The sequence below is a fragment of the Bubalus bubalis genome, chromosome 4 (assembly GCF_019923935.1).
Source record: "Bubalus bubalis isolate 160015118507 breed Murrah chromosome 4, NDDB_SH_1, whole genome shotgun sequence".
Classification (NCBI taxonomy): domain Eukaryota; kingdom Metazoa; phylum Chordata; class Mammalia; order Artiodactyla; family Bovidae; genus Bubalus; species Bubalus bubalis.
This window is the reverse complement of record NC_059160.1, coordinates 26,738,050-26,882,228: the sequence shown is the minus strand read 5'-3', so window position 1 is coordinate 26,882,228 and position 144,179 is coordinate 26,738,050.

Below are 144,179 nucleotides of genomic sequence, written 5' to 3'. Positions count from 1 at the left end.
AAAAAAGCAAAATGGCGGTCTGAGGAGGCCTCACAAATAGCTGTGGAAATAAGAGAAGCGAAAAGCAAAGGAGAAAAGAAAAGATATTCCCATTTGAATGCAGAGTTCCAAAGAATAGCAAGGAGAGATAAGAAAGCCTTCCTCAGCGATCAATGCAAAGAAATAGAGGAAAACAACAAAATGGGAAAGACTAGAGATCTCTTGAAGGAGGGTTCAGGTTGGGGAACACATGTATACCTGTGGCGGATTCATTTTGATGTTTGGCAAAACTAATACAATTATGTAAAGTTTAAAAATAATATAAAATTAAAAAAAATAAAACAATATGATTCTAAAATAAATAAATAAATAAAATTTATGTGGAAGAAAAAAAAAAAGAAAATGAGAGCTACCAAGGGAATATTTCATGCAAAGATGGGCTCAATAAAGGACAGAAATGGTATGGACTTAACAGAAGCAGAAGATATTAAGAAGAGGTAGCAAGAATACACAGAAGAACTGTACAAAAAGGATCTTCATGACCAAGATAATCACGATGGTGTGAGCACTCACCTAGAGCCAAACATCCTGGAATGTGAAGTCAAATGGGCCTTAGAAAGCATCACTATGAACAAAGCTAGTGGAGGTGATGGAATTCAGTTGAGCTATTTCAAATCCTAAGAGATGGTGCTGTGAAAGTACTGCACTCAATATGCCAGCAAATTTGGAAAACTCAGCAGTGGCCACAGGACTGGGAAAGGTCAGTTTTCATTCCAATCCCAAAGAAAGGCAATGCCAAAGAATGCTCAAACTACCACACAATTGCACTCATCTCACATGTTATCAAAGTAATGCTCAAAATTCTCCAAGCCAGGCTTCAGCAATACGTGAACCGTGAACTTCCAGATGTTCAAGCTGGTTTTAGAAAAGGCAGAGGAACCAGAGCTCAATTTGCCAACATCCACTGGATCATGGAAAAAGCAAGAGAGTTCCAGAAAAACATCTATTTCTGCTTTATTGACTATGCCAAAGCCTTTGACTGTGTGGATCACAATAAACTGTGGACAATTCTGAAAGAGATGGGAATACCAGACCACCTGACCTGCCTCTTGAGAAACCTATATGCAGGTCAGGAAGCCACAGTTAGAACTGGACATGGAACAACAGACTGGTTCCAAATAGGAAAAGGAGTATGTCAAGGCTGTATATTGTCACCCTGCTTATTTAACTTATATGCAGAGTACATCATGAGAAATGCTGGGCTGGAAGAAGCACAAGCTGGAATCAAGATTGCTGGGAGAAATATCAATAACCTCAGATATGCAGATGACACCACCCTGATGTCAGAAAGTGAAGAGGAAAGAAAAAGCCTCTTGATGAAAGTGAAAGAGAAAAGTGAAAAGGTTGACTTAAAGTTCAACATTCAGAAAATGAAGATCATGGCATCTGGTCCCATCACTTCATGGGAAATTTATGGGGAAACAGTGGAAACAGTGGCTGACTTTATTTTGGGGGGCTCCAAAATCACTGCAGATGGTGATTGCAGCCATGAAATGAAAAGACGCTTACTCCTTGGAAGGAAAGTTATGACCAACCTAGATAGCATATTGAAAAGCAGAGACATTACTTTGCCAGCAAAGGCTGGCAAAACCATAGCAGTCAAGGCTATGGTTTTTCCAATAGTCATGTATGGATGTGAGAGTTGGACTATAAAAAAAGCTGAGCGCCAAAGAATTGATGGTTTTGAACTGTGGTGTTGGAGAAGACTCTTAAGAGTCCCTTGGACTGCAAGGGATCCAACCAGTCCATCCTAAAGGAGATCAGTCCTGGGTGTTCATTGGAAGGACTGATGCTAAAGCTGAAACTCCAATACTTTGGCCACCTCATATGAAGCTTTGACTCATTGGAAAAGACCCTGATGCTGGGAGGGATTGGGGGCAGAAGGAGAAGGGGACGACAGAGGATGAGATGGCTAGATGGCATCACCAACTCGATTTGACATGAGTTTGAGTAAACTCCTGGAGTTGGTGATGGACTGGGTGGCCTGGCATGCTGCAATTCATAGGGTCGCAAAGAATCAGACACAACTGAGCGACTGAACTGAACTGATAGACCTAACACCTTTTCTTTTTTTTCTTTGTACTTTATTGTGTATTTTTGCCCCATACTTTTTTTTATTCACAGATGTTCCACGAAAAGTAGAAAAAAAATAAACCCATTTGAGGGATTTTATATCAGATTTCAATCTCAAAGGTTTTCTTTGTCCTTAAAGAGATGCACTTGGAAGATGCCTTCCAGCTCTAGATTTTATAAAAGGTGACCCTTCCTGGATTCTACATGTAGTTTCTATAGTTGGGCTAACCATCAGAGAATTTATGATATCCTTGGTCTTGAAAAAATCCTTTCTGCCTGTATTTCTCTAATCAAGGTTATGAAGACATGTATCTGCTGTGGAGAAGATAAGTAACATCTAGGAGATAGTATTTCCTTCTACTTACAGGTGCGTCCCTGTCTCCATATTTTTTATTATATTGCACAGAAAAATAAGCTGCTGATGTAAAACTGGGTGAACTGGGTGAACAAAACCTCTGGCATTTGTATCTCTTTATCCTCATGTTGAGTCACTCTCCAGTGGAGACCTGATTCAGATTTATAAATGTGCCAAGCTTTTCCCCAGCTCAGTGTCTCTGGACACAACACTTTTCCTGAAACAGTCTTCTTCATCTGGCTAAGATAATCTGACTTTAACATAGATTTCAGCTTCTCAGGGAAGCCTTTTGGGATCCCTCTGCTTAGTGTAAATTTCTTATTTTGTTTTCCTCTAAAAAGTTTAGAGACTATTTCTTAAAGACATTTCCTCCTTCTTATAATTACCCTAACTATGCAATACACTTGTTTGTGTAAAAAAATACCTGGCTGGCTTTGGACATTAATTGAAACAGTTCCTATGACTGAAAAATGTAAAATAGTCTTGAAAACTAAAATATTATAATGTCTTTGATGTTAGAGAAAGGCTTTCATAGAGAGGGCAGGGCTCAGAACTTTATAATAAAATATAATTGATTTGTGCAGAAACAATCTATCTAGGGAATGCAAGGAGACACTCGTATTCTCAAGCAGTAACATCTTTTTCCTAGGACTGACTTTGGAGCCATGTGAAGAGATGCTGGATCCCATAATTGCATGAGTGGTGCCCTATGAGCAGATTTCTATTGACCAGTGAAAAGCTGCTTCATTTGTGGATGGCACTTCCAAGGTGAAAAACAACATCCTATTTGGAGTACTGTGACATTAAGACCAGCAGGTGCAAAGACTGATAGAAGAAGGTAAGAAAAAAAATCACTTCAGTGGTTTCGCATGCTGTTTTCCTTGTAGTGATGGGAAAATTGAATAGTACTAAAAGCCCACTATATTTAGATTTTTAGTGACTCATGAGTGGTGGCAAATGGTTTGGGCATATGGTCAGGAAGATGGGCTGTGGGAACCTGCACTATTAAAGTGATGTCTATATAGGGTGTGGCCCTGTGGAAATTACTATAGGAATTTAAGGTGCATGTTAAAGTAGGAGGCATTGGGGAAGTATTATGGAAGTGACACATGGAAAACAATGAAAAGGATATTAAACGCAAAAAGAAGAGTAAGTTAAAAATCCCTACGACACTCTGTATAATAGGCTCCAGTTTCATCCACCTCATTAGAACTGATTCAAATGTATTCTTTTTAATGGCTGAGTATACTAACACATATATATGGAATTTAGAAAGATGGTAACAATAACCCTGTATACAAGACAGCAAAAGAGACACTGATGCATAGAACAGTATTTTGGACTCTGTGGGAGAGGGAGAGGGTGAGATGATTTGGGAGAATGGCATTGAAACATGTAAAATATCATATATGAAACGAGTCGCCAGTCCAGGTTCGATGCACAATACTGGATGCTTGGGGCTGGTGCACTGGGACGACCCAGAGGGATGGTATGGGGAGGGAGGAGGGAGGAGGGTTCAGGATGGGGAACACGTGTATACCTGTGGCGGATCCATGTTGATATATGGCAAAACCAATACAATATTGTAAAGTTAAAAAAAAAATCCCTACAACAAGACATGATCAGGGAAGACTGGTTAGGGTATAGCCAGTCCATGATCAAAGAAAGCAGTTTGCTCTGAAATCAGTTTTAAAGAGGTCCTAGTAAACAGATCATTCGTAATCCATGTTAACAGATTTGTATTTCATCCTATACAAGCCGGAAGTCATTAGAAAGTTTTGAGCACAGAAGTAAGGTGATTTATATTTTTAAAGAATTTCTATACTTGCTGTGTAGAACATAGACTGTGGAGGGTTGTGGCAAGTAGAGTGATGTTCACAAATATTTAATGTGCCCTGTAGATTTCTTAGCCTTTGAAAGGTTTGGGAGTTCCAAATACCACCCTCAGGTTCAATAATCTGCGGAAAGGACTAGTAGAACCAACTTAAAGTTGCTATCCTCGTGGTTATAGTTTCCTTTAATGAAAGGATGCACACTGAAATCAGACAGTCACGGAGCATCGGAGTATGAGGCAGGCTCTAGGAGAGCCCCACACGTAGATCTTCCTGCTGTTCTTTACAGTGGGGTCCTGGGTAGCAGCAGCAGCAGCCTGGGTAACACTAACTTTTTCCCAGAATCGTGTGTGACTACAAGCAGAGTGTATTGCCAACCAAAGAAGCGTACCTGAGTTTTAGGAGACACAATTCGACCGATGATGTAGGGTCTTTGTTTTTTTCATTGCCTAATTCAAAACTAAAATATAAATCCTGACAAGTAACAGCTGCACATTAATATTTGTTGAATGAATGAATGAATAGATGAATGAATTCAACATGTCAAGCATAAAAATAGTTGCTGGAGGTGGAGGTTTAAGACACAGTTTCCACCATCAACACGCTCACATTGTAGTGGAAGAACCAATTAAATAAACATTATATAATGATTGTTAAGCCAAAGGCATACACTGAGTTCCATGTAGAAACCTAACCTTGAGCATGAAGATCAGGGAATGCTTTGTAGAGAAGATAATGCCTTGTGTTGAGAGTCAAATGTTGAAGTTGATGGTGGAAGACAGAGAATATTCCATGCATAAGAAATAGTATATGTGAATAAAACAGACAAGAGAAAGTGTGTTACATTTGAGGAGCTGCAAGTAGTTTGGTATGGAATCAATAAGGATAAAGAAAAAGGTAAGTCTGTGAGGGACAAGAAGGCAGATCATGGAGGACATAGCATAAACTAGGGTTCTGATTTTATCTTTAACATAATAGAAAACCATTGATACCTTTTAAAGTAGATGAGTGACGTACTCAGTTTGACATTTTAGAAAGGTCATTGGCAAGAGTGTAAAGAATGAATTAGAAATAAGTAAGCAAGACCAAGAAAGGTAAACTTTTGATGTATAGTCAAATGAAATAATCAATAATCAAAAGGATAAGTACTGAGAACCTCAACTTAAAGGGTGACAGGATGGTGAGGGATAGTGAATGGAATTGACAGCTGTGTCAGATGATAAACGAATAGGTCAAGGTGACTGATTTGATGTGGAGTATGAAGAAGGAATCCAGGATGGCATCTACGTGGCTGATGTTGGCGGTAAATAAATGGTGGTACCATTCACTGAAATAATCCGTCTTTAATAGCAGAGCTCACATGGGAGAGAAGCAGAGGCTTTAGTGGGTAAAAGAGTCAAGGAAGAATCATTATTGGACATCCTATGTTAGATCATCTGAGAGTAATACTGTCAATACAAAATTTGGGAATTTAGGAGAATTCTGGTTGAAAATCATGAGTACATTTTGAATATCTAGTGTGCATCAGATATTTTCAGGCCATGGGAAAACTAAAACTTCACCTTTTAGAGGTTACATTTTAGAAAGGAAGCTTAAGTGTGATGGTTGTTCAGGCAGTGCATTTATTCCTTTTTTTTTTTTTTGCAGCTAATTTAGTGCATTAATTACATTTTTCTTTGACAGCTTTACATTTTTGTTATTACTGTAGATGCCCACAGCATCATAATTTCAGAAATGGAAGTTCCTGGATTTAAAAATCTTAGCTTTGAAATATTTTCTATCTTTTGGAATGGATGTGTAGAAGTTAAATCACACACACAGACATAGAGACAGAATGAACTAACCTCAAAAGACCTAGCTGTTCATTTATGCCACCTTAGCAAAGTGGATTACTGCATGACATAGTTGGTAATGACAGTGTCATGCCAACTGCTGAAACAAGTTAACTGGACATGTTTCCAGTTCATCACCATAGTTTGATAGTTTGACAAAATGTTGGTTGTGCTGTGTAGAATGTTTTATACACCTTTTTCTTAACAAGAAAAGCAAGAACAATGGTTGAGATTTCCACCACTTTAGAAAGTTCTCCATCATATCACTAAAGGTAGACATGTTCTAATAGACAATATTCCTAAAATGTTAAGATTCACTAGCCCAGATGTTTTGGAATCTCAAGCTCTCCGTCTCTATTTTAAATTTTTATTGTACATTTCAAATTATCTTCTAGCACCACAGTGGCAAATCGATAGCCACATATCTTGAAAAAATTACAAATAATATAAGGGGAGGGCCACTAGGTCAAAAGATATTTTTCTGGAGATTCTTGCATTATACCAAGTGATGCCTTAGAAAAAAACAAAGCTGTTTAAAAAGACAGCAGCTGCTATAATGCTGCTTCATTACAGACCCACTGGAGCAGAAGCAATGCATCCATTTTGCTTTTTCTCCATTGACAATATCAATGAAGCATTAATGGAATTCTTACAGTCTACTGGTAAAGTATAAATTTAGTCTGAATAAATCTTATATTGACTATATTATAATACTCTTTTTTAAACTAGAAAAGAAACTCACTGGTTTATTTTTAATATAAAAAAGTTATGTAGGAGATATAGCTTTAGGTTCTCAATAAATAAGTAGTCAATAGTTTTGTTTTTTGTTTTTTTTTTTGCCATTAGGACAACAGGTAGAATTTAAGTCTAAATTAAAACTCTCATTACAAGCTTATTTCACTGAAATGTCACTTATTATTTTCCCAATTAATAAAATTCAGGTGCATTGATTATCATTTCTTCTTTGATTTCATTTATTCAATACTCCTTTAACAGACAAAGTCTAGTTTCTGTTTATTCTTTTATTTCATTAACAGGATAGGTTGTGCTTTCAAAACAAAAATTATACAAATTACTTAACATTTTTCTTGATTTTAAAAATGAAGTCTGAACTATGATTCTAGGGCTGTCCATTATACAAAACTTTAGGGGCTAAACAGGGACCCAGATGTTTAAGTGGATTTGCAAATGGCAAAATGCTGCTTGTTGGATCTGCCTGTAAACCTATTTGCAAATGCAAATCCTCTTTCCAAACAGATCAGAGTTTTTTTTAGGTCCACAAAAATCCTTGAGCAAAGCAAAATGCTGATGGAATGTACATGTGGCACTTCTATGGATTTCTATGCAAATGCTTTTGCATCTTCCTTGTGCAACTTTCCGAGCATGGCAGGAGAAGATAGAATGCAATGACACTTATTTTTCAGGGGTTCTGAAGGTATCCTGCTGCAATTTAGGGGACAGGCAGTGTTGTGGTGAATTCAAATATCTCCTTTTTTCTTCATCTTTACAAGAAGTGACTCAGAGCATACTCTACTTCAGCTGTGTTCCCTTCATGCACTAATTTTATTTTACAAAGCAGTTTTCATTTGTCCACACCTACTGGGAGTCCTTCTCTTGCATTCCTTCCCTTTTCAGCACAGGTCCTTCTAGCAGATCTGTGTCCTGAGTCCAGACCATGAGGCTAGCTTTCCACTAATGCGTGTCAGTTGAGGTCAGTTAACTCATTCAAATTTTTACTTTCCCCTACCCTATGATAATAACAGCAAACAATTTATAGCACTGTTCACATACTCATTGAATCTTCACTACTACTCCATCATATGCATACAATCTCCCTTCTGTTGCTTCTCTAACAAATCAATTTACACGTAAAGTTTAATGGTGGAAAGAAACTAAAGCTGGCTTTTTCCACCTCTAATCTGTCATCATCTTTCCTTACATTTTATGTTGCCATAGCCTTATAACCAATATTTACCACACTCCAGATTTGTCTTCTGGAAATCTGTTCCTCTGCATTTTTGCTAAAATGACTGATCTGAACTACAGACCTAACCTTGTCATTATACTGCTTTAATATTACCCTACCACCTATGGAATCAAGGCCTATACTTAGAATGGAATATAAAGTCTACTTCACCCATCTCCTTTACTTCCTTTTTCTACTACTTTATTTATGGACTCTGTGGGAGAGGGAGAGGGTGGGATGATTTGGGAGAATGGCATTGAAACATGTAAAATATCATGTATGAAACGAGTTGCCAGTCCAGGTTCGATGCACGATACTGGATGCTTGGGGCTGGTGCACTGGGACGACCCAGAGGGATGGTATGGGGAGGGAGGAGGGAGGAGGGTTCAGGGTGGGAAACACATGTATACCTGTATCGGATTCATTTTGATGTTTGGCAAAACTAATACAATTATGTAAAATTTAAAAATAAAATTAAATTAAAAAAAATAATAATAAAAAAATAAAAAATAAACCTACATCCTATTTGACATTTGACAGTCATAATAGTCTAATTAAATGAGAGATAAACAGAGAGCACTACACTCTTTATTTTGTAGATTAAAAAGAAAGTTGAGTAGTATTATACTGTGTACGGATGATCAGTAGAAGTGGAACTAATACATGCATATTAGGGGAAAGGACATGAAATTTTTATTGAATCAAATCTAAAACTATTATAGTCCCATTTAAGAAAAAAGCCCACGTATAACCATTCTCATATTCATAAGATTTTAATCCAATCCTCTTTAACAATTATTAAAGGTCAATTAAACTTAATTATGAAAATAAAACATGAGGAAATAAGTATATAGGCGGATGCACATATCAAATACGAAAAACTGACCATTTAGGAAACAGACAAAACTAAGAGCATCTTCCCTTTGTTAAAATGAGACAAATAAAATATGAGTGAAAGAAAAAAATAAAAAATAAATGACTTTTAAAAATTCAATCCCTCAGATACAATATTACTTCATGCCTTTTATAAATTTTATTTTTTTATTTAAGTATTGGTTTATAATGTGTTAGATTCAGGCATACAGCAAAGTGATTCATTTATACATATATACATATGTGTGTGTTGTCTTTTTTAGATTCTTTTCCCTTATAAGTTATTAAAAATTACCAGGTATAGTACCCAGTGCTATACAATAGGTCCTTGTTGTTTTATCTATTTTATAAATAGCAGTGTGTCCATGTTAATCACTAACTTCTCTAATTTATCCCTCCCCTTTGGTAATTATAAGTTTGTTTTCTGTGTCTATGGGTCTATTTATTTTGTATGTGAGTTTGTCTCTATTTTTTTAGATTATACATATAAGCAACATATAATGTTTGTCTGTCTTTGTGTGGCTTATTTTATTTAGTATGATAATCTTTGGGTCTATCCTTATTGCTGCAGATGGCATTATTTCATGCTTTTTAATGGCTGAGTAATGTTTCATTGGATATATACCACATCTTTATCCATTCATCTGCTGATGGGCATTTGGAGTACTTCCATGTCTTGGTTATTGTAAGTAGTGCTGAAGTGAACATTGAGTGCCTGTATCTTTTCAATGCCCAGGAGTGGAATTGTCTGTTCATAAGGTAGGCAGCCCTATTTTTAGTTTTTACGGAACCTCCATACTGTTCTCCATAGTGGCTATACCAATTAAGTTCTAGCCACAATAGTCAGAGAACAAAAAGAAATAAAAGGAATCCAAATTCAAAAACAAGAAGTAAAATTGTCAGTGTTTGCAGATGACATAATACCATATATATAAATTCCTAATGATGTTATCACAAAACTACTAGAGCTCATCAATAACTTCAGTAAAGTTTCAGGATACAAAATTAATACACTGAAATCTATTTTATTTTTATACACTAACAATGAAAGAGAAATCAAGGAAGCCATCCCATTTACCATTGCATCAAAAAGAATAAAATATGTATGAATAAACCTACCTATGGAGACAGAAGACCTTACTTCAAAAACTATAAGATGCTGATGAAAGAAATCAAAGATGATGCAAATGAATGGAAAGATATACATGCTCTTGGATTACAAGAATCAATATTGTCAAAATGGTTGGACTACCCAAGGCAATCTACAGATTCACAGATTGACTACAATCCCTGTCAAATTACCAACAGCATTTTTCACAGAAATTGAACAAAAAACTTTAGAATTTGTATGGAAATGCTGAAGACTCCATATAGCCAAAGCAATCTTGAGAAAGGAAAACAGAGTTGGAAGAATCAGGTTCCCTCACTTCAGATGATATTACAAAGCTACAATAATCAAAACGATTTGGTAACCAAAAAAAAAAAAAAAAAAAAGTATAGATCAATGGAACAGGGAAGGAAGTTCTGAAACAAAACCACACATCTATGCTCAATTAATCTATGACAAAGGAGGCAAGATTATATAATGGAGAAAAGATAGTTTCTTTAATAAGGGTTACTAGGAAAACTGGACAGCTGCATATAAAAAAAAATGAAATACCATTGTATGTGGTAAATTTAATTTATGGATGAGAAACATAAGGATCAAACCTAGTAGTAAATAAGGTATGTTGGGCCAATGAGGTCTTTCCCTATTGCCTTCACATATGTTAGAAGATCATTTAGTCCATTTTTAAATAACCCTGAAATTTGAATGAAAGTTGAGACTGTACTTAGCCAGGCCAAACCACAGTGGAAAAAAAAAATTAGAGAATACCAGAGAGAAAGCTAATATACTGAGCAGGAGTTTAAAGGTACAGATTTATATTCAGGAAGGAAATCCTGAATATAAATATTTTTGATATATTTATATTTCATAAATATATGTTGAAATAAATATATGAATAAATACATATCTGAAATAAATATATGTTGAACATGATGCAAAACAGTAATATATCAGTTTAACTGATATTTATTAATATCAGTTATTAATATTAATTATTAACTGACATTAAACAGTTTAATAATGTCAGTTTAATAATGTTTAAAATAAACTGATATTTTACCATAATAAAGAAGAATAACCAACTAACTGACAAAATTACTTGGTTTTTAATTCCCTTGAGAAGCCACCAAGAAGCCAAAGTCTGAGTTTATTTATTTAGGGAGGCAGGTCCAGTTATTCTCTTGTAATTCAGTGATCAACACAATAGCGTGAAGTTTTCCAGGGACAGTGGTGAGCATAATAATTGTGGAGACGGCATTGAACATTATTTAAGAAACAAAGTTGTACACAGCTTATGATTTGGGGGACATTTACCCAGTGATTTAACACAATAAGAACATTTTCCATCTTTCTTATATGGCTGAATTACACATGTCACAATCTTTTGGGCCCCAAAAAGTAAGTCAGTCAGTCAGTTCAGTCGCTCATTCGTGTCCGACTCTTTGTGACCCCATGAATCGCAGCACGCCAGGCTTCCCTGTCCATCACCAACTCCCAGAGTTCACTGAGACTCACGTCCATCGAGTCATTGATGTCATCTAGCCATCTCATCCTCTGTTGTCCCCTTCTCCTCCTGCCCCCAATCCCTCCCAGCATCAGAGTCTTTTCCAATGAGTCAACTCTTTGCATGAGGTGGCCAAAGTACTGGAGTTTCAGCTTCAGCATCATTCTTTCCAAAGAAATCCCAGGGCTGATCTCCTTCAGAATGGACTGGTTGGATCTCCTTGCAGTCCAAGGGACTCTCAAGAGTCTTCTCCAACACCACAGTTCAAAAGCATCAATTCTTTGGCGCTCAGCCTTCTTCACAGTCCAACTCTCACATCCATACATGACCACAGGAAAAACCATAGCCTTGACTAGATGAACCTTTGTTGGCAAAGTAATGTCTCTGCTTTTGAATATGCTATCTAGGTTGGCCATAACTTTTCTTCCAAGGAGTAAGTGTCTTTTAATTTCATGGCTGCAGTCACCATCTGCAGTGATTTTGGAGCCCAAAAAAATAAAGTCTGACACTGTTTCCACTGTTTCCCCATCTATTTCCCATGAAGTGATGGGACCGGGTTGTGTTCAAAACTTTTAATGCTTTACTCTTGTGTATTTCATCAAATACTGGATTTCTCAGTTCAGTCGCTCAGTTGTGTCCAACTATTTGCAACACCATGGGCTGCAGCACACCAGGCTACCATGTCCATCACCAACTCCCAGAGTTTACTGAAACTCATGTCCATTGAGTTGGTGATGCCATCTAACCATTTCATCCTCTGTCCTCCCCTTCTCCTCTTGCCTACAATCTTTCCCAGCATTCAGAGTCTTTTCCAATGAGGCAGTTCTTTGCATCACATGGCTAAAGTATTGGAGTTTCAGCATCAGTCTTTCCAATGAATATTCAGGACTGATTTCCTTTAGGATTGACTGGTTTGATGTTGCAGTCCAAGGGACTCTCAAGAGTCTTCTTCAACACCACAGATCAAAAGCATAAATTCTTTGGTGCTCAGCTTTCTTTATGGTCCAAATGTCACATCCATACATGACTATTGGAAAAACCATAGCTTTTTTCTAGATGGACCTTTGTCAGCAAAGTCATGTTTCTGCTTTTTAATATGCTGTCTAGGTTGGTCATAACTCTTCCTCCAAGGAGCAAGCATCTTTTAATCTCATGGCTTCAGTCACTGTCTGCAGTTATTTTAGAACCCAAGAAAATAAAGTCTGTCACTGTTTCCATTGTTTCCCCATCTTTTTGCCATGAAGTGATGGGACTAGATGCTATGATCTTCCTTTTTTGAATGTTGAGTTTTAAGCCAGCTTTTTCACTCTCCTCTTTCACTTTCATCAAGGGACTCTAATTCCTCTTCACTTTCTGCCATAAGGGTGGTGTCATCTGCATATCTGAGGTTATTGATATTTCTCCCAGCAGTCTTGATTCCAGCTTGTGCTTTATCCAGCCTGGCATTTTACATGGTGTACTCTGCATATAAATTAAATAAGCAGGGAGATAATATATGGCCTTGATGTACTCCTTTCCCAATTTGGAACCAGTATGTTGTTCCATGTCTGGTTCTAACTGTCACTTCTTGACCTGCATACAGATTTCTCAGGAGGCAAGTCAAGTGGTCTGGTATTCCCATCTCTTAAGAATTTTCCATAGTTTGTTGTGATCCACATAGTCAAAGGCTTTGGTGTAATCAATAAAGCAGAAGTAGATGTTTTTCTCAAATTCTCTTGCTTTTTCTGTGATCCAAGGGATGTTGGTAATTTGATCTCTGGTTCCTCTGCCTTTTCTAACTCCAGCTTGAACATCTGGAAGTCCATGGTTCATGTACTGTTGAAGCCTGGCTTGGAGAATTTTGACCATTAATTTGCTAGTGTGTGAGATAAGTGCAATTGTGTGGTAGTTTGAACATTCTTTGGCATTGCCCTTCTTTGGGATTGAAATGAAAGCTGACCTTATTCAGTCCCGTGGCCACTACTGAGTTTTCCAAATTTGCTGGCATATTGAGTGCAGCACTTTCACAGCATCATCTTTTAGGATTTGAAATAGCTCAACTGGAATTCCATCACCTCCACTAGCTTTTGCCTGTGCAAAGAGCCAAAATGGTTGTCTGAGGAGGCCTTATAAATAGCTGAGAAGAGAAGAGAAGCAAAAGGCAAAGGATAAAAGGAAAGATATACCCATTTGAATGCAGAGTTCCAAAGAATAGAAACAAGAGATCAGAATGCCTTCCTCAGTGATCAGTGAAGAGAAATAGAGGAAAACAATAGAATGGAAAAGACTAGAGATCTCTTCAAGAAAATTAGAGATACCAAGGGAACATTTCATGTAAAGTGAAGTGAAGTCACTCAGTCATGTCCAACTCTTTGCAACCCCTTGGACTGTGGCCCACCAGGCTCCTCTATCCATGGGATTTTCCAGGCAAGAGTACTGGAATGGGTTGCCATTTCCTTCTCCAGGAGATCTTCCTGACCCAGGGATTGAACCTGTGTCTCCTGCATTGTAGGCAGACGCTTTACATCTGAGCCACCAGGGAAGTCATTTCATGTAAAGATGGGCACAATAAAGGCCAAAAATGGTGTGGACCTAACATAAGCAGAAGATATTAAGAAGAGGTGGCAAGGATACACAGTAGAACTATACAAAAAAGATCTTCATGACCCAGATAACCACAATGATGGGATCACTCACCTAGAGCTAGACATCCTAGAATGCGAAGTCAAGTGGGCCTTAGGAAGCATCACTGTGAACAAATACTGGATGTCTACGTAATAAATTCATATTTTCCAATTTGACCCACATACTAGAGAAAACTTACGTGCTTTTATTATCGTTAAGCCTACTTTAAACGAGACACTTATGTTTGGAAATGCTAATGTGTTTGGAAAGAACTTTATATTCATAATTCAAATGTGGCTTTCTGTGGATACTTATTTTCAACTTATATCAAAGATATTAAAGTAAATTCTAGCTGAAATTTGATGACAGATCTAATAATTATAATGCATTTTTTTTAGAAAGCATGACCATAGTCAAATATTGTGAGAAGAGTTACTTCTGTTCTTATAAGCATTATGCTAAAGTTTTGACACTCATATAAAATCCAGGATTTTTCAGAGATTAAGGTATCATTAAGATTAAGATATCTCTTCCTCAATGAACTTTAAAGAAAATATCTTGTTTCCCTTAAGGATCCAAGAAATTTAAGTAGACAGCATTTTATAATATGACTTGTGCTAGTTACAATTTTGTCTTTTTTAAAGAAAATTCTAAAAATTGTTTGAATCTGAGAATGTTTGCTATTTTCACTTTCTTTGAAGCAGCACTAGAGACAATTTTTGAAATCAAAGTTGGTCCATCGTGTGGTTTGGGATGTTAAAAGTAAAACTAATATAAGTAAAGGTTTTAGTGTAATATAACATCATTAAAAAACACACACACACACCTTTACCAAAAGTCTTTAAGTTTCCTTTCTAAATTGTTCTTAACTCCCCCAACATTTAATTGTAGTCAGTTATATGGTAGGAGTCTTAAAGTTCTGAAATAGGGCCTTTAACAACAGAATAATTTCAATTAACGTACTAATAGATGTAATTTTTAGGTTATAAACATTTGTATTCCTTTTGTTGTTCCTTGGTTCCTATCTAAAAGTATTTCTAAATCTCCTCTGTATTTGTAAATGGTTTCTGCTCTTCAGAAAACACCAGATCATTCAGCAAACATGTGAGAAAGCAAAGGGCAACCTCTTTGTGCTGCAAAAATGGTTCCCAAATGCCTGTTTCAGTGTTTTCTCGGTAATTAGAAATATAAATAATGGGCAGAAATAATACTGAGCATGAATTAACACACATTATGCACAAAAAAGTGTACACAGGACAATTAGAAGAGTTTTTTTCTTTTATTTTTTTTAAACAGGGCAAGGCTATACATCCAAATTCTTCTGGTCAGTTCCTGAAATTTAAACAAAAATCAAGACATAGCGATTTTTCAAATCTCACGTATTCATACATGCATGCATTTTCAGTTTCTTCAGTTGCATCTGACTCTTTGTGACCCCATGGATTGTAGCCTGTCAGGCTCCTCTGTCCATGGGATTCTGCAGGCAAGAACACTGGAGTGGGTTGCCATGCTCTCCTCCAAGGGAATCTTCTTGACTCAGGGATCCAGCCTGTGACTCCTACATTGCAGGCAAATTCTTTACCGCCGAACCATCAGGAAAACCCAATCTCATGTATCAGTATATAGGAATACAGTATTACTAAAAGATTCAACTATTAAGTGAAAAATGAATAAAATCGTGCAGTTTACTGCACTGTAAGTCTATTAGTGCAGAGGAACAACTCTGTCAAAGGCTGTTTAATCAGTGTTGCAGCTACTATAAGAAAATTCTAGGGCAAACATAATATTTTTAAATGCAATACCCAAAGATAATGACCATATTTCTTAGCACCAAAAAAAATACACATTTCCCCCAACCCCAAACCCCAGAGTACTATGTTCAAAAACAAAAGGTCAAGAATTAAGTAGTTCAGTAATGCCATTACCTTAAGGATCAGAATTGGACTTACACTTGAGGTCTTGGGTGAAATGAGTTTGACGGATTAGGTTCAGTTACTGGCTGTCAGTGCCCTACATAAAAAACACCGCACACGCAGAGCTTAGTGAAACTAGCTGTTTTCTGCACAGGAAAATTCCTTGATAGAGTTAGCATGAAGACAAATGAACTGCTATCCCCCAAGAAAGGTGTCCCTTTAGGTTAGGCTTGAGGTTAGCAATACCAAACAGTAAGAACACTTGACTTCCCATGGCTGACAGACTCATTACCTTTGTAAATATTGAGGCTTAGCTTTGAATCCTGGGATTCTTCTTTGAGTTTCTAGAGAGTGCTAGTAACTAACCAATTACTGAGACAATAAAAAAATTAAAATGGGAAAAGACAAGGGTAGTGTTAGCAAATCTCCTTATTTCCTACTATCAGACAAAGTTGTTTGAACTTTCTCCTTTATTATTATATCCTTATTCCTTTCATTTATTCAAAGCATTTTAAATATAACCTTGTTTTTCACAATAATAATGATCCTCTAAAAACAAAATGTTATTGTTTTTATTAACTGGTAATGAAAACGGAACTTAGAATTAATTTCAGGTTGGTCATGGCAGGATTCAAAACCATATTTGTCAGTGTCTTGAACTAGTGTTTTTTCCCTGACTCATGTCCACCTACAAGTATTTCTCTGAAATCTATTTACTTTATGACAGCTATCCATTCAGTCTCATATAAATTGTGTATTTTTCCTTGTGTCTCTTCTATTATTTTCTTCTCGTCATACTCTTCATTTACTTCATATACATGTTCAAACACTAATAGAAGATGTTTAAGCAACTTTTATTTAGAATTCTTAAATATCTAAGGATTCTCAATTATTTTCATTATGTATTATTTAACATTTTAATATTTTTTACTTAATGTGTCATGGGAAAGATGCTGTTTTATATAAATAAGTAGTCTTTCTTAACTTGCATTTAATGGCTACAAAGAATTCGATATGCCTGTGCAATAATTTATCCAATCTGATAATCTTTGTTTAAAATATTTGTTAATACACACAACAAAGATTTTAAAAAAGCATAGTATCACTACTAAAAATTATGCAAAACAGTATTAATCCCCTTGTCTGCTCATGCCATGTTCTTCCCAGAGAGGTTAACTTCTCATGTGCATTTTTCCCAGTGATTTTCCAAGTTTAAAAATATATGTCAGTAGGTATATATACTACTGTGCAATGCTGCACACCTTATGTGTCCTCTACCACCTTTTCTGTGGCCAACACCAGGCATACACTGTGGCCTCACACTCAGTCATAAAAAGCTCTGCTGCCCAGCGACATCCAGTTGAAAGTGAAAGTGTTAGTCGCTCAGTCGTGTCTGACTCTGTGGCCCCATGGACTGTGTAGCCCACCAGGCTCCTATGTCCATGGAATTCTCCAGGCAAGAATACTGGAGTGGGTTGCCATACCCTTCTCCAAGAGATCTTCCTGACCCAGGGATCAAACCTGGACCTCCCACACTGCAGGCAGATCCTTTACAGTCTGAGCCACCAGGGAAGCAACATCCAGTGTGTTGCACTATAAATATAGAACTCTTCCCTCCTAGCCTCTGCTACACAGCCAGGCTAGTCAGTGAATGTCCAGAGGCTCTAGTATTTCTTTCATTGGCAAACATGTAACAGAATTTGGAATCTAGCAACATAGACAGTCTTTCCATGGGTGTATATGCATGTGTGCTAAGTTACTGCAGTCATGTCCGACTCTCTGAGACCTTATGGACTGTAGTCCACCAGGCTCCTCTGTCCAGGGGATTCCCCAGGCAAGAATACTGGAGTGGGTTACCATATCTTTGGAAGGGTAGAATTATACAATCTGGAGGTGGGGGAAGCTAATGCTTTATCAGGAAAGCTTTGTCAATGAGACAAGGAAATGCAAGGAAGCCAAGGAAGTAAATTCCTTCCCCATGTTCTACTCTGAGGCATGTTACTGTTTATGGCTCATCTGGAAACACTTCCATTTGCAGCAGATATTTCTTTCAGTCAAATTCACTGTGTCTCCTTGTGCCTATTCATAAAGTAGTAACTATCATCTCTCATTTTCATAAAGCCTTATTTCTCTTTTTTCTCACCCTGGCTGCCCTTGCTTTCATCTGCAAAATAAAATATCTAATACTTGCATCAGAGAACCCAGTCTAATAAGTATGTCTACACATTTTTATTATTGTTCGGTCATTAAGTCGTGTCTGACTCCTTGCGACCCCATGAATTGCAGCTCGCCAGGCTTCCCTTCCTTCACTATCTCCCAGAGTTTGCTCAAACTCATGTCCATTGAGTCAGTGATGCCATGCAACCATCTCATCCTCTGTTATCCTTTCTCCTCCTGCCTTCAATCTTTCCCAGCATCAGGGTCTTTTCCAATGAGTCAGCTCTTCATATCAGGTGGCCAAAGTGTTGGAGCTTCAGCTTCAGCATCAGTCCTTGCAATGAATATTCAGGGTTGATATCCTCAGGATTGACCGGTTTGATCTCTTTGCTGTCCAAGGGATTCTCAAGAGTCTTCTCCAGCACCAAGTGCTTTGAAAGCATGTATGTATTCAAAAATTAAACAGAACAAATGTTGAACAAAGCAGCTCTGAATCATCCATGGTTCCAACAAGAAATAACAAGGGAAATTAAAAATATCTTGAATTGGTTGAAAGTGAAAACACAACAAATCAAAACTTATGGAACAAAGCTAAATCAATATTTAGAGGAAAATTTATGGCTTTAAATATTTTACTACAAAAGAAGAAGGCATTAAATCAAGTATCTGAACTTTCAACTTAAGACCAAAAAAAAACAAAAAAAGTAAGACAAAAGAAGAAAAGATATAAAGCAATTATAACAGTAACTAACAAAATGGGAAATACAAAAACAATAAAGAAAACAATGGACTCCAAAGCTGTATCTTTGCAGTAATCAATAAAATTTGCAAATCTTTACAGTTATCAAGATTAAAAAAAAAAAAAACAGATTACCAATATGAGGTGTGAAAGGTAGAATTTCAGAACAGATCCAACCGACATTTTTAAAAACTTAAGGTAATATTATGAACAACTCGAACAACAAATTTAGCAATGTAGATAAAATCCATTTGTAGAAAGGCATTGACACAGAAAAAATAGAACATTTTGATACATATATATAAAGTAAAAAGACAAGTGAATAAATACATTCTTAGGAAGAACCTAGACCAAGATGATTTAACTGGTGAATTCCCATCAAACATTTAAGGAAGAAATTGTAACAGCCATACATAAACTTTTTCAAACAACAGAGGTGGAAACATATGCCAAAACATTTTAAGGGGCAAGTATTATCTTGATACCAAAGGTGGACAAAAATATTGGGATAAAAGTGCCTTACCATATCTCTTATAAGCATAGATGCAAAAGTGTTTAACAAAATAATACCAAATTAAATTCAACAATAAATCCAAGAAATGAGATAAAATGAAATATTAAAAAGTAATCACACCAAAGAAAAAATTAAAAAGGAATATATAGGACATATAGAAAACAATAGGATACATTTAAATCCCAATCATCTCAATAATCACATTAAATATATAAGATATGAATATCCCAATTAAAAAGTAAAGATTTTCAGACTAGACTAAAAAATAATAAAGACCTAACTACATATTGTTTATAAGAAACATACTTTAGCTATTTACACAGATTATTGAAACAAAGGGATGGATGTATTTGTGACATAAAAATAATAATTTTAAGAGTTGGTGAGTTGGTATGCCTATATTGCTTCCCTAGTGGCTCAAATGGTTAAGAATCTGCCTGCAGTGTGGGAGACCTGGGTTCAATCCCGAGGTTGGGAAGATCCCCTGGAGAAGCAGATGACAACCCATTCTAGTATTCTTGCCTGGAGAATCCCATGGACAGAGAAGCCTGTTGTGCTAAGGGTTGGACAAGACTGAGCAACTAACACACACACACACACACACACACACACACACACACGCCTGTATTAGGGATTCCTTAGTGGTTTAGTGGTAAAGAATCTCTCTGCCAATGTAGGAGATGCAGGTTTGATCCCTGGTCTGGGAGGATCCCCTGTAGAAGGAAATGGCAAACCACTTCAGTATTCTTGCTGGGAAATCCCATGGACAAAGGAGCCCAGCGGGCTACAGTCCATTAGGTTGCAGAGTCAGACATGACTTGGCAACTGAACAACAATGACTATATTAATATAAAATTATCTTCAAAAACAGGAGTACTAAGAAAGGTAAAAGGGTCATGTCAGAATCAAAATAGGGTCAATTCATCTGAAAAATTAGCAATTCTAAAAGGTTTAGCCTAATAATGAAACTTCAAAATATGTAAAGCAGACATCAACAGATTGAAGACAACAGTAACCAAATTCATGATTACTGGAGATTTTAACTCACATAATTACAAAAAAGAGTAAGCACCCCAAAAAGTAATTAAATATGTAGATATCTTTGATCCCATCATTCACCCAATTGATATTTAAATATTGTTTATATAGCACTATATCCAGCATTTGAAGAATATCTTTGCCAAGGGTCCATGAAACATTAATCAAGATAGATCATATGCTGAGCCATAAAATAATTTAATAGTATTTAATAAATACTAAATATTATATATTTTAGAAATAAATATCATTATAAATATAAGTAGTATTTAAAATATTTTAAATAATACTTAAGAATTAAAAGCATATAGTTTGTACTCTAATCAAAAAAGGACTTAATTAAAAATTAGTAAAAATTAGTAATAATACTGTAAGAAAAGCCTTAATATTTAGCAATTAAGCAAAGAAGTGAAATAACAATAGGTAAAGGAAAAAATTACCAAGTGAAATTATATAGAACTTAATTTTTATTCTTTGTGGTAAAATATACATAATGTTAAATTTACAACTTTGTTTTTTAAGTGTACAAACCAGTAGCATTAAGTACACTTGAAATAGTTTTTGATGTACAGTTTTATTTTGATGAAAGTCACTTTATTTTTCTTCTTGTTGCTTTTGCTGTTATATTTTAAAAATCATTGATAAATCCAAGGTCATAAAAGTTGCCTTTATGTTTTCTTTTAAGGGTTGTGTCATTTTAGCCCTTAAATTGAAGTGTTTTTATCAATTTTGAATTAATTTTTGTTCATGGCATAAAGGATGGGTCTAATTTCATTCATTACATGTAGATATCCATCTTTCCTGTATCATTTGTTGAGGAGGCTCTTCTTTATGCATTGAATGATCGTGCCATGTTTGTTGAAAGTAATTAACTGTGTATATGAAGGCATATTTCTGGATTTCCAATTTTATTCCATTGGTCTCTATGTCTCTCGTTATGCTAGTACCAGAATGTCTTGATTACTGTAGCATCTTTAGTAGACTTAAAGTCTATTTCTTCTCCCTTTATATTGTAAGTGTCACAGATTATATCTTTATACATAGTGTGTCCGCTAATACATGGTTATAATTATTATTTGGAACCAGTCTGTTGTTCCATGTCCAGTTCTAACTGTTGCTTCCTGACCTGCATATAGGTTTCTCAAGAGGCAAGTCAGGTGATCTGGTATTCCCATCTTTTTCAGAATTTTCCACAGTTTATTGTGATCCACATAGTCAAAGGCTTTGGCATAATCAATGAAGCAGAAATAGATGTTTTTCTAGAACTCTCTTGCTTTTTCCATGATCCAGCAGATGTTGGCAATTTGATCTCTGGTTCCTCTGCCTTTTCTAAAACCAGCTTGAACATCTGGAAGTTCATGGTTCATGTATTGCTGAAGCCTGGCTAGGAGAATGTTGAGCATTACTTTACTAGCATGTGAGATGAGTACAATTGTGCAGTAGTTTGAACATTCTTTGGAATTGTCTTTCTTTGGGATTGGAATGAAAACTGACCTTTTCCAGTCCTGTGGCCACTGCTGAGTTTTCCAAATTTGCTGGCATATTGAGTGCAGCACTTTCACAGCATCATCTTTCAGCATTTGAAATAGCTCAACTGGAATTCCATCACCTCTACTAGCTTTGTTCATAGTGAAACTTTCTAAGGCCTACTTGACTTCACATGCCAGGATGTCTGGCACTAGGTGAGTGATGACACCATCGTGATTATCGGTCGTGAAGATCTTTCTTGTACAGTTCTTTTGTGTATTCCTGCCACCTCTTCTTAATATCTTCTGCTTCTGTTAGGTCCCAACCATTTCTGCCCTTTATCGAGCCCATCTTTGCATGAAATTTTCCCTTGGTATGTCTAATTTTCTTGAAGAGATCTCTAGTCTTCCCCATTCTGTTGTTTTCCTCTGTTTCTTTGGTTTGATCGCTGAGGAAGGCTTTCTTATCTCTCCTTGCTATTCTTTGGAACTCTGCATTCAGAGGCTTATATCTTTCCTTTTCTCCTTTGCTTTTCGCTTCTCTTCTTTCCACAGCTATTTGTAAGGCCTCCTCAGACCGCCATTTTGCTTTTTTGCATTTCATTTTCTTGGGGATGATCTTGATCCCTGTCTCCTGTACAATGTCATGAACCTCAGTCCGTAGTTCATCAGGCACTCTGTCTATCAGATCTAGTCCCTTAAATCTATTTCTCACTTCCACTGTATAATCATAAAGAATTTGATTTAGGTCATACCTGAATGGTCTAGTGGTTTTCCCTACTTTCTTCAATTTAAGTCTGAATGTGGCAATAAGGAGTTCATGATCTGAGCCACAGTCAGCTCCTGGTCTTGTTTTTGCTGACTGTATAGAGCTTCTTCATCTTTGGCTGCAAAGAATATAATCAGTCTAATTTCGGTGTTGACCATCTGGTGATGTCCATGTGTAGAGTCTTCTCTTGTGTTCTTGGAAGAGGATGTTTGTTATGACCAGTGCATTTTCTTGGCAAAACTCTATTAGCCTTTGCCCTGCTTCATTCCGTATCCCAAGGTCAAATTTGCCTGTTACTCCAGGTGTTTCTTGACTTCCTACTTTTGCATTCCAGTCCCCTATAATGAAAAGGACATCTTTTTTGGCTGTTAGTTCTAAAAGGTCTTGTAGGTCTTCATAGAACCGTTCAATGTCAGCTTCTTCAGCGTTACTGATTGGGGCATAGACTTGGATTACTGTGATATTGAATGGTTTTCCTTGGAAACGAACAGAGATCATTCTGTCGTTTTTGAGATTGCATCCAAGTACTGCATTTCGGACTCGTTTGTTGACCATGATGGCTACTCCATTTCTTCTAAGGGATTCCTGCCCACAGTAGTAGATATAATGGTCATCTGAGTTAAATTCACCCATTCCAGTCCATTTTAGTTTGCTGATTCCTAGAATGTTGATGTTCACTCTTGCCATCTCCTGTTTGACCACTTCCAATTTGCCTTGATTCATGGACCTGACATTCCAGGTTCCTATGCAATATTGCTCTTTACAGCATTGGACCTTGCTTCTATCACCAGTCACATCCACAACTGGGTATTGTTTTTGCTTTGGCTCCATCCCTTCATTCTTTCTGGAGTAATTTGTCTACTGATCTCCAGTAGCATATTGGGCACCTACTGACCTGGGGAGTTCCTCTTTCATTATCCTATCATTTTGCCTTTTCATACTGTTCATGGGGTTCTCAAGGCAAGAATACTGAAGTGGTTTGCCATTCCCTTCTCCAGTGGACCACATTCTGTCAGCCCTCTCCACCATGACCTGCCTGTCTTGGGTGGCCCTATGACAGACTGGTTCCAAATAGGAAAAGGAGTACGTCAAGGCTGTATATTGTCACCCTGCTTATTTAACTTCTATTCAGAGTACATCATGAGAAATGCTGGGCTGGAAGAAACACAAGCTGGAATCAAGATTGCCGGGAGAAATATCAATAACCTCAGATATGTGGATGACACAACCCTTATGGCAGAAATGGAAGAGGAACTAAACACCTTCTTGACGAAAGTGAACGTGGAGAGTGAAAAAGTTGGCTTAAAGCTCAACATTCAGAAAATGAAGATCATGGCACCTAGTCCCATCACTTCATGGGACATAGATGGGGAAACAGTGGAAACAGTGTCAGACTTTGTTTTTTTTGGACTCCAAAATCACTGCAGATGGTGACTGCAGCCATGACATTAAAAGACGCTTACTCCTTGGAAGGAAAGTTATGACCAACCAAGATAGAATATTCAAAAGCAGAGACATTACTTTGCCAACAAAGGTTCGTCTAGTCAAGGCTATGGTTTTTCCTGTGGTCATGTATGGATGTCACAGTTGGACTGTGAAGAAGGCTGAGCGTCAAAGAATTGATGCTTTTGAACTGTGGTGTTGGAGAAGACTCTTGAGAGTCCCTTGGCCTGCAAGGAGATCCAACCAGTCCATTCTGAAGGAGATCAGCCCTGGGATTTCTTTGGAAGGAATGATGCTGAAGCTGAAACTCCAGTACTTTGGCCATCTCATGTGAAGAGTTGACTCATTGGAAAAGACTCTGATGCTGGGCGGGATTGGGGGCAGGAGGAGAAGGGGACGACAGAGGATGAGATGGCTGGATGGCATCACTGACTCAATGGACATGAGTCTGAGTGAACTCCAGGAATTGGTGATGGACAGGGACACCTGGTGTGCTGTGCTTCATGGGGTTGCAAAGATCGGACACGACTGAGCTACTGAACTCACTAAACTTAAGTGAATTATTATTTTATGCATTTATACTGTTAAAAATAAGTTACAAACCAAAATGCAACAATACTAACTGTCATACTTACCTGTACAGTTAGTTTTACCAGTGTCCTTCATTTCTCATATGGTTTCAGGCTACTTTCTGGTGTCCTTTCCTTTTAGTCTAATGGACTGCCTTCACACTTCTTGTAGGGCAAGTCTGTTAGTAACAAACATTTTCAGGTTTTGTTAATTCTGGAAATGTCTTAATTTCCCCCTTATTCCTGAAGGATAGTTTTGTAGATATAGAGTTATTTATTGATTGCCAGTTTTTTTTTCTTTCAGGATTTTAAATATGTCAGCCCACTGCCTTCTGACCTCCATGTTTGCTGATGAAAAATTACTTATTAATTTAATTGAGGCTTCACATGAGGCTCAGTGGTAAAGAACCCTCTTGACAATGCAGAAGATGTGGATTCAATCCCTGGGTCTGGAAGATCTTCTGGAGAAGGGAATGGCAATAGACTCTAGTATTCCTGCCTGGGAAATCCCATGGTCAGAGGAACCTGGCAGGCTACATTCCATAGTGTCACAAAGAGTTGGACACGACTTAATGACTAAATCACCACCAATCTTATTGAGGATCCCTTGTGTAATATTCGTCACTTTTCCCTTGCTGCTTTCTTGATTTTCTTTTATCTTTAGCATTCCACACTTGACTATAATGTGTTGCAGCACAGGTCTCCTTGAGTTTATCCTGTTTGAAGTTCATTGAGTTTCTTGGATGTATAATTTTTTATTAAAGTTGGGGCCATTAATTCCGAACAACTATTTTGGCTGCTTTCTATCTCTTCTTCTGGAACTCCCATTATGCATATGTTAGTACATGAGAGAGTATCTCACAGGTCCCTCAGGCTCTGTTCATTTTTCTTTATTCTTTTTTCTTTCTGATCCTCATACTGGACCAATACAATGGTCTTATCTTTATACTCACTGATTCTTTCTTTTTCCTGCTTAAATCTGCCATTGAACTCTGCTAGTGAATTATTCCACTATGGTACTATTCACCTCCAGAGTTTGTTTCATTCCTTTAAAAATTTTCTTCTAATTGACATTACGTATTTCTTCAACACTTTACATGTACATTTTGGACAAAATTATTTACAGTAACCAAAATATTAAAATGATCAAAATAACCATCAGTGGACAAAGAGATAAATTTGCAGTATATGTATAAAATAGAATATTATTTAATAAAATAAAAATAAAATAAAATGCTGCTACTGATATTCATTTGGGTGAAACTTTAAAACATTATGCCAAGTAAAAGAAACCAGACATAAAAGATCACATTTTATATGATTCCATTTATATGAAATATCCAGAATAGGGAAGTTCATGGAAACAGAAAGCAGGTTAGTGGTTACCATTAAGTGGTGGAGTTTGTAATGGGAGTAACTACTTAATGAATACAAGGTGTTCCTCTGAAGTAATGAAAAGTTTTGAAACTAGAAAGGGGGGATAATTACACAACATTGTGAATTCACTAAATGCAATTGAATGTACACTTTAAAATGGTCAATTGTATGTTATGTGGCTTTTACTTCAATTTTTTAAAAAATGTTAAAAATCCAAAACATACTATTGAACTTAAAGAGATGAACGTAACCCAAAATGGCAGAATACATGGTCTTTTTAGGCAAGCATGGAACATTTACCAAAACTGACCATATGCTGGACCATAAAGCGAGCCCACAGTGAGTTAAACTAGAAACCAGATTTTAAAAGACCAACAAAATAGACTTAAAATTAATCCATTCACTTTTAAATTAAAAACTTCTATATAAAACATCATTATCTTTTATGGGTGATTCGCAATCTTATATGCCTGATTCACACCAAACTTTTCACCATTTCCCAAATCCTCCATAACTTTTTTTGTTCCAGATTTTTACCTATTTACAAATCTATTTCCCCTGTGTGTGTCCTGCCCTACCTTTCTGCTTCATGAATTTATCCTCATATTTAAGATAAGATCATCTTTTGTGAAGTCTTTGCTGGCATCTCCTGGGAGAATTTGACATTCTCATGCCTATATTTTCTCAACATTTTCTTCATTTCTTATCATAATATTTATGGCATATTACAATAATTTATGTGTTCGTCTCTTTTCTAAATAGCTCTTTGCCTTAGGGTTTTTCTTATTTACCTTTGTTCTCTACTGTAATTGACAATAAATAGACATTAAATTGATGCCTTCAAACTATGGTGCTGGAGAAGACTCCTGAGAGTCCCTTGGACAGCAAGGACATCAAACCAGTTACTTTTAAGGGAAATCAACCTTGAACACTTAGAAGGACTAATGCTGAAGCTGAAACTCCAGTATTTTGGTCATCTGATGTGAACAGCTGATACATTGGAAAAAGTCCCTGATGCTGGGAAAGATTGAGGGCAGAAGGAGAAGAGGGTATCAGAGGATGAGATGGCTGGATGGCATCATCAATACAATGGATATAAACTTGGCAAACTTTGGGAGATGATGAGGGACAGAGAGGCCTGGCATGCTACAGCCCCTGGGGTCACAAAGCATCAGACATGACTGGGTGACTGAAAAACAGCAACATGACATTCAATAAATTTTTGGTTGATCAAAACGGATGCGTTGATATTGTAACCTCTGAGACTGGTCCCCAAACTGAGGAATGTTATCTAATATTAATATCTACATATTTTCAAATGACTGGATTTTCTTGCAGGATGAAAAATCCCATCAGAGTTAAGAATTATAAAGTTATTATTAATAAAAAAACAGGAATAGGTTAAAAAAAAAGTTTTTAAGAAAGGAAATTAAGTTTAAAAAAGTTCTCTGACATGCAAAAGGAATGAAAAAGAAGAGGACTGGGAAAGACAATAATTGAGCAGTATCTTAAATATTATGTAAGATAAGGAGTAGTTATTCTGGACTATTTAATAGTTTAAGCCTTGGATAAGAAAATACTAGAATAATTTCACCTAGCAGTTAACCTAACTGCTAACTGTCTGACTCTGTGCGACCCCATAGATGGCAGCCCACCAGGCTCCCCCTTCCCTGGGATTCTCCATGCATCCATCTAAATCCAAGCCTTGGATCAACCTGGAAAATCATTTCAATGTGCTTTGAGTAAAATCATGTTACAAAATCAACTCAAGAGATGTTGGCATGCCACTTATTACTAATTATCCCCAGAACCAAAAAAAAATTCCCTAATTTTATGTCAGAAAAGAATACTGTTCTGCTCACTATGGCATTTGTTATCAATTATATTGCCTCTAGTGTCTGCTTTCACTAATCGATCCTATACACAGTACATTTCCACAAAAAGAAATTATTTGTTTTATCAATACTGTACTTCAAAATTTTTCAGTGGTTCCCAAAAAGCTTCTAAAATTAAGTTTAAAAATATCATTTTGTAAAGTTTCTTGATGTTTTCTATGACTTCCTTGCTTCGATCAAACCAAGCGAAGGTATTTTATGACCCATAGTTTCTCCTCATGCTTTCTAAACTCTTACTCCTTGATTTTCTTCTTCTCTCTAAAACTTTTTTCTCTTTCGTTATATTTCATATTAAATATAAAGCTTTTAAAAATTGTCTTCCTAAGTGTAAAGCTTTGTTCTGATTTCAGACAGACTCAGGTTTATGTTCTCACTATCTCTAGACTTCAGGTTACTTGTAAAATAGCTGTAGCCTGCCAGGCCCCTCAGTCCATGGGATTTTTCAAGCAAGAATACTGGAGTGAGTTGCCAGTTCCCTCTCGGGGGTATTTTCTGGCCCAGGGATTAAACCCATGTCTCCTGCATCTCCTGCATTTGCATGATTCTTTACCACTGAGCCACCTGAGAAGCCCCCAGATAGGAAAATACCAATGCATAACTGTACCCTTGGATAATCCTGTCCACCTGAAACTATCACAACATAGTTAATCAGCTATACTCCAATATAGAATAAAAAGTTAAAAAAGCAATAGTGTTTACAATAACACCCAAAAGTGAAATACTTATGTAAAATCTAACAAAATAGCTGTAGGATCTGTTGGTAAGTAGAAGCCTACAAAACACAAATATAAAAAATAGGTGGAAGATGCTTTTTGCCATTTCCCAAGTGGCAATGCTTCTTTCATCAGAGAACACATGGAACTGGCAGTCTATGTCTAAGATTGGCTTAGAACATTCTGTTTGCACAAGTAAATTATAATTTATGTAACAGAAAAAAAATACTTGCAATGTTTTTTAATACTATACATTATACAAAATTACAAGAAATTTTGCAGACTTGGGACTTGGAGATTGTTGTTGTTTAGTCGCTCAGTCTTGTTCGACTCTTGTGACCCCAAGAAATGTCATGAGTGGGTTGCCATTTCCTTTTCCAGGAGATCTTCCCAGCCCAGGGATTGAACCCATGTGTCCTGCATTGCAGGCAAATCTTCACTGCTGAGCCACCAGGGAAGCCCAGCTCTGAGCTGCCTGCACAGACTAGGAGGTCCCAGTGGAGCTGGCTCTGCAGTTTTCTGGATCCCGGGTTGGGGAGATCTCTGCCCCCTCGGGGGGTGTGGACAGTCTGGCCCTCACCTCCTGGGTCCTGGCCCCTCGCCTCTGTCTGCAACTGCCCCAAACTAGAGGACAGAGCTCTGAGGCCACGCTGGGCTCTGTGCCAGCACTGGGCATCAAGGGGCTGGAACCAGAGGATATGCTGTGCATTCTCTGAACTTTTTCTTTTTTTGTCTGTTGGCAGATTTATTGCTTTTAACCAGTTTGGCCTCATCCATATTCATCTTGTCAGAGCTCTTCAAATTATGTGAAAAGTTCTGCTGCAGAGCCCAGAAAGCCCAGACCCCCCAGGAAGATGTATAGTGGACCCTGACCACTATACTTGTACAAAGTACTTGGTACATAATAATAGATAGAATAATAGATGATGCTTTTATTAGTACAAGGTGGTGCTAGTAATAAAGAATCTGCCTACCAATGCAGGAGACTTAAGAGACATGGGTTTGATCCCTGGGTCAGAAAGATCCCATAGAGAAGGGAATGGCAACCCACTCCAGTATTCTCGCCTGGGAAATTCCATGGGCAGAGGAACCTGATGTGGTGCTTCAAAGAGTCAGACATGACTGAGTGACTGAGCACACACTATTAACACAGTTATTGCTATCATTATTTTTGATATGATTATTTTCTCTCTTAAATTCCCACAGCATTTGTATTTTTCTCTCTCTATGTATATATCTATATATACCCTTTTCTCAATTATTTGTATACATATGTTAGCCTCTCTGATCATTTTGTAATTTTCTTGATATTAGGGTTTGAGTCTCAATCTCTCTGTCCATTAATCAGTCTTCCCCACTTCTTGATACAGAATAATTCAATAATTATGTGTTGAAAAAAATAATTATGTGTTGAGTTTGATAACATGTTTTAAATAGCTAGTATATACTTAAGATAAACTATAACTTTTGTTGTAATCAACATCATAGTAAGTAACATGAGTGGCTCTGAAAGCTCTTGATTTTCCTGGTCCTTTCATATTGCAGGATAGTAATGCAAAACAGTCCCAGAAAAACATCTATTTCTGCTTTATTGACTACACCAAAGCCTTTGACTGCGTGGATCACAATAAACTGTGGAAAATTCTTCAAGAGAATGGAATACCAGACCACTTGATCTGCCTCTTGAGAAATCTGTATGCAGGTCAGGAAGCAACAGTTAGAACTGGACAAGGAACAACAGACTGGTTCCAAATAGGAAAAGGAGTACGTCAAGGCTGTATATTGTCCCCCTGTTTATTTAACTTATATGCAGAGTACATCATGAAAAACGCTGGGCTGGAAGAAGCACAAGCTGGAATCAAGATTGCTGGGAGAAATATCAATAACCTCAGATATGCAGATGACACCACCCTTATGGCAGAAAGTGAAGAGGAACTCAAAAGCCTCATGATGAAAGTGAAAGAGGAGAGTGAAAAAGTTGGTTTAAAGCTCAACATTCAGAAAACGAAGATCATGGCATCCAGTCCCATCACTTCATGGGAAATAGATGGGGAAACAGTGGAAACAGGGTCAGACTTTATTTTTCTGGTCTCCAAACTCACTGCAGATGGTGACTGCAGCCATGAAATTAAAAGACGCTTACTCCTTGGAAGAAAAGTTATGACCAATCTAGATAGCATATTGAAAGGCAGAGACATTACTTTGCCAACTCTAGTCAAGGCTATGGTTTTTTCAGTGGTCATGTATGGATGTGAGAGTTGGACTGTGAAGAAGGCTGAGCACTGAAGAATTGATGCTTTTGAACGGTGGTGTTGGAGAAGACTCTTGAGAGTCCCTTGGACTGCAAGGAGATCCAACCAGTCCATTCTGAAGGAGATCAGCCCTGGGATTTCTTTGGAAGGAATGATGCTGAAGCTGAAATTCCAGTACTTTGGCCATCTCATGCGAAGAGTTGACTCATTGGAAAAGACTCTGATGCTGGGCGGGATTGGGGGCAGGAGGAGAAGGGGACGACAGAGGATGAGATGGCTGGATGGCATCACTGACTCAATGGACGTGAGTCTGAGTGAACTCCAGGAGTTGGTGATAGACAGGGAGGCCTGGCGTGCTGCGATTCATGGGGTCGCAAAGATCGGACACGACTGAGCGACTGAACTGAACTGAATGCCCTAGTGATGCTGACATATTCTTTTGGTCTACTAGAGTGCACTCAAGTTGATAAAATTATCCAAGATTAAAACACTAAAGGATAAATATTTATTTTACTGTTCTTTCTGATTCACTTTCACACTTCTTCATATCCAGTGGGTTTATGTTTAAGCCACCTCCTTCGAGAGGTCCACAGCATATTTATATCATTTCATCACTTGTAATATTATAGATATTAGTGTTAATATATTATAATAATACATTATAGATATAGACCATATATATATATAATACACTATAGATATATGGTCTATAATATAGACAGATAGTCCCGTGGCAGGTCTACTTCATGACAAGTAGAAGGAGAAAAAGTGGAAGCAGTGACAGATTTTATTTTCTTGGACTCCAGAATCACTGTGGAAGGTGACTGCAGCCATGAAATTAAAAGATACTTGCTCTTTGAAACAAAAGCTATGACAAATCTAGATAGCTTATTGAAAAGCAGAGACATCACTTTGCTGACAAAGGTCTGTATAGTCAAAGCTATGGTTTTTCCAGTAGTCATGTGTGGATGAGAGCTTTGGACCATAGAGAAGGCTGAGTGCCTAAGAATTGATGGTTTCGAATTGTGGTGCTGGATAAGATTCTTGAGATTCCCTTGGACTGCAAGATCAAATCAGTCAGTCCTAAACGAAATCAACCCTGAATATTCATTGGAAGGACCAATGCTGAAGCTGCAATACTTTGGCCCCCTGATGTGCAGAACTGATTCATTGGAAAAGACCCTGATGCTGGGAAGGATTGAGAGCAAGAAGAGAAGGGGGCAACAGAGGATGAGATGGTTGGATGGCATCATCAACTCAATGGTCATGAGTTTGAGCAAACTCTGGTGGAGAGAGGACAGAGGAACCTGGTGTGCTGCAGTTATGGAGTTGCAAAGAGTTGGACACAACTTAGCAACCAAACAACAAACATAGACTTACTCATTTATTTACTACTTCTTGACCCTAGAATATACCTCTGTATTCCTAGCATTTAGAGGAGTATCTGGATTGTGATAGGCATTCAAAAAGTATGATTTTTTAAATTATGAATGAATGAATGAAAATTCTGCACATATGCTTTTTTGCTATCTAAGAAAACTGAAGAATCAGTAGAGTAATTCAAGAGACTGTAATTTTAATTACAAAAAAGAAGAAGAAATCAAGGTGGTCATTACAAAGTCATCTAGATAAATTTTATAGCTAGTAATACCAACCAGTTCTTACTGGTTTTTAATTTGTTTAAATTTTTATTAAAAATTAATATAATTAATTTAATAAAGTCTGTTGCTTTTTTCTTTCTGTTAATCAGATTTAAAAATTGAAATAGCATCATGACTTCTAAATTAGTGCTAGTTACCTGCTCAAAATATTTGAATTTAGTGCTATGGTTTAAAGGTGAAAATGAAGATGGAAGGATATCTAACTAGAAACTGACACTTGTTTAGCCCTCATGAATGGAGTCACTTATGTGATCCTCTTCAGCATTTGACTTACTGGGGAGTAGCTGCAGGATGAACACTTCTAGAGGAGTAAGGAAATAGGAACTTCCTTTAGAAGTACACTCTGAATTTAATTGCAAAAACTGCAAAGTCTATAGCAAAGGACAAGTCTACTGACAGAGATAAAGAATTGGGAAGGCTGATGGAATCTATCATAACTCAGTATCCAGGGTGGATAAATATTGTTCAGGAAAGAATGAGTGTTTCAAATGTACTTGATCAAAGAGGAATAGAGTATGATGTTTTACTGGTTTAGAACAATGCATATCACACATTTTTGTGTGATATTTCTGAGATTTAAATACAGCATGACTAGTAAAGAACTCACCTGCCAATGCAGGAGACATAAGGGACGTGGGTTCAATCCCTGGGTCAGGAAGTTCCCCTGGAGGAGGGCATGGCAATCCACTCCAGTATTCTTGCCTGGGAAATCTCATGGACAGAAAAGCCTGTTGGCTACAGTTCATGGGGTCGAAAAGAGTTGGACACAACTGAAGGGACTTAGCATGCATGCATGCATAGAGGTAAAAATAGATGCAAAGTACCAGGAAGAATGGCTGGCTAGTGCTGGACCTGGGATTTTTCCCAATAGGATCCATTTCTCACCCTCTCCTCACAGAAAGGCTTGTTGTTGTTCAGTTGCTCAGCTGTGTCCAAGCCTTTGTGATCCAATGGATTGCAGCATGCCAGGCTTCCCTGCCCTTCACCAGCTCCCAGAGCTTGCTCAAACTCATGCCCATTGAGTCAGTGGTGCCATCCAACCATCTCATTCTCTGTTGTTGCCTGCTCCTGCCTTCAGTCTTTCACAGCATCAAGGTCTTTTCCATTGAGTTGGCTTTTCACATCAGGTGGCCAAAGTATTGGAGCTTGAGCTCCAGCATCAGCCCTTCCAATGAATATTCAGAGTTGGTCTCCTTTAGGACTGACTGGTTGGATCTCCTTGCTGTCAAAGGGACTCAGAAGAGTCATCTCCAACTCCACAGTTCAAAAGCATCAATTCTTCAGCAGTCAGCTTTCTTTATGCTCCAACTGTCACATCCATACATGACCACTGGAAAACCATAGCTTAGACTTGATGAACCTTCATTGGCAAAATGATATCTCTGCTTTTTAATATGCTGTCTAGGTTGGTCATAGCTTTTCTTCCAAGGAACAAGCATCTTTTAATTTCACGGCTGCAGTCACCATCAGCAGTGATTTTGGAGCCCAAGAAAATAAAGTCTGTCACTGTTTCCATTGTTTCCCCACCTACTTGCCTTAAAGTGATGCGACCAGATGCCATAATCTTAGTTTTTTGAATGTTATTTCCTGGGAGTCCACATTAACTGGGTTCTAGTTCAGCCAATGGGTGTCCTTGGCAGGATATTGGTAACTGGAAGGAAAGGAAAGGCAAAGATGTTCTCATTTCTCTCTGCCTACAGTGTTATTCCTGGCAGCAGCTGCACTTCCTTAAGAACTTCTACTTACAAGATATTCCCACTGATGGAGCATTTGTAGGTAAAAGCGGTCCCTAAGCTGTGACAACACATCCTCCCTTTGACCTACTAGTAGATTCCTTCTGTTCTTAATCTGTGAATTGTCTTACCATTTCCCACTGGGCTTCTCAGCTCTTTCCTTGGCTGTGTAATCACTTCACTATATGCTATTTCTTCTGTTGGTTTTCTTGGAGAGACTTCCTATGGATAAAATAGCCATTGACAAAATATTCTGATACTCAGCAATGATTTTCACAGTGTAACCAGGGAAGATACTTAGATTGACGATAAATGTAAGAAAAAAACTGATCAGACGTTGCTTAAAACTTACCATTTCTTTTTCTAGAAATAAAACTTATTTCTACAATCTTAGGCAGGGTACAAGATGGAAAGATGTAGTTATACGATTATAACCACATGATTCAAGTAGGAAAAAAGAATATTACAGAAATATGGATTTATACCTGTAAAAGTTGAAGTCACTTAATTCAAAAACATTCATTCAATTCAAGCACTTCCATTTTCTTTTGTTTATAATGATAGTCAATTTGATTAAAAAGCATTACATTCTTCATTTTTTATTTATTTATTTTTTTTGTTTTAATTTATTTTTTAACTTTACAATATTGTATTGGTTTTGCCATATATCAAAATGAATCCACCACAGGTATACATGTGTTCATTTTTTTACATAATACAAGCCAAATAACTTTTTGAACTAATATTTCAAATGTTACTCTAGGATGTATTGTGATTACACAGATAAATAATATACTATAAAACAGCAAGGTACATTATTGCTCTAATGAAGTACCCCATAAAGCAAACACATTTTATTGATTTTAGATAAAGATTTATGAGTATAAAGTTTGTGTATAATTTTATATTGTATTTCCTTCTAGATCAAGTAGAGAAGTAAAGACATAGTATCTCTTTTGCCAAAAATCTTTCAGTAACTGGAAGAACATTTGTACTACCCCATTATTCTACTAGTTTCAAGGTAAGCAGGTTTTTGTCTCCACTTTATTTTCTGAAAGAGATGGGAATACAAGACCACCTGATCTGCCTCTTGGGAAATTTGTATGAAGGTCAGGAAGCAACAGTTAGAACTGGACATGGAACAACAGACCAGTTCCAAATAGGAAAAGGAGTACGTCAAGGCTGTATATTGTCCCCCTGTTTATTTAACTTATATGCAGAGTACATCATGAAAAACGCTGGACTGGAAGAAACACAAGCTGGAATCAAGATTGCAGGGAGAAATATCAATAACCTCAGATATGCAGATGACACCACCCTTATGGCAGAAAGTGAAGAGGAACTCAAAAGCCTCTTGATGAAAGTGAAAGTGGAGAGTGAAAAAGTTGGCTTAAAGCTCAACATTCAGAAAATGAAGATCATGGCATCCGGTCCCATCACTTCATGGGAAATAGATGGGGAAACAGTGGAAACAGGGTCAGACTTTATTTTTCTGGGCTCCAAACTCACTGCAGATGGTGACTGCAGCCATGAAATTAAAAGACGCTTACTCCTTGGAAGAAAAGTTATGACCAATCTAGATAGCATATTGAAAGGCAGAGACATTACTTTGCCAACTCCTGTCAAGGGTATGGTTTTTCCATTGGTCATGTATGGATGTGAGAGTTGGACTATGAAGAAGGCTGAGCACCGAAGAATTGATGGTTTTGAACTGTGGTGTTGGAGAAGACTCTTGAGAGTCCCTTGGACTGCAAGGAGATCCAACCAGTCCATTCTGAAGGAGATCAGCCCTGGGATTTCTTTGGAAGGAATGATGCTAAAGCTGAAACTCCAGTACTTTGGCCACCTCATGCAAAGAGTTGACTCATTGGAAAAGACTCTGATGCTGGGAGGGATTGGGGGCAAGAGGAGAAGAGGACAACAGAGGATGAGATGGCTGGATGGCATCACTGACTCGATGGACGTGAGTCTCAGTGAACTCTGGGAATTGGTGATGGACAGGGAGGCCTGGCGTGCTGCAATTCATGGGGTCGCAAAGAGTCAGACACGACTGAGTGACTGATCTGATCTGATCTATTTTCTCTTAAATTTTGACTGGATTTTTTTTGCAGGTGGTGTGGTATACTGTATGTGTAAAAATACCATATTTCTTTATTTTGTATGAGCCATGTAGAGAATTAAAAGATACTTACCTTCCCACTGATTTAAAAAAAAGTCCTGAGGGCTGGAAGTGGGGAACAGTTGTCAAAGATAGAGTGAACCAAAGATTGGGCCTGAAGAAGGAGGTGATGCTGATGAGGTCAGACTAATTGTTGCTTCAGCCCTAACATGTGAAGATGATTAGAAAGTCTAAAGGAGATAACAGGAAACAAGGCATTCAGAAGAGAACATTTCCAGTTATCAATAGTACTTATTGTACCCTCATTTATGTACAATTAGTAATCATATTGGGCTTCCCAGGTGGCGCTAGTGGTAAAAACAAACAAACAAAAACCTGCCTGCCGGTTCAGGAGATATAAGAGACGTGGGTTCGATTCCTGGGTCAGGAAGATCTACTGGAGAAGAAAATGGCAATCCACTCCAATATTCTTGCTTGTAGAATCCCATGGATGGAGGAGCCTGTCACCCTATGGTCCATTGATTAGCAGAAAGCTGGAAATGACTGAAACATCTTAGCACAGCACAGTACAATAATCATATTTTAAAAATTAAATAAATTTAAAAAATAAGAATGATTTTATTTTAAATAATTCTATTTACATGACTTTGAATGTTGCATACTACTTCAGAATTTTACCTATATATTATTTTTATTGATATATTTAAATTACCTCCTATTCTGAAGGTAGAATTCCCTGCAGTTTGCAAAATGTATGAAAAAAAAAATAAAGTTTATAAAAGTGTCAGAGAAACACTCCATTTCAAAATACGTTGATTTAATGTGGTGTGTTTTTTTTTTTTTTTTGCACTGCATGACTTGTGGGATCTCATTTCCCTGACCAGGGATCAAATCTGGCCCTGGTCTTCTGCATTGCAGGCAGATGCTTTACCCTCCTAGCCACCAGGGAAACCCCGGTAGTGAAAAAGCTGAGACCTAATCACTGGACCACCAGGGAATTCCCCAAAATATCCTGATTCAGGAAATGTATAGGAACTAAGTTCAAAACCAGTCTTTAGGAAGTGGCCAAGATGGTAGAATAGGAAGACCCTGAACTCACCACCTCCTCTTGATACCAAAATTACAACTATCTACAGAGCAACTATCTGTGAGAATGACATTAAAGATTAGCAGAAAAGATTTTCCACAACTAAAGTCATAAGGAAATGGGCAGGAGATGTGAAAACATAATACAGTCAGGACCCCCACACCCATGTTGGACCACAAATGAGAGAAATGTTATAATCATCCAAGCCCCACATGGGTTCCCCAGCCCAGGGAGCCTGCACCAGGAAGACAAACTCCCAGAACATCTGAATTTGCAAACCAGTGGGACTTATGTTAGGAGAGCTGGAGGGCTATAAGAAACTGAGACTTCATTCTTAAAGGGCACATGCAAAATCTCACACACTGTGCAGGGGAGTAGTTTGAAAGAAGTCTGGGTCAGACCTGACAAAGGAACAAGACATAAATTCAGTAAAAGAACTAACTGAAGTGGAGATAAGCAAGCCTGAAAAAGAATTCAAGGTCACAATCAGAAAGATGTTCATCAAACTGAGAAAAGAATGGATGAATATGGTGAAATTTTTCAACAAAGAGAAAATATGAAGGACCAAATGGAGCTGAAGAATACAATATCTAAAACTAAAAAATACAGTGGAATGAATCAACAGTAAATTAAATGATACAAAGGAATAAATAAATGATCTGGAATACAGAGTAGTGTAAATCACCCAAGCTAAACAGAAAAGAGGATTTTAAATAGTGAGGACAGTTTTGAAAAACTTTTGGGACAACACCAAGCACACTAACATTTGCATTAAGGGGATCCCAGAAGGAGAAAAGAGAGCAAACAAACACAAAATATCTCAAGTAAAAAAGTCCAACTTATATCAAAAAACCCTTTAAAAAAAGAACAAATAAAATCCAAGGTTAATAAAAGGAAAGATATAATAAAGATCAGAGTGGAAACAAATGAAACAGAGACTACAAAACAATAAAGACATTAATAAAACTAAGAGTTGGCTCTTTGAAAAGACAAACAAAATGGATAAAACTTTAGCCAGTTTAAAAAAGAGACAGAAAGTGCCCAAATAGATAAAATCAGAAATGAAAGAAAAAACTTACAACCAACATCACAGAAATACCAAGGATTATAAGAGATTGGTATGAACAACTATATACCAATAAAATTAACAACTTGGCAAATGAAAAAAATTTTTATAAATGTACAGTTTCCCAAGACTGAATCAGGAAGGAATAGAAAATATGAACAGATCAATTACCAGTAATAAAATTGAATTAATAATTTTTAAAAATTCCAACAAAATCCAAAACCAAACAGATTCACAGGTAAATTCTACAAAAGATTTAATGAAGATCTAACACCTATCCTTCTCAAAGTGTTCCAAAAACTGAAGGCACAGGAACTTTCCAAAATTCACTCTACAAGGCCAATAGCACCCTGATATCAAAACCAGAATAAGAAACCACAAAAAAACAGAAAAATATAGGCCAATATAATTGATGACTATAGATGCAAAAATTCTCAACAAAATATTAGCAAATCAAATTCAAAAATATATTAAAAGGATCATACACCATGATCAAGTAGAAATTATCTGGGGCATGCAAGAATGGTTCGATATCTGCAAATCAATCAATGTATTAATTGGATTAATAAACTAAAGGATAAAAATCAGATAATCAGTTCAATAAGGGTAAAGTCGCTCAGCTGTGTCTGACTCTTTGTGACCCCATGGACTGTAGCCTACCAGGCTCTTCCATCCATGGGATTTTCCAGGCAAGAATACTGGAGTGGGTTGCCATGTCCTTCTCTGGAGGATCTTCCCCACCCAGGGATCAAACCGAGGTCTCCCGCATTGTAGACAGACGCTTTACCGTCTGAGCCACCAGAGAATACAGTTCAATATATGTAGAAAATCTTTTGACCAAATTCAACATCCATTTATTAAAATAATTCTCAACAAAGTGGATATAGAGGGAACATACCTCAACATAATAAGCACAATATATGTATATGTATATATATATATATATATATACACACACACACACACACACACACAAAAGTGAAAGTTTCTCAGTTGTAGCCAACTCTTTGTGACCTCATGAACTATATAGCCTGCCAGGATCCTCTGTCCATAGAATTCTCCAGGCAAGAATACTGGAATGGATAGCCGTTCCCTTCTCCAGGGGATCTTCCCAACCCAGGGATCGAATCCAGGTCTCCTGCATTGCAGGTAGATTCTTTACCATCTGAGCCACCAGAGAAACCCAAGAGTACTGGAGTGGGAGCTTGTCCTTTTACCAGGGGATCTTCCCAATCCAGGGATCAAACTGAGGTCTTCTGCTGAAAACAGATTCTCTACAAGGTGAGCTACCAGGGAAACCCATATATAGGGCAAGCACACAAGAACATCATACTCAATGGTGAAGAGATGAAAGCTTTTCCTCTAAGATCAGGAAGGATGCCCACTCTCACCACTTTTATTCAAGTTAGTATTGGAAATTTTAACCATAGAAATCATACAAGAAAAAATTGTATGTTAGAAATATACAATCTGGAATGTAAATTACAAAGTAAGAAATAAAAATGTCACTGTTTACAGAAAGCATAATACTAAGTATAGCAAATCCTCTAAATTCCACCAAAAAAACTATTAGAACTAATAAATGAATTCAGTAAAGCTGCAAGATACAAAATTAATATACAGATATCTGTTGCATCTCTATACACTAACAACAAATTATCAGAAAGAGCAATTAAAGTGATCACATGAAAACTGCCTCAAAATAATAAAATACCTAGGAATAAATCTAACCAAAGAAATAAAAGACTTTTACTCTGAAAACTAAGATATTGACTAAAGAAATAAAAAGCAACACAAATAAATGGAAAGATGTCCCATGCTTGTGAACTGGAATAATTAATATTGTTAAAATGACAATACTATACAAGGCAATCTACAGATTCAATGCAATTCATATCAAAAGGCCAAAGGCATTTTCCACAGAACTAGAAAAAATTATTCCAAAATTTGTATGAAACCACAAAAGACTCCAAATAGCCAAAGAAATCTCGAAAGAAGAATAAACCTGGAGGCGTCAGGTCCCTGAATACCAACTCTAATACAAAGCTACAGTAATCAAAATAGTATGATGTTAGCACAAAAATAGATACATGAGTAAGTGGAACAGAATAGAGAGACAAGAAATAAGCCTGTACTTATATTGTCAGTTAGTCTACAGCAAAGGAGGCAAAAATACACAATGAGGAAAGTACAGCCTCTTCAAAAGAGGGGAAAACTAGAGAGCCACATGTAAAAGAAACAAATTGGACTTCTTTCTCACACTATTTACAAAAATAAACTTAAAAGTGGAGTGAAAACTTTAAGGTAAGACCTGAAATCATAGAACTCTTAGGAGAAAATATAGGCAATACTTTCTTTTATGTTGGTCTTAGGGGTATATTTTTGGATCTGTCTCCTCAGACAAGGGAAACAAAAGCAAAAATAAATAAATAGAATGACATCAAACTAAAAAAACTTTTGTAGAGCAAGAGAAGCTATCAATAAGGAGTAAAGGTAGCCTACTGAATGGGAGAAATATTTACAAACAATATATCTGGTAAGGGGTTACTGTTAAAAAATGCAAAGAGTTAATACAATTAAACATCAGAAAAACAGCCAACAAGATTTAAAAAAACTGGCAAAGGACCTCATGAAACATATTTCGAAAGAAGACCTATACATTACCAAAAGGCACATGAAAAGGTGCTCAGCATTACTAATCATCAAAGAAATGCAAATTAAAACTACACTGAGGTACCACCTCATACCTCTCAGAATGACTGCCATTAAAATACAACAAAGAACAAATGCTGGTGAAGATGCAGAGAAAGGTAACCCATGTGCGGTATTGGTAAGATTATAAATTGGTGCAGCCAGTGCGGAAATCAGTAGTAATGTTCTTTAAAAATATTAAAAACTAGAACTTCCATCAGATCTATCAATTTTACTTTTCTGTGTTTACCCAAAGAAAAGAAAAACACTAACTTGAAAAGATATATGCACATCAGTGTTCACTGTGGCACTATTTACAATAGCCAAAATATGGTAGCAGTATGTGTCCATTGTAAATAAATGGATAAAGAATATATCAGTTCAGCTCAGTTCAGTTGCTCAGTCGTGTCCAGGTGTTTGTGACCCCATGGACTGCAGCACGCCAGGCCTCCCTGTCCATCACCAACTCCTGGAATTCACCCAAACCCATGTCCATTGAGTTGGTGATGCCATCCAACCGTCTCATCCTCTGTCGTCCCCTTCTCCTTCTGCCTTCAATCTTTCCCAGCATCAGGGTCTTTTCCAGTGAGTCAGTTCTTCACATCAGGTGGCCAAAGTATGGAGTTTCATCTTCATCATCAGTCCTTCCAATGAATATTCAGGACTGATCTCCTTTAGGATTGACTGGTTGGATCTCCTTGCAGTCCAAGGGACTCTCAAGAGTCTTCTTCAACACCGCAGTTCAAAACCATCAATTCTTTGGCACTCAGCTTTCTTTATAGTCCAACTCTCACATCCATACATGACCACTGGAAAAACCATAGCCTTGATTAGATGGACCTTTGTTGGCAAAGTAATGTCTCTGCTTTTCAACATGCTGTCTAGGTTGGTCATAACTTTTCTTCCAAGGAGCAAGCATCTTTTAATTTCATGGGTGCAGTCATCATCTGCAGTAATTTTGGAACCCAAGAAAATAAAGTCAGCCACTGTTTCCATTGTTTCCCCATCTATTTGCCATGAAGTGATGGGACTGGATGCCATGATCTTAGTTTTCTGAATATTGAGCTTTAAGCCAACTTTTTCACTCTCATCTCTTTCAGAATTTTCTACAGTTTTTTGTGAAAAGAATATATGGTATATGTAAAGAATGGAATACCATTCAGCCATAAAAAATAGATACATTCTTGCCATTTGCAAAAATGTGGCTAGATCTAGAGAATGTGATGCTAAATTGAAATAGGTCAGACTGAGAAAGATGAACAACATATGATCTCATATATGGAGTGTAAAGAAGAAAACAAATCGAAAACAGACTTATAGAGAACAAATACATGGTCACAAGAGGAGAAGGAGGTAGGGGTTTGGAAGATAGAGGTGAAGAGAATTAAGAGGTACAAATCTCATGTATTAACATAAATAAGCCATGGGCAAGTAACATACAACATAAGGAATAAGGTTAACAACTGTTTGGGCCCAAATAGTTACTAGACTTATCATGGTGATCATTCTGCAAACTACACTGTTGGTGGGAATGCAAACTAGTACAGCCACTATGGAGAACAGTGTGGAGATTCCTTAAAAAACTGGAAATAGAACTGCCTTATGATCCAGCAATCCCACTGCTGGGCATACACACTGAGGAAACCAGAAGGGAAAGAGACACGTGTACCCCAATGTTCATCGCAGCACTGTTTATAATAGCCAGGACATGGAAGCAACCTAGATGTCCATCAGCAGATGAATGGATAAGAAAGCTGTGGTACATATACACAATGGAGTATTACTCAGCCATTAAAAAGAATACATTTGAATCAGTTCTAATGAGGTGGATGAAACTGGAGCCTATTATACAGAGTGAAGTAAGCCAGAAAGAAAAACACCAATACAGTATACTAACACATATATATGGAATTTAGAAAGTTGGTAACAATAACCCTGTGTACGAGACAGCAAAAGAGACACTGATGTATAGAACAGTCTTATGGACTCTGTGGGAGAGGGAGAGGGTGGGAAGTTTTGGGAGAATGGCATTGAAACATGTAAAATATCATGTATGAAACGAGTTGCCAGTCCAGGTTCGATGCACGATACTGGATGCTTGGGGCTAGTGCACTGGGACGACCCAGAGGGATGGTATGGGGAGGGAGGAGGGAGGAGGGTTCAGGATGGGGAACACATGCATACCTGTGGCGGATTCATTTTGATATTTGGCAAAACTAATACAATTATGTAAAGTTTAAAAATAAAATAAAATTAAAAAAAATAAAAAATAAATGTCAAATTACTATCTATGATACCTGAAATGAATATAATATTGTATATCAATTAGGTTTGAATATATTTTGTTAAACATTTTCTGGAACAAAAGTAACAAAAACAACAAGGAAAACAAGGAAAATTTCTTAGTATCAGTACAAAATTTTCTTGTCCCTATTAGAAAGGCACTTCTAGTAGAATAAAGACTGTGGCCCATATATACAGCTTTGTGATGTTAAAGTTTAGAGAATGCCAAGAAATAGCTTAAAAGTCTTGGGTTTCCTTTTCATAAATCTTTAGTCTCTGCCATACCTTAATGATATTGATTTTTCTAATTAAAAATTAATACAGGGACTTCCAATTCAATATCGTTGATTAAATGCTGTTTCATTAAATTACCTTCCAAAAGTGTAAATAAATAAAAATCTTTAAAACTTCAAGGAGGAGACCCAGGGGAAAGACAGCAGCAGATGAGAGAGGTCAACAAAGTTTTGGGAAATGAAAGTAAGTGGAAGAGAGCTAAGTGCTAAGAAGACCAGAGGAAGCTAAGACCTTTGTGCTTACAGGAGGGAAAGTGAGGGGAAGGAAACCAATGTTCCCTGTAGATCACTGGAAAGCACTAAGTGTTTTCAACAAAAGTAACAAAAAGCAAGAGCCCTAACAGTTTGTAATCAGAGAAATGGCTGAGAGTTTTTATTAAATGCATTTGGGCATTTTGATAAATCTTAACTACTTCTCTGTCATCAGCCTTCTCAAGCTAGGTCTCCACCTAGGTCTAGGTGGTCTAGGTCTAGGTCTCCACCTAGACAGTCAGCCCAACCTCACCTCCCATTCTCCAAAGCCTTGGAACCAGAGTTTCAGGATTAGGTACACAAGTCTTAGAGAGGGTGAAGGGCTGATTTGTAAACTACAAAGAAACTGATACGATGAACCACACTTTAAGGTTCTCCAAACAAAATTTGAACTCTTGTTCTGATCATCCTGGAGCAGGATTTCTTAGAGGAGTGCTAGGTTAGATATCGGAGAAGGCAATGGCACCTCACTCCAGTACTCTTGCCTGGAAAATCCCATGGACAGAGAAGCCTGGTAGGCTGCAGTCTATGGGGTCGCTAAGGGTCGGACACGACTGAGCAACTTCCCTTTCACTTTTCACTTTCATGCATTGGAGAAGAAAATGGCAACCCACTCCAGTGTTCTTGCCTGGAGAATCCCAGGGACAGGGGAGTCTGATGGGCTGCCGTCTATGGGGTCGCACAGAGTCGGACACGACTGAAGCGACTTAGCAGCAGCAGCAGAAGCAGGTTAGATATGTGTAGGTTGCTGCAAGAATTGGGAGAATATTACTGGCATTTAATGAGTAGGAGACTCAGATTCCAGACATCTCACATATAAAACTCCCTCACAGTGAAGGATTATCCCACATCTCTGAAGATTTTCTGATCACACAGTAGACAACACATAGGCGAAAAAAAAAAAAAAAAAAAAAGGCTTAAACCATGTGAATCTATAGTCTTAACTACATTTTGCATATAAGTGATACCTTCTTTTATCTTTATATTTTACATATAGAGACAGGTATTTTGGTATGGCCTTAACATAGACTGAAGTTTTCAGGGATGCCATTGTAAATTGAAGCAAGCCAGCACATTGTTTGGAGTTTAACCAAGAGTTCTTCACCATTTCCTAAAATCACATTGCAAAGAACAGTGCAGCTTATGGTACTTAAGATGTCAGTAATGTACATCAAGACAGCTGTATCAGTCTCTCTTTATAGCTGTCACCTTTAGAGATTCTACAGGTATGTGCAAACAGCTGACTACCTCATTATGTGCACAGTGAAGTGTAGAGTACCTATGCCTGATGGTTTACACACTGAAATACATATTTTATTAGAGTGACTTTCTGCTGTTTCTTTTTACATTATAGTTATGGCATGGCGGTGTTATTGGTAAAATCACATGTGTTGATAGGTTACACTCTGCTATTTTCATTTCAGGGTAGTAAAAGCAGATTTCTAAACTATGTGATTGAAAAAAAAAAAAGTCATTGCTTTTAATAAGGTTGATATCCTCTGCCCTTGGAGGAACTCACTAATTGAAGATTATTTCTCCCAAAACAATATCTAATCAGGATTTCATTCTTAAATGTGGACTGTCAGTCAACTGTTATCAGATGCTTGAAGAAAATCTCTAACATAGAAAAGGGAGACTCCAACAAAACAAGCAGAACCGAAAAGGAAAACCTGTAAAAAAAACAAGACAAAAAAAGCAAGGTAAGTTTTTGGAGAGAGAGTGCGTGTGTATGTGTTTGTGTGTCTGTGTGCGCACAAACAGTCCTTAAACTGTGTGGTCTGGAGGCCCAGGGGATTCCCCCATAGCCTCCTTAGGAGATCCGCAAGGTCAAAATTATTTTCATAATAATAGTAAGACTTTATTTTCCTTATTCACTTTCATACTCATGAGTATATGGAGGAGTTTTTCAGAGGTTACACAATATGTAATATCTCGACAAATTGAATACAGAAGCAGCTATGAGGATCCAGCTGTCTTATATTAAGCCAGACATGAAAGAGATTCACAGAACCAAAGGATCTAACTTGCCAGATTGAGTGCCAAACACAATAAATAAAAAAAAACCTCACCCATATGCATCATCATACGATTTTATAACATTGAAGGTAGAAAGAAGATGCTAAACTTTTCAGGAAAAAAAATATGAAAGATGAAAAATAAAAACGGCAACATTGAACCTGGAAAAACGGGAGATATTCTATAACACTCTGAATACAGATTACTTTCTATTGGAACCCGATATTCAAACTATCTGCTGAGTGTTTTGTTTTTGTTTTGTTTTTTTTGTTTGTTTTTTTTTGTTTTAATTTTATTTTATTTTTAAACTTTACATAACTGTATTAGTTTTGCCAAATATCAAAATGAATCCGCCACAGGTATACATGTGTTCCCCATCCTGAACCCTCCTCCCCTAAGACAGGCAATATTACCAAAATTTCACCTCCTATACACATTTCTAAGGAAGATTATAGAGGAACAGATAGTAAACAAAGAAACATGAGGACAATGCATGCAGAGAATAAGGAAAGTGCCACAGGAGTGTAACACCAAATTTCCATGGTCCATAGCAAGAATGGAGAGCAACTCAGGCAGAGGGAAACAGAGCATGATGCTCCAGGAGTGCACTTCCGGGAAAAATAATTGAGCTTGTAATACTTTCACTGACTGGATACAAAACTGAGAGGATATTTAAGAATGTGGGAAGAAAGCTGCCACTTATAAAGAGGATCACATTTATTTATTATTTTATTATTTATTGGAATATAATGGCTCTACAATGTGTTAGTTTCTGCTGTACAACAGTGTGAATCAGCTATGTGTATACCTATATCCCCTCCCTCTGAGACCTCCCTCCCACCCTACCCCCATCCCACCTCTCTAGGTCATCACAGAGCGCCAAGCTGAGCTCCTTCTGCTATACAGCAGCTTCCCACTAGCTGTCTGTTTCACACATGGTAGTGTATATATGTCAGTGCTACTCTCTCAATTCATCTTTCTCCCCGCGTCCATTCTCTATGTCTGAGTCTCTATTCCTGCCCATCCAATAGGTTCATCTGTACCATTTTTCTAGTTTCCATGCTGTGCTGTGCTCAATCGCCTAGTCATGTCCAACTCTTTGCAACCCCATAGACTGTGGCCTGCCAGACTCCTCAGTCCATGGAATTTTCCAGGCAAGAATACTGGAGCAGATTGCCATTTCCTACTCCCAGGGATCTTCTGTTAATATGCAATATTTATTTTTCTTTCTGTGACTTACTTCACTCTGTATGACTGACTCTGAGTCCATCCACATCACTGCAAATGATCCATAAAGAGCCTTACATTTAAAAATGAGGAAAGTGAAGTCACTCAGTCATGTCCATGGACTGTAGCCTGCCAGGCTCCTCCTTCCATGGGATTTTCCAGACAAGAATACTGGAGTGGTTTGCCATTTCCTTCTCCAGGGGATCTTCCAGACCCAGCGATCAAACGCGGGTCTCCTGCATTCCTTACTGTCTGAGCCATCAGGGAAGCCCAGAAATGAAATTATCCACCAAATGAATCAAAGGTTGAAGAGAAGGAAAAAGTCATCCTAATACACAGATCTCAACTTATATAAGCAGTGATTTAATAAAAAGAAATTGTGCCTTTTTTGTAGGGTCTACTGTAGTCAAAATCATGTAAACTTTTGGACAATAGAGATGCAGGCAAGGTCGATAGACAGGAATAAGAACAGCTAACATGAGTGCCTGCAGACCTAGATTCAAACATGTACCAATTTATGTGTATGAATTTCAGAACGTTTTCAGTGAAAGTGGAAAGGTATAATTTCATATTTATGAAATTAAAATAAAATTTCACATACTCTTTTATAGTATAATAATGATGATACTTCATACTTTTAATCAGACAATCTGAAGCACTCTATAAACATTAGCAAATTAAGTCTCACAATACCCCATGCAGTAGTTAAGAATAATCATTCATTATATACTCAATAGTTAAAATGAGACATCAAGAGATTAAGTGATTTATCTCAAGATCATACATTCCCTGAATTCTAGAGAGAAGAGTCGCCTACAATTTTTTCATATCTCTTGCTCTGGCTCTCAATCTTCTCTTCCAGTTGTATCACTACAGACAGTATGATGTGCTCTCTATTTGGTGTTATAAGCAGGGTTGCAGGGTTACCTGGCCACCTTGCTGGCTCGTGAAGTTTCCATTTTTTCCCCTTTAGAGGATGTAAGATAAACTCACCCTTTATCAAATTCCCCTTTAGAGTAATTTCCTAGTGCATTTCTCAACAGAAGTTTTTCCAACGTAAGCTCAGTACCAGAATACCACCTGTATTTAATCGTTTATACTTTGCACAATCCATTCAATATTAATTACCCAAATATTTATTAAGTTGTTTTGTATGTCAAGCACTACATATTTGATTCCTGTCATCACAGGTTTTAGTCCAGGAAAGGCAGCAAATCTTAAAAAGCAATTATAGTGAAGTCAGCCCGAGGTTTCTAAGAAGTAGTATCATACTGAACAAGCTCAGAGCACATGACATCTAGATGAAGAGTTACTTCAGCATAGTCTTCCTAAAGGAAATAGCTTCTAAGCTCAGGTCTGAAGGATGAATAAAGATTAGCCAAGCAAAACAGACAAGTGTGCACTAGTTAGAAGGAAATACTCATGTAGCAGTGTAGAGATGAAAGATCCTGCTGTGTGCAGGAAGCTGAGAGATGCCCAGAACGACTGGGAAGAGAGTGAACAAGAGAAGAGATGGATTGAAACACAAAGTGACTAAGCAATAACATCGTGTTAAGCTACATTAAAAAGTTTATATTTTTCTAACAATAAGAATCTTGAAAGGATTTTAAACAAGAAGCCATGTTTTGTTATGAAGTACCATTCTGGCTGCTGTGTGGGTAGAATGGATCAAAAGTGGGCAAAACTGGAGTCAAAAAGACTAGTTAGGAATTTCATTTCAAGCTAGAGATGATGGTAGCCTATTTACATGCGTGAAGGGGAGAAGTGAAGATGGAAAAAAGAAATGTAGTCAAGAGATATGAAGATATGAAATTGAGAGTGACTTTGACTTTATATGAGGATGAATGAAGGAAAAAAAACAAAACAGAAGATTCCCAATTTTCACAGAATAAAAGTCTACAGAAGAAAACAGAAGCTTCTGTCTTTGACTGCAGAACAAAAGTTTAGGTGTGTGTGTGTGTGTTCAGGAAACAAGTTGAAACTGAAATGCTAGACAAAAACAGAAATGAAATGGAGGAATATTGGAGATAAAATAGTTAAGGATTTCATCTTATTGGGAGAAGAGAGAATAAATAACTCTTAGACTACAATATACATGTCAAAAGTTTTAACACATCCATTAAAATAATGGAAATATGATTAATTTTCAAGTCACAATTTGTATAGTTATACATATATATGTTTATGAGTATATATATACATGTACATGTATATATATACATATATGTAGAATCAAAAATTTTTTTTTATGCTTTCAGTAATAAAGACAGACTGTACTCTCGTTTTCAGCATACATGGAACTTTCATCAGTATTGACCGTCTGCTTTATAAACTCAACAGAATATTCAGCACAATAAATCCAAAGAGCATAGTAAGCCCAAAATTGAAGGGATGAAATCATAAAAACTTATATCAGAAATTCATAAAATGTAACCCTGTGTACGAGACAGCAAAAGAGACACTGATGTATAGAACAGTCTTTTGGACACTGTGGGAGAGGGAGAGGGTGGGATGATTTGGGAGAATGGCATTGAAATACGTATAATATCATATATGGAATGAGTTGCCAGTCCAGGTTCAATGCACGATACTAGATGCTTGGGGCTGGTGCACTGGAACGACCCAGAGGGATGGTATGGGGAGGGAGGAGGGAGGAGGGTTCAGGATGGGGAACACATGTATACCTGTGGCAGATTCATTTCGATATTTGGCAAAACCAATACAATACTGTAAAGTTTAAAAATAAAACAAAATTAAAAAAAAATAAAATAAAAATAAAACAAAATTTTAAAAAAAAGAAATTCATAAAATGAAAAACATCCAAATCAACAAAAACCAAAGGAGTTGATCATCAAAACTTAAAAGGTGTTTCTTTGAAGATACTAGTAAAACATTGATACTAGTAAAACATTAGAGGTTTAAAAACCTCTAGTAACACCGATCAGAAAACTAGAGAAATAAAATAATATTAACAAGAATTATTTACCTCTACCCTTTTGCTTTAGTTTAGGAAAGATGATATCCACTGAAATTCTGTGATATGACTTTGAAGTTTTTCTCCATAGTTCTGGGCTGCCTTAGGCCAGCTTAAGGAGAGAGTCTCTAGTGTTTATAGTCTTATCAAAGGAAACATAATATTAGTTCCTCTCAGTCCAGAACCCATGGTTCAATAGATATAAAAAAATCTTTAAGGTAGAAGTACAATAAAATTATATTCTGCCACTTGTGGGGTCACCAGGGAGAAATAAATTTCTGAAAACAAAATTCTGTCTCCCTGACACAAAGAGTTAACAAACCTTAGCTGTATCCCAGGTCCTAAAGTCATGCCAAAACACACCAGAGTATGTGAATATATTATCCTTTCTTACGCAAGCCTCAATTCTTTTTTTTTTTTAGGATTTTTTTCTTTATGTGGACCATTTTTATTTTCTTTATTGAATTTGTTACAGTATTGCTTCTGTTTTATGTTTTGGTTTTTTGGCCATGAGGCATGTGGGATCATAGCTGCCTGACCAGGGACCGAGCCTACACCTCCTGTGTAGGAAGGTAAAGTTTTAACCACTGGATAGCCAGGAAATTCCCAACAAGTCTCAGTTCTTTCTTTCATAAAACATAGCACAGAGAAATAGTAGCATTGTTCAGATGCCCACTTATGCTTTCTTTTCCTTGTGGTTGTTCAGTCTCTAAGTTGTGTTTGGTTCTTTGCAACCCCATGGACCACAGCATGCCAGGCTGCCCTGTTCTTCATTATCTCCAGGAGTTTGCTCAAACTCATGGCCACTAAGATAGTGATGCTATCTAACCATCTCCTCCTCTGCTGCCCTCTTCTCCTTTGCCTTCAATCTTTCCCAACATCAGGGTCTTTTCCAGTGAATCACCTTTTCACAGCAGGTGGCCAGAGTATTGGCGCTTCAGCTTCAGCATGAGTCCTTCCAATGAATATTCAGGGTTGATTTCTTTTAGGATTGAATGGTTTGATCTCCTTGTAGTCCAAGGGACTCTCAAGAGTCTTCTCCAGCACCACAGTTTGAAAGCATCAATTCTTTGGCTTTCAGCTTTCTTTATGGTCCAACTCTCACATCCACACATGACTACTGGAAAAACCATAGCTTTGACTAGATGGACCTTTGTTGGCAAAGTGATGTCTTTGCTTTTTAATAGGACTAATGCTGAAGCTAAGCCAATATTCTGGCCACTTGATGCAAAGAGCTGACTCATTGGAAAAGACCCTGATGCTGGGAAAGATTGAAGGCAGGAGGAGAAGGGGGCAGCAGAGGGTAAGATGGTTAGATAGCATCACCAACTCAATGGACGTGAATTTGAGCAAACTCCAGGAGACAGTGAAGGCTGAGGAGCCTGGCATGCTGCAATCTATGGGTCTCAAAGAGTAGTACATGACTTATGGCTGAACAATAAAGTGTACACTTTTATTAGCACTGAGGGCACCGATGACCAATTCAAGGGTGGACAAAGGATCTCATCAAAATAAAGTCTAAGAGTCAAGTAATATTACAGACCTTTTCTTTCCAGCTTTTCTATGAGTATCTCCTTCTTACAAATCTGAAACCCCACGGGGATGTTCAGCCCACTGAACTTGAGTTTCCACCTCTTCTTGTCCTCACGTCTCTGTTTTCCCTGTTTGCATCACTTGGTCTAATGTAATAGTCATTCTTTTGCATGTAACTTTATCTCTTCTCCTTACATGTGTTTAACTGGTCAATCCACAGTAAGAATTAAATTTGAATTCTCCTCTAACCTGTTCTTTACCTTTATTTAAGTTTCACATTCTGACAGTTCCCACTCTAAATGTATGACTGCAAACCTCAAATGGGTCCTCCACACTGCCCAGTAATCCTTCTGTGTTCTGAAGTCAGTTCACTCTTCATTCTCTGAGGTGCCTTTTCTTTTGTACCCAAACCTCTGATACTATGCTTGCTCATAGTGTCAAATATAGTTTGCTATGCCTGTGTAATAAAGTACAACAGAAGTTTATTATCTCCTTGTTTTATAATCTGAACAGGTAAAGAATATGCCTGCAGTGCAGGAGACCCGAGTTCTATCCCTGGGTCAGGAAGATCCCCTGAGGAGGGAATGGCAACCCACTCCAGTATTCTTGCCTGGAGAATGGCCATGGACAGAGGAGCTTGATGGGCTACAGTCCATGGGGTCACAAAGTGTCAGACATGACTGAACAATTAATACATCACTTACTTCACTTTGTAACCAAAAGTCCAAATGTGGTGGAGCTGGATTCTCTGTTCAAGATGTCAGCAGGCTGACATCAGGGCTTTGGACAGGGCTGCGGTACTCACCAGAGGCTGAGGAAATATTCTGTGCTTGCTGGTTGTTGGCTGGATTCATTTTCTTGAAGCTGTAGGATGGTGGTTCCAATTTACTACTGTCAGCCGGGGACCACTCTCAGCTCCTAGAAGCCACCCACATTTCCTTGCCTTGTGGCCCCCTTAAACAGTTCACAAAACAGATATTTGCTTTCTTTGAAACCAGTCAGAGTACATCTCTCTGATTTCTTCTGAGACAAGAAAGGAAAAAATTCTGTTCAAGGGGATAAACGAATTAGGTCAGGTCCATTCAGTATACTCTTTCACTTGCCATATGATATAATCCCTGGTGGCTCAGATAGTGAAGAATCTGCCTGCAGTTCAGGAACCTGTGGTTGATCTCTGGGTGGGAATATTCACTGGAGAAGGGAATGGCTAGCCACTCCAGTAATTTTACCTGGAGAATTCCATAGATAGAGGAGCCTGGCAGGCTACAGTCCATGGGGTCACAAAGAGTCAGACATGACTGAGTAACTAATACAATCAGAGGAGTGGTATTTCTTCATATCACAGGTTCCACCCACACTCCAAGGAGAGAGTATAATATGAGAATAAGGGAGTCATCTTACAGGTCTTAGAAATCTGCCTACTATACTCCTCTTCCTCACTCTCAGCTGACAGTTTTACTTCTTAATTGATAAATTAAAAAAAAAAAAACACACACACACAAATGATCAGGAGACTTTATCCTTCCACTGGCAAGTCTACCAACCCAGTTTCATCTAAGCCCCTCCTAAACTTTACCTTTGCACCATAACAAATTAGAGATACCAAGGGAACACTTCATGCAAAGATGGGCTTAATAAAGGACAGAAATGGTATGGACCTAACAGAAGCAGAAGATATTAAGAAGAGGTGGCAAGAATACACAGAAGAACTGTACAAAAAAGATCTTCATGACCCAGATAATCATGATGGTGTGACCACTCACCTAGAACCAGACATCCTGGAATGTGAAGTCAAGTGGGCCTTAGGAAGCATCACTACGAACAAAGCTAGTGGAGGTGATGGAATTCCAGTTGAGCTATTTCAAATCCTGAAAGACGATGCTGTGAAAGTGTTACACTCAATATGCCAGCAAATTTGGAAAACTCAGCAGTGGCCACAGGACTGGAAAAGGTCAGTTTTCATTCCAATCCCAAAGAAAGGCAATGCCAAAGAATGCTCAAACTATCGCACAATTGCACTCATCTCACACGCTAGTAAAGTAATGCTTAAAATTCTCTAAGCCAGGCTTCAGCAATACATGAACCATGAACTTCCAGATGTTCAAGCAGCTTTTAGAAAAGGCAGAGGAACCAGAGATCAAATTGCCAACATCCACTGGATCATGAAAAAAGTAAGAGAGTTCCAGGAAAATATCTATTTCTGCTTTATTGACTATGCCAAAGCCTTTGACTATGTGGATCACACTATGCCAAAGCCTTACTGTGATGTGTGGATCACAGTAAACTGTGGAAAATTCTGAAAGAGATGGGGATACCAGACCACCTGACCTGCCTCGAGAAACCTATATGCAGGTCAGGAAGCAACAGTTAGAACTGGACAAGGAACAACAGACTGGTTCCAAATAGGAAAAGGAGTATGTCAAGACTATATATTGTCACCCTGCTTATTTAACTTCTATGCAGAGTACATCATGAGAAATGCTGGGCTGGAGGAAGCACAAGCTGGAATCAAGATTGCCGAGAGAAATATCAATAACCTCAGATATGCAGATGACACCACCCTTATGGCAGAAAGTGAAGAACTAAAGAGCCTCTTGATGAAAGAGGAGACTGAAAAAGTTGGCTTAAAGCTCAACATTCATAAAACTAAGATCCTGGCATCTGGTCCCATCACTTCATGGAAAATAGATGGGGAAACCGTGGAAACAGTGGCTGACTTTATTTTTCTGGGCTCCAAAATCACTGGGGATGGTGATTACAGCCATAAGATTAAAAGACGCTTACTCCTTGGAAGGAAAGTTATGACCAGCCTAGATAGCATATTAAAAAGCAGAGACGTTACTTTGCTAACAAAGGTCTGTCTAGTCAAGGCTATGTTTTTTCCAGTGGTCATGTATGGATGTGAGAGTAGGACTATAAAGAAAGCTGAGCACCAAAGAATTCATGCTTTTGAACTGTGGTGTTGGACAAGACTCTTGAGAGTCCCTTGGACTGCAAGGAGATCCAACCAGTCCATCCTAAAGATCAGTCCTGGGTGTTCTTTGAAGGAATGATGCTGAGGCTGAAACTCCAATGCTTTGGCCACCTCATGCGAAGAGTTGACTCATTGGAAAAGACCCTGATGCTGGGAAAGATTGAGGGCAGGAGGAGAAGGGGACAACAGAGGATGAGATGGCTGGATGACATCGCTGACTCGATGGATGTGAGTCTGAGTAAACGCCGGGAGTTGGTGATGGACAGGGAGGCCTGGCGTGCTGCGGTTCATGGGGTCTCAAAGAGTTGGACATGACTGAGTGACTGAATTGAACTGAACAGATGGATTGCCAGTTCTTCTACAGACAAGTCCATATTTTGGTCACTAGATCTTATTCCAACCTACCTATTCAAGGTCTTTGCTGTCCTAATGATCCTCATTTTCTTCTGCATCATCTGTTTTATTCTCCTTTGATCTAGATGATTCTTACTCACATATGGACAATCTGTAATACAACTCATGTAGAAACCAAAACTGGAACTCTCTTTGTTCACATTCTCTTTCTATCTTGACCCCACTGCCTTGAAAGCAAAATCACTCATCTTAGTTATCTCAATTTACTTATCTACCATTCTCCCTAGAACTTACTTAAATTAGGCTTTTCTTACCATCACTCTTATTAAAGGCATTAATGATGCTCCTTTGCCAAATATAATGATAAATTTTTAGTCTTTAGCTTACATGAATGTTCATTGCATTTGTCATAGTTGGTCACTTCCCCCTTCTTGCAATGCTTTCATGTCTTGGGTTTCTGGACACTTGTCCAGGTTTTCTTCACTGATGCTTTCTTCAGTATCTTATATGAATCTTCCTCCTTGTCAGACCTCTAAATACTGGAGGAGCCCAATGTATTGATTATATATTGCTACAATAAGGCTATAAAGCATCACCCTGAAACTCATTCTGTCCGAATAAAAACATGTTTCACAGGTCTCTGGGGTGTAGCTGCTCTAATCTGTTCTCAGTTGGACTCAACTATCCCCCTTGGATTCACCCTGTGTCTCTCATCTTTCTTCTGGGACCAGAGGGCCCTGGTAAGGGTCTTCTCATGGTAAGGGTAGAAGGTAAGCCCTCAGCAGAAATGTATGAATACTTTATCAAGCCTTCCCATGTATCACAACTGTTGGTATCCCGTGGACCATAGCAAGTTTCAGGGATGAGTCCAATGTCAGAATGCTGTAGCTCAATTATATGGCAAAGAACAGAGGTAGAGGGAAGGGAACAGCTGTGGGGTCTTTAATGAAATTAATCAGCCACACCAGGGCTCATCTTCATCATCTTGATTCCTCTTTTCTTCTTTGTCTACACTAACCACTTAGGTGATCCCATCTAATTCTGTTACTTTAAATATAAATTTTATTGTTAACTTCCAATTATAAATGTAAATCTCTGTCGCAAGCGCTACCCTGAACTCCAAACTAAGTTATCTAGTATTTACCTGACAGCTCACTCCACGTGGATATCTGTTAAATAGCTCGTAAATAGTATGTCTAAACCCAAACATCTGATTTGTAGAAAACTGAAACCTGCCCATACTTCATCATCCTCCATCTCGTTACATGGTATCATCTTTAACTTGTTACAAAGGCCCAAAACACTGGAGTCCTGCCTGTCTTCTCTCTCTTAAATATTTCTGAGCAATCTATCATGTAATCCTTTTGGCTCCACTTTGAAAACGTATCTGATCATTTCTTTCTGGCTCCACCAGTAGCACCTAGCCTAAGGCAACTTCCTCTCCCATCTGAATAGCCATCACTCCCATCCAAGAGGTATCCTTCCTTCTGCTTTTGCCCTACCACAGGACTTTTCCCTTTATCATCAAGTATGATGCTCCTAAAACATGTATATTATTATAAACATGTGTATTACAAACAAGTATATTATTTAGCTAACTCCCCTGAAAAGAAATCATCAAATGGTTCTCTTTCATTCATACCTAAAATAAATAACCAACCGAGTCCAACAATGACACCTAAACTAAATGACATAAATGCCTTTGGGAACTGGCCTTGGCCTAACTCTCCAAGATTATTTGAGCTTTCTTGCTCTTACCAATTCTCTCTCACCTGCAATAACAGCCTACTGTTTTTCTAAATCAATAAAAATACTCCCACTTACTGGTCTTTGCAGTTCTGCCCAAAATGCTCTTTTCTCAAGATATATGTAAGACTTCTTTCCTGCCTTCATTGACGTTTCTCTTCAAAAGGCACTTCTTCAGAGGCATATGTGTGTACTTATCACTCAGTCATGTCCAACCCTTTGTGACTTCAAGACTGTAACCTGCCAGGCTCCTCTGTCCATGGCGTTTTCCAGGCAAGAATACTGAAGGGGGTTGCCATTTTGTCCTCCAGGGAATCTTCCCAACCCAGGAATCAAACCCTTCAGAGAGGTACCCTTTGCCTATACCATCAAAATTAGAAGCCCCATTAGTCTCTATCCTTTTGTTTTGCTCAGTATTTATCTATAGTACCACTACTACCTAATAGCATGTTATTAATTTATATGTTTAATGTCTATATTCCACAGCAAGAAGGAAGGCCCCATGATAACAGCCACTTCATCAGTTTTATTCACTGTTACATCTCCTGAAAATAAAATGGTGCTTTATACATGGGAGTACTCAAAAATATATATTGAATGTTGAATGCTGAATAATTCATATATCATTGAACTAATAATCCTTTTTATCTGCAGGGCATCTCTACAACCCTTCTTTACCCTCTTATTCATGCTATTGATCCTGTTGGCTGTAACGACAGTATGTAATATTACACATTAATTATAAATAACAATATAATTAAGGAATATAGCTCTTATAAACACACTACTGTAAACATATTTTAATGTATTTCCTAGCATATATGTATAAAAATTTTTTCCCAGAAATGAAATTGCTGGTTTATAGGATTACATACATGTTCAGCTTTAGAATAATGTTAAATTATTTTCCAAGTGATCAACAAAGGAATGGATAAATAAAATTTATCCACATACAAAAATATTACATCATGTGAAAGTAAATGCATTAATGTGATATGCAGACAGTGTTAATGAGTCTTAGAAAAGTTATGTTGGGTGAGGGGCTTCCCTGGCAGGTCAGCGGTAAAGAATTAGCCTGCAGTGCAGGAGACCTGGGTTCAATCCCCAGGTCAGGAAGATCTCCTGGAGAATACAATGGCAACCCACTCCAGTATTCTTGTCTGGAGAACCCCAAGGACAGAGGAGCCTGGCGGGCTGCAGTCCATGGGATCTCAAAGAGTCAGACACAACTGAGCGATAAGGCTTCACTTCATGTTGATGAAAATAGGTAAGCCCCAAAAGACTATATATTAATTACACTATGTTTATATAGTTAAACAAAACTAAGTAATCTATGTAATGGTACATACATATGTCTCAAAAGAATGAAATTTACAAAATCCAAGATAGTATTTAACTGTCTGGGGTGAGGTGGGAAGCAAGAAGATGGATCTGAGTAGCACACAGATAACTTTGAAAGTATCAGTCATGTTTTAGCTTTTAAGTTGTGTGGTGGATTGTGGATTTATGAGTGTTCATTTTATTTTATGCTTCATCAACATTATATGTATGTTTCACATATTCTTTTGTATATATCAAATGTGTGTTTGTGTGTGTGTTAGTTGCTCAGTTGTAGCCAACTGTTTGCGACCTCATGGACTGTACCCTACCAGGCTCCTCTGTCCATGGGATTCTCTAGGCAAGAATACTGGAGTGGGTTGCCATTCCCTGCTCCAGGGATCTTCCCAACCCAGGGATTGAACCTGGGTCCCCATTTTGCAGGCAGATTCTTTACCATCTGAGCCACTGGGGAGCCCATATGTCAAATACATCACAATATTTTAAGTGTATAACTTCTAGTTATTAAGCAAAAATTGTGCCTAATAACTCTTCCACATTTAGCTTCTCATTTTATGTATGTGCTTCATGCTTAGTCATTTCTGACTCTTTGCAACCCTATGGACTGTAGCCTGCCAGGCTGCTCTGTCCACGGAATTTTCCAGACAAGAATACCGGAGTGGGTTGCCATTTCCTACTCCAGGGGATCTTTCTGTCCCAGGGATCAAACCCATGTCTCTTGTATCTCCTACATTGGCAGGCAGATTCTTTAACACTGGGCCATCTGGGAAACCCTAGTTTGTCATTAGTTCTCAAAATCGATGTAGGAATGAAAAATTAATAATAAAATGAAAAAATCACAATGAAAGCACAAAAAGGAGGAATAGAAAGACCCTCTTACTTAGCTCTGTCTCAATTTCCTAAGTCAGACTGCACCCAAAGCAAAGCTGTCTTGGAGCAGAAAACAGTGACCTGTATACTGAATAATATACTTTCACAAAAGTCATTAACAACGCAAAGTGATCAGTTCTCTCTCCCTTTTTATTGAGGATAAAGCTAAAAGAAATTTACTATATTTAAAATATCATATTGAAATATTTTCTATGTATGGCCAGTAACTGATACATAGCTTCTGAAGATATCAGAAAACAAGACATTTTTATGCAATTCATTCATACACAGGAGAAGGGATTCTATGGTTTCTTTAACTCTTTCATAGCAAAAGGTAAGTTAATTAATATTTTTTCTAATTGTATAATTTTGATAATTCTAGGCCCACTGCAACCTAGGTTTTGTGTTTGTGGGTGCTGACCAGCACCAAAAGTGCTGAAATGAAAGGGACAGTCCTGTTTGGTTTTATTTCCTTTGCAGCGTGGGAGCAAAGTCCTTGATAATATGTACACTAATAGATTAAGACTATTTATTATAAAATTATTACTATTATTATTTCCCAGAATCAAGGAATTTAGCTTAGAAAAGTCCGGACACCTCGTGGAAGGGCCCATATTTTGCATCTTCGATTAAATCTCTGCCACCAGCCCTCTCTATCTTTTAACACTCGGACTCAAAAGCGACTCTACTATCTAAGCCATTTTTACATGTCCCTTGGCAGTGATTAGGGAACCACACATACAGTACAGTATAAATTAAACTAAGTGAAAAATTAACTTCCTGAAGAAAAACCACATGCTGTCCTCCTCCAAAATATGTGTTCGCCCTGACCTTTTGGAGGCATCAAGACGTCCCAGCCCTTTAACTTCATGAAAATCTTTTTAGATAGCTTACTCCGAGGGCAGATTTATGTCTGGAAAATTTGGAGTTGCTTACCAAAAGGATGAGAGTCATTTATTTTCCTGTTACTGGTCTGCCACATGAATGAGATAACATCAGCTAAAATATTCAGCAGAAGCTATTCCTGGTTTTTTCCCTTTCCCTCTTTGAGACCGGTTACCTATTTAACTCCATCCTGTCAATTAAACCAGAGAAAAAACGCAAAGAACTAATTAGGCAACTGTGTAATTTTAATTAGCTGTTTTGATAATTAAACTAATTAGTTCCCCTGTGTTTCCACAATATGTGGTGGACTGGTTTTGATATCACAGCTTCAGAGTTCCATTCCATTAGTTAATTAGTCACTTTTGCATTAGAAAGCTTTATTAATGGCCTTAATTTGCAGTTGAAATGAGAAATCTGCTGTCAATAATTTGGATAATTGCCTACTGTTTGATTATAAAGTACAAAAGTAGCAGCACACCATTACATATGCAAATCCCAAGGGTTATTTCCTGGATGCTTAGCTTTCTTGATCTACATTTCATCCTCTCTCGCTTTCTGTTTTTTCTTGACCCTGTTAGGAGGAAGAGAATCCAGCTTATTAAGAAAATGAAGGCCTGTTTTTTTTTTTTTTTCTTCTTGTCCTGTACTGCATGTATGCTTGTGCCTGCAATTGTTAAAGTTATTGCTTGCTTTGTACCTAATTAGTGTCCTTGGAATTAAATGAACAGCTCTGTATACACCTCTAGCTCCTGCAGCCATGTTTGTGCATTGAATAATTGATTCTACTCTGCTAATCAGATAGGGACATAATGAGCCAGTTTAATTAAATGGGGATCTAACCTGGTGAACACTGGGAAAATATTTGCTCATTTACTTAGTAAAAGGCCACAGTTGCTTTTCATTGGATAGAAGAGAAGGTTATGGAAAGTAAAGTAGGCTCTCAAAGCAGAAACAGTTCAGTGGTTGTCTACCACTTCTTGAATAGCAAAAGGGTTCAGTTAGTTTGGGAGTGGGGGTGGGGGTGGGAAGAGTTCAATCAAAGGGCCAGAAGACGCTGAAACAGCTGACAGGCACCCCATCCTCTCCCAAAGGTGCCAGTATCACTGGTCTATGATGCTCTAAGAGGCAAGCTTCCTGGTCATCCATGGTCTTTAGTGATTTGCAGAAAGGATTTCAACTCACCTCCCTGCCAGCTGGTGCCTGTGTAGCTGCCTGAAGGTAAGATACACTTGTAGTTTATCTTCTTGGCAAGTGTCGAGACTTTCCTGTTTGTTCTCCAGTGATCATGTGAACTTACTTTGAGGATTACTGCTAGAAATTCATAACCAAATACAGAACCTGTGTAACCGTAATACTATATTGTGAAAAATCAGAGGAGAAAAAATATACCTAGGTGTTGCAGGAGTTACCCTCATTTCAAGTTCCCTGTGCATTTTAAAAGGGTAACGTAGAACTTCAGGGATAAGAGCAGATCATCCTCAAACTTCAGACTGACTGGAGAAAGACTTGTGCTTTAACACAGGTGAAATCTTTGGGATGGGAAGATGATTATGGTCTTTAAATGCAAAAGATTACCCATGTTTTCGATGACAGCTGGAGTGAAACACACCGCGTTCAAGATAATTTGAGAAACCCAACTTCAGTTAACAACAGATGCATATGTCTCCCGTAATTCTAATTGCACATCAAACTAACTTTACCTGCAGGGATGCAGCATTGCAAGGCCAATATAGAAACGACGTGGTGCTCATCGGCTCTGGCGTGCTAGGATGAAATAGCATATTGACCCTGAGTCTATACTCAGTAAAAGCAATTGTCATTCTGCCACAGTAACACCTTGTTGCCAGTGGCGATGTAATTAAAGCTGTGAGGACTCATTTTCCATTCTTATCTCTTAAGCTCCTCTGAATCAGAAACTGTTTGTCTGTGGTAACTGAGAAAACCTACTACAAGCCTACATGTTTATGTATGAATTTTTGGTAGCTTTTCCTTTTTAGGGGGGCTGAAGTTGTATACATAATTGCCAATGTTCATCCAAATGACATGTATATACAAGTGTTGATGTTTGTGCATAAGCACATAGGCATGTATACGCTGTGTGTATTTTTATATACATGCCCCCAACCTCCCATACATACACACACACACCTCTAGAGTCTAAATTTTACTCACCCCCTTTTCTCCTCTATTAAAATTCCAAATGGCTAAGAGGATTTTCTCAATTTAGTCATACTTTTAATCTTCACTGAAATGAGTGATGACTTCTTATAATAAAAAGTTGACAGGCTTACATTGCGCACCAGTGGATTAGTTTCCCTTGGTGATGAGGTTTTCTTTTGTGCGCCGTGTGTCTGTTTGATGGAGGTTTAACAGAAAGCATTTTGGCAGAAATTGGATGCAGCGGGGATCATCTGGAGATGGCTGCTGTTCGATATTAACTGCACACAGTAACTTTTTTTTCCCCTCTTCCTTTTTTTTTATTCTTCAGCCAGGTGACCGAGAGAGCCAAAACATTTTTCCTGTTAAAAAAAAATAAAGATTCTTTTTTCTTTTTCAGAATAAAGTATGTGCCCATTTTGTAAACACCTCAAATGTTTAATGTGCTTAGGCCATTGTTTCATGTAAGCTTGGAAGAAGCTTCCTCGGCAAGGAGGTATCAACACACAAACATCTGAGAGGAGTATCTCTAATATCCAAATGTCTTTGATCCTCCAGAAATCAGTATGTAAGCAGGAGTTGGTTAAAGATTAGAATTAGATGTTTTACAGAAGATCTGTGCTCGATACGTGCCTAAATTCAGAGAAAGAGACTCGTGGGCCATAATTTGCATTATTTACTCCCGACCCTCACCCCCTTCTTGTAATTCCATTTTATTACTCATTGGAAGCATCGAAAGTCTCCTAATGGAGAGTTGCCAGATGTCAAATGTAGTGGAACATGCTCCAAGCATATGTATATATTTATGCTTGTGAATATATGCACACAGAGAAAATAAATCACTGGAAGGATACATCTCATTCCACAGGAAAGCTCTGACCAGGTGGGTGGGAGCTAATAACATTCACTAGCCCCTAAGCACTACGTCCAGTGATTCGATGTACATCAATCTATGTGTGATGTGAATACACTCAACCTGAGAGCCGGTGTGCAGTACAAATGAGTATTTCTCTTTAATAAAAGGATAGATTTCTGTGTGTTTATATGTTTAATACAGTAATGATGCAGCATTGTCCAATTACAAATTATTATGGCAAGCGAACAATCTTTATTTTGGAAAGGGTGAGAATTTAATTATGACTTTAATTTTTCAGTACGGAAGAAAACCTTCAAGTCTGTCCACAGTGTGAAGTTCTTAGATCCTGGAAAAATGCTTATGATAGAGATAGGACAAGCCTAATCTGTACTTACCTCTGCTTCAGACAGCAGCAGTGACAATCCTGCCTGCCTTGTCAAGTTTCAAGAACTTGCAATCCTTAATTTAAACACTTGAGAGATCTATGGAGCCTGTCAGTCTGGTTAATTAAGCTCTGTCTTCTTTTACCCCTCCTCCCCACCCAAACAAAATCTGGCTTTTTTTAAAAGGCCACTTAAGACTTTATCTACTGATTAAGCAAACAGGTTCCAGCCTAAGTAGAATGATCTTAGAAGATTTAAGCAGAATAGTTCTTGCTATTAAAGAGAATACACTTAAAAATCTTCTCGTGAAGTGTCATACATAGGTCGGCCTTAGCACCTTCAGCTTTCCTCTTTCTGAACTAATTAAAGAAACATCAGGTAATCCAGGGCAAAAAAACATGATACATGTATTAGAATATATGTCAGTAATTAATTTTTAACATAGATATATTTCACGTAAGAAAATGTGATACTTCAAAGTTGGTAGTATTAGTTCTTTCTCAACCACAGGAACTGGGTTTCTGACAGTTTTTTTAGTAGGAGAATTTGTGAATGAGGAACTTAATACCCTGTGGGAAAAATAAGGTTAGAAGATTAAAGATCTCTAACATCCTTATGTAAACCTATGAATGTTTAAAACATAAAAGAAAGTTTATATTCACTAATATAGAACAGTAAAGAAAACATACAGCAAAAATCAACACAACATTGTGAACAATTAGCCTCCAATTAAAAAATAAATTAAAAAAATCACATAAACAAGAACAAATAAAAAATGAGAAAACACGTGGAGCTTACCAACTGCAAAATATTGATTTGAAAGTGAAAGTGTTAGTTGCTGGATTGTGTCTGACTTTTTGCAACCCTGTGGACTGTAGCCCAGCAGGCTGCTCTGTTCATGAAATTCTCCAGGCAAGAATACTGGAGTGGGTTGCCATTCCCTTCTCCAGGGGATCTTACCAACCCAGAGAACGAACCTGGGTCTCCTGCATTGACAGTGAATTCTTTACTGTCTGAGCTACCAGGGAAGCCCTAAATATTGATTAATATATATTACATTAATGTTCATGAATATTGTTTAAGCAATTTCAATTTACCTTCCTTTGATGATCTTTCATCTCTATTTCAAAATATAAATTTTTGGTTTTGTTGCAGATAGTACTTATAATAGCAGATATTTCCCCCGTTTCTATGTTTATCAATATTTAATGGCTATCTGACTTTAAAAGCTGAAGCCCATGTTTCCTGTGTCCTATTATAGTCCTACAGACAAAGTGACTTCACTCTGTTTCAGATTAAGGTCCTTTCTCTCCTCCCCAATCACAAAAAGTAGTTGTCATAGCTGAGTTACTTCAGGCCAAAACATTCTGTCAAGCTCTCTCAAACATCTCAGTTTTTCCTACGTATATCATAAGGGAATGGAGAAGGCAATGGCATCCCACTGCAGTACTCTTCCCTGGAAAATCCCATGGATGGAGGAGCCTGGTAGGCTGCAGTCCATGGGGTCACTAAGAGTCGGACATGACTGAGCGACTTCCCTTTCACTTTTCACTTTCATGCATTGGAGAAGGAAATGGCAACCCACTCCAGTGTTCTTGCCTGGAGAATCCCAGGGACAGGGGAGCCTGGTGGGCTGCCATCTCTGGGGTCGCACAGAGTCGGACACCACTGAAGTGACTTAGCAGCATCATAAGGGAATAAGTGTGTATCTTCTCTCACAGTGACCTTTATCCCAAGGCTCTACTTCTAAAAGTCTTATTCTATTTGGCTATTTGCTTTATTGATTTTGTCTTGATTCCAATCTTTCCTCATTTTCTAATTATCAATAGAGATGACTTACAGTTCATAAATATAAGAATTTAAATTCTTAAGGATGGAAAATGACATATTGGACTAAACATGTGTTGAATCTTCTTGAAAGTTTTAGTTGCTCAGATGTGTCCGACTCTTTGTGACCCCGTGGACTGTAAGCCTCCAGGCTTCTCTGTCCATGGCATTCTCCAGGCAAGACTACTGGACTGGATTGCATTTCCTTTTCCATGGAATCTTCCCGACGCAGGGATTGAACAGTGTCTCCTGCATTGCAGGCAGATTCTTTACTGTCTGAGCCATAGGTTTACTAAGCTTTCTATCAAGGTAAACATGATTTGGGAGGGATTGCTGAACATAAAAATTTAATGATTCTGAAATAACTAAGAGGACTGCTCTTCCTAATTTAAAATCTGAATTATAACAACAAGTTTAGGCAAAAGTGAAAATAAAGTTTATTGACTAGGGCTTTACCACAGGTATCTACAAGGAGGTGTTTGCTTCTCCCTCCAACCCCTGTTGGTCACCTCTAGATGGCTAAACCAACAACCAGGATTCACTGAACAGGCATATAAGGCTTAGAATTTTAACACAGGTCTATTTGCAGCAGTTTGAAACAAGCTTATTGGTAGCAGACACATCTCAGATGCTGTTAAACCATAAACTTGTTTCTGTGTGCTCAAAACTATTTTTATATTCACCTTGCCTTTTAACCTGCTTTCACTAGGGGCAGATATTTCTAACTACACTCTAGTTGATAGACGTTAATGTAAGGTATCAGTAAGTCATCAATTAGCAGTGATTCTACCAAATGTTGTTGTTGTTCAGTCACAAAGTTGTGTCCGACTCTTTGTGACCCCATGGATTGCAGCACGCCAACCTTCCCTCTCCTTCACTATCTCCCGGAGATTGCTCAAACTCATGTCCAATGAGTCAGTGGATGACACCATCCAACCGTCTCATTCTTTGTCATCCCCTTCTCTTCCTGACCTCAATCTTTCCCAGCATCAGAGTCTTTTCCAACAATTCACCTCTTCGCATCAGGTGGCAAAAATATGGCAGCTTCAGCTTCAGCATCAGTACTTCCAGTGAATACTCAGGGCTGGTTTCCTTTAGGATTGACTGGTTTGATCTCCTTGCAGTCCAAGGGACTCTCGAGAGTCTTCTCCAGCACCACAATTCAAAAGCATCAATTCTTGGGTGCTCAGACTTCTTTATAGTCCAACTCTCACATCCATACATGACTACTGGGAAAACCACAGCTTTGACTATAGGGACCTTGTTGGCAAAGTCATGTCTCTGCTTTTTAACACACTGTCTAGGTTTGTCATGTTTTCTTCCAAGGAGCAAGCATCTTAATTTCATGTCTGTGCTCACTGTCCCCAGTGATTTGGTAGCCCAAGAAAGTAAAATCTGCCAGTTTCCATTTTTTCCCCATGTAATTGCCATGAAGGGATTGGACCCAATGCCATGATTTTAGTTTTTTGAATGTTAAGTTACAATAGCAGTAATGAGATAATTTCTGAGGCTAGATCCACCACAACTGAGGTTGGTCCAGACAAATCAGTGTGTTGAAATACAGCCACTATAAACTCTTTTCCATGCATTTAAAAAATAAACAGATTTCAGCACTGTTCACACAGAGAGTGACAGTGATTTACAGTTACTGTATTTGCCATTTTTGACAGTTTAATATTAAAATAGGCCTTGAATTCGTGATTCAACCTTAGTCTTCTCAGAGTGCTCAGTCACTCAGTCATGTCCAACTCTTTGTGACTCCAGAGACTATAGCCCACCAGACTCCTCTGTCCATGGAATTTTCCAGGCAAGAATATTGGAGTAGATTCCGATTTCTTATTCCGGGGGATCTTCCCAACCAAGGGATTGAAACTGTGTCTCATGCATCTCCTCCATTGGCAGGCAAGTGCTTTACCACTAGCGCCACCTGGGAAGTTTTAAAACAAATTTCCAGCAGTAATATTTTCACCACATTCTTAAGCCAATTCCTAACTTTATTCTTGAATTAAATTGTGTTTGATAGGGACACAATATTGTTGCTAAACCTCTAGTCACACACCCCAAAGAATTGTTTTAACTGGTCCTTTTTTTCTAGTCTTTTTTAATTCACCATTTGTTCTTCAGAATATATATACTATTCAATTGTTTATTCTGTATCCTTGAAAAGCATTGTTTTCTCACCAAGTTTCTTTTTAATTAATCTAATTTTTTTTCCTTCCTTGAAAAAATGTATGTTCCCAACTAATATCTTAAATAACTCATGCTTTTTCATTTATCAAACATGCTATATCTCAAAACTAAGCAGAAACAGAATAAGCATATCCCTGATTAATCAATCATTCTGTGACCCATTTTAAAATAGCCACGTATGAGCACTTATCATACCTACTCACGAATGGTTTTGTTTTCTCTAAAACATAGCTTCATTTAAGTGAAAGAAAGTTTGTAAATAGAAATTTCATAAGTAGCTATGTTTCTCTACTTAAAAATAATTAATTGGTGGTATTAGTTAGGAATATTTTACCTGTAGCATTGGAAAAAGTCAACTAAGAAAGGCTTAAGTAATAAAGATGTAAAATTATCTCCCATTGCAAGAAGCATAGAAGAGCAAGTTGAGATGCAGCTGTTCAGTGATGCCATCAGGGATCCAGGGTCTTTATGTTTTTCTTTTCTACTATCCTTAGTACATCAATTCATGCACATCTTATTGCCAAACCTCACAGAGACAGAATGGTTGCTGAAGCTCCATTCAGCATGTTGAGATCAAGGTAGGAAAAAGGAAGGAGAGCATAAAGCAATAAGATCTGTCTCTTTTATTAAGAAATTTAAGAAAAAGCAGATTTCTTTTTAAAAGTATGTGACATGATTACTTCTACTCATAAGGTAGGCTGAGAAAAATTTATTAACTGTCACTGACTCTGTATTGACAAAAAAGATTGAAAGTGAAGTTGGCCTAGCTAATCAAAGCACCCTTCCACAGTAGTATTAAAAAGTAATTTAATAATTAATCTGTCAGAAATATCACAAAATGTAAGTTTCCTTAAATAGAATTCATTATTAAAAGATAATGTGTTTTTATAATACAAATTTGTTATAAAAATGATGCATTTTAAGTGCCTTAAATAACATTTATTATTATAAAGAGTAGTACATTTTTATAATACAATGTATTACATCTTTACTTATTACCTCACAACTGATGATTTTGCAGTGACTGAAGCTTATGTTAATCTTTGTCTAGTCTATATATGGGGCTTCCCTGATGGCTCAGATGGCAAAGAATCTGCCTGCATTGTGGGAGACCTGCGTTCGAACCCTGGGTAGAGACGATCTCCTGGAAAAGGAAATGGCAACCCACTCCAGTATTCTTACCTGAAGAATCGCAGGGACAGAGGAGCCTGGCAGGCTACAATCCTTGGGGTCACAAAGAGTTGGACGTGACTAATCACAGTCTATATATGTTATATTAAAGTAAAAATTAATAATTATGAATATGCAGATACATGAAAGCCAAAACAGGGAGTAGAAAGGGAGTACTACAGAAGAGCTTCAATTTAGCAGTCAGGATTAAAACACTGAGTTTTAAAAATATGCAAAGATACCAAAAGAGGCTTTAAATCTTTCACAAAATTTAGTCAACCTAGTAGATTATTTAAATATATTGATTATCAATGATGCATTCCAACTTTGTATGGCCAGATTTGAATGTAAATGTTTTGAAGGTAGTAGTTAGTGCCTAAATTTTGTAAGAATAAAAGAACCCTTTGCTCCAATGGACTCTGTGAGTTAGCATCATTTTTCTTAAGATGCTTTCTTAATAATCTTCATTGTTCATACTCCTTGGCTTATTTAGAGCATCTCTGCTATTGAGTAATCCACTAAATCACTTTAATTTGTATTTAGTGCCTTTTGAGATCATTGTTACATTATTTTCTTGATATTGAGACTTTTTTCATTTTCTTTTAACATAAATCCAGAGTCTAAGAGAATCAATAAAATAGGTACTGATACTAGAATAATAACATACAGATACAAAAGCAACTTAAAAAATAAAACTTTCCATGTGTGAAATTTGAGGGTTGTTGCTATTTGCTGGGTTTAATCAATTTCAAAATCAGAATTACTTGATTGCATGACACTTGGACCATGATGGAAATGTCCAGATGATAAATAGGAAGAAATTACTAGGGGCGTGTGTGGTGCATGCATATGTTCCTCATTTATTGATCATTTTCAGATAAACTCATTAGTTCTGTTCTAACTCAAATTTATCACTTGAGATTTTAAATAACCAATCACCAATCATATACCCACTTCTAAAATGCTAAGAGATTTATATGTGCAGCTTTCTATATTATTATATCAAACTAAATGTGAGCTAAGTTGTATCAGATGACTCTTGGTGAAGGTAAAGTAGAAAATTCACTGGAGTTTTCAATATTCACTAGGGTATCATATATCACCTTAGAATCTAATAAAGCTCTTTCCACATTTATAAAACATTTTGCTTCCTTTGGGGAATTTAACCAATTAATAAAATCACACTATCTCCAAGACTTTTCCTGGGACTATGACTTATGATAATTATATATGTGTTAGTTTTTTTTTTTGCATAAAAATCACACTTTGGTTTCTATTGTTAATCATCCTCATGCTCCATTAAAAGTGGGAGACACCTGAATACATCTTCAAAGAATCAAAGAACCTTAGAAGGAATAGGAAGTGAGTTGGGAAGAATGGATTGGAGTTACAAACAGTACTAAAAGGTAATCATTTCAGGTGACACTCCAAATATAAACAGATAGAATTTGAAATAGGAAGGAAGAGAGGCAGATGTGGAGTAGATAGTGCCCAGGTTGAGAACATTAAATGATTGGAAGCCACTTGAACAGTAATAAAAATTAAAGCAGATCGAATATAGAGGAACAGGCAAAGGTACCAAAAACTTATTGATGGGAAGTTCAGCTCAGTTCAGTCGCTCAGTCGTGTCCGATTCTTCATGACCCCATGAATCGCAGCATGCCAGGCCTCCCTGTCCATCACCAACTCCCGGAGTTCACTGAGACTCACGTCCATCGAGTCAGTGATGCCATCCAGCCATCTCATCCTCTGTCGTCCCCTTCTCCTCCTGTCTTTTCCAATGAGTCAACTCTTCACATGAGGTGGCCAAAGTACTGGAGTTTCAGCTTTAGCATCATTCCTTCCAAAGAAATCCCAGGGCTGATCTCCTTCAGAATGGACTGGTGAGAAGAACTAGGGCTAAAAAAGACTAGTGTTGATTTTTAATTTCAGAAGATCTACTAGAAATGAATGAGAACAGTCAAGAGATACAGATTTATGTGTCTAAAAATCTCTACGTGCTAAACTACTTTCTAGGCAATATAAAAAAAATTGCATTTTGCAATCTCTGTCTTCCCTTTTCATGATTAATGTGCTGTGCTTGGTCGCTAAGTCGTGTCTGACTCTTTGCGACCCCATGAATCGCAGCACACCAGGCCTCCCTGTCCATCACCAACTCCCAGAGTTACTCAAACTCATGTGCCATCAAGTCGGTGATGCCATCCAGCCAACTCATCCTCTGTTGTCCCCTTCTCCTCCTGCCCCCAAACCCTCCCAGCGTCAGAGTCTTTTCCAATGAGTCAACTCTTTGCATGAGGTGGCCAAAGTATTGGAGTTTCAGCTTTAGTATCAGTCCTTCCAGTGAACACCCAGAACTGATCTCCTTTAGAATGGACTGGTTGGATCTCCTTGCAGGCCAAGGGACTCTCAAGAGCCTTCTCCAACACCACAGTTCAAAAGCATCAATTCTTCAGCACTCAGCTTTCTTCACAGTCCAACTCTCACATCCATACATGACCACAGGAAAAACAATAGCCTTGACTAGACAAACCTTTGTTGGCAAAGTAATGTCTCTGCTTTTCAATATGTTATCTAGGTTGGTCATAACTTTCCTTCCAAGGAGTAAGCGTCTTTTAATTTCATGGCTGCAGTCATCATCTGCAGTGATTTTGGAGCCCCCCAAAATAAAGTCACACTGTTTCCTCTGTTTCCCTATCTATTTGCCATGAAATGATGGGACCGGATGCCATGATCTTAGTTTTCTGAATGTTGATCTTTAAGCCAACTTTTTCACTCTCCTCTTTCACTTTCATCAAGAGGCTTTTGAGTTCCTCTTCACTTTCTGCCATAAGGGTGGTATCATCTGCATATCTGAGGTTACTGAGATTTCTCCCGGCAATCCTGATTCCAGCTTGTGCTTCTTCCAGCCCAGCGTTTCTCATGATGTACTCTGCATATAAGTTAAATAAGCAAGGTGACAATATACAGCCTTGATGTACTCCTTTTCCTATTTGGAACCAGTCTGTTGTTCCTTGTCCAGTTCTAACTGTTGCTTCCTGACCTGCATATAGGTTTCTCAAGAGGCAGGTCAGGTGGTCTGGTATTCCCATCTTTTTCAGAATTTTCCATAGTTTATTGTGATCCACACAGTCAAAGGCTTTGGCATAGTCAATAAAGCAGAAACAGATGTTTTTCTGAAGCTCTCTTCCTTTTTCCATGATCCAGCGGATTTTGGCAATTTGATCTCTGCTTCCTCTGCCTTTTCTAAAACTAGCACATACCACGTAGGTAATTGGGAAAGATAGATCAAGAGGAGAGTTACAGTCTAGGAAAGAAAAGAAGAACATTTAAAAGTGTGCAAGTAAAATAATTAGCTTAACACCTGCCACATTAATAATGATAAATACAAATTTAAATATAGAGAACAGTACAAGTTGCTAGTGATCCCCCTCATGGACTCTCCTTGGATTTTTCTGATAAGCTTGGAAAGGCAAGGTTCTTAAGGAAGAACTCAGGAAATAGCCATACATAATTTTGATTTCCCAAGTGGGTCTATAGAACACAGAGAGAAAGAGAGCAATAAATCAAACTCACTTCAATAATGGCTTTGAATAGGTCAAATGGGTTGTAATTGACATATAATAAACTATCTAGTTAAGGTGTTCAATTTTACAAGTTTTGGCAGATGTGTATGCCTGAGAAACCATCACCACAATCAGGAAAGTGGAAGTATCAATCATTCCTCATGACGCTTAATAATCACTCCCTCCCAAACTTTATCATCCCCAGGTGTCTGTGTGTATGCTTCCTGCATGATAGATTAATTTTGATAGCCTAAATTTTTTTATAAATGGAATCATACAACTGATGTTTGATTTTGTTTGATTTCTTTCACTCAGAAAAGTTATTTTGAGTTTCATCCATGTTGTTGCACAGGTTCATTTCTTTTTATTGTTGAACAAACATCATTGCATCACAAGTTGCCTGTCCTTTCACCTATTGATGGACATGTCAGTAGTTTCTAGTTTGGCACTATTATAGCTAAAGCTGTTGCAAACAATGTGCCATGTACTTAGTTGTGTCTGACTCTTTATAACTCCATGGACCAGCATGCCAGGCACTCCAGTCCATGGGATTCTCCAGGCAAGAATACTGGAGTGGGTTGCCATTTCCTCCTCCAGGGCATCTTCTCAACTCAGGAATTGAATCCATGTCTCTTGTGTCTTCTGCATTACAGGTGGATTCTTTAGTCACTGAGTCATTGGAGAACACTAATGTACAAGTATTTGATTGGACATAGGTTTTTATTTCTCTTGGGCAAATATCTACGAGGGAATGACTGGATTATATGATAATATATTAAATTTTTAAATAAAATGTCAAATTGGTTTTCACTATCCTTGTACAAATTTACATTCTTACCAATTTATACTCTGTAAGAATTCCAATTGCTTCATAATCTCATGAATCCTTGGTATGGCCATTCTTTTTAGCATTAGTCATTTTCATGTATCAATATATAATGCTATCTCATTGTAGTTTTAATTTTCAATTTCCTGATAATTAAAGATGTTGAACATCTTTACTTACACTATTTGATCATCTGTGTATCTTCTTTGGTAACATTTTCATCCAAACTTTTGTCTAAATTTTTGAGTTATTTATATTCTTATTAGTAGATTTTAAGAGTTCTCTCTATAGTCTAGATATGAATTTTTTATCAGGTAAATGCTTTCCAAATACTTTCTTTCAGCCTCTGTCTTATTTTTCATTCTCTTAACAATGTCTTTCAAAGAGCAGATCTTTTTCATTGTAATGAAGTCCAATTTATCATTATGTTTTTAATGAATTATGTTTTCATTGTCATATTTTAGAACTATTTGCCTAATCCAAGGTCAGAAACATCTCTCCTGTTTTCTTCTAGAGCTTTTACAGTTTTAGGTTTATAGTTCATTTTAAATTAATTTTTGTGTATGGTACAAGGTATGGATTGGAGCTCACATTTTTGCATATGAATATCCAATTATTTTAGCACCATGTGTTTAAAAGAATATATTTTCTTGTCTAAATTACCTTAGCATCTTTCTAAAAATTGAGCTCTTTTTAAAGGTTTTGTGCTATTAATAAATTAACCTGTATAATTTCATTGATATATTTGTATTTTTCTGTGTCACTATAACACTTTCTGTATTATAATGGCTTTATAAAAAGCCTGAACGCCAGATAGTGTTAGTCTTATGACTTCGATTTTCTTCTTTAAAATTGTTTTGACTATTCTGAATCCTTAGAATTTCCATTTAAACTTTAAAATCAGGTTACCAACTTCTGTAAAAACACTTGGTAATATTTGAATTGGATATGGACTCACCAGATCAATTCACCCAAATTCACATCTTAATATTATGTCTCCTGACTCATAAATATGATGCATCTCTCCAATTATTTAATTCTTCTTTAATTTCTTTCAGTACTAATTTATAGTTTTCAGTGTTCGGGTCTTGTACATAATTTTGTCAGGTTTACTCCTAAGTATTTCAATTTTTAGCTATTATTAATGGTAATTTAAATTTTTTACTTTTGATTGTGTTTAGTATATAGAAATACTGTTGATTGTTGTATGTCAATCTTGTGCCCTGCAACCATTTTAAACTATCATAATAGTTTTATTAACATGTTGCTATATTTTATCAAATTTCTAAATAGAAGAGCATGTTGTCTATGAATAAGTGTTTAGATTTCTTAAACGTTTGTGGGTTCACTTTAAATATAGGATAGAAACTTCCTTTCAAAGTTAAATTAAAAGTCATAATAGTGAACATTGAGGTCATGGTGCTGATCTTAGGGAAAATGCCTTCCATCTTTCATCATTAAGCTGATGTTAGTTGGGAGTTTTTGGTAGATGACCTTGAACAGGTTGAGAATGTTCCTTGTATTCCTAGTTTGTTGAGAGTTTTTATCAGAAATGAATGTTGCAGTTTGTCAAATGCTTTTTCTGCATTGATTGGATGGCAATCCATTCTTAAATAATGTTGAATTGGGTTTGTTCAGTTTTTGTTTAGAATATTCGCATCTATGATCATGAAGGATGTTGTTCTGTACTTGTGTGTGTGTGTGTGTGTGTGTGTATTTTATTGTGGTGTTGGAGAAGATTCTTGGGAGTTCCTTGGGCTGCAAGGAGATCCAACCAGTCCATCCTAAAGGACATCAGTCCTGGGTGTTGGAAGAACTGATGTTGAAGCTGAAACTCCCGTACTTTGGCCACCTGATGCAAAAAGCTGACTCCTTTGAAAAGACCCTGATGCTGGGAAAGGTTGAGGGCAGGAGGAGAAGGGGACGACAGAGGATGAGATGGTTGTGGGTTTGGGTAGACTCTGACAGTTGGTGATGGATAGGGAGGCCTGGCGTGCTGCGATTCATGGGGTCACAAAGAGTCAGACAAGACTGAGTGACTGAACTGAACTGAATGCTAACTTCACAGAATGAATTGAATGCATTCCTTCCTCCTCAGTATTCTGGAAAAATTTTATGTGAAATTAATGTTATTTCTTCCTTAAGAATTGGATATAATACACCAGTGAAGCCATCTGGGCCTGACATTTTCTTTGTGGTAAAGTTTTAAGCATAATTTCAAAATTTTAAAAGATGTATGATTGTTTATTTTTTCTAGAGTAATATTTGACAGCATTGAGGAGATTTCCCATGTCCAAGGTCAGAGAAACCTCAGTAAGATGATAGGAGGCACAAATTCACATTTAGAATCAAACCCCATTCCCACCAGAGACACTCAGAGGGCTCAAACAATCCTCATGCGCACCAGGACCCAGGGACCCCACAGAGACTGAGACAGAACTGTGTTTGAACATCTCCTGTGGAGGGAATGATGCTGAAGCTGAAACTCCAGTACTTTGGCCACCTCATGCGAAGAGCTGACTCATTGGAAAAGACTCTTATGCTGGGAGGAATTGGGGGCAGGAGGAGAAGGGGACAACAGAGGATGAGATGGCTGGATGGCATCACTGACTCGATGGACGTGAGTCTGAGTGAACTCCGGGAGTTGGTGATGGACAGGGAGGCCTGGCGTGCTGCGATTCATGGGGTCGCAAAGAGTCGGACACAACTGAGCAACTGAACTGAACTGTGGAGGTACGGGTCAGCAGTGGACCACCATATGGACAGGGGCCCTGGATGCAGCAGACTTGGGTATTGCATAAGCCCTCTTAGAGCTTCTCTTGTGGCTTAGCTGGTAAAGAATCTGCCTGCAATGCAGGAGACCTGGGTTAGATCCCTGGGTTGGGAAGATACCCTGGAGAAGTAAAAGGCTACCCACTCCAGTATTCTGGCCTGGAGAATTCCATGGACTGTATAGTCCATGGCATCACAAAGAGTTGGACATGACTGAGTGACTTTCACTTCACTCTTGGAGTAGGTCACCATTAACCCCACCATACAGCTGCCAGACCTTACACAGGACTGGGAAAAAGACTCTAGGAGAGCACAAACAGAATCTTATGTGCACCAGGACCCAGGAGAAAGGAGCATTGACCCCACAAGAGACTGACCCAGACTCGTCTGTGAGTGTCCAGGAGTCTCCAGTGGAGGCGTGGGTTGGGGGGGCCCTGCTGCAGGGTTGGGGGCAGTGAGTGTAGCAGTACATGCATGGGACCTTCTGAAGGAAGTCACCATTATCTTCATTACCTCCACCATAGTTTCAGTTCAGTAGCTCAGTCATGTCCGACTCTTTGCAACCCCATGAATTGCAGCACGCCAGGCCTCCCTGTCCATCACCAACTCCCAGAGTTCACTCAGACTCACGTCCATCGAGTCAGTGATGCCATCCAGCCATCTCATCCTCTGTTGTCCCCTTCTCCTCCTGCCCCCAATCCCTCCCAGCATCAGAGTCTTTTCCAATGAGTCAGCTCTTCGCATGAGGTGGTCAAAGTACTGGAGTTTCAGCTTTAGCATCAATCCTTCCAAAGAAATCCCAGGGCTCATCTCCTTTAGATTGGACTGGTTGGATCTCCTTGCAGTCCAAGGGACTCTCAAGAGTCTTCTCCAACACCACAGTTCAAAAGCTCAATTCTTCGGCGCTCAGCCTTCTTCACAGTCCAACTCTCACATCCATACATGACCACAGGAAAAACCATAGCCTTGACTAGATGAACCTTTGTTGGCAAAGTAATGTCTCTGCTTTTCAATATGCTATCTAGGTTGGTCATAACTTTTCTTCCAAGGAGTAAGCATCCTTTAATTTCATGGCTGCAGTCACCATTTGCAGTGATTTTGGAGCACAAAAAAATAAAGCGGGGCAAAGTTTGGGGCCACCATAGTTTGGCCCCAGGTAAATAGCAGGGAGGGAACACAGTTCTACCCATCAACAGAAAATTGGATTAAAGATTTACTGAGCATGGCCCCACCCATCAGAACAAGATCCAATTTCCCCCTCAGTCAGTCAGGAAGCTTCCATATACTACTTATCTTTCTGCATCAGAGGGGAGACAGACTGAAAATCACAGTCACAGAAAACTAACCAATCTAATCACACAGACCACAGCCTTGTCTCACTCTGTGAAACTATGAGCCATGCCATGTAGGGCCACCCAAGATGGATGAATCATGGTGGAGAGTTCTGATAAAATATTGTCCACTGGAGAAAGGAATGGCAAACCACTTCAGTATTCTTGCTTTGAGAACCCCATGAACAGTATGAATAGGCAAAAAGATAGGACACTGAAAGACCCCAGGTCAATAGGTGCCCAATATGCTACTGGAGATCAGTGGACAAATAACTCCAGAAAGAATGAAGAGACATAGCCAAAGCAAAAATAACACCCAGTTGTGGATGTGACTGGTGATGGAAGCAAGGTCCAATGCTGTAAAGAGCAATACTGCATAGGAACCTGGAATGTTAGGTCCATGAATCAAGGCAGATTGGAAGTGGTCAAACAGGAGATGACAAGAGTGAACGTGGGCATTTTAGGAATCAGCAAACTAAAATGGACTGGAATTGGTGAATTTAACTCAGATGACCATCATATCTACTACTGTGGGCAAGAATCCCTTACAAGAAATAAAGTAGCCAGTATAGTAAGCAAAAGAGTCCAAAATGCAGTACTTGGATGCAATCTCAAAAACGACAGAATGATCTCTGTTCATTTCCAAGGCAAACCATTCAATATCATGATAATCCAAGTCTATGCCCTGACCAGTAATGCTGAGGAAGCTGAAGTTGAACGATTCTATGAAAACCTACAAGACCTTCTGGAATTAACACCCAAAAAGATTTCCTTTTCATTATAGGGGAGTGGAATGCAAAAGTAGGAAGTCAAGAAACACCTGGAGTAACAGGCAAATTTGGCCTTGGAATACAGGGCAAAGGCTCATAGAGTTTTGCCAAGAGATTGCACTGGTCATAGCAAATACCCTCTTTGGAAACAGACTGGTCCCAAATAGGGAAAGGAATATGTCAAGGCTGTATACTGTCACCCTGCTTATTTAACTTCTATGCAGAGTACATCATGAGAAATGCTGGGTTGGATGAAGCACAAGCTGGAATCAATATTGCCAGAAGAAATATCAATAACCTCAGATATGCAGATGACACCACCCTTATGGCAGAAAGCAAAAAAACTAAAGAGCCTCTTGGTGAAAGTGAAAGAGGAGAGTGAAAAAGTTGGCTTAAAACTCACCATTTAAAAAATGAAGATGGCATCCAGTCCCATCACTTCATGGCAAATAGATGAGGAAGCAAGTGGAAACAGTGGCTGACTTTATTGTTTGGGGCTCCAAAATCACTACAGATGGTGACTGCAGCCATGAAATTAAAAGACGCTTACTCCTTGGAAGCAAAGTTATGACCAACCTAGATAGCATATTCAAAAGCAGAGGCATTGCTTTGCCAACAAAGGTCCATCTACTCAAGGCTATGGTTTTTCCAGTGGTCATGTATGGATGTGAGAGTTGGACTGTGAAGAAAGCTGAGCTCTGAAGAATTGATGCTTTTGAGCTGTGGTATTGGAGAAGACTCTTGAAAGTCCCTTGGACAGCAAGGACATCCAACCAGTCCATTCTAAATGAGATCAGTCCTGGGTGTTCATTGAAAGGACTGATTTGAAGCTGAAACTCCAATAATTTGGCCACCTGATAGGAAGAGCTGACTCATTTGAAAAGACCCTGATGCTGGGAAATATTGAGGGCAGGAGGAGAAGATGATGACAGAGGGTGAGATGGCTGGATGGCATCACCGACTCAATGGACATGAGTTTAGGTAGGCTCCAGAAGTTGCTGATGGACAGGGAAGCCTGGCGTGCTTCAATTCATGGGGTGGCAAAGATTTGGACATGACTGAGTGACTGAACTGAACTGAGTATCATTTTTGATGCTCTTGATTTATTTGTCTAGATCCACATTCCCATCACATTTTATCTCCTTTCTTCCTGAGAAACTTTGAGATTTCTTCTGTTGTGGACCTGCTGGTGAATGAATTCTTTCTATTTTTATGTCTATAAAAGTTTTTATTTTGACTTTATTTTTGCAATATATATTTCTTAGGTATAGAATTCTAAATTAACAGGTCTTGGGAGATGTTTTGTACTTCAAAGAGGAACTTTAGTACTTCAAAGATGTTTTTCCTATCTTCTTACTTGTGTTGTTTCTGGTGAGAAACTTCTGTCTTTGTCCTTGCCTTTTTGCATGCAACATGTCCTTTTACTTCTGTATGCTTTTAAGATTTCCTGTTTATTACTAGTTTTAAGAAATTTTGATTTTGATTTTCATGTAATTCTCTTTACCTTCCTTGTTTCTGGGGTTCATTGAGCTTCTTGCATCTATTGGTTTATAGTTTTAATCAAATTTGAAAAATTATTGTGTTCCTTTTCTTAAAATATTTTCTTTCCTTTCACCTTTTTTGAATTCAATTGCCTGTACAATAGGCTGCTTGAAATTGCTACTCAACTGTTGATGAGCTATTCGTTTTTTAAAACTGGGGTTTCTTTTGTTTCATTGTGGAAAGTTTCTGTTGCTATGCCGTCTGGCTCACTAATGTTTTTTTTCTGTAATTTTCAGATGACTCCATCCAGTTTAGTTTTCATCTCCGTTTTAATTTCTAGCAGTTTGATATCCATATCTCTACTTTTTTTTAGCATGTAGAATACAGCTGTAGTAGTGGTTTTAATGTTTCTGTCCTTCTCTGCTAATTCTGACATTTATGTCAGCTCTGGATCAGTTACAAATGACTAGTTTTACTCTTTGTTATGTGTCTTGTTTTGTTTGTTTTCATTTTTTGCATCCTGATAATTTTGGGTTGGATACTACACAGGATGAATTTAAGGTTTCTGAATGCTGAACATTTCCTATTCCTTTAAATATTTTTGAGCTTTCTTTAAAAAAAAGTATAGTTATTTAGAAATAGCTTGATACCATTGGGTCTGCCTTTTAAGATTTGTTTGGCAGAGCAGAAGAAATGCTAGTTTGGGTCTAATTAATTCCCACTACAGAAGCAAGACTTTTCTGAGTATTCTAATTAATGCCCATGCATTGTTATGAGGCTCTTCAGTCTGCTGATAGAAATAGGCCCTATTTTCAACTTTGAAAGTTTGTTTCCTTGTCCTCCTACAAGTTGACTTGAAATTTTAAAGTGCATCTTTTGTGTCCAAAACTATCAAGAGAGAAGTTTCTGTGTTAGTAACACACATGTATACCTGTGGCGGATTCATTTTGATATTTGGCAAAACTTATACAATTATGTAAAGTTTAAAAATAAAATTAAATTAAAAAAATAAATAAATAAAAAATAAAATAAAGAGTTCTTGGCCTGTTACCAGCTTATCCTTAATATCTGTGAAGCCCATATACTATTCATATGAATAATAAAAGTTTTATATATATCTAATGAACTCCTAAATACACTTAAATATACTGTATTATAATCATCTATCTTGATAAATAAGCCCCCATAAAAATCTGAAAGCCCAAGTTTAAAAGTGTTTATCAAAGTTCTCAGAATTCAGAGGACTTCCCTGGTGATCTAGTGGCTAAGATTCTGAGCTCCCAATGCAGAGGGTCTGGGTCCAATCCTTGGTTGGGGAACTAGACCCAGAACTAAAGATTCTGCATGCCAGGCTTCCCTGGCGGTCCAGTAGTTAAGAATTCTCCTGGCAGTGCAAGGAACATGGGTTAAATCCCTCATCCGGGAGGATCTCACATTTCGAGAAGCAACTAAGCCTGTGTACCACAGCTAGTGGACCAGTGCTCTAGAGCTTGCGAGATGAACTACTGAAGCTTGCTTGCCCTAGAGCCCATCTTCTGCCACAAGAGAAGCCATGGCAATGAAAACCCTGTGCACCACAGCTACAGAGGGGCCCCCACTAGGCTCAACTAGAGAAAGCCCAATAGCAACAAAGACCCAACACGGCCAAAATAAATAAACCTTAAAAAAAAAAAAAAATTCCTGCATGCCACAATGAAGATCAAAGATCCCGTGTACTACATTAAGACCTGGTATAGCCAAATAAATACATTTTTTTAAAGATCTCAGAATTCATTGCAGGGATGTGATGGCTGAGTGAGGAGGACCAACCCTCAGTCCTTCGACTCTGCCCAGTTGTTCTTCTCTACCACTCCACGTCTCCCACCCCTGTTTCTTCCAACCCTGAACTTTGCCTTATCCAGCAAGGAGTTTCATGCACAAGTGTTTGTGGCCAACCTACATCAAACTGTGCACATCCTCTGCAGGCGGCAACGCTTTGGATGCTCCTCTGGTTTGGAAGTGCATAAACAAAGGCTTCACAGGTGTCTCAGTGGGTTGGAATCTGCCTGCAATACAGGAGACACAGGCAGACACGAGTTCAATCGCTGGCTGGGGAAGATCCTCGGGGGAGGGCATGGCAGCCCACTCCAGTATTTTTGCCTGGAGAATCCTGTGAAGAGAGGGCTAAAGTCCTGAGCCTGTTGGGCTAAAGTCCATGGGGTCACAAAGAGTCAGACACGACTGAGCACACTTGGGAAGGCTTCTTCTCCAGCTTTAAAATTCTAAGAATCTCTAACATAGTGACAGTGGGTCTATCATTTTCCAGTACAAGTGTTTACTATCTCTCATAAATACAAGCTTGGCTTCCATGATGAAAATCAATCTTTCCTTTCTAAATTATTTACCAGCCCGACTATCATACTTACATGGCAATTTTGATCACACTCTTAAATATTATTTAAGTCATTTCTGTTTTAGAGGATAATAATTTTTTTTTTAAACTTTTAAGGGGCACAGTTATAAAACCTTCACCTTGATGCCTGCCTGCATGTGTGTGCACTCAGTCCTGTCCGATTCTTTGCAACCCCACAGACTATAGCTCACCAGGGTCCTCTGCCCATGGGATTTCCCAGGCAAGAATACTGGAGTGGGTTGCCGGTTCTTTCTCCAGGGGATCTTCCTGACCCAGGGATTGAACCCGCATCTTCTGTGTCTCCTTCACTGGCAGGAGGATTTTTTACCACTACACCACCTGGGAAGCCCACTCACCTTAATGACACATCATCTTTTAGAGGTTCCCAGCTGCCATTGAATGCACTCAATGCAAGAACGATGGGAAGAAAGGAGGCCTTTTTGTTACTTTCCATAAAGGAAGCAAAATGGAGATTGTAGAGGTTAAAGGGAAGCCAGATGTATGATTTATTTAGTTTTATTCTGAACCTAACCTCACTGAAACAGGTTTTACAGATTTGTCTCTGTGACTTATATTACGAATACTAACCTTTATTTTTCCTCTGAATGCCAGAGTACCATCTCCCTGTGCCTTTAACAAGTATGCATTAGTCGCATTAGTCACCTGTTCAAAGGAACCAGCACACTCTGTTTTCCTCCTTGTCCTTACTGAGTCAGAAAGCTTGCTTCCACAGCATTGAGTTCCTTCTCCTCAGCTCCTCAAAAAGGTTGCCTAATGGTAAAACATTTTAATTTGTCTTCTTTCAGTAATTTGTGATTTTAAGTTTAGCCTTCGGGCCTCTCTATTTATCATGGCTGAACTCTGCTCTTCTTGTTGCAAGGAAGGTTTTCTACTGTTTCATTTTTCCATCTTTCTTAAAAATAATAACATTGTTCTATAAAGCATCTAATGTTCTCACTGGCCAAATGGAAAGAATCTCACATCACCCCAAAACACATTCTTCCCAGTAGAAAGTATGTAAGTGGACTCTAAGCAACATCACACCTTTACCTATGTGTGATTCCCTTTAACTGTATTCTACCTCTTTCATATAGTCACCTGCCATTTTTACTATATTGCAGTCAGAAGGTTTAAAGGCATTCCTTTTAAACATCTTGAAAGTTTTCCATTGATAAGAAAAGGTAGTGAAAGCACTTTTAAGTGAACAGTAACACACACATCACAAATCAGGCATTTTGATACCATCTAGGTTCACACCATGTGGTATAGGAACTCCAGTGATTGTCGTTTAGCTGGGATTCTAAACTGTGTAGAAGGGCTATGGGGGGAATTCAGGAAGTGTTGTTACAGTTATTGACTGGGTCATAGGTTGTATTGTGTGTATATGTGTGTACATGCAAAGAGTGTGTGTGTGAGTGACAGAGAATGAAAGTGATTTAAATGCAAAATATTTAACCATGGCTTATTTGCAGAAATAAACCAGGAAAAAATTGCAAATGTTTGTTAATTAAAGAAAATTTCTTTTATAAGGATGCCACATAATTAGCTATTCATTTACAGTGTATTTTTGAAAGAAATTAGTTCACCTTTCCCAGGGAGAACATTTTATGTTCTCCATTCTATTTCACTTGGTTTAAAAGGCCACAGAAATTGATACCAATGAGAGGTGAAAGTAGGCACACACCAGCAGCAAAGATTACTGTCTGAAGATCGAACAGGAGGGAACTGGATTTGAAATCAAAGACCTGACATTGATCAAGTCTTTGTTAGTCTAGGACAAGGGTTTACACACATCTTCTCATTTTTCCTCTGGGTCTGAGTGCAGCATGAGGTAAAAGGAAACGATGCCAGATTGTGAGGGTGGAAGAGAGGAACATCCACATCTCTGCAGAGTTAACCATGCATCTGGTGTCTCTGCTCTGCCCTTTTTTTCAAAAAGAAGAAAGGCAGATCTAGCAATGCTGACCAAGAGTTTGAAGACTTTAAAGTTTTACATGGTTTCAGTAGTCCTGAACAGTATAGATGTACTTTGTAGACATATCTTAAAATAGGAAAAGAGTACAGAAAAGAATGGATTGAGTGGTGCTGATTACATTTCATTAAGCTGTAAAGGCAAGTTGTTACATGTTTTTCTTCCTCTGTGTTTCTGTTCTCTTCCTAGTAGTATATATGAGTAAGTAGGGGCTTGGATACACATGGACAAGAAAAGAAAATCCAGTTAAAAGTTGTGCAATATATGTTTAAGGGTACTGGGAAAAAATGTGTTTTATATAGGGGGTTGGGTTTCCCAGGTGGTGCTAATGATAAAGAACCTGCCTGCCAATGCAGGAGACAAGAGATGCAGGTTCAATGCCTGGGCCAAGAAGATCCCTTGGAGGAGGGCATGACAACTAGCTCCACTCTTCTTGCCTGGAGGGAGCCTGTTGGGCTACAGTCCATAGAGTTGCAGAGAGTTGGACATGACTGAGGAGATTTAGCATGCATGCATATAGGGAGTTAAATGGGCAGCATTTGGAATTGTTGCACAAAGCGGGAATTCTTCCAGGGCCCAAAACTGGGCTCTGGTCTAACACTTGGAAATGAGTTGTCCAAGGAGACACGTGTGCTGACAAAGCAAGAGATTTTATTGGGAAAAAGCACCTGGGTGGAAAGCAGTATGGTAAACTAGGGGAAGGGAACCCAGGAGAACAGCTGTGTCACATGGCTTGCAGTCTGGGGTTTTATGGTGATGGGATTACTTTTCTGGTGGTCCTTAGCCAATCATTCTGACTCAGAGTCCTTCCTGGGTGTGCACACCTTGTTCAGCCAAGATGGATGCCAGAGAGAAGGATTCTGGGAGGTGGTCAGACATGTGATATCTCCTTTTGACCTTTTTCAAACTCTTCTGGTTGGTGGAGGCTTATAGTTCCATATTCCTTACCAGGACCTCCTGTCATAAAATAACTCATGCAGATGGTTACTATAGTGCCTGGCCAGGGTGGGCAGTTTCAGTCAATGTGCTTCCACTAACAGAATGTTATGCCATGATTGCAAAAATTATAAACATTCCTTCTGATTTTCATAAAAGTATTTTCTGGATGATTATTCTATTTCTAATCATTATACATTCCTATCATCAAGATTATGTGGATGGAAAAGATGATGCCAACAGGATGGGTCATCCATTAAAGAATGTAATTTGGGAGAAAGTAAAAAAATTCCTGAAATGAAACATTTCATATCCACATTGAGTGCTTTGCTCTTACACACAATGGGCCAATGGGAGAAATAATGTCATGAGTAGTCAGAGCACACTAATCTGGAAAGATTGAGATATATTTTATCTATGGAGAAGGGACATTAATCTTTATCTAAAAAATGTTGTGTTGGCAAGTTTATATTTTTCCCTAGAATATTTAGAGGAAAAGAGAAGTATCAACCACATTCTTTAAACACAGCTATAGGCCAGCTCTGCAAATGAGCAACTCCAATGTGAAAACACTTTCAAAGTTCTAAATGAGTTGTCCCTGTGGTAATAAAGAGGGGACATTTTACAGTATGACAGTATGTAAGACAGCATTGTCAGCTGTAGTTATTTAAAGCACAAGGCCTGTAACAGGAAAATAATGACTTTAATAAAATTTACTATTGACTTTGTAGGCTAAAATCTTTCTGTCATCAGGAATACAGAAAAACAACCTGTCTGAAAACCCTTCAGTTAAATATATTCCTTTAATATTTCAAAGCAACTTGATTTTTTTAAAAAATATACACCCTACTTCAAAAGACACTGTAGTAGGGTGGAAATTAGTATTTTTAATAGAAAGTTGGTATTGCTTACATAAGGAAAAAATCGGTAATGACCTATGACACTGTCAACTGAAAGCAACATTTGAGGAAACTACAAAAGCAGTTAATGCAATTCCTTGAAATGCTGTATAAAGCTGTGTCACAAATGAATGATTTATAAATTACCTAAAGTCCTTCTCCTCCGGAGGATATCTTTTAATCATGCAGTACAGCTTCTCAGTAAGAACACCAGAGAACTTACTGGGTCTACATGACAATCTACAGCATGTTAACGAGGTTGGGGTTATTTCTGAAAACTGGGGAAAATAGGAAAACATATGTCCTGATTTTACTCTCCAGCCAATTTGATTAAATGCGGTGTAGACTGCTTATAGTGTGTAAGCAAGGTCATGCCCGTTCTGTGAAAAGTGGAAGAAATTCCATTCCTTTAATGTTTTACATAGTTAAAATAAACTGTGGTAAAAAGTTTCCCAACAGTGTATGACAGCTCAATTTAGAGGTGAAGCCTTTTAATAAAACCTCATGAAATGAATACTTTGGTTTATGCACTCTGTTTGTGTTTCCCACTGGAGTGCTTAGCATTATGAAGCTGTGGTTGCTTGCTTTACTATTGCAGAATAGCATCGTGAAAGGAGAGACCAAAGCTTTGTATCAGAAAATATCCAGAGTGAGTGGAAATGCTGATGGAGGAACCTTAATTTAGAGCTAAGCTGCTTTCCTATTTGCTTTTAACATGCTATTGTAAAGTATATTGGCTTGAATTACAGGATATTATTTAGACAAAGGGAAAAATCCACAGGGGGTTTTACACATTAACCTATAGCTTATTTAAGGGGAAATTATGAACCTCAGAATTATATACTAGTAATCTTTTTTCTAAGCTTTAATAAGAACTGTATGCCAAAGCTTGCTTTTCTGAATTAAGTATATACGTTGGTATTATTTGGAAGAGGGAGAAAGCAAAGGAAAGAATAAAAAGCAGTTCGTTTATAGAAAGATTCTACAACCGACCCTCCATGTGGAGACAGAATTCTACTTTAGTACCATCTAGGATCCCAAAAACAATTCTTAGGGGACCTGATATGGTGCCTTAAACCAATTAATGTTCAGTACATTCCCACTAGCAGACATAAGTCTTTTCAAGAACAGTATTAATTCTCATCCTCTTTCTTTCTAGCTGTGCTTGCTGGCTTGCTCTGGAACTGTCCCTCATGTAAGGAAGGAGTTCAGGAAGCTGGTCCATTGTCCACGGACCGTTCTGACCCTTACCTCTCCTAGACTTCCTGAATATTTGACCCGACTACAACTACTGTAAGATTTTATTGGATACTTTATTTTACATATGTGAATGTGGGAAGAGTATTTCTGAGTATGATATGCACTATATGTAAATTATATGGACGCTTACACAGTGTGAGTCTCCAGATCTCCTGGGGAAACGTGGTTACCTTATAAAATACATCAGTTGATTTTGACCATGTAAGTTGCAATTGGTAAGGTACATCCTAGAATAGGTAGGTAACTGCTATTCTCTGCTGGCTTATTAGCTTTCCACTTGTACCCTGTGGGAGGTAGTATTCATGATTTGTTTTTTTATTTTTCCCTCTGATAATATTTAATAATTTGGGAATATAAATTGATAGCCAAACTACTAAGTTAGGAAAATAACAATCTGTTCCTTAGCTATTCTGGAAATGTCAGGTAGACTGATTCTTAGCAGTACCAGCTCACCCAGGAGAGATGTATGTGTGAAGGAGGGTCTTTGGTCATAAACAGGATTGACATTACTATTTAAGAAAGTTGTCTGATAGAAATACAGATGTTGAGGCATGACTTCTCAAGGGTCTCCAGTCTTCATTCTCTAGGATACAGAAAGAGGATATTGAAAGCTTTTAAAAAGTATCCTCAATTAGTCTCCTAAGATTTCTTGATTCCCAGATTTCCACTTAGAGTTAAATAACATTACAATTCTCCTCCTCAGTTCATTTCTAATTTGATCTACTATTCTCTGTTTAAAGTATAATTTTAGACTGGACCACTTGAGGCAACAACAACAACAGAATTTCTGAATCAATTACATTAATAAACACCCAGAAAAGCCTTTGTTTTGTTCACTCCTTCAACAAATATTTGCTGTATTCTATTTCCCTGGCACAAGCTAGAGCAGTGACCAAAACAAAGCCTCAGTCTCAGAGGACCTGATGTTCTATTGAAGAGACAGACAATAAAGTGATAAATAAGTTAATACAGGTTTCCAGGTGCTAAAAATAGCATGAAAAACAGAAGTAAAGCAGGATAAGGAAAATAGAGCCTAGAAGGGTCAGGGGAGGAGAGCAAAGTTTGAGAAAAAGGTGGAGAAAGTCAGGGACTGGTATCATACCCTTCACAAGGGGCAATGAATTTGGGTAGAGTCAGGGAGAGGGGCAAAAAGCTACCCTCTCATCCAACAAATATTTCACTTGGTCAGAAAGAGAGACTGATAAATCCATCCACAGGATTCTTTCACTAACCTAACTCCATGCATAGTATAATCTCAAACCCGCCAAGAGATCTACAAACAGATTTGCTTAAAAATTGACATTCAGGCCAAACCAGTTTATTTGTTTCCAGTGTAACTATTAATCATATAAAATGGTGAGATTATGAGGGGAACAGTCCCGTCAAAAGAATAGGGTTTGTAAATACACATTATAGTTTTAGAGATAAATGGCCCTGATGCAATGCTCAAATGCTGTTGTAATAGATTTTTGTTAAAAAGAATACACTGTTAACTGTATTACCAATCCATGAGATTTAAATATTGAACAACTTGAAGCTCAGCAGCTTTATGGTGACTTAAGGGCAGAAGAGGAGACTGAGAAAAAGAAGACTCTTAAGTAACAGCTCTGACTGGGGAAATGTATTTCACTTTTTTCACTTCCACCCTCTAAACAATTCTGTCTAGTGAAAGATTTTTAGATAATCTCGGTTAAAGGGGAAACAAGCATAGATTCACACTTCATGTATGTGCCACATATTTTTTGTTCAATAACTGAGTCATGTCCGATTCTTTGCAACCCTATGAACTGCAGCACACCAGGCTTCGCTGTCCTTCACCATCTCCTAGAGTTTGCTCAAATGCGTGTCCATTGAGTCAGTGGTGCCATCCAACCATCTCATCCTCCGTTGCCCCCTTCTCCTCCTGCCCTCAATCTTTCCCAGCACCAGAGACTTTTCCAAGTCAGCTCTTCACATCTTGTGGCCAGAGTATTGGAGCTTCATATTCAGCATCAGTCCTTCCAATGAATATTCAAGGTTGATTTCTTTCAGAATTGACTGGTTTAATCTCCTTGTAGTCCAGGGGACTCTCAAGAGTCTTCTCCAGCACCACATTTCAAAAGCATCAGTTCTTTGGTGCTCAGCCTTCCTTATTGTCCAGCTCTTACATCTATGATTTATGAAATCTACAGAACTATCAGAAAAACCATAGCTTTGACTATATGGACCTTTGCAAAGTGATGTCTCTGTTTTTTACTCTGGGAATATAATTTTGGTTGATAAGTTTCATTTTGGTAATTGACACTTTTAAAGCAGAGGGCAAAAAATGTGTTCAGTCTAACTCAAAAAATCTTTAAAAATACTACTAGCAAGGATCTAGGGAAGTTAAGGCCCTTCCTTGTTCTCATGTAACCAATGATTTTGCTAGTATAATCATGACTTGGTATGGAGACTAAAGCAGAGTTCGGCTGTGATATCACTCAGCCAAGACTGGGAACAGCAAAATCATGACACTAAAAGAAAAGGCAGAGGCTTTGCTGTATAAAATGTGTAACAATTAGAAATTATTTCTGTCTGACACATTTTCTTCTCTCTTTTGTTGTAATGCAAAGTTTACCTCTTCTTTTGAATTACCTGCTTTGACAGTGCCCATAGCTTTTAATGCAATTTAATATCCTCTGATATTTATTTATTTCATAAAAAAAAGAAATATATAGTGAAAATCTAAAACTGCTTTTATAGCAATAACAATTAGCTAATATATGTTTAAGTACTTTTTTTTAAAAAGTCTACATTTTCTCTATAAAACATACCCATGTAAATTACTTTTATTATATCCAGATGAAGTGCTTGGAGGTTATAATGGTTAAATATTTCATATTAGCTCATACAACTAGTAAAAAATCATTCTGAGTCTTGAACTAGATATCTAACTTGAAATCATATTGTTTAACCAATTACTGTGCTACTTCTGGTCATATAAGTTAGTATGTTAGTATTAACACTTCCTACTTGAAATTTTTTAACATTCGTTGGTAATAAAGTTGGGTTTTCATAAGTGAACAAATACTTGATTAGTCAGCATAAAATAATAAAATTTTTTAATTAAAAAATTAAAATGCTAATAATACTTTAATCTAAATGTAAATACCTCAACTAGAAGGTATGCTTACATTATTTATCACAAAACTATTTTTTAAAAAAAAACAGCTGGGATCCTAGTTTTTTGACGGAGGTAGTAGCTCCCCCTAGAGGGCATTTTGGAAATTGAAAAGGGTGATTTTGTCACAATGTACTGGCTTTTAGTGAGTGAGGACCAGGATGCTATAGGCCTTACAATGACTAGGATAGTGTCACACAATAAAGCATATTTTCTCAAGCTTTTCCTCAGGTTTTGAATATGCCATCAGAAATCCATATAAGGGAAGAATTATTTATAATTATCTGAGCCTAGAACTTGAAACCTCTTGACATGTGCAGCTTTTACACAGACTAAATTTTCCAGAATTGTGACTATATTGCAAATCTATGGAAAGTTTTACTTCAGTTTGGAATATTTATTTATGGCTGCATCGGGTCTTCGTTGCAGCATGCAGGATTTTTTGTTGCAGCTCATAGTCTTCTCTCTAGTTGTAAAGAGCAGGCTCAGCTGTTGCAACACATGGGCTTAATTGCTCTGTGGCATGTGGGAGCTTAGTTTCCCAGCCAGGGATTGAACTCATGCCCCCTGAATTGGAATGTGGATTCTTAACCAATGGACGACCAGGAAAGTTCCTGGGATTTTTCAGGAATTGTTCACCATATTTGATAATAGTGGGCTTCCCTTGTGGCTCAACTGGTAAAGAATCTGCCTGCAATGTGGGAGACCTGGGTTTGATTCCTGGGTTGGGAAGACCCCCTGGAGAAGGGGAAGGCTACCCACTCCAGTATTCTGGCCTGGAGAATTCCATGGACTGTATAGTCCATGGGGCCACAAAGAGTCGACACGACTGAGTGGCTTTCACTTTCACTGTCTTTGACAATAGTGTCACTGATAGCAATAAGCAATGACACTCATGGTATTTGAGTTACCAGTCTTCATTCGTATCATCCTTTGATTATAATTGTCATGCGTAAACATGAAACAAAGAATAATTAGAGCTCATTTAAATAGTATTATAAGAATATTGTTAAATATGAATACATGAAATTTAGGTGACACTTTAATAAAGGCTACAAACATGTTTATAGTTATATTCACATTTTTTCACTTACTGCACAGTGATCCTGGAGAAGGGAATGGCAAACCACTCCAGTATTCTTTCTTGGAAAATTGCATGGACAAAGGAGCCTGGTGGGTCCATGGGGTCACAAGGAATCAGACACGACTGAGTGACTAAGCACAATTGTACAATGATAAGTAATATTGTGAAGATTCTATATTGGACTTGTTGACTTATTCTCACGTGGCCAGAGGCTTTCCACTCTTATTCTGATAAGGCCTAACACACAACTATAACTTCTTCTCATATTACTGTTTCTTATTCCAATCTAATTCTTGATTTCCTGTCACCTAGTAAAGACTAGCATTCCCAAGGTCTCTACAATTACTAGAGTCTGACTGCATGTCTTGATGGGAATTCAAGGTAAATCATAGGCTTTAAGTGATTCTTTAATATTGTTCCATCCTATTTTTAATATAGAGAATTACTTTATTTGAATACCATTACTTCTTTATTTTGGAGAGATGCTATCGCTGCATAAATTAAGATCATTCCTCACTTTCTATTATTACATGTAAATAAACCTTGTTAGTACTTGTACTTTTTTAAAAATCTAGTAAATGTTTTGCTCTTTTATCTTCACATTTTTCCCACACAGAATCATGTTTTAGACTATGTTATGAAAGGGAGACATTGGTATGAATAAGGTAAAACCATTGAGCCAGACTCAAAAGCAAAAGAAAATAAGGAGCTAATATTTCAGGCACTTTTCATAAGAAAGCCTGTTAAATTTCCAGTGTTTAACTATTGATGTGACTAAAAATAGAATGAAGTGGAGAAAAAAGGGTATATACAATTAGCTCTAGGTCAGTGTTTTCGTAATGGTCACAGTTGATGGTCTATATAGAAGATACTGTGTTACTCCATTTATGAGGTATTCTGTTTTGTATTATTTGAGCATTCAAATAGTTTATAAAGTTCTACATCATACATGTCCACAAATGCATCACCAATACCATTTATAGAGTTTCAAGTTTGGCTTCCATTTTTGCCTGTGATAGATGTGCACATGCACATAAATAATCCTCTTTGAGAATCAGATACTTGAGATATCAAATATAGGAGTGTGCTATATTAATTCATAAATTTAGACTCGCTCAATTAAAACAGATGTAACTTTAAAAATGGAAGCATGCAAATATAGCAAGCAATTTTGCAACTGATAGCTGAGAATGCCCTAATCTATTAAAATATTTTTTTTTCTTTTATCAATCTATGGGATTCTGGAACCTAGTTATCACTTCAAACCGATCAAATTTGGATGGCACTATTTGAGCAGTCTCAAATCTTTGACCCTGCCTTGCACGCAGCTGCAGGATAAAGTTAGCTTTACTTTCCTTAAATGAACAGGAGCAGACTTTTTTCAATCTCTGCTCATTACCCCTAGAATCATTTTGAGCCAATTCATAGCCACTGCTTTGCTGTGTATCACTCTAAATCATGGGTATAAAAAATAGTTTGGAGGGAAAAAATTTAAGCGGCAGCAAAATGTCAGTTTCAAGGGGTGTTAAAAGGAAATTTAATCAACTTTCAACACAGTGAACACCACCTTGGCATTAGACATCATAGATTTCCTTCTTACTTCCCAACTTCTGAGGCTTATTATTAAATACTTTCACAGCAGCAAGATCACAAAAACATTAGACTGCTTGCTTACAGGTATATCCTACTTAGTGAACTTAAAGGAACACTACCAATGCTGGTAAAGCTGAAATTAGACCTATCGGCTTTATTCTGAAGCTTGGGCGTGCACAGTTCGCTATCTGATTCACTTTGCCTGCCAGCTTTGTTCTCTTGAGCCAGCAGGAGGGATTGACACTTAGGAGAATCTTTCTTTTTTAACCTGCGTGCTGCTCCTGACAGCTAAGCTGGGCGAGTAGAGACTGGCAGACAGGACTCTAGGTGTGTTGTTCATTGGTAACTGCTTAGAAGTGGGCATTTTAGCCTTGCATTCCCCAACCATGTGTTCAAAATTGGGAGAATCACTTAAATTATATAATACCTAGGATTGGCTGCATAATGTATGAAAATGTGCTTTGTTCAGAAATGATTAAGAATTTCCAGATGGGGCTTGAAGAGCATTAAGCCAAGCAAAGAACCTTCTAAACATCATCTGTCTGTGACTGTAAAGGTTTTACCCTCTCTGAAACTGTCTCTGATTGTGTTATTGCCTCCCCGACTAATAGACACTTAATATTTGCAGCCGAAAACATACCAGTGTGGTTATATCAATTCCTTAACAAACGACAATGTGTAAATCATACAAAAATAACTTATTTTACTGAACTCTTCTGTATAAACTTGGCCCAGGACAAGGCTAAAAGGTCTAGCAAAATAGGAATTTTTCTTTTAATTTTAAAAGATCAGCCCATAACTAGCAATTTTATATTTAACTCACATGAAGTTACATGTCCATCTATCAAGCATCATATTTCAAAAAAATCATGAATAATGGAATGTTAATTCTTTTAGATAAATGTTGGAAAATGTATAATTTTGGTATAAATGTTTAAAAAAGAAGTATAATTATTTTACCATTTGGGGGATATGTTAAGATCCTCTCCTAACCAAAGAAATCTAAGAACCAAAAGATTTCTAAAGAATATGAAAAACTGCTAAATTTTATTTATTTTAGTTTTGAGAACCCAAGCACTAAATTTTGAGAATATTTGCAAATTCAGTCTTCCAATGTTTGATCAACTCCATATTTACCAAAGCCAAGCCATTCATGTACTTATCAGCATTTATTAATTATCTGCTATATAAAGCACTGCAAACTTTTTAGGCAATCTCTTATTTCTTAGAAAGCGGTTGTCTCTTCAATATAAAAGTAATATTTCAAAGGAACTTCTTAAATTCTTCCAAGGCACTGAAGTTTTAAAGGTCTTTGAGAAAGCTGACATTGAAAGAAAACATATATTCCTAATCAGATTCTAATTATGTGAATTATAAATTTCAATTTAAATGTTCCTACTATTCTGTATCTTTTTTTTTATTTTATTTTATTTTTAAACTTTATATAATTGTATTAGTTTTGCCAAATATCAAAATGAATCCGCCACAGGTATACATGTGTTCCCCATCCTGAACCCTCCTCCCTCCTCCCTCCTCCCTCCCCATTCCATCCCTCTGGGTCGTCCCAGTGCACCAGCCCCAAGCATCCAGTATCGAACCTGGACTGGCAACTCGTTTCATACATGATATTTTACATGTTTCAATGCCATTCTCCCAAATCTTCCCACCCTCTCCCTCTCCCATAGAGTCCATAAGACTGTTCTATACATCAGTGTCTCTTTTGCTGTCTCGTACACAGGGTTATTGTTACCATCTTTCTAAATTCCATATATATGCGTTAGTATACTGTATTGGTGTTTTTCTTTCTGGCTTACTTCACTCTGTATAATAGGCTCCAGTTTCATCCACCTCATTAGAACTGATTCAAATGTATCCTTTTTAATGGCTGAGTACTACTCCATTGTGTATATGTACCACTGCTTTCTTATCCATTCATCTGCTGATGGACATCTAGGTTGCTTCCATGTCCTGCCTATTATAAACAGTGCTGCGATGAACATTGGGGTACATGTGTCTCTTTCCCTTCTGGTTTCCTCAGTGTGTATGCCCAGCAGTGGGATTGCTGGATCATAAGGCAGTTCTATTTCCAGTTTTTTAAGGAATCTCCACACTGTTCTCCATAGTGGCTGTACTAGTTTGCATTCCCACCATCAGCATAAGAGGGTTCCCTTTTCTCCACACCCTCTCCAGCATTTATTGCTTGTAGACTTTTGGATCGCAGCCATTCTGACTGGTGTGAAATGGTACCTCATAGTGGTTTTGATTTGCATTTCTCTGATAATGAGTGATGTTGAGCATCTTTTCATGTGTTTGTTAGCCATCTGTATGTCACTTGCATTCCTATACACTAATAATGAGAAAACAGAAAGAGAAATTAAGGAAACAATTCCATTCACCATTGCAACAGAAAGAATAAAATACTTAGGAATATATCTACCTAAAGAAACTAAAGACCTATATATAGAAAACTATAAAACACTGGTGAAAGAAATCAAAGAGGACACTAACAGATGGAGAAATATACCATGTTCATGGATTGGAAGAATCAATATAGTGAAAATGAGTATACTACCCAAAGCAATTTATAGATTCAATGCAATCCCTATCAAGCTACCAACAGCATTCTTCACAGAGCTAGAACAAATAATTTCACAATTTGTATGGAAATACAAAAAACCTCGAATAGCCAAAGCAATCTTGAGAAAGAAGAATGGGACTGGAGAAATCAACCTACCTGACTTCAGGCTCTACTACAAAGCCACAGTTATCAAGACAGTATGGTACTGGCACAAAGACAGAAATATAGATCAATGGAACAAAATAGAAAGCCCAGAGATAAATCCACGCACATATGGACACCTTATCTTTGACAAAGGAGGCAAGAATATACAATGGATTAAAGACAATCTCTTTAACAAGTGGTGCTGGGAAATCTGGTCAACCACTTGTAAAAGAATGAAACTAGAACACTTTCTAACACCATACACAAAAATAAACTCAAAATGGATTAAAGATCTAAACGTAAGACCAGAAACTATAAAACTCCTAGAGGAGAACATAGGCAAAACACTCTCTGACATACATCACAGCAGGATCCTCTATGACCCACCTCCCAGAATATTGGAAATAAAAGCAAAAATAAACAAATGGGACCTAATTAACCTTAAAAGCTTCTGCACATCAAAGGAAACTATTAGCAAGGTGAAAAGACAGCCTTCAGAATGGGAGAAGATAATAGCAAATGAAGCAACTGACAAACAACTAATCTCGAGAATATACAAGCAACTCCTACAGCTCAACTCCAGAAAAATAAATGACCCAATCAAAAAATGGGCCAAAGAACTAAATAGACATTTCTCCAAAGAAGACATACAGATGGCTAACAAACACATGAAAAGATTCTATTCTGTATCTTTATGAGGAGCTGTCTTGGGCTTAAATGTAGAAATCTCGGAGAAGGAAATGGCACCCCACTCCAGTACTTTTGTCTAGAAAATCCCATGGACGGAGGAGCCTGGTGGGCTGCAGTCCACGGGGTCGCTAGAGTCGGACACGACTGAGCGACTTCACTTTCACTTTTCACTTTCATGCATTGGAGAAGGAAATGGCAACCCACTCCAGTGTTCTTGCCTGAAGAATCCCAGGGACGGGGAAGCCTGGTGAGCTGCCATCTATGGGGTTGCATAGAGTCGGACACGACTAAAGCGACGCAGCAGCAGCAGCAGCAGCAAGGTCACATTTGACCCTAGGGTTAAAAAAAAAAAAGTGTGACCTCTTCATTCAATTAAAAATAAAAATTGAACATTAATCATCCATAGACATATACATGAATAACATAGAATCTGGTTAAATGAGAGTAAATGTTTAGTATAAGAACAGAAAAAATCTAGTGGGGAGATTAATGTCAAATCTTCCTGATAAAGTTATAGACAAGGTTTGGTGACAGATGAGAGGCATTAAACTGACACTAAGGCATTAGGATGGAGAAGGAAATGGCAACCCACTCCAGTACTCTTGCCTGGAAAACCCCATGGATGGAGGAGCTTGGTGCAGGCTACTGTCCATGGGGTCGCAAAGAGTCAGGCACGACTGAGCAACCTCACTTCACTAAGGCGTTAGGAAAGATTTCTTGGAGGCTACAATACTAATCCTGAGTCCGAACCTAAGACTTGAAGGACAGAAAAACGTGGGCGTCCCTGGTGGCTCAGAAGGTAAAGCGTCCACCTACAATGCGGGAAACCCGGGTTCAATCCCTGGGTCAGGAGGATCCCCTGGAGAAGAAAATGGCAACCCACTCCAGTACTCTTGCCTGGACAATCCCATGGACGGAGGATCCTGGTAGGCTACAGTCCATGGGGTCGCAGAGTCAGACACACTGAGCGACTTCACTTTCACTTTGGCAGAAAATCATGTAAAGACATCCAGACAGAGAGAGTAGAAGGTGAAAAGACACAGATGTGCCTAAAATCTTATTGCCATCCAGGGACTGAAAGATTCACATACTTGGAGACCTGTGAGGCTAGGGAAAAGTTAAGACTAGAAATAGACAGAAGGCAAACCGTGAAGGGATTTCTATGCCCTGTTAAGCAACTTGAACTTTATCTTGAAGGCTTGAGGGAGTCACTAATGGATTTATTTAATTTATTTCCTCATGATTATAAAATCAATATATGCTTATTTTAGAAAATTTGGAAATAAAGTAAATGCCACTTCTACAGTTTAAACAGGAGATTGGCCTGACTGTATTTGCATTTTTGAAAGAGTACATTTATTTAAAAGTATCAGAGTATGGATTGGAGTCAGACTGGAATTAGGCAACCTAATTTTATGAAGTTTTTAGGGTAGAATCTAAATGGCTATGCAAGTGTGTGTGCTCAATTGCTCAGTCATGGCTGACTCTTTGGGACCCTGTGGACTGTAGCCTGCCAGGCTTCTCTGTCCATGGGATTCTCCAGACAAGAATACTGGAGCAGGTTGCCATTTCCTCCTCCAGGGGATCTTCCCGACCAAGGGATCGAACACTCATCTCTTACATCTCCTGCATTGGCAGGCAGTTCTTTACCACTAGTGCCACCTGGGAAGCCCCTAAATGGCTATGAAAGCCCATAAATGGCTATGAGTGTTAGTCACTCAGGTCACTCAGTTGTGTCCGACTCTATGCAATCCCATGGATTGTCTCCTCTGTCCATGGAATTCTCCAGGCAAGAATACTGGAGCAGGTTGCCGTTCCCTTCTCCAGGAAATCTTCCCGACCTAGGGATCAAACTCAGGTCTTTTGGACCACAGGCAGAATCTTTTCCATTTGAGCCACCAGGGAATCACCTAAGTGGCTATGCTGCTAAGTCGCTTCAGTCATGTCCAACTCTGTGCAACCCCATAGACGGCAGCCCACCAGGCTCCACCATCCCTGGGATTCTCCAAGTGAGAACACTGGAGTGGGTTGCCATTTCCTTCTCCAGTGCATGAAAGTGAAAAGTGAAAGTGAAGTCTCTCAGTCATGTCCGACTCTTCGAGACCCAATGGACTGCAGCCTACTAGGCTTCTCTGTCCTTGGGATTTCCAGGCAAGAGTACTGGAGTGGGTTGCCATAAAAGACACTAAAATGCAGTGTTCCAAATGAGATAGAAGTAGTTTTCTTTTCAGCTAATAATCTAAAAGAAAACAGGCTGTTTAGAACAGGAGCAGAAATCCAAGTGGTATTGATGCATTTTTTATTATTTCTCAGCATAAGTGGGAAACAGTGTCTCAGAGGAAGTATATATGTCCCAGAAAACATGATCCAGAACTCCTACACATCATTTCTTCTCACAGACTATTCAGTTGAGCTTTGGCTCATAGCCAGGCTTCCCTTTATGGCTCAGCTGATAAAGAATCTGTCTGCAATGCAGGAGACCTGGGTTCAACCCCTGGGTTGGGAAGATCCCCTGGAGAAAGGAAAGGCTACCCACTCCAGTATTCTGGCCTAGAGAATTCCATAGACTGTATAGTCCATGGGGTCGCACAGAGTCAGACACTACCAGGTGACTTTCATTTTCACTTTTCACTGGGCTCATAGCCAGCCAGACACTGCAGGGAAATCTAAGACATATAGTCACTCATTAATTAGTTGTTTAAAATGGGAGGGGGGAAAATGGTTACTGGGAGAAAATTTAGAAGTCTACACAAGTAAGGATAATAGAGTCAACTGTGGGAAAAATAACAATTGGCTGAACTTAGCAGTGGCACTGAGAATATAGAAAAAGGAATCATAAGAAAGAAGGGAAGTCTCGGGATTATGCTGGGCCATTCACAAAGGTGGAGAGCAATTCTACAAAGCCTAATGTGAAATGAAGCATCAAATAGAGGTGTTAGATATTTATCATATGGAAATGTTAGACCTCCCCACCGCCCCACCCCCCACTCCCCCCCACCCTCCCCGTCCCTGCCAAAGAGAGCTAGAGATGTAGGATGTAACTGAAGCCAGGGACATTGATGAGGTATCCTAATGAATAAGACAAACAAGAACTAAAACCAACACCAGTGATAGAAGGAGGAGAAAAGTGTGATAGAAGGGTACATGAAGGGATGCACAGAAGATTGAGAAGAAATGGCCAGAAAGGAAGGTCAAGTCCAACAGATAAAGAACCTCTACCAGAGAGGGAAGTAAAGTACAAATATACCTGAAGCCACATGCTTTAGGCAGGCGAATCAGTGGACTGTGAAGAGCATAGGCTCTAGAGGCCGCTCTGGATTTGAAACTTTGCTTGCTCTACCACTTTAGTGCTATGTCAATTTGCATAATATTCTTAACTTATTTCATTCATTAATGCAATATATATTTATGGAATTCATCCTATGTGCCAAGAATTATAGAAATTTCTAGGGAAGAGTCAAATAATTCAGAAAGAGAAAAATATCATATATTAATGCATATATATGGAATCTAGAAAAATGGTACTGATAAACTTAGTAGCGAACAGACTTGTGGATACAGTTGGAGAAGGTGAGGGTGGGTCAAATTGAGAAAGTAGCATTGACATATATACCCTTATCTACCGGTCTAATCATGCGAGCTCTGTTGTGTCCAGCTCTTTGCGACTGTAGCCCTCCAGGCTCCTCTGGCCATGGGATTTTCCAGGCAAGAGTGCTGGAGTGGGTTGCCATTCATGTGTAGAATAGTTAGTGGGAAGTTGCTGTGTAATACAGGGAACCCAGCCTGGTACTCTGTGACAACTTAGAGGGGTGGGATGGAGAGAGGGGAGAAAGGCACAGGAGGAAGGAGATATATATAATTATGAATTGCTTTGTGTTGTTGTACAGCAGAAACCAACACAACATTGTAAAGCAATTTTCCACCAATTAAAAAAAAATTTTAAGTTCTGGTGATACTTTGATTTAAAAAAAGAAAGTGTGGTCTATACCCTTTTGGAATGTACAGATTAATGGTGAGACAAAAGTTCAATAAATAACCATCAAAAATTATATAAATATGTATAGATAGAATGGGATAAGTGGTAGAAATGCAGGATGTTATGAGAAATTGTGAAAATCATTACTTATAAAATTGGGAGACCAATAATTCTGATCTCAGAGGGTATTGTAATAATTTATGTGAATATACAAAAGGGCTTCCATGATGGCTCAAGCAGTAAAGAATCTGTCTGCATTGAAGGAAATGCAGGAGACACGGGTTCAATCCCTGAGTCAGGAAGATCCCCAGGAGTAGGAAATGGCAACCCACTGCAGTATTCTTGCCTGGGAAATCCCATGGACACAGGAGCCTGGAGGGCTACAGTCCATGGCACTAGAAGAGTTGGGCATGACTTAGTGACTAAACAACAACAACAAAGGATTTTTTTATGTAGGTATGATTGAGTCTATCATTGATCAGCAGTCCTTGGGTGTGGGACTTAAGGTTTCAACCCTCCAGTCACAAGATTGGTTTCCCTGGTAACTATCCCCCATCCTTAGCATCTTCCAAAAGTCACCACCTTAGCTTAAACTCAGGTGTGGTTGAAAGGGGCTTGTTACAAATAACAAAAGACCCTCTGGGTCTTATTCTTCTTACTTTTAGGAAATTGCAAAGGTTTTAGGACCTCTATGTCAGAACAGGGATGATAACAAAATATATATTTCGTATTAAAAGTCACAATATTACAATGAGATGGAGAAAGTGCAAAGATTACAGGAGCTGGTACATAAATTAATTTATATGTAATATAAATTCTGAGCATTGTTTCTATCTTACACAAAGAAAACAGAAACAATAGCTAACATTTACTGTGCAATTAATTAATATAAGATTTACATACATTACTTATTTAATCTTTGTTACTCTCCCATCAAAAACATCAATTCTTCACCTCAGCCTTCTTTATGGTCCAACTCTCACATCCATAAATGACTACTGAAAAAGCCATAGCTTTGACTATATGGACCTTTGTCAGTAATGTCTCTGCTTTTTAATATGCTGTCTAGGTTTGTCATAGTTTTTCTTCCAAGAAGCAAAAGTATTAATTTCCTGTTTGCAGTGATTGTTCACAGTGGTTTTGGAGTCCAAGAAAATAAAATCTGTCACCATTTCCACTTTTTCCCCATGTATTTGCCATAAAGAGATAGGACCGGATATCACATCTTAGTTTTTTGAATGTTGAATCTTAAGCCAGCTCTTTCATTCTCTTCTTTCACCCTCATCAAGAAGCTCTTTAGTTCCTGTTCACTTTCTGCCATTAGAATGGTATCATCTGCATATCTGAGGTTGTTGATATTTCTCACAGCAATCTTGATTCCAGCTTGTAACTCTTTAAGCCCTCATTTCTCATGATGTACTCTGCATATAAGTTAAATAAGCAGGTTGACAATATACAGCCTTGCTGTACTCCTTTCTCAGTTTTGCTTTTATTAGTCTTATTTTACAATTGAAGAAATTAAGACAAAAGAGGTTTGCTAACTCAGTCAATGTCACATAACTTCTGGTGTCAGAGCCAGGATTTTAACCCTAAATCCTTTCAGAGTCCCGAGTTCTTCCCATAAGCATTATAAAATTTTGGGAAACACTCCCAGCCATATCAGACTGTAAAACAGTTGATACTATTGATTATCATTCTCAGTGATAACACTGAGAAAATGGAGACTTTATTTCATTCTCCATTATTGGGTAGTTCCTTATCTATGCCTGATACCAAACCAGGAACAGGAAATACAACAGTAAATGAGACACATACTGTCCTCTGGAAATTCCCAATCTGGTCAGATACTATAAATAGAAGAAATTTACAAAGAAAAACCTAGAAGTCTGATTTTTAAGTAGTCATAAAACCTTTGAACAAGGTGGTTTTGTTTTCCCTGATAGGGATGCAAATAAAAAACCAATAGTAGAAAGCCAAATAATCAATAGAAGAAGGGAATGTAATATAGAAAATCAATAAATAGAACAGTGGTAGCAAAAATGAACTCTACTCACAAAGCAAATATCTATTCTGAGGATGCTTTTGAACTGTGGTGTTGGAGAAGACTCTTGAGAGTCCCTTGGACTGCAAGGAGATCCAACCAGTCCATTCTGAAGGAGATCGGCCCTGGGATTTCTTTGGAAGGAATGATGCTAAAGCTGAAACTCCAGTACTTTGGCCACCTCATGTGAAGAGTTGACTCATTGGAAAAGACTCTGATGCAGGGAGGGATTGGGGGCAGGAGGAGAAGGGGACAACAGAGGATGAGATGGCTGGATGGCATCGCTGACTCGATGGACGTGAGTCTGAGTGAACTCCGGGAGTTGGTGATGGACAGGGAGGCCTGGCGTGCTGCGATTCATGCGGTCACAAAGAGTCAGACACGACTAAGCGACTGATCTGATCTGATCTGATTATACATTTTTATTGTTGTTTAGTCACTAAGTCATTTCCGACTGTTTTGCTGCACTGTGGACTGTAGCCTTCCAGGCTACTCTGTCCATGGGTTTTCCCAGGCAGGAATACTGGAGTAGGTTGTCATTTCCTTCTTCAAGGGATCTTCTTGACCCAGGGATTGAACCCACATCTCCCGCATTGGCATGTTCTTTACCACTTATTTCACTCTGGAAACAAGGTGATTAAGATGCTGCTCTAGTCTGCATTGAACTCCCATTCAATGGAGTTTGAAATAGCAATGATGTAACGGCAGCAAGGTTAAATTCATGGAAGTTTAATTTCAAAAATGAGAGCCAAGTTATTTTTTTTTTTTAGTTTTTTAAATTGGAATATGATTGCTTTACAATGTTGTATTAGTTTCTGAATCAGTGATCAGTTCAGTTTAGTTCAGTCACTCAGTCGTGTCCGACTCTTTGCGACCCCATGAATTGCAGCACGCCAGGCCTCCCTGTCCATCACCAACTCCTGGAGTTCACTCGGACTCAAATCCATCGAGTCGGTGATGCCATCCAGCCATCTCATCCTCTGTGATATGTATACATATATCCAAATTATTGATTTATATTATATGATTAAAAAAAATGTTATCTGGTATAACCTGAGCATAAAGTTTTATGTTGTGTTTTTAGATCCTCCACCCCCAGTATATACACAAACACATAAAAACTTTCATAGTTTTAATGGTTGTAGGTAGAATGAGTAAGCATGTTACTGTTTTTAACAATTAAAAAATGACTTCTTTTGCAGATTTATTTTATTATACCTCATACTCCTTTTTGAAAATGTCCCTCCCCTCTTTCTTTTTGACCATAACCTACTCTTCTATGAGGAAGTTCCCTGTAGAAGAAACAGTGGAGAAAAATAACAGACAATGATAGCAGATAAAGGCAGATAGATATTAATAAAGGTGGAAAGGGAACAAAGTTGTAGGAAATAAAATCTTAAATTTTTGTTAAAGTTCAATTGTTATGGCTGTTCAGTCTCTATGTTATTCTGACTCTTTGTGACCCCATGGACTGTAGCCCACCAGACTGCTCAGTCCTCCACTATCTCCTGGAGTTTGCTTAAATTTATGTCCATAATAGTTCAATAAGAATATATAAAATAAAAATTATTGTGTAATGACAATCTTTATTTCCAAAGTAAAATAAAAATATGAGAGGCCTTATTTAATTCAATGCAAACCAACTACTTCATAAATATTCTTAGGACATTCACTTAATTCTTCGGGCATACCTGCTCAGTTGCTAAGTCACATCTGACTCTTTGCAACCCCATGGACTTTAACCTACCAAACTCTTCTGTCCGTGGGATTTTCAAGGCAATAATACTAGGGTGGGTTGCCATTTCCTCCTCTAAGGAAACTTTCTGACCTAGGGACAAATCCTCATCTTCTATATTGGCAGGCAGATTCTTTACCACTGAGCCAACTGGGAAGCCTTATTTCCTAGTACCATTCTACATATTCCAGGGAATGCAGAATTGATGGATGATGTGTAATCTGACTATGGAACATATATTCTGACTGGGAAGAAAAATTAAAACCAATATCAAACAAATAAAATCTTTCTTAAATTTAGATATGACTAAATATTGAGATGTAATGTATAGACAATAATTACTATGTCAAAGTCAGTGAAGAATGGAGCTGACACAGGCTAGACTAATTAGGAAGACTTCAGGAAAATTTACAGATTCTAAAGTTAGGAAATAAGAGGGAGGATTTGGGCTTCCCTCGTGGTTCAGACTGGAGAAGGCGATGGCACCCGACTCCAGTACTCTTGCCTGGAAACTCCCATGGACGGAGGAGCCTGGTAGGCTGCAGTCCATGGGGTCACAAAGAGTTGGACATGACTGAGCGACTTCACTTTCACTTTTCACTTTCATGCATTGGAGAAGGAAATGGCAACCCACTCCAGAGTTCTTGCCTGGAGAATCCCAGGGATGGGGGAGCCTGAGTCACACAGAGTCAGACATGACTGAAGCAACTTAGCAGCAGCAGCAGCAGGCGGTTCAGACAGTGAAGAATCCACCTGTCATGCAGGAGGTCTGGGTTCAATCCTTGGGTTGGGAAGATCCCCTGGAGGAGGGGAGGGCATGGCAACCCACTCCAGTATTCTTTCCTGGAGAATCCCCACAGACAGAGGAGCCTGGTGGGCTACAATCCATGGGGTCGCAAAGAGTTGGATATGACTGAGCGACTAATCACATTCCAAGAAAATGTTGAGAGACAAAAATGGAATTAGCATGAATAATGGGCAGCATTGATATGACTGGAGAGTTTATGTTGGGAAGTTTAGGAGAATAATATTTGATAGTCAAGATGTGTGCCAGTTATAACACAATGAAAATTGAGACTTAGTATGACAAGCATGAGCCTGTTGTAGGACAACTATTTAGAAACTGCTTAAAGTTTATATTGATTTGGAGCAATAGTGAATGACCTCTTTTCACTAAGTAGCCATAGAATTTAAGTGATTGTGGCACAATGAAATGATTCCAAATATTGGTCTTTTAAAAAGACTTATAAAAATGATAATTTATTTGTTTTCCATTCTATAAATGTCCTGTATAGCTTAGGTTTAATTATCACATTTCCGCTTTACTTTGTCATTGTTTTTTTTTTCTAATTGGTTATGGAAAAAGACTAAAGGTAGAACTTCGTAAAGGTTTTCTTTCCTGTTCCAGTTAACTCTTTACAGAATCTTGTCTCAACTGACAGCTCATATTCAATCAATCATTTTGGATAGAATAAATCCTACATTTTAAGTGAATACTTTCAGAGGATGATATTTTTTTATAAATAGGGAGAAAAATGAAGAATGTTCCAATATTTTATGATATTATAGTACTTCTAGGTTGGAGCAGAGACCTTAGAAATTCCATTTCAATTTCCAGAAGACCTTTTGATCACCCTCCTACATTGTCCTGGAAAATGGTCACAGACTTAGATTTAAACACTCTCACATTTGGTTTATCATTTTAAGGGAGTATTGTTGATAATCAGATGCCCCTCCAAACACTCTGCCCTCAAAAATAGCCTTCCTTCAATTTCTAACTCTTTGCCCTCATTCAGGGTACAAAATGGTGTATGAGCTTTTAAAAAGACATGAAGAAACAATGATGTTAGGTTAATCCTTCTTCATCATAATAGTCCTTCACATCATTAATTTTCTTTTCTGTAAGTTAACTATCTCCAAGTTTTCTGTTGTTGTTGTTTACCATTTCTCATATGCACACATGTAAAACCTCCATGACCATTATAGCTTCTAATGTATGAATAGTAAAAATGTAATAAGTATTTGCTGATTGCTTACCTCCTGAAAAAAATTAATTAAACATTGATGATCACATGCAATTTTATCTCAAAGTGGGACATAGATGGGAAAACAGTGGAAACGGTGTCAGACTTCATTTTGGGGGGCTCCAAAATCACTGCAGATGGTGATTGCAGCCATGAAATTAAAAGATGCTTGCTCCTTGGAAGGAAGGTTATGACCAACCTAGATAGCATATTCAAAAGCAGAGACATTACTTTGCCAACAAAGGTCCGTCTAGTCAAGGCTATGGTTTTTCCAGTGGTCATGTATGGATGTGAAAGTTGGACTGAGAAGAAATCTGAGCACTGAAGAATTGATGCTTTTGAACTGTGGTGTTGGAGAAGATTCTTGAGAGTCCCTTGGACTGCAAGGGGATCCATCCAGTCCATTCTAAAGGAGATCAGTCCTGGGTGTTCTTTGGAAGGAATGATGCTAAAGCTGAAACTCCAATACTTTGGCCACCTGATGTGAAGAGTTGACTCATTGGAAAAGACCCTGATGCTGGGAGGGATTGGGTGCAGGAGGAGAAGGGGACGACAGAGGATGAGATGGCTGGATGGCATCACCGACTTGATGGACATGAGTTTGGGTGGACTCTGGGAGTTGGTGATAGACAGGGAGGCCTGGCGTGCTGCAATTCATGGGGTTGCAAAGAGTCAGACATGACTGAGCAACTGAACTGAACTGAACTTAATGGCCTGTTCTATTTTTTACCTGTTTTTTTTATGCAACTCAGACTTCAGCTAAACAGAGTTTCTAAGTCTCCTGATATCTCTGTTTTACAGTTTTTGTCTTCCTTCTTGAAATATAATCCCGCCTCTTTTTTTTGACTATATCCTTGTCTATCTAACTTTAAGTAACTCAAATTAACTTCTGCTCTTCAAATCTTTTCCTTATCCTTTTGGCTGGAAGAAATTTTTTTTCTTTCACTTCATGAATTTTATCAGCATTTTAAAAAGCATTTCTCATGTTCTACCCTCTATCATAACCATTTATACATATACCCTACTTCCCTGAAGGGGAAGAAAATGGAAACTCAGTTATAAATTAATGAATAAATGAGTGAATACATAAGATTTATTTTAGATCCACCCATCATCTTGGTCATACACTTCCAGAAGCAATGAAGTTTGTTAATTTTCCTTATTAACCCTTATTTTCTATATTCCTTACTTGGCCTAGCACAATGCCCTGAATATAATCAGAAGTAAATAAATATTTACCCAATTAAATTGTACTACTGAATACGTTGACCTAACTATAGGAGTTTGTATTTATTTCTAGAAATTTTATTCTCAATTTTATCCCTTATTCCTATCTTAAGACTTGAGGTGGGATTCTAGAGCTTTCAACAAACATGTTAGATTTTCCTCTCAACTTGAAAATATCTAAAAATTTGATTAGCATGCCATAATATATCCTCAAACAAGTCATTAGTAAAAATGCTGCTATACCCTTTGATTTCCTGTTAGAGATATCCCTCTGGGGTGATAATGTATTCATAATCAGAACTCTTAAAATGCAATCATTCCACCATCGAACTATTTGATTATCCTACTCACATATGCCTTTCTTGTTCACAATATGGTTGCTGCCTAAACGTTCAGCTTAGTCAGGTCTTATATTTCTCAAACCTTTTCCATCTAGGTGGAGAGTAAACAGGGCAAATGACTACCTCTTATCAATGGAATGAATTTGCATGTGGTACACATGATTGCCAGGTTAAAGAAGGAGATATTCTTGCCCATTCTCTTTCCCCTTCAGCTAACTTGATGCACACGAGCACAGTGAAGGTAAAAGTCATTTGTTGTACTTAGATGAGATGACAGAAGAAGCCTAGTTCTCTGTAACTGAAAAAAGAACTGAGCTCTCATAATTCTTTTGAATTCTGCACAAGCAAGAAACAAACTTCTATCCCATGTGAGACACTGGACATTGTTTATGTTTGTCACAAACTGCTGCTGCTGCTGCTGCTAAGTCGCTTCAGTCATGTCCAACTCTGTGCGACCCCATAAATTGCAGCCCTCCAGACCCCCCCATCCCTGGGATTCTCCAGGCAAGAACACTGGAGTGAGTTGCCATTCCCTTCTCCAAGGCATGAAAGTGAAAAGTGAAAGTGAAGTCGCTCAGTCGTGTCCAACTCTTTGTGACCCCAACTAGCATTATTCTATTAACACAACTGTTACCTTTCCTTCTTCCTTGCTGGCAGAGCCCACCTTCTTTTGTAGTTGTTCTTCAGTCACTAAGTTGTGTCCAACTTTTCGCAACTCCATAGCCTGAAGCATGCCAGTCTCCTCTGTCCTCTACTATTTCCCAGAGTTTTCTCAAATTCATGTCCATTGAGTCAGTGATGCCATCTAACCATCTCATCCTCTTCTGCCCATTTCTTCTCCTGCCCTCAATCTTTCCCAGCATCATGGTCTTTCCTAATGAGTCGACTCTTTGCATCAGGTGGCCAAAGTATTGGAGCTTCAGCTTCAGCTTCAGTCCTTCCAACGAATATTCAGGCTTGATTTCCTTTAGGATGAACTCGTTTGATCTCCTTGCAGTTCAAGGGTCTCTCAAGAGTCTCCTCCTTCCAGATTTTCATATTCCCAGTACTGTTTTGGAGCTAGAGCATGAACATGTGACCATTTCTAGCTTAAAAGACCTAAAGGAGAATTTGCTTGGAACTTCTGAGAAAGAAATTTCCTGATGAAAAGGTAAAGCTCCCAGAAGAGAGGCTCCAGGACTTTTTCTGCAATAATCATCTTACTTCCCACAAGAAAAAATCCAAAGACAAAGATCATAAAATGACAAAGTGGATGGCTCAAGAGAGCCTGGGTCCTTAAAGATACACCTCAGTGTTTGAAACTTTGTACTTTTCTCTCTGTCTGGTAATACTATCATGAAAGGGGATAGTAGTCTACCATGACATTTTAATTTAACTCATTATGTTGCCTGGTGATTACCACTTCATTTCCTAAAAAGTCAGTATTTTTAAAAAATAATAAATCCTAAATTTTGTTCAAAATCAAGGTCGCTGATGTAAACTCACGCTCTGTAAAAACTAGAATACATTTTGTAAACTTGCCATCTGTAAAAACTAGAATACATTTGATAGTATTCAATGACCCTTTGCAGTCCTGAAATTTATGCACTCAGCTACAGTGTTGTATGGATATGAAAATAAAATTCCAAGTAAATCATTATAACCTCATCTCTACTTGTGAAGAGATCTCTAGTCTTTCCCATTCTATTGATTTCCTCTATTTCTTTGCATTGATCACTGAGGAAGGCTTTCTTATCTCTCCTTGCTGTTCTTTGGAACTCTGAATTCAAATGGGTATCTCTTTCCTTTTCTCCTTTGCTTTTCACTTCCCTTCTTTTCACAGCTATTTGTAAGGCCTCCTCAGACAGCCATTTTGCTTTTTGGCATTTCTTTTCTTTGAGATGTTCTTGATTCCTGTCTCCTGTACAATGTCACGAACCTCTGTCCATAGTTCCTCAGGCACTCTAACAGATCTAGTCCCCTAAATCTATATCTCACTTCCACTGTATAGTCATAAGGGATTTGATTTAGGTCATACTTGAATGGTCTAGTGGTTTTCCCCACTTTATTCAATTTAAGTCTGAATTTGGCAATAAGGAGTTCATGATCTGAGCCACAGTCAGCTCCCAGTCTTGTTTTTGCTGACTGTATAGAGCTTCTCCATCTTTGGCTGCAAAGAATATAATCAATCTGATTTCGGTGTTGACCATCTGGTGATGTCCACGTATAGAGTCTTCTCTTGTGTTGTTGGAAGAGGGTGTTTGTTATGACCAGTGCATTTTCTTGGCAAAGTCAGTTCCCGGTCTTGGTTTTGCTGAAAGCATAGAGCTTCTCCATCTTTGGTTGCAAAGAATATAATCAATCTGATTTTGGTGTCAACCATCTGGTGATGTCCATGTGTAGAGTCATCTCTTGCATTGTTCGAAGAGGGTGTTTGCTATGACCAGTGCGTTCTCTTGGCAGAACTCTATTAGCCTTTGCCCTGCTTCATTCTGTACTCTAAGGCCAAATTTGCCTGTTACTCCAGGTGTTTCTTGACTTCCTACTTTTGCATTCCAGTCCCCTATAATGAGAAGGACATCTTTTTTGAGTTTTAGTTCTAGAAGGTCTTGTAGGTCTCCATAGAACTGTTCAACTTCAGCTTCTTCAGCATTACTGGTTGAGGCATAGACTTGGATTAACGTGATATTGAATGGTTTGCCTTGGAAACAAACAGATCATTCTGTCATTTTTTAAATTGCATCCAACTACTGCATTTCGGACTCTTTTGTTGACTATGCTGGCTACTCCATTTCTTCTAAGGGATTCCTGCCCATAGTAGTAGATATACTAGTCATCTGAGTTAAATTCACCCATTCCAGTCCATTTTAGTTCTCTGATTCCTAGAATATCAATGTTCACTCTTGTCATCTCCTGTTTGACCACTTCCAATTTGCCTTGATTCATGGACCTAACATTCCAGGTTCCTGTGTAATCTTGCTCTTTACAACATTGAAGCTTGCTTTTGAACTCTAGTGTTGGAGAAGACTCTTGAGAGTCCCTTGGACTGCAAGGAGATCCAACCAGTCCATTCTAAAGGACATCAGTCCTGGGTGTTCTGGAAGGACTGATGTTGAAGCTGAAACTCCAATACTTTGGCCAACTCATGTGAAGAGTTGACTCATTGGAAAGCCCCTGATGCTGGGAAAGATTGAGGGCAGGAGAAGGGGATGACAGAGGATGAGATGGTTGGATGGCATCACCGACTCAGTGGACATGGGTTTGGGTAAACTCTGGGAGTTGGTGATGGACAGGGAGGCCTGGTGTGCTGTGGTTCATGGGGTCACAAAAAGTCAGACATGACTGAGCGACTGAACTGAACTGAACTACTCATGAAAACCCCATAGTCCTAGAAACTAGTACAATGTGAGAATAGCCAGGTGACTTTCTGCTGTTCAATCAAAAAGTTTTGTACCTTTTCATTATGCATCCTTATAGAAGAGTATAAATTCCAAATGTCTTTCTTCACCTTCACTTCTTATTTGTATGTTTCATTCCAACTCCCAGATAACAATGAAAAAAAAATTAATACTTAAAAATGTAATGAAGTATATTCCTTCATCACAACATTGACTTACCCAAAGTGTTATTTTATCTTATCAAAGATTTAATATAATCATTAAACATTTTTAACTTCAACTGGCCATGATTGCTAAGCTGAATCATTAGGAAAGACATGGGCTCTTAATTGGTACATGGATTAAAAGAATAACATCAAGAAAGCTTTCAACTCTTTGACCATACAAATTAATTCCAAGGGACTAAGGATCAAATTTTTTCTCTCTACTCAAAATTTAAAGTTTCTCTTGTTGCGTGTTTTTTAAATATTTTACTTTATGTTTTTACACTTTGATCTCCTTCATGCATTTCTACATCCATAACTGAATACCCACCTCTGGCAGCCACTATTCTGTTCTTAGTATCTATGATGATGATTTATTTATTCATTTATTTATTTTAGATTTCTCATATAAGAAAGGCCATATGGTTTTTGCCTTTCTTTGTCCAAATTGTTTCTTTTAGCATAGTGTCCATATGGTCCATCTATGTTGTCTAGAATGACAAGATTCTATTTTTTTTATTGTTAAATAATATTCCTTCATATATATACACATATGTATGTTTTTATATTCCTCCTTTCACTGTGTTTCTCAGATAGTGCATTTTTTGCACAGTGCATGTTCCTGGCAATCCTGCACCAAGCAAATCTATCAGCACCATTTATTTCTTCGGCAACATTATTTTTTAAGGTATGTACTTTTTAAAAGACATAATAGTATGGAATACTGAATAGACTACAGAATAGTGTAAACATAACTTTTATGTACAATGAGAAATGGAAAATTCCTATGGCTGATTTTATTCCAGTGTTCACTGTATTGTGGTGGTCTGGATGTGAACCCACGATATCGCTGAGGTATGCTTGTGTACAGTTTCTTTATCCATTCATCCACCAGTGGACACTTAGGTTGCCTTCACATTTTGGCTATTGTAAATAGTGCTTCCATGAACATGGGGGTATATACATCTGTCAAGGTAGTACTTTTGTTTCTCTTTTATCCTAGATAAAAAACCTAGAAGTAGAATCACTGGATCATATTGTAGTTCTATTTTTAATTTTCTGAGCAATCTCCATACTGTTTTTCACAGTTGTTTTAGTTACTAAGTCATGTCTGACTCTTCATGACCCCATGAACTGTAGCCCAGAAGGCTCCTCTGTCCCTGGGATTTTCCAGGCAAGAATACTGGAGTAGGTTGCCATTTTCTTCTCTAAGGGATTTTCCTGACCCTGGGATCAAACCCTCATGTCCTGCATTGGCAGGTGGATTCTTTACCACTGAACCATCAGGGAATCCCATTTTCCACAGGGGCTGCACTAATTTACATTCCCACAAGCAGTGCAATATGGTAAACTCCTCTCCACAACCTTGCCAACATTTATTAATTCTTGTTTTGTAGATGATAACCATTATAACAAGGGTGAGGTAGTAGTTCATTGTGATTTTGATTGGTGTTTCCCTGATGATTAGTGATGTTGGACATCTTTTCATGTACCTGTTGGTCATCTGTACATCTTGTTTGGAAAAGTGTCTATTCAGATCTTTTGCCAATTTCTTTATTAGATTTTTTTGCTATTGAGTTATACAGTTTCTTCATGTGCTTTTGCTATTAACCCCCTACTAGATATGGTTTGCAAATATTTTTTTCCCACTCCATATGTTGCCTTTCCATGATGTTTACGATTTCCTTTGCTGTAGAGCTTTATAGTTTGCTGTAATCCCACTTTAAAAATTTTGCTTTTGTTGCTTTTAATTTTTGGTAATAGATTCAAAAAAATCATTGCCAAGACCTATGTCAACTTACTTACTGCCACTGTCTTCTAGGAGTTTTATCACTCAGTCTTTAATTCAGGTTGGGTTAATTTTTTTTGCATGGAATAAGATGGTGGAGGTGATGGAATTCCAGTTGAGCTATTCCAAATCCTGAAAGATGATGCTGTGAAAGTGCTGCACTCAATATGCCAGCAATTTTGGAAAACTCAGCAGTGGCCACAGGACTGGAAAAGGTCAGTTTTCATTCCAATCCCAAAGAAAGGCAATGCCAAAAAATGCTCAAACTACCACACAATTGCACTCATTTCACACGCTAGTAAAGTAATGCTCAAAATTCTCCAAGCCAGGCTTCAGCAATATGTGAACCATGAACTTCCTGATGTTCAAGCTAGTTTTAGAAAAGGCAGAGGAACCAGAGATCAAATTGCCAACATCTGCTGGATCATCAAAAAAGCAAGAGAGTTCCAGAAAAATATCTATTTCTGCTTTATTGACTATACCAAAGCCTTTGACTGTGTGGCTCACAATAAACTGTGGAAAATTCTGAAAGAGATGGGAATACCAGACCACCTGACCTGCCTCTTGAGAAACCTATATGCAGGTCAGGAAGCAACAGCTAGAACTGGACATGGAACAACAGACTGGTTCCAAAAGGAAAAGGAGTTCGTCAAGGCTGTATATTGTCACCCTGTTTATTTAACTTATATGCAGAGTACATCATGAGAAATGCTGGACTGGAAGAAACACAAGCTGGAATCAAGATTGCTGGGATAAATATCAATAACCTCAGATATGCAGATAACACCACCCTTATGGCAGAAAGTGAAGAGGAACTCAAAAGCCTCTTGATGAAAGTGAAAGTGGAGAGTGAAAAAGTTGGTTTAAAGCTCAACATTCAGAAAAATGAAGATCATGGCATCTGGTCCCACCACTTCATGGGAAATAGATGGGGAAACAGTGGAAACAGTGTCACACTTTATTTTTCTGGGCTCCAAAATCACTGCAGATGGTGACTGCAGCCATGAAATTAAAAGACGCTTACTCCTTGGAAGGAAAGTTATGACCAACCTAGATAGCATATTCAAAAGCAGAGACATTACTTTGCCAACAAAGGTTCGTCTAGTCGAGGCTATGGTTTTTCCTGTGGTCATGTATGGATGTGAGAGTTGGACTGTGAAGAAGGCTGAGCACCGAAGAATTGATCCTTTTGAACTGTGGTGTTGAAGAAGACTCTTGAGAGTCCCTTGGCCTGCAAGGAGATCCAACCAGTCCATTCTGAAGGACATCAGCCCTGGGATTTCTTTGGAAGGAATGATGCTAAAGCTGAAACTCCAGTACTCTGGCCACCTCATGCGAAGAGTTGACTCATTGGAAAAGACCCTGATGGTGGGAGGGATTGGGGGCAGGAGGAGAAGGGGACAACAGAGGATGAGATGGCTGGATGGCATCACTGACTCGATGGACGTGAGTCTCAGTGAACTCCGGGAGTTGGTGATGGACAGGGAGGCCTGGCATGCTGCAATTCATGGGGTCGCAAAGAGTCGCACATGACTGAGCGACTGATCTGATCTGATCTGATCTGAAGATGGTGGTTCAATTTTATTCTTTTGTATGTGGCTTTCCAGTTTTTGCAACACCATTTATATAAGAGATTATTCTTTCTTTGTTGTATATTCTTGGCTTTTGTTGTGAATTAATTGACCGTATGTGCAACGGTTTATTTCTGGGCTCTCTATTCTATTCCATTGATCAATGTGTCTGTTTTTATACTAATACCATACTGTTTTAATTACTATAACTTTGCAGTGGAGTTTGAAATCTGGGAGTGCAATGCTTCCAGCTTTGTTCTTCTTTGTCAAGATTGCTTTGGCTAGAGTCTTTTACATTTCCATGTAAATTTTAGCATTGTTTGTTCTATTTCTGTGAAAAATGACATTAGGATTTTGATAGGGATTGCACTGAATCTGTGAATTGCTTTGGGTAGTATGGACATTTTAATAATATTTGAGTTTTCCAATTTATGAACATATAATATTTTTCATTTTTCTGTCATCTTCTATTCCTTTTTTAATGCATTATTATTTTCAGTATACAGGTGTTTCACTTTGGTTAAATTTATTCCAAAGTATTTTATTCTTTTGATGCCATTGTAAATGGGATTGCTTTGTTCACTTCTCTTTCAGATAGTTCATTTAGTGTATAAATACATAACAGATTTTTTGTATTGATTTTTTCATTCTATAACATTATTGAATTTATTAGTTCTAACAGTTTATTATGCAATCTTTTGATTTTTCCATATATAAATATTATGTCTTTTACAAATAGTGACAGTTTTGCTTCTTTCTTTCCAATTTGGAAGAAACAAAAACATTTTATTGCTTTCCTTTGCCTAATTTCTTTGGCTAAGACTTCCAAAACTATGTTGAGTAAAAGTGGCTAGAGTGGTCATTCTTGTCTTGATCTTAGAGAAAATGCTTTCAACATCTCACCATTGAGCACAATATTATCTGTGGGCTTGTTATATATGGCCTTTATCATGTTGAGATATGTTTCCTATATACCCGTTTTGTTGAGTTTCATTCATCTATGAATGGAAATTGCATTTTGTCAAATGCTTTTTCTGCATCTATTGAGATGATCATATAATTTTTATCCTTCAGTTTGTTAAAGTGATGTATCGCATTGGCTGGTTTTGTTGATGTTGAACCAGCCCTGCACCCCTGGAATAAATCCCACTCAATCGTGGTATATGATCATTTTAATGTATTGTTAAGTTTGGTTTGGTAATATTTTGATGAATGTTTCATATCTATGTTCATCAGGGAAATTGACCAGTAACTTTCTTTCTTTTCTTTGGCTTCTTTGTCTGGTTTGGTCTCAGGGTAATGATGGCCATGTAAAATTAGTTGGAAGAGTTCCCTTCTCTTCTATTTTTTGGAAGAGTTTGAAAAAGACTGGTATTAATTCATCTTTGAATATTTCATAGAACACCTTATTGTCTTTTTAAATTATTAATTTTAGTTAAATAGTAAAGGATGTATAAATCAAGGTAGTGAGCACAGTCTACAATATTGTCATTACCATAATTCAACACTAGGAAGATAGCTAGAATCTAAAATTCTGATTTCACATTTAATGGTAAAGTGTTCAGTTACAGTCAATAGGAAACTAATTGACCATCTGGAACTATAGAATTAGTAGTTTATATTTCATTAATAATAGATTCCCCTGGTGGCTCAGATGGTAAAGAATCTGCCTACAATGCGGGAGACCTGGGTTCAATCCCTGGGTCAGGAAGATCTCCTGGAGAAGGAAATGGCAACCCACTCCAGTATTCGTGCCTGTAAAATCCCATGGATGGAGGAGCGTGGTAGGCTACAGTCTATGGGGTCGTAAAGAGTCGGACACGACTGAGCGACTTCACTTCACTTCAATAATATTATCATATCTCTAATGAACATTTTGTCAACTATAGTTAGGAAGGTTTCTGATTGAAAAGTCTTAAGTGAACATTTTGGAGATTCATAAGAATTTTTGCCATCTGTAAATAATTTTTAAGTTCTACCTATTTGAAACACCATCAATTCTATTTAGCTCATTAAATGGATTCTCATCTCTGTATTTTCCAAAAACTTTTCCAAATTCTCATCCTACCACTTAATATATGAGTGATCTTTTACAAAAATTTTAATGTTTGTAAATACTTTATTTTATCTGAGCCTCAGTTTACCTGACTATAAAATGAGAATTCAGAAGTTCATCTTGCCGGGTAACTGACTGGAATTAATGAGATGATATATATATGAGGATATATAAAAGCACAGATTTACAGAAAAAATGATGACTCAAAAAATGATACTTCCAAATTCTTTTTACCTATACTTTAGATCACATTTTCAAAAGAGTTTCTATTTCACAACATATTTATAAGTGATTTTTGGCTAACTGCTTTAAATCTATGTTGGCACGAAGTACTAATTTTCTGAAATCCAAATTAAGGTAAAGTAGTCATAAAATTAAAACTGTTGCTTCTTATTTTACAATTACTGAGAAAAAAATAAAACACTTCCTTTTTCTCTTCTATGATTTTTTTCCTATAAATTTGGTGCTGGTGGTGTTTACTAAGTAGAATAAGCAGATCCTCTGAAGAAAAGAATGGCAACCCACTTCAGTATTTTTGCCTGGAGAAGTTCATGGACAGAGGAGCATCGAGAGCTATAGTCAATGGGGTCACAAAGAGTCAGACATGACTGAGTGACTAACACACACATAATAAAGAAACAGCCAGATAATTAATAGTAATAGAAACATTGAGAATTGTCATGTCTTAAAAATAATCTTCATAAGTTTCTCAATGTAGAAACTTGCATAAATGCAGTGTTTTCTGCTAGTTTCATTTTTCTAGTGTACCTGATAAAATTATGTATTAATATGTACATATATATGTATATATGAGCATGCTCAGTCATGTCTGAGTTTTTGGGACCCCATGAACTGTAGCCCACTAGGCTCCTCTGACCATGGGATTTTGCAGGCAAGAATACTGGAGTGAATTCCTGTTCCCTTCTCCAAGGGATCTTTTCTATCCAGGGACTGAACCTGTGTCTCTTGGGTTTCCTCCTTTGGCATGAGGATTCTTTACCACTAAGCCATCTGGGAAGCCACACACACATTCCCGTTCATTTGTCCTCTCTAGAGAGCACCATGGCTTCCTGGTGCATTTCTTGTCTTTGAAAATATTCCATAATTCATATTTTTTCACAAATTCAGAGTATCTCTCTGTATGACTCATGTTAATAGGGCTTTCTTTTTCCTAAAGAAAAAAGTCATAGTAGAAGAAATTTTTCTGATGAGACATAGTTGACTTACTTTGTTTTTCTTAGTGGTCCTTCTTTTAAGAGGATAGTATCATGAAAAACAAGAAGTAAAAACAACTCATACAATTCAGTTTTACTAAGCAGAAAAATGAATTATCTGTTTGTTGGGACATGCTTTGGTTTATTTTTCGAATTAAATAATCAGTCATATATTCATAAATGCCTTCATAGATCAAAAGAAACATATAGAGCAGAAGGAACTTATTCTTTTAGTCGATGATATAGTAAGGACAAAGAACTGACCAAAATAATTTTCAAGAGACTGCTTTAAAATGGATAATAAGACCCAGTCTTCCAAAGATTATATTACCATCCTGCCTTAAACAATCAGTCCCTATGTGAGACGATAAGCATTTAATGGAGTCTGCTGTCAGAAGATGTAGAAGTCATCCTTTTATCCCATGGATATAACCAAAGAGATGAGAGCTATGAATTCTACAACTACATGAGACCATGCCACCTCAGAAATAAAAATTCTATCTAAAAAAATCTTTTTCTAAAAGGACCTTTAAACTACTTCCTGATGACCTACAGAGAGTTGCTTGACAAATTTCATATACAACATTATAACTAATTTCTGTTAACTTAAAATAATTGTGAACCTCGTATAAATAAGCATTTTATTTATTAAAAGATTTTATTGAATATAAGTTCTCAGTTGTAATGCCTTTTGAAATTTTTCTATGTAAATTGTTTGTATTCTAGCGCCTCTAAAATCACAGTAGCACCATTCCTTTCAGGAACAAACTTCTATTGAATCTTTGGTTTTCTTACTTTTTTTGCATGAAAGTATAAATTAAACTTAGAAGTTGAATTAAATTTAATAGATTACAAAATGGTGAACTGCATGGAGTGTATATTTTTAAAAGATAATCACTTTCTGTGATTTATCACCTACCAAGCTCCCTGGTGGCTCAGATGGTAAAGAATCTGCCCTCAATTCAGGAGACCTGGGTTCAATCCCTGGGTCAGGAAGCTCCCTGGAGACGGAAATGGCAACCCACTCCAGTATCCTTTCCTGGAGAATCCCATGGACAGAGGAGCCTGATGGACTACAGTCCATGGGTCCCAAAGAGTCACACATGACTGAACAACAAGCACTTTCACTTTAAATATTTTAAAACGTTGATCATTTAATAAACAATAAAAGTGAGAAACAGATTTTTCTGTGCACTGAGCACCCCTCCAGACAAGTTCACTTCTGGAAAACCTAACTCTTGGTCTGCCCAGGAGCCTGGCTGAGCTTCCTTTGTAGACTTCCCAGTGCATATAGGTTTCCAAGAGCCCCAGTGCAACTGTGCTCCGAACATTCCACTCATCCTTTTATTGACTCTTCTACTTTCTACCCAAGAATTCTAAGTTGAAGACTAAAAACTTTTTTTTTTTTTCCTGAAAATGATAGTTTCCCAAGAAGTTTCTCATTATAAACACCTAAACTTGGAATTGGATCAGGAAAAGGAGAATGATATAGAATCATCTAGAATCAGTGTTTGGAGAGGAAACATTTTCTTTGTTGGCAGAAACACTAAGTCTGTTAAGTAAGAGTTACCATCATTTATTCCCATTGTTTGGGTCACCTAATTGTTGCTTCACAAAATTCTCAATTGGTTGGCTTTGATTATATGTAAGGGGAAGAGCACCAAAGTTGGAGTCAGCATGTAAGACTCAGATAATCAAATCAAGATTTAAAAACAGAGTATACAAAAATTACTTTCCCCCTATTGTGTGTTAGTCACTGAGTCTGTCCAACTCTTTGCGACATTATGGACTGTAGCCTGCCAGGCTCCTCTGTCCATGGGATTCTCCAGACAAGAATACTGGAGTAGGTTGCCATACCCTCCTCCAGCGGATCTTCCTGACTCAGGGATTGGACCTGTGTCTCCTGCATTGCATGCAGATTCTTTACCATCTGAGCTACCAGGGACCAAACATCAATAATAACCATAGGCACCAGAAGAATATTTGTCAGCATTGGCTTTGCCACCTATTAAATGTGTGACATTGAGCAAATTGTTAAATCATCTGAGCCTCAGTTCCTACTCCCTAGACTGGGAAGGATATCTACCTGAAAGGTTGTTGGAAGAATAAATCTGACTTGTTTTTTGGCAGTTGGTAGCACTAGTGGTAGAGAATCTGACTGCCAGTGGAGGAGCTATAAGAGATGAGGGTTAGATCCCTGGGTCGGGAAGATTCCCTGGGGGAGGGCATGGCAACCCACTCCAGTATTCTTGACTGGAGAATCCCATGGACAGAGTAGCTTGGCAGGCCAGGGTTCATAGGGTCACAAAGAATCATATACAACTGAAGTGACTTAGCACACATGCAGTACATTGAAACTGCTTTTAATGATTGGAGCAGGGCAAAGGGAGGATGGAGTTTCCACTAGGATGAAAGAATTTGTGGTATAGATAATAGCAGACCCTTTTTAAAAGTTAGTTTATTACTTCAAGGTCTCAGAAAAAGCAAAGGGAAAAAAAAAGATGGAAAATGAGGGAAAAAAACAGCATTAACATACAGTATATAAAATACATTTCCTTAATCAGCCATCCATATTTATTAGATTTTTAAAAAGCATCCAGTGCCTTAAAAGGTTTTTGAGAGCTGCGCTATTTTTAATAAAGTCTCATGTGAAGCACCAAATAAGCTCTTAAAAAGCCTGGAAGTGCAATTCCATTCAATTTCTGTCAATAGGAATTGCCCAGGTGTAATGTACTTGACGCAGCACGTATCCAAGGAATGAACCCACTGCATTCTTCGCCAGGAAAGATGTCGAGGTACCTTATTTGGGGAGCCATTCCCAGCGTGTGTTGGAAAAGATCAGAAAGCAAATATGGAAATCGCTAGCATCTTTTGATTTTTTAAAACTTACCTTGTTGTACATTTACCTGGTTGACATATGAATGAAGAAGACTCAACAAAGCATCAGGTTTCATTGAGTGAGATTTCACAAAAAGTACTCTTTTCTTCCCAAATGTAACACAAACAGCTAAGCTGTTACTAGATGTTTTTCTCTCTTTTTATGATTTTCAGAGAGGAACTAGGTGAATTTTTGTAAGCAGACCAGTTTTTTGAATTATAGTGTGTTTGGGATTTTTTAAATAAACATTTGGTTTCTGTTATTCATAGAAAATTTGCTCTTCCCTATTAAAAATGCTTACCTCGTCTTTTTAACAGTCATGTTACTAGTGTGTACTTGATGTAAGAGGAGTGTTTTATAATTAGGGATATATACATATACTCAAACCTAAATTTAGCCTAAATGAATTTTCAAAAAGTTGTAAAATACTGTGTTCAGATTCTGTTCTCTCCAGTGGATTAATCTGGAAAACAACTGGGACTCAATTTAGAATTTCCTGGCAGTGAGCAAGAGAAATGTCAAACTCACAGTTTCACTTTATTGAAGGCCCTCTTAGGAGTCCAGTGGAAAGAACTGTGTGCGCCTGGTAGCCAGAGAGCAGTGGGAGGTAATATTTAGTTTATTAATGTGTCTTTGATTTTTTTTCATAGTGTTGATGCCTCATATTAAAAACCAAGACCTTGATCCAATTTTCCCCTCTCCCTCCCTCTAATGGAAAAAAGCTATGAAAAACAGATAAAGTTAACAAGATGTTGCATAAAATCAAAGTGCATTTCAGTAATCCCAAGATATTCAATACTTTTCCATTTGCTCGTGCATTGGAATGGCTCAGTAAATTATGTTCCACTTGTTAATATTGAATTTTAATATCCAACTGCCAACAGTGCACAACATTCTATATACATTAGATGACATTCTTGTCCTCTGGAAGCTTAAGTTTTGTAAAAACAAAGCTAATAATTTGTTTTCTTTATGTTTTTCTTATTTTGCATGTTATTAACACATGGCAAAAGCATGTTTATTAGCTGTGTATTGGATCTGAGTCCTTTTATTGATTTGGATTAGATTTTTGAGAATTTAGGGTAAAAAGATGCAATAGAGTAAACATGAATCTAAAGTCTAAGAAATTTGTAGTGCTAAGTAAGAGACAGATTTTGATATTTCCGTGACTAATAAAGTGTTGAGAATAATTTTATAATAGATGCAAAATAAAACTATTGTATTCTATCAATAAACTTAGGAACTAACCACTAAAATATCAATGAAATACATCTTTTTTTGGAAATACTAACTGGATCATGAAAGATTACTTATGTTATCTAGTACTCCAGAATCACTGTGGATGGTGACTGGAGCCATGAAATTCAAAGACACTTCTTCTTGGAAGGAAAGCTAAGACAAACCTAGACAGCATATTAAAAAGCAGAGACATCACTTTGCTGACAAAGATCTGTCTAGTCAAAGCTGTGGTTCTTTCCAGTAGTCATGTACAAATGTTATAGTTGGACCATAAAAAAGGCTGAGTGCTGAAGAATTGATGCTTTTTTATTATGGTGTTGGAGAAGACTCATGAGAATCTGTTGGACTGCAAGGAGATCAAACCAGTCAATCTTAACGGAAATCAACCCTGAATATTCATTGGAAGGACTGATGCTGATGCTGAAACTTGAATACTTTGCCCACCTGATGCAAAGAGCCAACTTATTTGAAAAGACTCTGATGTTGGAAAAGATTTAGGACAGGAGGAAAAGGGGGCGGCAAAGGATCAGATGGTTAGATAGTATCACCAACTCCATGGACATGAATTTGAGCAAACTCAGGGAGATAGTGGAGGACAGAGGAACCTGGCATACTGCAGTCCATGGGGTCATAAAGTGGGAGATGACTTAGTAACTGAACAACAACAAAAGTACTTTGCTGGAAATATTTAGGAGGATGAAATGAAGGAGAGTAAATTAACTGGAGATACATCTAAAACTTAATCTTCATTTATTAAAACGCTGTCTGGTTCTCAATATGATATTACCAAAGTATAAACTACTAGTTCTTAGGAGGGGTCTTGGGAAAAATCACATGGCCTATTAGACTTAAGGCAACAAAGTACTCACCATTCTCAGGTTATTGATAATCTGGTAATAAATTTTATTTTTGGTATGTTTCATAAGCTATTGTTTTGGGTTTTTATTTCTATGTTAGCTAGAAAAGACATCATTTCAAGAAACATTATTTTTATAATATTCTCTTTAGAACTATTTTTCTGCCCTATTTATTCCCAGTTCAGTTCAGTCACTCAGTTGTCTGTGACTCTTTGTGATTTCATGGACTGCAGCACACCAGGCTTCCCTGTCCATCAGGAAGTCCCGGAGCTTGCTCAAACTCTTGTCTGTTGAGCCAGTGATGCCACCCAACCATCTCATCCTCTGTTGGCCCCTTCTCCTCCTGCCTGCAATCTTTCCTAGCATCAGGGTCTTTTCCAATGAGTCAGTTCATCAGTCCTTCCAATGAATATTCAGGACTGATTTCCTTGAGGGTGGACTGGTTGGATCTCCTTGCTGTCCATGGGACTCTCAAGAGTCTTTCCAATACAATTTTTTCTGCCAGTGCTTAAATTCCAACCCTCATTTAACTCTATTTTTCATCTGTGATTCCACTATATTTTGGAGCAGTTGTCTTTCCTGGTTTACATAATTGCAGGCTATAATGATAAAGTATGGGAGTAGAGTATCAAGTCTCTCTTCTCAATGCCAAGCATAGGTGAGGGAGTAGTCAAGCTCATCTTTATTCCTTATGTTTTTGTTTTGCCTGAAAAAAGTCTAATGATGCAAAAATACTTAATAGAAACAATCCTTGCTCACTTCTGAAGGAGGGTCAAAGCCAAGGCTCTGCTGAGGGTCAGGTGCTATGTTTTGTACTGTGTGCTACATGCTAAGTTGCTTTAGTCGTGTCTGACTCTGTGAAACCCTGTGGGCTGTAGCCCACCACGCTCCTCTGTCCAAGGGATTCTCAAGTTAAGAATACTGGAGTGGGTTGCCATGCCCTCTTCCAAGAGATCTTTCTGACCCAGGCATCAAACTTGTGTCCCTTACAGCTCCTGCATTGGCAGGCAGGTTCTTTTCCACTAGCCAAACATGGGAAGACCTTGGTCAAATTAATGTAACAACTAAGGAAAGAGGTTGAGTTGAGGCCTCAGAAGTCAAGATCCATATGCAAGTCTAAATTATGAGACAGTAGGAAAAAATGAAGAATTTGAACCCCAGAGAAAAATGAAATAGAAATGTGTAATCTGAAAGAGAGGGAAAGAGAGACAAAGAAACAGAGTATGTACATGGCTTTGCAGACCCTTGAAGAAATTTGGAAAGAGTCACTAATTTTTTTTTTTCCTGAAGACTTTTGTATTCACACATTCCAATATATGTGTCCTTTTATTCAACTCCCTTTTACTTCAAGTAATTTGAGTCCTTACTTTCTACAATTAAAAAAAAAAGCCTTATTGAAACATGAATAATATCATATATGAAACGAGTTGCCAGTCCAGGTTTGATTAACGATACTGGTTGCTTTGAGCTGGTGCACTGGGACAACTCAGAGGGATGGTACAGGGAGGGAGGAGGCAGGAGGGTTCAGGATGGAGAACACGTGTATACCTGTGGCAGATCCATGTTGATATATGGCAAAACCAATACAATATTGTAAAGTTAAAAAATAAAATTTAAAAAAATGGGGAAAAAAAGGAAACAATAAATAAAGAAAGAATGTCCATCAAAAAAAAAAAAAAAAACACAAAAAAGCCTTAACAAAAAACAACCCTGGACAATGAAAAACTGAGTCTTAAAATGTTAAGCTAAATTGGAAAATCAAAGAGTCATAGAACCATGGATATTATCTTCTACCATCTTCAATGTAGCAGATAGAGGCCTAAAAATATTATAAATGTGCTTAAAATGACATAGTAAAAATTATGTAAAATACATATAGGAAGTCTACCTTTTATGAAACATTTCAATGAATTTTACTGATAATTTTTAAGGTAAGAACAAGCATTCCTATTTTCTAGATAAGGAAATAGTTATTTGCCCAAAATTCTATAGCTGATATGTAGAAAAAATTAGAAATCCTTTACTTTTCTACCAAATTAAAATTTTGTTTAAATACTCTTATTTACTGTAGAATTCTCATGTCATCCATCTAAAACTAAACAATGTTTTGTAAAAAATAATAACACATTTTAAGAAAATATTTCTATTTTTTATATCTCTGCAAGGAATTTGTTTAATCTTTCTCATAATAATTTGGTTTGGTTGATAACAAGGATGACGATGGTAATGGTGATGGTGGTGATAGATGCCTACTCGGTTCAGTCACTCAGTCGTGTCCGACTCTTTGCAACCCCATGAATTGCAGCACGCCAGGCCTCGCTGTCCATCACCAACTCCCAGAATTCACCCAAACTCTTGTCCATCAAGTCGGTGATACCATCCAGCCATCTCATCCTCTGTCATCCCATTCTCCTCCTGCCCCCAAATCCTCCCAGCATCAGAGCCTTTCCAATGAGTCAACTCTTCGCATGAGGTGGCCAAAGTACTGGAGTTTCAGATTTAGCATCAGTCCTTCCAAAGAACACCCAGGACTGATCTCCTTCAGAATGGATTTGTTGAATCTCCTTGCAGTCCAAGGGACTCTCAAGAGTCTTCTCCAACACCACAGTTCAAAAGCATCAGTTCTTTGGCACTCAGCTTTCTTCACAGTCCAACTCTCACATCCATACATGACCACTGGAAAAACCATAGCCTTGACTAAACGGACCTTTGTTGGCAAAGAAATGTCTCTGCTTTTGAATATGCTATCAAGGTTGGTCATAACTTTCCTTCCAAGGAGTAAGCGTCTTTTAATTTCATGGCTGCAGTCACCATCTGCAGTGATTTTGGAGGCCAGAAAAATAAAGTCTGACACTGTTTTCACTGTTTCCCCATCTATTTCCCATGAAGTGATGGGACCAGATGCCATAATCTTAGTTTTCTTAATGTGGAGCTTTAAGCCAACATTTTCCACTCTCCTCTTTCACTTTCATCAAGAGGCTTTTGAGTTCTTTTTCACTTTCTGCCATAAGGGTGGTGTCATCTGCATATCTGAGGTGATTGATATTTCTCCTGGCAATCTTAATTCCAGCTTGTGCTTCTTCCATCCCAGCGTTTCTTATGATGTACTCTGCATATAAGTTAAATAAGCAGGGTGACAATATACAGCCTTGATGTACTCCTTTTCCTATTTGGAACCAGTCTGTTGTTCCATGTCCAGTTCTAACTGTTGCTTCCTGACCTGCATATAGGTTTCTCAAGAGGCAGGTCAGGTGGTCTGATATTCCCATCTCTTTCAGAATTTCCCACAGTTTATTGTGATCCACACAGTCAAAGGCTTTGGCATAGTCAATAAAGCAGAAATAGATGTTTTTCTGGAACTCTCTTGATTTTTCCATGATCCAGCAGATGTTGGCAATTTGGTCTCTGGTTCCTCTGCCTTTTCTAAAACCAGCTTGAATATCTGGGAGTTCATGGTTCACATATTGCTGAAGCCTGGCTTGGAGAATTTTGAGCATTACTTTACTAGCGTGTGAGATGAGTGCAATTGTGTGGTAGTTTGAGCATTTTTTGGCATTGCCTTTCTTTGGGATTGGAATGAAAACGGACCTTTTCCAGTCCTGTGGCCACTGCTGAGTTTTCCAAAATTGCTGGCATATTGAGTGCAGCACTTTCACAGCATCATATCCAGGATTTGAAATAGCTCAACTGGAATTCCATCACCTCCACTAGCTGTGTTCATAGTGATGCTTTCTAAGGCCCACTTGATTTCATATTCCAGGGATACCTACTAGACATCTCAAAATGAATGTTCCTTGAGTGCTGCGCTGGGCGTTTCCAAAAGGGAATCATCTTGCATTCCAAATATGCATGCTGCCTCTAATTTCCAAGCTCAGAAACTGAAGGTTGTCCTTGCCTCCTCTGCTTAACTCATTCCACAGATCCAGAGTCATAAGTCCTTTACACAATCTGTCTTCTAAATGCATCTTGGACCAGCTTTCCATATGCATGCCTATAAACACTGCCTCTGTTTAGACCATCAGCATCTCTCTTTGAATGTTTGAATAAGCCTGCTAATTAAACTCCCTGAATCTAGCGTCCCAGGGCAGAAAGCTTATTCATCTTTTTTTGTCCCTGGGTAGATTCAGACAGTAAAGAATCTGCCTTCAGTGCAGGAGACCTGGGTTTGATCCCCGGGTTGGGAAGATCCCTGGAGAAGGGAAAGGCTACCCATTCCCGTATTCTTGGGCTTCCCTTGTGGCTTAGCTGGTACAGAATCTGCTTGCAATGTGGGATACCTGGGTTCAATTCCTGGGTAAGGCGAACTATGAAGTAAAGTATCCACACCCTCTTTTTCTTTGAACAGTATGAAAAGACAAAAAGATAGGACACTGAAAGATGAACTCCTCAGGTTGGTACATGCCCAGTATGCTACTGCAGATCGAGAACTAACTCCAAAAAGAATGACGGAGCCAAAGCAAAAACACTACCCAGTTGTGGATGTGACGGGTGATGGAAGTATAGTCCAATACTGTAAACAATAACTGCATAGAACCTGGACTGCTAGGTCCATGAATCAAGGCAAATTGGAAGTGGTCAAACAGGAGATGGCAAGAGTGGACATCGACATTCTAGGAATCAGCAAACGAAAATGGACTGGAATGGGTGAATTTAACTCAAATGACCATTATATCTACTACTGTGGGCAGGAATCCCTTAGAAGAAATGGAGTAGCCATCATGGTCAACAAAAGAGTCCAAAATGCAGTACTTGGATGCAATCTCAAAAACGACAGAATGATCTCTGTTCATTTCCAAGGCAAACCATTCAATATCACAGTAATCCAAGTCTATGCCCCAGCCAGTAATGCTGAAGAATCTGAAGTTGAACGGTTTTATGAAGACCTAAAAGACCTTTTAGAACTAAACCCCCCGCCCCCCCCCACACACAAAAAAAAAGTCCTTTTCATTATAGGGGACTGGAATGCAAATGTAGGAAGTCAAGAAATACCTGGAGTAATGGGAAAATTTGGCCTTGGAGTACAGAATGAAGCAGGGCAAAGGCTAACAGAGTTTTGCCAAGAGAATGCACTGGTCATAGCAAACACCCTCTTCCAACAACACAAGAGAACACTCTACACATGGACATCACCAAATGGTCAATACCGAAATCAGATTGATTATATTCTTTGCAGACAAAGATGGAGAAGCTCTATAGAGTCAGCAAAAACAGACCAGGACCTAACTGTGACTCAGATCATGAACTCCTTATTGCCAAATTCAGACTTAAATTGAAGAAACTAGGGAAAACCACTAGACCATTCAGGTATGACCTAAATCAAATCCCTTATGTGACTATACAGTGGATGTGACAAATAGATTCAAGGGATTAAATCTGACAGAGTGCCTGAAGAACTATGGATGGAGATTCATGCCATTGTACAGGAGGCAGAGATCAAGACCATCCCCAAGAAAAACAAATGCAAAAAGGCAAAATGGTTGTCTGAGGTCTTACAAGCAGTTATGAAAAGAAGAGAAGTGAAAGCCAAAGGAGAAAAGGAAAGATATACCCATTTGAGTGCAGAGTTCCAAAGAATAGCAAGGAGAGATAAGAAAGCCTTCCTCAGTGATCAGTGTAAAGACATAGAAGAAAACAATAGAATGGGAAAGACTAGAGATTTCTTCAAGAAAATTAGAGATACTAAGGGAAATTTTCATGCAAAGATTGGCACAATAAAGGACAGAAATTATATGGACCTCATAGAAGCAGAAGATATTAAGAAGAGGTGGTAAGAATACACAGAAGAACTATACCAAAAATTTTCATGACCCAGATAATCACAATAATGTGATAACTCACCTAGAGCCAGACATCCTGAATGCAAAGTAAAGTGAGCCTTAAGAAGCATCACTATGAACAAAGCTAGTGGAGGTGATGGAATTCCAGTTGACCTATTTCAAATCCTAAAAGGTGATGCTGTGCAGAGTGCTGCACTCAATATGTCAGCAAATTTGGAGAATTTAGCAGTGGTCACAGGACTGGAAAAGGTCAATTATCATTCCAATCCCAAAGAAAGGCAATGCCAAAAATGCTCAAACTACCACATAATTGCACTCATCTCACACACTAATAAAGTAAATGCTCAAAATTCTCAAAGCCAGGCTTCAACAGTATGTGAACCATGAACTTCCAGATGTTCAAGCTGGTTTTAGAAAAGGCAGAGGAACTAGAGATCGAATGGCCAACATCTATTGGATCATCGAAAAAGCATGAGAGTTCCAGAAAAACATCTATATCTGCTTTATTGATATGCCAAAGCCTTTGACTGTGTGGATCACAATAAACTGGAAAATTCTGAAAGATGTGGGAATACCAAACCACCTTACCTGTCTCCTGAGAAATCTGTATGCAGGTCAAGAAGCAACAGTTAGAACTGGACATGGAACAACAAACTGGTTCCAAATCGGGAAAGAGTACATCAAAGCTGTATATTGTCACCCTGTTTATTTACCTATATGCAGAGTACATCATGAGATATGCTGGATTGGATGAAGCACAAGCTGGAATCAAGATTGCTGGGAGAAATATCAATAACCTCAGATATGCAGATAATACCACCCTTAAGGCCGAAAGTGAAGAACTAAAGAGTCTCTTGATGAAACTGAAGGAGGAGAGTGAAAATGTTGGCTTAAAACTCAACATTCAGAAAACTAAGATCATGGCATCTGGTCTCATCACTTCATGGCAAATAGATGGGGAAACAGTGGAAACATGAGAGACTATTTTCTTGGGCTCCAAAATGACTTCAGATGGTGACTGCAGCCATGAAATTAAAAGAGGCATGCTTCTTGGAAGAAAAGTTATGATCAACCTAGAAAGCATATTCAAAAGCAGAGACATTACTTTGCCAACAAAGGTCCATCTAGTCAAGGCTATGGTTTTTCCAGTAATCATGTATGGATGTGAGAGTTGGACTATAAAGTTGATCACCAAAGAATTGATGCTTTTGAACTTTGGTGTTGGTGAAGACTGTTGAGAGTCTCTTGGACTGCAAGGAGATCCAACCAGTCCATCCTAAAGATCAGTCCTGGGTGTTCTTTGGAAGGACTGATGCTAAAGCTGAAACTCCAATATTTTGGCCACCTGATGCGAAGAGCTGACTCATTTGAAAAGACCCTGATGCTGGGAAAGATTGAGGGCAGGAGGAGAAGGGGATGACAGAGGATGAGATTGTTGGATGGCATCACTAACTCAATGAACATGAGTTTGAGTAAACTCCGGGAGTTGGTGATGGACAGGGAGGCCTGGCGTGCTGTAGCCCATGGGGTCTCAAAGAGTTGGACAGGACTGAGTGACTAAACTGAACTGACCCTCCATGTTATGGTCTAAAATTGTCCGCTGATTTCCAGCCATGAGGTCTGTATTCCAACCAGCTGGAAGAAGCAAAAATGGTTTTCTCTCATGTTTCTCACTGGCCAGAACATATACATTTTCATTTCTGAGGTCTAAAGTAGGTTGGGAAACAATCATAATTCCAAAAGGTTATATGCTCAACTGGAATCTTTGGGTTCTTTTATTAAAGTGGAAGTGTAAAAAAAAAGATTTTTTTAAGTATATATTGGAAGTTTAGAGCATGTATCGATAACTAAACATCTCCTATGCAGCTGTCACATACTGAATATTTATTCTGAAACAGATACTTCAATGTATATTTTATATTTATTATCTCACTCATCATGACATCTTTCAAGGAGAGATACCATCATCCCCATGTTGCAGATGGGGAAACTGAACATCAGAAGATCCTATAGCTCACCCTGTGTCATTTTGTGTGTGTGTATGTGTGCTTGGTTGTGTCCAACTCTTTGTGGCCCCATGGACTGTAGCCCACCAGGCTTCTCTATTCATGGGATTTCCCAGGCAAGATTACTGGAGTGGGTTGTCATTTCCTCCTCCGGGGTATCTTCCCAGTCCAGGGATCAAACCCCCATCTCCTGCATTGGCAGGTGGATTCTTTAAAGCTAAGCCACCAAGGAAGTCCCTATGTTATTCTTTGTTGTTCTTCAGGTGCTAAGTCATGTCTGACTCTTTGCAACCCCATGGACTGTAGCATGCCAGGCTTTCCTGTCCTTCAGTATCTCCCTGAGTTTGCTCAAACTCATGTCCATTGAGTCAGTGATGCCATCCAACCATCTCCATCCAACCATCTCATCCTCTGTCGCCCCCCTCTCCTTTTGCCCTTAGTCTTTCCCAGCATCAGGGTCTTTTCCAATGAGTCATTCTAGCAAATGCCAAATATGGAATCAAACTCAGATTTGACCTTACATTTGATGTTCTTTCTATTACACCAGTTTTCTGCTTCCTTCTTTATTAAATGACAAGTCCTGTACTGTGCATTGAGTCTACAGAAGTGAAGTTTATGTTCAGAGAGAGCAAATCTGGAAAACTGAGGCATAAAAGCATGACTCATTGTCTATGGAGCTGGGTAGGTTAGATAGAAGTCAGAAAGGGATTCTTGAAATGTAGGAAGCTCAAACTTGGTGTTCTCTCTGCCTGGTAAGTAACTCCTCAGTGTTTCCACAAGCACTGCCCTATTTGCCCAGTCAGCTTCTACTCATGTGTCAATTCTCAGCCCCAACATCAGTGGGTCTGGCTAAGAAGGACCTACCATGATTTCTCTTAAACCCTGTACACACCTCTGTTGCAGTGTTTATTTAGTCAAGGTATAATATCATTAGCATCTAATCTAGTTATAATATCATTAACACCTCCATGTGTAAGACATATGGAGGTAAACTGTATTCAATGTAAAAGAACTTTTGGAATTTGAGTCATCACAAACTAATTTATATACATGTATTTATATATATGTGGGCTTCGCTGGTGGCTCAGAGGTTAAAGCATCTGCCTGCAATGTGGGAGACCTGGGTTCAATCCCTGGGTCGGGAAGGTCCCTTGGAGAAGGAAATGGCAACCCACTCCAGTATTCTTGCCTGGAGACCCCATGGACGAAAGAGTCTGCTGGTCTACAGTCCACGGGGTCACAAAGAGTCAGACACAACTGAGAGACTTAACTTTCACTATTCATGTATATACATATACACATATGTGTACACATGTACATATACATGTGTATATATAAAAAATAGTTTGCTGTACTCCAGTGAAGTAAAAATATGAACTTTGTGTTAGTACATAATTTTAAACTTTATTTTCTTTAACTTTTTTTCAAATTAAGGAGAATTCTATTTCTTCTGCAGATTCAAACTTAAACCTTGAATATGCTCCAAATTTAAGTGACACAATTAAGCCATATTTATTCTTGGTAAATGAGGTATTCATAATTTTCTGTAAGTTTAATTATCATCTATGCCTGAAGAGAAACATTTTCACCTAAATGATGGATTTTTAATTTTTTTAAGTAGAGATATAAATTAAAATAACAATATTAATGGAGGAATAAAAAAGAGTGAAACAAATTATTCACTCTCTTCACTCTGTGTGTGTGTGTGTATGTGAAACTATTTATTGTACTTTGCATACACAAATTTGCATTTTGGACAATTACACATGCAGTTACTGTTGTTGATTTTAATGCTGACGTCTTCTAAATTATGGGCTATATTGAGAGAAGTTGTTGCCATAGGACAAATTGTATTCAGCATTTCAACATATCTTGACCTTTTAGAAGATACCCAATTGAAAAAGGATCAGTTCTTGGACAAACATATTTCCTAATAAGCTTTGCCTTGCATCTCTTCAACTTCTATATTTTGATGCTTGGACTCATGCTTAATTGCTAAGTTGTATCCAACTCTTTGTGACCCTATGGGCAGTAGCCCACCAGGCTTCTCTGTCCATGGGATTTCCCAGGCAAAAATACTGGTTTGTTGCCATATCCTCCTCCAGGGTATCTTCCCAGCCCAAAAATCGAACCTGAGTCTCCTATATCTCCTGCACTGGCAAACAGATTCTTTACCACTGAGCCACGTGGGAAGCCCTCATATTCTGATGTTACGGGGTATAATTTTTCCTATTGCAGATCTAAGATACTTGAAGGATTATAAGAGCTTTTCCTTTCCTTTGTTTCTGTTTCCTTGTTTGTTTCCTCTATTCCTTCCTTTCCTCATTTCTTCCTTTCTTTATTCCTTCCTTTCCTTATTCCTTCTCTTTTCTCTTTTTTTATAGCTAAGCAGACAGAGCTACTGTGTTAAGAAAGTTTTGCTTTCCAAAATTACTTTGAAAAATGAAATAAATTTAAAGTAAGTTTATAGCACAATATTGTTCTTCCTTATTTCAAGTAAATATATCTTTATCTAAGAGTTAAAAATGTGCTTTACAAAAACATTGTATTGGAGTATAGTTGATTTACAATGTTGTGTTAGTTTCAGGTATACAGCAAAGTGAATCAGTTATACATATACATTTATCCACTCTTTTTTAGACTCTTTTCCCATATAGGACATTACAGAGTATTGAGTTCCCTGTGCTATACAGCAGGTTCTTCAGTTCAGTTCAGTTCAGTTCAGTCGCTCAGTTGTGTCTGACTCTTTGTGACCCCATGAATCGCAGCACACCAGGCCTCCCTGTCCATCACCAACTCCCAGAGTTCACTCAGACTCACATCCATCAAGTCAGTGATGCCATCCAGCCATCTCATCCTCTGCCGTCCCCTTCTCCTCCTGCCCCCAACCCCTCCCAACATCAGAGTCTTTTCCAATGAGTCAACTCTTTGCATGAGGTGGCCAAAGTACTGGAGTTTCAGCTTTAGCATCATTCCTTCCAAAGAAATCCCAGGGCTCATCTCCTTCAGAATGGACTGGTTGGATCTCCTTGCAGTCCAAGGGACTCTCAAGAGTCTTCTCCAACACCACAGTTCAAAAGCATCAATTCTTCAGCGCTCAGCCTTCTTCACAGTCCAACTCTCACATCCATACATGACCACAGGAAAAACCATAGCCTTGACTAGATGGACCTTTGTAGGCAAAGTAATGTCTCTGCTTTTCAATATGCTATCTAGGTTGGTCATAACTTTCCTTCCAAGGAGTAAGTGTCTTTTAATTTCATGGCTGCAGTCACCATCTGCAGTGATTTTGGAGCCCCCCAAAATAAAGTCTGACACTGTTTCCACTGTTTCCCCATTTATTTCCCATGAAGTGACGGGACCAGCAGGTTCTTACTAGTATCTATTTCATATACACTAGTGTATATATGTCAATCCCAATCTCCTAATTCATCCTTTCCACCCCTTACTCCCCTAGTAACCATAAATTTGTTTTCTACATTTTTATTTTGTAGATTAATTCATTTGTACCTTTTTCTTTTTAGATTCCAAATATATGATAACACATGATATTTTCCTCTGTCTGACTTACTTCACTCAGTATGACAATCTCTGGGTCCATCCTTGTTGCTGCAAGAAGCATTATTTTTGTTCTTTTTTATGGGTGAATAACATTCCATTGTATGTATGTATGTACCATATATTCTTTATCCACTCCTCTGTTGATAGTCATTTAGGTTGCTTCCATGTCCTGGCTATTGTACATAGTGCTGCAGTGAACATAGGAGTGCATGTATCTTTTTGAATTATGATTTTCTCCAGATATATGCCCAGGAGTAGAATTTCTGGATCATATGGTAGCTCTGTTTTCAGTTTTTTAAGGAACGTCCATACTGTCCTCCATAATGAATGTACCAGTTTGCATTTCCACCAATAGTGTAGAAGGATTTGCTTTTATCCACACCCTCTCCAGCATTTATAGTTTGTAGATTTCTTGATGATGGCCATTCTGACCTCTGTGAGGTATTCCTCATTGTAATTTTGGTTTGTATATTTTCTAATAATTAGTGATGTTGAGAATCTTTTCATATGCCTCTTGGCCATTTGTATGTCTTCTTTTAAAAATGTCTGTTTAGATCTTTGGCCCATTTTTTGATTGGGTTGTTGGTGTTTTTGATACTGAGCTGTGTGAACTATGTGTATATTTTGGAGATTAATACCTTGTTGGTTGCTTCTTTTGCAAATGTTTTCTCCCATTCAGAGAGTTGTCAAAAAGAAAAACAGTTTCATTTTATTCAGAAGTACATTTAAAATACCATTTAGCCCAAACAACAGTTTCTTGAGATGAATTTTTCTCTTTACAGATGAAGACAAGAATGCTCTGAGAGAGTATATTTTAATTGGATTTCCAAAGTTGTAAAGTCATCATTAGACACTCTTTTTAGACAAAAAGTCCTGAGCTCTTTCTAGTCCATAAATGATAATAACTCTTGATTCAAATTTTAAGTTCAATACCTACCACACCCCTTCAGCTTAGCTCAGTTGTGCTAAAAAGAAGTTTTCATGCAAAGTGTTTCAGTCATCTTTCTAAAGTTTGTAAAGTTTTATTGTTAGCCTAAACCTCTCATTTTACAGATGAGGAAATTAAGTCTCATGGAGTTGTCCTTAATTTGCACCTTGGGTGACTGTGCTTTTTTCTAAACAGGAAAAAGTGTTATTAGCTGTTCTGGAGATGAGGGGGATTTTAAGTGGGGCTGGATTACAGAATTTAACATATGTATCACTTCTTAATCACTGTTATTATTATTTGGCCACACCTTAGGGCATATGAGATCTTAGTTCCCCACCAGAAATCAAACCTAGTCCCCCTGAAATGGAAACACAGAGTCTTAACCACCAGACCACCAGGGAATTCCTTCAATCATTATAATCTGAGAAAGATTTTATCATGTCAAGTTCCAGGATATTTGCCTCCCTCCATAAACCTAAATATGTTCATCATGTACTCTCTCAAAGTAATTAGATAAATACTTATTTCCTACGATGACTGTTCTCTACATTAGGTTTAAGAGCTAATTTTCTGAGACCAACATATCATTTATCTAATGAAAAAAGTCATAAATGGAAAAATGTCTTGGATGTCTTCCCTGCAAATGCCTAACCTAAAAATACAAGCACTTCCCTTAATCTGATGCAGTCCATTTTCATGAACCACTCTAATAACAATGATGGCATCCCTTCTGCCATTGCACGTGCTAGGCTATTTGTCCTGAATGCTGCCACTCCACTGGGATCAGTGAAGAACACTCTTAAGGGAGAAGTGTAGGAAGGTCAAAAGGAGCCAAATATGACAAAAAAATAACATTTGATCACTTTGGGAGGTAAGCACATGCCTGTTACATTATCCATTGTACTTGTCAGTATATATATATTTTTTAATTAAAGAAGGAAAGAAATAGAGAGATATACAACTTTGAGGGAGGAGTAAGAACGGGATCTTATGGGATAACGCTACTATGAGATAAACCAACAGCCATGAATGGAGAAGGAAATGGCGACCCACTCCAGTATTCTGCCTGAAGAATCCCTGGAAAATCCATGGTGGCAAGGAATCAGACACAACTGAGTGATTAAGCACAACAGCCTTGAAATAGGCTTCCAGGTGCTGTCAATATCCATGTATTTCATCTAGGCACTTGCTAATAACCCCAGATCGATTGTCCCCACAGCCAAGTGCTCCAGGCCATCAGTCTGTTTGGCTGGGAGGTACTTATATCCTAAAAGTCTCAGGTGAGGATCTACTGAGGAACTACATTTATAAGTTGTTACAACTCAAATTTTTTGTTGTCTCTCTGTGTGTATATTTATATTTGTTTGTTTCTGAAGCTCAATCTTTCATAGAGACAAATGTCTTAAAGATGGTAAAATATTGCAGTAAAATTCAGTCTTTCTATATAACACAAGGTCTTCCTAAGTGACTCAGTGGTAAAGAATCTGCCTGCCAATGCAGGAGACGCAGGAGATCTGGGTTTGATCCTTGGGTCAGGAAGATCTCCTGCAGGAGCAATTGGCAGTCCACTCTAGTATTCTTGCCTGGGAAAGCCCATGGACAGAGGAGCCTGGGGGCTATAGCTCATAGGGTTGCAAAGAGTTGGACTCGACTTAGTGACTAAACAGGTCCAGCAGCATACAGCACAAAGACCTGATAGAAATATTCCTTGATACTGGTCCCCTTCCAAGGGCCTAATCTCTTTTTCTTTCTTTAAATTAGTAATTCTGGAAATCCAGAGGCCAGTGCTTGATTTTTGTTTTCATTGTTGTTTTTATAGTTTGCCTTTGTATTAAATTCTGGGGCTGTGGGTGGGCAATGTTTGTATGCTAAGTCACTCAGTTGTTTCCGACTCTTGCGACCCTATGGACTCTAGCCTACCAGGCTCCTATGTCAATGGAATTTTCTAGGCAAGAATACTGGAGTGTGTTGCCATTACATCGTTTAGGGGATCTTCCTGACCCAGGGATTGAACCCACATCTCTTGTATCTCCTGTGTTGGCCAGAAGATTCTTTACCATTGTGCCACCTGAGAAACCTGTATTAAATTCTAACATTTTAAAATTTTAATTCTAACATTTATGACAATTTTTATGGTAATGTAGATATGGAATTTAAGCAGCTATTAAATCAGTGGAGCCTCCTATTTTATATTAATTTGATAAGATGCAATGTATGACCCCAGAAATATTTAATTAATAACTATCTTGCTCTAGAGAAATCTTCCATTGATTTAATATAACATTAAGTGATAGAAAGGGAAACCTCTCACTGAGAACTTTCCACTACAAGTTTTAAAGATTGTGTTTTCTCTGACAAGTGGGAAGGTCTAATCAATTTCAGAAAGTTTAAAAATTTAACCATAAATGAAATTCTACTTGGAATTTTTTTTTTTTGGCTGCTGTTGAAATAAATTTAGCCAAAAGAAATACCAATAAAAAGAAAAAATTCTAGAAAATATAGAATAAAAGCCAAAGGCTATATTCTTATTCAGTCTTAAAAGATGCTCAACATCACTCATTATCAGAGAAATGCAAATCAAAACCACTATGAGGTACCATTTCACACCAGTCAGAATGGCTGTGATCCAAAAGTCTACAAGCAATAAATGCTGGAGATGGTGTGGAGAAAAGGGAACCCTCTTGCACTGTTGGTGGGAATGCAAACTAGTACAGCCACTATGGAGAACAGTGTGGAGATTCCTTAAAAAACTGGAAATAGAACCGCCTTATGATCCAGCAATCCCACTGCTGGGCATACACACTGAGGAAACCAGAAGGGAAAGAGACACGTGTACCCCAATGTTCATCGCAGCACTGTTTATAATAGCCAGGACATGGAAGCAACCTAGATGTCCATCAGCAGATGAATGGATAAGAAAGCAGTGGTACATATACACAATGGAGTATTACTCAGCCATTAAAAAGGATACATTTGAATCAGTTCTAATGAGGTGGATGAAACTGGAGCCTATCATACAGAGTGAAGTAAGCCAGAAAGAAAAACACCAATACAGTATACTAATGCATATATATGGAATTTAGAAAGATGGTAATAATAAATTATTAAATTTAAATAAAATTAAATTAAAAAATAAATAAATAAAAATAAATTAAAAAAATAAAAATTAAATAAAAATAAATAAATAAATAAGCGTGTATATGAGACAGCAAAAGAGACACTGATGTATAAAACAGTCTTTTGGACTCTGTGGGAGAGGGAGAGGGTGGGATGATTTGGGAGAATGGCATTGAAACATGTAAAATATCATGTATGTAACGAGTTGCCAGTCCAGGTTCGACGCACGATACTGGATGCTTGGGGCTGGTGCACTGGGACGACCCAGAGGGATGGAATGGGGAGGGGGGAGGGAGGAGGGTTCAGGATGGGGAACACATGTATACCTGTGGCAGATTCATTTTGGTATTTGGCAAAACTAATGCAATTATGTAAAGTTTAAAAATAAAATAAAATTTAAAAAAACAAAAAACAAAAATCAAACAAAAAAATAAAATAAATAAATCATTTATGGTATATGAAAAACAAAGAAGTAAGCAAACATCTAACATTGATCAAGCCATTACTTTATTTTTTCTCAGCTTTATTGAGATAGAGTTTACATGTAATGTGTAAGTTTAAGGTGTACAAGGTGATGATTTTGTACACATATTGCAAAATGATTACTACAGTAGGGTTAGTTAACACTTCCATCACCCCACATAATTACAATTTCTCCTCTGTGGTGAGAAAAATTTAAGATTTACTCTCTTAGCAGCTTTCAAGTACACAATATAGTATTAACGATAGTTACAACATGTATATCTCCAGAAATTATCCATCTTATAACTGGAAGTTTGTATCCTTTGAAGAAGAATTGATGCTGTTGAATTTTGGTGCTGGAGAAGACTCTTGAGAGTCCCTTAGACTGGAGATCAAACCAGTTAATCCTAAAGGAAATCAAACCTGAATATTCATTGGAAGGACTGATGTCAAGCTAAAGCTCCAATACTTTGGCTACCTGATGCAAAGGGCCAAGTCACTGGAAAAGACTGATGCTGGGAAAGATTGAGGGCAGGAGAAGGGGGCAGCAGAGGATGAGATGGTTGGATAACATCACCTACTCAGTTTGAGCAAACTCCAAGAGATAATGAAGGACTAGGAAGCCTGGCATGCAACAGTCCACAGGGTCTCGAAGAGTTGGACATGACTGAGCAACTGAACAACAACAGTATCCTTGGACAACTTAACCCATTCTACCCCTCTGTCCATTCCTGCCATTGGCAACCACTTTTTTCCCTTGAGTTTGTTTCTGTTAGATTTCACATAAAAGTGAGATTGTACAGTATCTTTCTCTGTCTAAAATTTCATTTAGCATAATGTGTACAAAGACCATTCATGTTGTTGAAAATGGCAAAATTTTCTTGTTTATGGCTGAATAAAATTCCACTGTGTTCATGTACGACATCTTTCTTATGTCCTCATCTGTCCCCAGTTAGGTTTTGTCCATATCTTGGCTATTATGAATAATGCCACCATGAACTTGAAGGTGTAGATGGCTTGTAGATCCTGTTTTCACTTCCTTCAGACATATACCCAGAATTACCATTACTAGATTACTTTATAGTTCTATTTTTAATTTTTTGAGGGATCTCTGTACTGGCTTCCAGAGTGGCTGTACCAATTGACCTTCCCAACAACAGTGCATAGGAGTTCCCCTTCCTCCGCATCATCACCAATACTTGTCTGTTTTAAAAAAAAAAAAAAAACTTATTTATCTATTTGGCTGTACTGGGTTTTAGTTGTAGCATTAGGGTCTTCGCTGTTCACTGTGGCATGCAGAATCTGTAGTTGCAGCATATAGACTCTTAGTCGCAGCATGTGGGATCTAGTTCCCTGACCAGGGATTGAACTTGGGGCCCCTGTATTGGGAGCATAGAGTCTTAGCCACTGGAACACCAGGAAAGTTCCTTGTCTTTGTAATAATAGCCATTTTAACAAGTGTGAGCTGATATTTCATTTTGCATTTGATTTGCATTTCCCTGATAATTTGTGATGTTGAGCACCTTTTCATGCACCTGTGGGTCATTTCAGTGTCTTCTCTGGAGAAATGTTTATTCAGTTTCTCTGCCTAGTTTTTATCGTATTGTTTATTTTTTGCTATTGATTTGTATGAGTGTCTTATGTATTTTGTATATTAACCCTTTATCAAGTAATTAAAAAATTTTTTTTCTCCCATTAAGTTGTTTGCCTGCCCATTTTCTTGATGGTTTCTGTTTTGTTAAGTGTGATTTGCTACTGTCCTATCTAGATGCTTGCTTCTTGGAAGAAAAGCTATGACCAACCTAGACAGCATATTAAGAAGCAGAGATATTAGTTTACTGACAAAGGTCCATCTAGTGAAAGCTATGGTTTTCCCAGTAGTCATTATGGAGGTGAGAGTTGGACCATAAAGAAAGCTGAGTGCCAAAGAATTGACACTTTTGAACTGTGGTGTTTGGAGAAAACTCTCGAGAGTCCCTTGGACAGCAAGGATTTCAAACCATCCAATCCTAAAGGAAATCAGTCTTGAATATTCACTGGAAGGACTGATGCTGAAGCTGAAACTCTAGTACTTTGGCCACCTGATGCAAAGAACTGACTCATTGGAAAAGACCCTGATGCTGGGAAAAATTGAAGGCCAGATGAGAAGGGGACAACAGAGGATGAGATGGTTGGATGGCATCACTGACTTGATGGACATGAGTTTGAAAAAGCTCCAGGAGTTGGTGATGGACAGGGAAGCCTGGCATGCTGCAGTCCATGGGGTTGCAAAGAGTGAGACATGACTGAGCAACTGAACTGAACTCTCTATAGTGAAAATCTCAAGGCAGACTACTGCTCAGGAATTACACTGTGACTATAACTGAAAGTCATGATTGTAAATCTAAAGTGTAATCCAGGACTTAAAATCCATGAAAATCCACAGAACTTTTATAATATAAATATGTTTGTAACTCTTACGTACAGCTTAGATATTCAAGGGGGCTCAGTGGCTCCTTAAAGTCTTTTTGTTTTGTTTTGTTTGTTCTTAAATGTAATCAAAAGTCTTTGGTTACATGACTAACCTACATTGTGTGCTCAGATTCAAATAGCTCATTCCAACCAAAATTTACATGCAATGAACTCTGAAATTGCATTCTTCAGTGGATCTTCAAAACAACACCAATAAAAACACAATAATAAGACCCTTCAAGAAGATTGCTCTGCTTAAAATTTTTATAATAACAGATAAGAAAATTCAAAATATTTTACCCTTAAAGTTTGCTAAATGTTTTAGAAAAGTCTCTATGCTTTTAGAATGAATTTGACCAAATAATAACTATTGCTTGTTAAGTGATGAATAGTATATTAATTATAATGATAACAACAGCTAAAATTTATTGATATCTGAATTTATGCCAGGTATTACATTAAGAAACTGACATAGATTATGTAATTTACTGAAATAGTTCTATGAGGTAGTATACCTAAGAGCTACAATCATTAAACCCATTTTAATTGAAGAAAACAAATTTAGGCAAGCAAATTGTTGCCTGAAGAATCTAAATCTGGAGCCCATATTCATATCTGTTTCATCCCAAGCAAACTGAGTCTATCATTAAAATGCATTGACTATATATATGCCAGATATAATTTTACTAAATACTTTATACTGGTCAAGCTAAGGGAAAAAGAATACATAGAACCCTAATTACATCTTGCCCACCAAAGCTATAGTTGTAAGATTTGGAAATAAAAACACCTGCCACTCTTTCTTTTTGTGGTATTGGACCTGTGGCTACATTTGGAATCACAAGGTATGTAATTGCTCCATATCTTTTATGTGTATTTAAGAGCCCAATCAAGTTACTCAGCATTCTACCCTTTAGGACTCTGAACAGTGGGTATTGGCTGGCATCAGCCACTCTTACATTCTCTGATAAGTGCGCAACTACTTTCTGAGAATATTTCTGCCCTTAGAGGGGAAATTGTACCACTTTCGAACTCCCAGAGTCCATGTTACTTGCAACTTTTGCTTAATGGTAATAACTAGTTCCATTGTTATTTTAAATACACAGCCTACCCTAGCCTTTAAAAAAATTTTAAGACCCCAAATCACATTTAAAAAAAAGAAAACCATAAAACACAGCAATCAACTGACTAAATTTTAATGTATAGCTCCAGTGAGTTGTCTAAATGCTAGAAAGTCTTATTTTTGTTAGTACATTTTAAAAATATTTAAAAGCTGACCATTACAGCTTCAAAAATGCTACCAACATTTATAGGGCAGTGTTCCTTTAAAGAAGGTAGTAGTCTGCAGGATCCAACCTGGAGGTTTTTTTTTTTTTTTCTGAAAAGTATAATACATTTTTGCTGAAGTTAAGGTAAAAATAGAAACTTCTTTTGTTAACTGATGAATCACAAATTGTATGTGAATAAGTGTTTAAATAGAAACATCTTTTAATGAAATAAAATATTTAGAAATGAACCTGACCAAGGAGGTGCAAGACTGATACAGTGAGAACTACAAAACATTAGGAAATTGAACTATAAAACATAAAGGAAATTGAAAATAATACAAAGATATGGAAAGATACCCCACGATCTTGGATTGGAAGAATTAGTATTGTTAAAATGGCCACACTATTCAAAGCAATCTGCAGATTTAATGCTATCTTTATCAAGTTACCCATGACTTTTTTCATATAACAAAAACAAATAATCCTAAAACTTATATGGAACCATAAAAGACCCAGTATTGCCAATCCTGAAGAAAAAGAACAAAGCCAGAGGCATAACCCTCACAAGATTTCAGACAATACTATAAAGTTATAGTAATCAAACAGCATGGTATTAGCACAAAAATTGGCATATGGAATCAATGGAACAGAATAGAGAGCATAGAAGTAAACCCACACACCTATGGACAATAAATCTTAGACAAAGAAGTAAGAATATAAAATGAAGAAAAGACAGTCTCTTCAGCAAGTGGTGTTGGAGCAATTGGACATCTCCATGTAAATTAATGAAGTTAGAACACACTCTCACACAATATATAAAAATAAATTTAAAAAGGCTTAAAGACTTAAAAGATGAGGTGTAATACTATGAAATTCCTAGACGAGAACATAGGCAAAGACATTATTTGACATAAATCGTACCAATGTTTTCTTAGATCAGTCTCCCAAGGAAAGAGAAATGGAAGCAAATGCACCTCAGACTTAGAATCTTTGGTGCAGCAAAGGAGCCATAAACAAAACAAAAAGACAACCTACAGAATGGAAGAAAATATTTGTAAATGACATGACAGATAAGGGATTAATTTCCAAAATATAAAAATATTTCATTCAACTCAGTATCAAAAAATCAAACCAAATCAAAAATGGGCAGAAGACATAAAATGATACTTATCTAAAGAAGATCTGCAGATGGCTGACAGGCACATGAAAAGATACTCAACATTGCTAATTATTAGAGAATTACAAATGAAAACTGCAATAAGGTATTACCTCATTACCAGTTAGAATGACCATCATTAGAAAGTCTACAAATAACAAGTTCTGGAGAGGGTATGAAGAGAAGAGAACTCTCCTACACTGCTTGTGGGAATGTACATTGGTGCAGCCACTATAGGCAAAGTATGGAGGTTCCTTAAAAAACTAAAAATAGAGTTACAATAAGTCACTCAGTCATGTCAGACTCATTGAGACCTGCCAGGCTCCTCTGTCCATGGGATTCTCCAGATAAGAACACTAGAGTGAGTTGCCATGTCCTTCTCCAGGAGGTCTTCCCAACCCATGTATATATACATGTATCCACACATATACACAGACACAAATACACAATCATTTTGCTTTCAACTCAGTTTCCCATCTTCATTTTTTATTTATTTTTTCTAGAAATCATATTTTACATAATCTACATGATAATCCATTTATATAGCTTAATTTTTCTTTTAATATATTAAATATCTTAAAAGATAATACAGGTGTCATCATCCCAAATCATTTGGTTTTTCTTGATTTTAATTATTTTCTGCCTGTCAGGCAAAGAAAAGTCAAATCAGTTTGTGTTGCCACTAAGCTCTCCACTATAGATTTCTCCCCTTGTGGTCCTTGATTTAATCCCTTGAGAATTTGTTGGCTGCTATGAGTGTATACCACTCCAGTACTCT